This window comes from Chlorocebus sabaeus, chromosome 27, assembly GCF_047675955.1.
Source record: "Chlorocebus sabaeus isolate Y175 chromosome 27, mChlSab1.0.hap1, whole genome shotgun sequence".
In the NCBI taxonomy this organism is placed as follows: domain Eukaryota; kingdom Metazoa; phylum Chordata; class Mammalia; order Primates; family Cercopithecidae; genus Chlorocebus; species Chlorocebus sabaeus.
In genome coordinates this window covers 5,251,465-5,395,643 of record NC_132930.1, presented here as the reverse complement: position 1 = coordinate 5,395,643, position 144,179 = coordinate 5,251,465, and the positions used below count along the sequence as shown (strand labels likewise).

Below are 144,179 nucleotides of genomic sequence, written 5' to 3'. Positions count from 1 at the left end.
GAACATTTGCTGCTTCTGAGGATTTTCTTCTAGGCATTGCTGTGGAAACTGTTAATTTTCTTATTAAATTATCCATTTATTTGTGTGTAGAATGATTAGCAGAGGTACCAGTATCCAGTAAGCAGCATCATAGGCATCCAGAGGAGCGAGTGGGACATCTGTTTTGAACATAACGGTTATTACATGGTTCTGAAGCTGAGAGCAATGACAGCTTCTCAGTCATGGAAGGGGATTTCTAATTGCAGTAGTGGCCTGTTGATTGACAGGAAACAGCTGTTATGTTAGCTTCTCAATTTAGTATGTGACTTCCTAATCATAGATAAGGTGGATTCTTTGGTGGTTCATTCTCAATTGTGCCTTTGAGAGTGTTTCTGGAAAGCACAGTCTTGTTCCCCGCCCACCTGGCAGTCCACATGACTCTGTAAACCATTTACCACCTTTCAGTGATCTCTTTTGGCTTTAACCAACTAGAAGATTTTCTGCTCTTTGATGATGAACGTCACCCAGTGAAGGTAGCACTTCTTTATCTTTCCTGATCATCTCTACTCCTAGTGAGAGACAGCATCACACGACTGTGCAGAATAGTAATTTTAGTTGCTTTCTGCTTAACTCTCAGGCCCTACGGATATGAATGAATGAACGCTACTCCTTATTGATGATCTTTTTCTTTCACTGTGAGAGATTTGGAAGTGACTTCCTATAGTGTGGACCTATTTATATTTTTACTTAATGACATTTGTTCTCCAATCTACTTGATGGAAGAGAAAAGGATAGTTTGTTCTTAAAGTTCAATACCAGTTTCTTAAAAACCATTGCTGATAGCCCACAGAGTTTCAATTATTAACAGTTACAGATTCATGAGGAATTTTTGAATTTTATGACCTTTTCTATAGTTAAAATATGTAGGTTGAAGTGTTTATTTGCTCTATTTATTTTTTTTCAGGCAAATTTTCTTTTTTCTTTTCTTTTTATTATTTATTTATTTATTTATTTTTACTAGTTGTTACTTTAAAAGTTTGATCCCATAAAATTTCCAAAAGTGCTTTAAAGAGAATGGAATATGTCTGAAAAATAAAGTTGAGTCATGATTTCTTTTAACGATACTAGTATCTTTTCTGCATCCAAAGTCCGTACTAGAGGAAACCGACTTATATAGAAGAGACATTTGGCTTTAATATAAGGACTTCTTGGCAGGAGGGCTATTTCAGCATGGTGCCTACCTTAATATAATGTCATGTATGCAGCATGATTTAGTCCTCAGAGAATAACCAATGTTTGAATTTTGACAAAATTTTGGATGAATTGCTGAATTTTTACCCTTTGCGTTAAAATGTATTTAATTCAACCATATCATACATTTAATAACATGTCCTGTGTGCTTTTTCTTTCACAGCACTCATTATTCTTATAATCCTTTGTGTAATATATGCATCTGCCACTAAACTGTGAGTTCTGTGAGGTTCAGACTTTTTTGCATCAATTTTCTGTGCCACTGTTTACTAGCTCATTGTGTTAAATGAATGACTGAAGAGATGTATGAGAAAATACCCTGAGTGCATTTAAACATAAATTAGTAGAACATAAATGCTGTAGAATTTTAATACCTTATATAATCTTAAGGAAATTTCAAATCATTTTTTATTTTATTTATTTAACAAATAAATAGTTAAAACATATTACATGTCAGACAAAATTTTAAGTGAAAGTCAATATTTACTTCAAACAGTCCTTTGAGGTAAGCACTGTTATTTTTTAAAACCCTTTATTGAGGTATGGTTGACATAAAAGTCTGTACATATTCAATATGTACAACTAAATGAGTTAGGGAATCAGTACACACCTATAAAACTATCACCACCATCAAGGTCATAAACAGATCCATCACCTTCCAAAGTTTCCTTCTTTATTATTATTATTACATTTGTGTGAGGCAAGAACACTTAACATAAGATCTAGGTATAGAGCAGAAGTCCCAACCTTTTTGGGACCAGGTACTGGTTTCATGGAAAACAATTTTTCCAGAGACCAGGGGTTGAGGGGGATGGTTTCAAGATAGTTTAAGCACATTACAATTCTTGTGCACTTTATCTCTATTATTATTACATTGTAAAATGTAATGGAATAATTATACAACTCACCATAATGCAGAATCAGTGGGAGCCCTGAGCTTGTTTTCCTGCAATTAGATAGTCCTATATTGGGATGATGGGAGACAGTGAGAGACCATCAGCCATTAGGTTCTCATAAGGAGACCCAACCTAGATCCCTCACATGCACAGTTCACAGTAAGGTTCATGCTCCTATAAGAATGTAATGCCGCTGCTGATATGACAGGAAGCGGAGCTCAAGCAGTAATGTGAATGACAGGGAGAGGTTGTAAATACAGATGAACCTTCACTTGCTCATCTACTATTCAACTTCTGCTGTGTGACCTGGTTCCTAACAGGCCATGGTACCAGTCCATGGCCCGGGGGTTGGGGATTCCTGGTGTACAGTACAATATTGTTAGCTTTAGGCACTATGCTGTATAGCAGATTTCTAGAATTTATTCATCTTGTGTAACTGAAATTTTGGATCCCCTCACCCCCAGCCTCTGTCAACTACCATCCTGCTTAGTGCTTGTATGAGTTTGACTGTTTTAGACTCCACATATACGTAAGATCATGTGGTATTTGTCTTTCTGTTTCTGGCCTATTTCACTTAGCATAATGCCTACCAGGATTAAAAATGTTACAAATGACAGGGCATCCTTCCTTTTTTGAGGCTGAATAATATTCCATTGTATGTATATACTACTTTTTTTTATCCATTCATTTGTTGATAGACACTTAGATTGATTCCATATCTTGGCCATTGTGAATAAAGCTGTAATGAAAATGGGACTGCAAAGGCTTCTTCCAGATCCAGATTTCAATCCCTTTAGATATATATTCAAATATGGAATTGCTGGATCATATGGGAGTTCTCTGTTTAATTTTTTGAGGAATCCCTATACTGTTTTCCTAATAGTTACACTAATTTACATTCCCACCTAAAGTGTACAAAGGGTCCATTTTCTCTACATCTTTATCAGTACATCTTTAAAAAAGTAATTTTAACAGTTGTGAAGTGATATTGTGGTTTTGAATTTCTTTTTCCTGATAATTAGTGATGTTGAACACCTTTTCATATATATGCTGTACATGTGTATTTTTTTTTTTCCTAATACCATACTACATGTAAGGTAATTGAAGCAAGTAAAAATTTCCCCAAGGTCACTGAGAGAGAAAGGGATTGAGTCAGAATTCAGGCCCAGTTAATCTAGGTCCAAAGACCAGGTTCTTAACAACTACAAGGGGTAAACTTCCCAGGTTTGACAGTCTTTATTTTAAAGATTTTGGACATTGGTGGTAAAAATGAGCCCAAAAAAGTATGCATCATTATTCTACATTTTAGTAGTTTATGCTAAATAATTGCCATTTATGGTACATTTTATGAATCTATAATAAACAAATATACCAATGATAATACATATAAGTATCCATCAATAATAATAATAACCACTTATCAAATTCAGAGAATTCCTTTGAGTTTTCAAAAACAGGCAAGAACAAACGAAGTTAACACTGATTCAGTTAGAAAACCTCTTTGCTAGTAGCTTTATATTTACAGTCTGTTTCCTCTCTCGACTGAATTATTCTCCTCCCTTTGCATTCAGATCCTCCCATCTATGAAAATTGAGGTGGGAGGATTTCTTGGTAAAGGCCATAATGACAGTGCTGTAGAGTAGCAATTATAGACTCTGAAGTTTTCTGAAACGGTTTGTACCAGGAAAGAATCCTAATGTATTAACACTGACTGAAATATCCTCTGTTACAAAGCATTGGCCCAGAAGGACAGGTTTAAGCATATCACAGGTGCTTCTAAGTAAGTAATGGTGTCTATCAATATTTTTTACTTAGTCTGGCAAATCATTCAATGCTTTTAAAAAGCTGTAGAAAAGTCCCCCCATTTGCTAGAGCATGGATACAACAGAAGCTATAAAGCATGTTATACATTTTAAGATAATATTATTCTCAGATCATTTAACTCAATATCTGAAAGCTTAACCTCTGTATGAAACTGGCAGTTTTTCTGCTTTTGGCAGCACAGCTCAATCCCAAATCCTACCCTTGACTCTATAAGAACTCAGGAAGTACTAGTAATACTGTCCAGCCTTATGTGCATAAAGATATGACTTTCCCATAAACCTCCCTGACCACTCGTGTCTACACTTTTTCTATTATAATATTAATTACAATATATTGTTGTAGAGCACACACCCCTGATAACGATAATTTAAGCATACCCTTAGAATAACCCTATATAGCAGACACACCTAAATTTGCGCTCTGAGCTAGGGAACGGGGAGTGCCCAACCTGGAGATTCGTTCTTTCCCATGAAGAACATCTGAGCCTCACGCGCCTCTCGCCTTCCTCCCAACCCCGCATGTCTTGGGAAACACATGCCATATAGGGAATCAAGGCCCTGAAATGATGGTTATCAGGTGGAGGTCTTTAAGGGGAGGGTGTTAAGTGAAAACGCTATATAAATCACATGCTGTTTGAAGTGATTGTGGTTTTCCTGCTCAGCTCACTGAAACAGGGCATGTGGTTACTTTGTTCAGCCCATCACTCGGAGTTGTAGGAAGGCACATATCTTGTCCAGCTCCCTGCCACTGGACTGTTTCCCCTGTAGGTAGGCCCATAATATAACCCCATGTCTTGTTTGCTGACTCTGGGTCTCTTCTTCAGCCTCTTATACCTGGTGCCTTCCCTATTGAGGTTAATGGGGATTTGGCACAACAGTTGTAGTATTTCTTTACTTGTCTCTATTCCTTACAAGGCTACGATAAGTACTCATTTAATGAACGTAGGTTGAAAGGTTGACTATGCAAAGGCTTATGCCACTTACTTCCTATATTAGTTTTCTATTGCAGATGAAACAAATTACAACAAACTTAGTAACTTTCTAGAACAATGCAAATTTATTATCTAATAGTTTTGTAGGACAGAAATCCAAAGTGAATTTGACCAGGCTGAGATCAAGGGGTCAACAGGGGTTTGTTCCTTTTGGAGCTCTAGCAGAGAATCAAGTTATTTGCTTGTTCAGATTCTAGAAGCCACCCACATTCCTTGGCTGTGGCCCGTTTCCTCCATCTGAAAAGCAGTGCAGCATCACTTTGGCCAGTGGTCTATAACCACATCTCCCTCTGGTTCTCTTCTGCTTTCCTATTCCACTTGCAAAAATGCATTGGCCCACCTGAGCACCCAGGATAATATCCCTATTTTAAGGTCAGCTAATTAACACATTTAATGTCATCTGCAACCGTAATTTCACTGTGCTATGTAACATTTACATATTCACATGATCTAACGATTAAGATGTGGGCAGCTCTGGAGAGGAGTGTATTATTCTACCTATTAAAGTGGTCCACAACCTTTTGGGCACCAGCCACTGGTTTCGTAGAAGACAATTTTTCATAGACTAGGGGTGGGGGAATGGTTTGGGGATGACTCAAACATGTGCATTTTATTTCTGTTATTATTCATTGTAATACATAATGATACGACTCACCATAATGCAGAATCAGTGGAAGCCCTGTGCTTATTTTCCTGCAACTAGATGGTCCATCTCGAAGTGATGGGAGACAGTGACAGATCATCAGGCATTAAATTCTCATAAGGAGTGTGCAACCTAGACTCTTGCATGCAAAGTTCACAACAGGGTTCACTTTCTTTTGTTATTATTATTATTTTACTTTATGTTCTAGGGTACATGTGCACAACGTGCAGGTTTGTTACATATGTATACATGTGCCATGTTGGTGTGCTGCACCCATTAACTCATCATTTACATTAGGTATATCTCCTAATGCTATCCCTACCCCCTCCCCTCACCCCATAACAGGCCCTGGTGTGTGATGTTCCCCTTCCTGTGTCCGAGTCTTCTCATTATTCAATTCCCACCTATGAGTGAGAACATGCAGTGTTTGGTTTTCTGTTCTTGCAATAGTTTGCTGAGAATGATGGTTTCCAGCTACATCCATGTCCCTACAAAGGACATGAACACATCATTTTTTATGGCTGCATAGTATTCCATGGTGTATATGTGCCACATTTTCTTAATCCAGTATGTCATTGATGGACATTTGGGTTGGTTCCAAGTCTTTGCTATTGTGAATAGTGCCACAATAAACACACGTGTGCATGTGTGTTTTAACACGCACATATTTAAATTTGCTGTTTTAACTTATAATCCGTGTGTTGTTATCATCAGCAATGACCAAAAAAAAGGTCATTTATTCAGAAAATCAGTGCAACTACAAATGTATTACTGTGTAGGATGTATGGGATGCTCTAAAGAAGTCAGACTTATCAAAATTTTCTTATAGGCATTAAACCTTACCAACTTACAATCCATGAAAAACAAATACTTCTTATTGACTTTTCCAGACTGATATTATTCAAAGCTACCATTTATTACATGCTGGATATTTTGTTAGGTTCTCTGAATCTTGTTTCCTTTTCTCTACTCCATACTGTTGTGTATAAAATATCAAGACAATTTTAAGAAAGCAAGCATAGTGTTGGAAAAACAATGCATCTTTTTCCTAAAATATTAATGTCAGTTCCTATATTTAACCTGAAAACCAAAGAATTCAGATTCAGAATATAAAATATTATGACATGAAATCCACTATAAAACATTCAACCTTGTTCAAACAATAAAGAGAAGTTGTACTTTTACTTCTGTGATCATAAAAGTAAAACATTAAGGACAACTCTACACCAGTTAGTTGATGTTTAATCCTTTACATTACTGGTCTTAAAGAATTTCATTTTGATAGAACTGCCTCTAAAATGCAAACCTCCTTCTTATTCTAAACTGTATCTTACACTTATGTTAATGATAAATGCATATGCTATGGTTATCAAGCATCGTGAACAGGAACAGATCTAGATAGGATAGGATACATTACTGATGGGGCATCTATAACCATGTTGGCTCTGAAGCTTTTCTTGTAAAAGAAGTCCAGTGCTAGCACACTTGTTTTTTTGTCTCTTTTCTAATAAAGGTGGAGTTAAAGATTCCGAGTTTCATGATTTCCCAGACAGAGCTTAAATACTGCATTTCTACAAAAAAATAATAATTTGTCCGTAAAAACTGAAGGAGAAAATGACTGTTGAATAGAAAATTACCTTATTATTACCTCTTCTAATCAGTGTCCTTCAACTCGTCTGCATAGGTTTTTGCATTGACTGCTATTTTTGTATTACTAACACTGTGAATCAGAATATACCTGTTTGTTTGGTTGCTGTATTTATTTTGGCTAAATATTTCTTATCATTTCAAGTATTTGCCACAGTGAATTTCTCAAATTCTTAGTGAAAGTGTATGTATTCTTTATCTTTATTAGCCCACTTTTCCTTACCTGAAACCAGGCTACAATTTTTGCTAAATTTTACTTTGGAGAGCAACAGAGACACAAATACATTTATAGCCATATTTTTATTTCAAGAATAGGGTTGAAAATTCTGGAATGGGTCTTTTATGTTACAATATTTCATTTTCAGAGACTCAGTACCATGGTTCATAGGCTGAATATACAAAGTAGTACTGAAAGCTCAAGCAGATAAGAAGCATTTCTTTTCAAGCTTATGCATATTTTCTTAAACATTTCTCAATATTGTACATACAACAGAAAAATATTGAATTCCTACCTATGTCAGGCATTGCGCTAGATATGCAGAAAAGTAAAGTTCAGCAAAAATATCAAATGATATTATATTAGGACAGCATCTCTTTTACTGAAAATATGCAGGAAGAATAAAACCAATTAGAATGTATTTTTATTTATCCCTAAGTATTTAGTTTATTTTATGTCAGCAACAAATAAAAGTGCTTAATATGGATAGCTGTTGATGCCCAACATTTTATTTTGTTTAAATAAAAAGTCAGCCTGGCTTTCCTCTGTTGACACCAAGTGCGATTTGATTTACTGGTAATGTCAACAAGATACAGTGGTTTGACAAGCATTTTAAACCTGTCTGGATTTAAGACATGTTCCAAAAGGGCATACTCTAAAGAGCTACCATCTACAGATTCAGGACCTCTGGCAGATACCAAAATCTGTGAATACTCAAGTCCATGATATAAAATCGTGTAATATTTGCATATTACCTACACACATCCTCCCATATACTTTAAATCATCTCTAAATTACTGATAATACCTAATTAATATACAATGCAAATGCTATATAAATAGTTGTTATACTGTATTGTTTTTACTTGTATTATTTTTATTGTCATATTGTTCTTTTTTTTTTTTAAAGAAAATTTTCGATCTGCATTTGATTAAGTCTGTGAGTGCAGAATCCAGGAATACAAAGAGCCAACTATATAAATCATAGTTTTAAGACTTACTTTTTTTGGCCTTACTCTGTCTCAGTTTGCAACACCATCTCCTTCTGTAAAGGCAAGTGCCTCAGTCATTCATATTCATTTATTATTATAAGTCTTACTGGATAATATATAGGAAAATAATTGTGTCTCTTTACCAATATTCATTCAACAAACAAAACCTCTGTTATCTAATTTGTGCAGTTCCATAGCATAGTACTGTACTATACTTGTAATTTAACTTGCAAGTAGTAAAAACATAGTTATTATAGCTGAGTTTGTACAACATAGGAAAATGAACATCATGTATAATCATCAACAATCACTTATGCTAAAATAATTCAGAAATATTACCTTCTTTATTTAAAAGTCACCTTATCAATTACATTAGCAATAAATGTAAATAAATAAAACAATTAGAAATTAGCCCAGATGATGAAAGATCTGTTCATTGAAAATTAGAAAACATTAATGAAGGCAATTTTAAAAGACACAGTAAAAGTATCCTATGTCTATGGATCAAATAATTAATATTGTCAAAATATCCATACTACCTGAAACAATCTATAGGATTCAATGCAATCTCCACCAAAATCTCCATAGCATATTTTATAGAAATAGAAAAAAAGTTCTAAAATTTATATGTAACTACAAATAGCCAAATAAATCATGAACAAGAACAAGGCTCAAGGCAGCACACTTTCTGACTTCAAATTATATCATTAAGCTATAGTAATTGAAAAACTATGGTTCTTTAATAAAAATAGACATATAGACTAATGAAAAAGATTAAGGAGCCATGCATTTATGATAAATTGAACTTTAACAAAGGTGTCAAGAAGACGTAATAAGCCAATAATAGTCTCTTCAACAAGTGATGTAGGGAAAACTGAATATGAACATACAAAAATAAAACTAGACTCCCATCTCACACCAGACACAAAATCAACCCAAAATGCATTAAAAAATAAATTTAACACTTGAAACTATAAAACTCCTAGAAGAAAACATAGAGGAGAACCTTTTGAACATTGGTCTTGGCAATAATTTTTTGGATATGACACCAAAAACACAGGTAACAAAAGCAACAATGAACAAGTGGGGTACATCAAACTAAGAAGCTTCTGCATAGCAAAGAAAATAAGAAAATGACAAAGCAATCTAAATAATCAAAAGTATTTGTAAATCATATATCCAATAAGCAGTTAATATTCAAATATGTCCAACTCAATACCAAAAATGCAAATAACCTGATTGTAAAATGGAGACTGAAATAGATACTTCCTAAAAGAAAAAATTCACTTGGCCAGCAGCCATATGAAAAGGTGTTCAACATCCCCAGCCATCAGAGAAATGCAAATCAAAACCACAGGGAGATATCACTTCACACCTGTTAGCATGGCTATTATCAAAAAGACAAATGGTAACAAGTATTAGTAAGGATATGGGGAAAATAGAACCCTTGTACACTTTTGGTGAGCATGTGAATTATTACATCCACTATGGAAAACAGTATGGAGGTTCTTCAAAAAATTGAAAATAGAACTACCATATGACTCAGAAATCCTACTGTGAATTGGCTTCACTGTGCATTGGTTGCCTGCTTGCCTGAGTCCAGTGAGACAGACCACTCTTCCACACAAGAAGTCACATGAAACAGATTTATTATGCATAGGAATTGAGGTTCAGCAGAAGCTTAGAATTCATGATAAGTGGGTCCCCCAAGGCTCAGGAAAGTGCTCTAAGTAGACAGAATCTTGTCTGTGCATTCTCACTCGCACTGTAGCTAAGAAACCCTGAAAAGCAACCTGCTCTGTATTTTATATCCTTGGGGTAACATGGCAAACTCAGTTAATGTTTTGAAGGATATCCTGTTTCTAGGAGGGTACTTAACACAACCCATGCTCTTCTGGTCACCCCCTCCTTATCTCAGGATGCTGCATTGCAAACATATTCTAGAGTTCTTTTTTGATTTATTTGAGAGAGGGATCTCACTCTGTTGTCCAGGCTGGTCTCAAGCTCCTGAGCTAAAACAATCCTCCTGTCTTGGTCTCCCAAGGTGCTGGGATTACAGGAGTGAGCCACTGTGCCTGGCCAAGAATTATTCTTGAGAACTACAGAGGATAAAGTGGGTGAATTGGGTCAGTCCAAGGTTACCCAGAGATCTTTCCTGTATCAATTTCTGGGTGTATATCCAGAGGAATTGAAAACAAGATTGTGAAAAGCTATCTGCACTCACTCCCGTGCTTATTTTAGCATTATTCACAGTAACCGGGGCATGGAAGCAACATAAATGTGCTTTGAACGATGAATAGATTAAAAACAAATAGATAGGTTAAGAGATAGATGTGTCTTAGTCCATTTGTGTTGCTATAAAGGAATACCTAAGGCTGGCCATTTATAAAACAAACAAAAAGAGGCTTATTTGGCTCCTGGTTCTATAAGCTTTATAAGAAGCATGGTCTTGTGTCCTGCACAAATTACTCAAACATATATATTTTTTGGAGTCAGAGTCTTACTATGTTGCTCAGGCTGGTCTCAAACACCTGGGCCCAAGTGATTCTCCCACCTCAGCTTCCCAAGTAGCTAGGGTTACATGCCTACCATTAAAACAGTTTATGCTCCCCCCTATTGGGAGTTATACCTGATGTAAATGACGAGTTGATGGGTGCAGCACACCAACATGGCACAAGTATACATATGTAGCAAACCTGCACGTTGTGCACATGTACCCTACAACTTGAAGTTTAATAAAAAAAAAAAAAAAAAAAAAAACAGTTTATGCTTTCTTCCAGCTTTGAAAATTGCTTGACGAAAGTGTTGAAAAATATTGTTGCTAAAATGTGTAAATGCCCCACTATTTGGAAAACACATTCATTCATTCAACAAATATTTTTATTTATTTTTTTATTATTATACTTTAAGTTCTAGGGTACATGTACACATTGTGCAGGTTTATTACATATGTATATATGTGCCATGTTGGTGTGCTGCACCAATTAACTCGTCATTTACATTAGGTATATCTCATAATGCTATCGCTCCCCCCTTCCCCCACCCCACAACAGGCCCTAGTGTGTGTTGTTGCCCTTCCTGTGTTCAGGTGTTCTCATTGTTCAGTTCCCACCTATGAGTGAGAACATGTGGTATTTGGTTTTCTGTTCTTGTGATAGTTTGCTGAGAATGATGGTTTCCAGCTGCATCCATGTCCCTACAAAGGACATGAACTCATCATTTTTTATGGCTGCATAGTATTCCATGGTGTCTATGTGCCACATTTTCTTAATCCAGTCGGTCACTGATGAACATTTGGGTTGGTTTCAAGTCTTTGCTATTGTGAATAGTGCCACAATAAACATATGTGTGCATGTGTCTTTATAGCAGTATGATTTATAATCCTTTGGGCATGTACCCAGTAATGGGATGGCTGGGTCAAATGGTATTTCTAGTTCTAGATTCTTGAGGAATCACCACACTGACTTCCACAATGATTGAACTAGTTTACAGTCCCACGAACAGTGTAAAAGTGTTCCTATTTCTCCACATCCTCTCCAGCACCTGTTGTTTCCTGACTTTTTAATGATTGCCATTCTAACTTGTGTGAGATGGTATCTCATTATGGCTTTGATTTGCATTTCTCTGATGGTCAGTGATGATGAGCATTTTTTCATGTGTCTGTTGGGTGTAGAAATGTCTTCTTTTGAGAAGTGTCTGTTCATCTTCTTTGCCCACTTTTTGATGGGGTTGTTTTTTTCTTGTAAATTTGTTTGAGTTCTTTGTAGGTTCTAGATATTAGCCCTTTGTCCGATGAGCAGACAGCAAAAATTTTCTCCCATTCTGTAGGTTGCCTGTTCACTCTGATGGTAGTTCCTTTTGCTGTGCAGAAGCTCTTTAGTTTAATTAGATCCCATAAATCAACTTTGGCTTTTGTTGCCATTGCTTTTGGTGTTTTAGACATGAAGTCCTTGCCCATTCCTGTGTCCTGAATGGTATTGCCTGGGTTTTCTTCTAGGGTTTTTATGGTATTAGGTCTAACATTTAAGTCTCTAATCCATCTTGAATTAATTTTTGTACAAGGTGTGAGGAAGGGATCCAGTTTCAGCTTTCTACTTATGGCTAGCCAGTTTTCCCAGCATCATTTATTAAATAGGGAATCCTTTCACCATTTCTTGTTTTTGTCAGGTTTTTCAAAGATCAGATGGTTGTAGATGTGTGGTATTATTTCTGAGGACTCTGTTCTCTTCCTTTGGTCTATATCTCTGTTTTGGTACCAGACACAATAAAAAAATGATAAAGGGGATATCACCACTAACCCCACAGAAATACAAACTACTATCAGAGAATACTATATACACCTCTATGCAAATAAACTAAAAAACCTAGAAGAAATGGACAAATTCCTGGAAACATACACTCTCCCAAGACTAAACCAGGAAGAAGTTGAATCCCTGAATAGACCAATAACAGGCTCTGAAACTGAGGCAATAATTAATAGCCTACCAACCAAATAAAAAAGTCCAGGACTAGACGGATTCACAGCCGAATTCTACCAGAGGTACAAGAAGGAGCTGGTACTATTCCTTCTGAAATTATTTCAATCAATAAAAAAAGAGGGAATCCTCCCAAACTCATTTTATGAGGCCAACTTCATCCTGATACCAAAGCCTGGCAGAGACACAACAAAAAAAAGAGAATTTTAGACCAATATCCCTGATGAACATTGATGCAAAAATCCTCAATAAAATACTGGCAAACCGGTTCCAGCAGCACATCAAAAAGCTTATCCACCATGATCAAGTGGGCTTCATCCCTAGGATGCAAGACTTGTTCAACATACCCAAATCAATAAATGTAATCCAGCATATAAACAGAATTAAAGACAAAATCCACATGATTATCTCAATAGATGCAGAAAAGGCCTTTGACAAAATTCAACAGCCTTTCATGCTAAAAACTTTCAATAAATTCAGTATTGATGGAACATATCTCAAAATAAAAAGAACTATTTATGACAAACCCACAGCCAATATCATACTGAATGGGCAAAAACTGGAAGCATTCCCCTTGAAAAGTGACACAAGACAGGGATGCCCTCTCTCACCACTCCTATTCAACATAGTGTTGGAAGTTCTGGCCAGGGCAATCAGGCAAGAGAAAGTAATAAAGGATATTCAATTAGGAAAAGAGGAAGTCAAATTGTCCCTGTTTGCAGATGACATGATTGTATATTTAGAAAATCCCTTTGTCTCAGACCAAAATCTCCTTAAGTTGATAAGCAATTTCAGCAAGTTCTCAGGATACAAAATCAAGTGCAAAAATCACAAGCATTCGTATACACCAATAACAAACAGAGAGCCAAATCATGAGCGAACTCCCATTCACAATTGCTCCAAAGAGAATAAAATACCTAGCAATCCAACTTACAACCATGTGAAGGACCTCTTCAAGGAGAACTACAAACCACTGCTCAATGAAATAAAAGAGGACAGAAACAAATAGAAGAACATACCATGCTCATGGATAGGAAGAATCAGTATTGTGAAAATGGCCATACTGCCCAAGGTAATTTATAGATTTAATGCCATCCCCATTAAGCTACCAATGACTTTCTTCACAGAATTGGAAAAAAAAATACTTTAAAGTTCATATGGAACCAAATAAGAGCCTGCATTGCCAAGACAGTCCTAAGCCAAAAGAACAAAGCTAGAGCATCATGCTCCCTGACTTCAAACTATACTATAAGGCTACAGTAATCAAAAAGTATTTTGTTAATAAATTACTGTGTAGCAGACATAGTATTCGTTCCCAGAAATAAGAGAACAAGGAAGTAGAGGGAGCAGTCTTTGGAGTTATTTGTCTCTGAAGTTCACATTCTTTGAATCGTTCACATGGTTTTAAAGAGATTTGGGACATTACAGTGTATACACAAATAATTGCTTTACTTTTTTATGTAAATAGCTGATAGTTGGATTAAGTTTGGAAACATCACTAGCATTTCTGTAAGGGAAAATGTATAAATTAAAATTTAAACATATGTTTGTGCCAACACTAGTCACTAGTGTGATGACCTCATAATTGGGGAAGACTTTATGTTCTGCTTGAAAGCTTGAAGTCGTATCAAAAGAAATAGCTGTAATAGTCTAGACAGGAATTTTTTTTAAAAAAAAATTAACTCAGTTTCTATCATTTCATATGTTGGCTGAACAAGCAGTAAAGGTTAGAAGTTTTAGGCCTCCAGATTGTATTTAAAGACACTCTTGGGGCTGTTTTCCAAGGTGCTTTAAATTTATTCAAAGAACTTTAAACTGTTGTTGAATGTTCTGCACAGTTTAGGGCTGAGGAAATAGCCTTTAACCGTTCTCAGTTCTGGACTTATACCTGGACAGTGAAGTGCCTTACCAACTGAGAGTTGAATTTCATTCAAGAAAAGAAAATCCAGTGACTGGAACTTTCCCAACTGTGAGCAATGAAAATGGAAAAAGATGAACAAAAGGGGGAAGAAAAAGGGTAATGGTTCTCACTGGGAAGAATTCCCTAATGGGAAATGTGGTATTTGTGTTTCTGTCAGTTATAAGCTTCCATTTCATATATTATAAAATTGATTTGTTTTAAGTAAAATCAGTCATTCTCTTTGCCTTAATTAAAAAAAAATTCATAGTTCACTTTTAGCTGTACAAAAGAGAAAGAAAATACATAAAATCTAGTTTTTGATTCCTTCTCCTGAAATACCTTACAAGCTAGAAATTTTGAGGGTGAACAAACTACTACAGAATTCAGAGAGTTTAAGATTCACTGGAAATAAATATGATGGCTCTCCAAGGAGAAAGCTGGTGAAAATCTTTGCTACTCTGAAGCTTATATGAGACACATTTTCTGTGGCATTTCTCTACTTAAACGGTCAGGAATTTAAGGATGTCCAGGATATGACCTTATGAACATCTGCACAGAGATGGCTGGTACTTCAGAGCAAAGATAAGTTCTCCAAAGCCGTGTATGTAAACTGTGATTAAAACACTGGGCTTTGAATTCAGAGTGATCTGGATTTATATCCTGATGCAACACTAAATATCTCTGCAAATATGAGGAGGTAAGTAAAATTCTTATTTTTCAGTTATAAACTTTTCATTCATTAGTTTTTTATCTGGTCAAAGTTAAATGTCCTAATGTATTTAATGACATTATTATTGTATGCACACCAAAATGTTGTTACTTGACTTCTCATGGGAAGATTTCAAGAATGTTCTTAGCATTATTATTGTTTTCATTTTAAATTGTCATTTTTACCTTAATGTATACATTCAGCTATATCCTTTTGCAAATTATAAATGTGGTATTTGTTACATTTTTGTTAGAGCAACACTTGTTATTTCACAAAAAAAGTCATAATTTTTTTTTAAACTTTCTTGAAAAATAATTTACGTAAGATAAAATTCTTCCACTTTTAAGTGTACATTTTGTATATATGTATACACATGTGGAATCACCACTACAATTAAAGTGTAGAACATTTCCCAGTATCCCAAGAAATTCCCTTCCCAAAAAATCAGCTGTCCATCCTAAAGAAAACTGTTCTGGGCTGAGACAATGGGGTTTTCTAAATATACAATCATGTCATCTGCAAACAGGGACAATTTAAATCTCCTTAAGCTGATAAGCAACTTCAGCAAAGTCTCAGGATACAAAATTAATGTGCAAAAATCACAAGCATTCTTATACACCAGTAACAGACAAACAGAGAGCCAAATCAGGAATGAACTTCCATTCACAATTGCTTCAAAGAGAATAAAATACCTAGGAATCCAACTTACAAGGGATGTAAAGGACCTCTTCAAGGAGGACTACAAACCACTGCTCAGTGAAATAAAAGAGGACACAAACAAATGGAAGAACATACCATGCTCATGGATAGGAAGAATCAATATCGTGAAAATGGCCATACTGCCCAAGGTAATTTATAGATTCAATGCCATCCCCATCAAGCTACCAATGAGCTTCTTCACAGAATTGGAAAAAACTGCTTTAAATTTCATATGGAACCAAAAAAGAGCCTGCATCTCCAAGACAATCCTAAGTCAAAAGAACAAAGCTGGAGGCATCACGCTACCTGAATTCAAACTATACTACAAGGCTACAGTAACCAAAACAGCATGGTACTCGTACCAAAACAGAGATCTAGACCAATGGAACAGAACAGAGTCCTCAGAAATAATACCACACATCTACAGCCATCTGATCTTTGACAAACCTGAGAGAAACAAGAAATGGGGAAAGGATTCCCTATTTAATAAATGGTGCTGGGAAAATTGGCTAGCCATAAGTAGAAAGCTGAAACTGGATCCTTTCCTTACTCCTTATACGAAAATTAATTCAAGATGGATTAGAGACTTAAATGTTAGACCTAATACCATAAAAATCCTAGAGGAAAACCTAGGTAGTACCATTCAGGACATAGGCATGGGCAAAGACTTCATGTCTAAAACACCAAAAGCAACGGCAGCAAAAGCCAAAATTGACAAATGGGATCTCATTAAACTAAAGAGCTTCTGCACAGCAAAAGAAACTACCATCAGAGTGAACAGGCAACCTACAGAATGGGAGAAAATTTTTGCAATCTACTCATCTGACAAAGGGCTAATATCCAGAACCTACAAAGAACTCAAACAAATTTACAAGAAAAAAACAAACAACCCCATCAAAAAGTGGGCAAAGGATACGAACAGACATTTCTCAAAAGAAGACATTCATACAGCCAACAGACACATGAAAAAATGCTCATCATCACTGGCCATCAGAGAAATGCAAATCAAAACCACAATGAGATACCATCTCACACCAGTTAGAATGGCGATCATTCAAAAGTCAGGAAACAACAGGTGCTGGAGAGGATGTGGAGAAATAGGAACACTTTTACACTGTTGGTGGGAGTGTAAACTAGTTCAACCATTATGGAAAACAGTATGGCGATTCCTCAAGGATCTAGAACTAGATGTCCCATATGACCCAGCCATCCCATTACTGGGTATATACCCAAAGGATTATAAATTATGCTGCTAAAGACACATGCACACGTATGTTTATTGCAGCACTATTCACAATAGCAAAGACTTGGAATCAACCCAAATGTCCATCAGTGACAGATTGGATTAAGAAAATGTGGCACATATACACCATGGAATACTATGCAGCCATCAAAAAGGATGAGTTTGTGTCCTTTGTAGGGACATGGATGCAGCTGGAAACCATCATTCTTAGCAAACTATCACAAGAACAGAAAACCAAACACCGCATGTTCTCACTCATAGGTGGGAACTGAACAATGAGATCACCTGGACTCGGGAAGGGGAACATCACACACCGGGGCCTATCATGGGGAGGGGGGAGGGGGGAGGGATTGCACTGGGAGTTATACCTGATGTAAATGACGAGTTGATGGGTGCAGCACACCAACATGGCACAAGTATACATATGTAACAAACCTGCACGTTGTGCACATGTACCCTACAACTTAAAGTATAATAATAATAAATAAATTTAAAAAAAAAAAAGAAATCTGTTCTGACACTATGAAGAAATTAATTCCACCTTTTCTACCAGACTCATATGTTATATCTTCTATTGTAACTAGCTACTTTCTCTCAGCATAATGTACTTAAAAGCACAGAGTAGTTCATTCTTTTTCACTAGTGAATAGTATTTCACTGTATAATTACACCATGTGTTTTTAACAAAATCTATTTCTCTCTTGATGGAAATTTTACTTACTTCAAGTTTGGGCTGTTGAGTAAAGGTGTTATCAACACTTGTATATATATCTTTAAATGAACATGTTTTCATTTATTTTGAATATTGAGAACTAGTATTTCTGGGTTGTAAGTGTATGTTAAATTTTATTTAAAAACTGCCACAGTATTTTTTCAAAATGGTTATGCTAATTTTAAATTTACAGGAACAATTTATGATAATTCCAGTTGTTTTACATCCTTGTCTAATGGGCTATTGTTAGTCTTTTTACTAATGATTCTTCTAATAGGTTTCTAAAAGCATTGCATTGTAACTTTACTTTATATTTTCCTGAAAACTAATGATATTTAACATCTTTTCATGTGCTTACTAGTCATTTGTATATCATGTTTTATGAGGTGACTATTAAAATATTGTGCCCATTTTTATTGGATTATTTGTGGGATTATTACTGAATTGTAAGAGCATACTATGTTTAATAAACTTTCTTTGCATTTAAAATATTTTTTCTGCAAATGTAGAACTCAAAACTGCTAGACATCTAATAATGAATTTAATATAACAAAAACAAATTTAAGTATTATTCTGAACACATCTTTAATTCAGAATATATCTACATAGAGTTCAGATCAGGAATGACCTGGCAGCTACTCTAATCACTATGTCTGTTATACATTTCTAACCCTGAATCAACTCCACAGAGTCTGTTGCATTCTGAATCAGCTGTTAAGGCAAACAAAACATTATTGAACGTTCAAATGGTGGCTCTTAAAGTCTTTTTTCAGTCGTTAGCTGTTTGGATTTGAAAACACAGTAATTTTTGCTGTGCAGATGCTGAGGTAATTCACACAATATACAAGATGAGTGAGTATTCAAGCACTGAAGAGAGATTTATTTATGATAAGATATAAATATCACACATACATTTTCCATTTCTTTTCCATATTTGTATAACATTAAATATATAATACTTTATAACAATTATTTGTATATATAGTCAGAGATTTAATACATTTTTCTCTTTTTATGAAGTTGATTTTTATAACTTCAATGTCAGTGGTGTTAGACCTTATTTATTTTTGACACACTTATTACTTAGAGTTCCCTAATGTGTGATACACACAAAAGTTAATACTTGTTTTTAATTATATTTCTACCATGGAAGTATTTCAACTCATTTATTTAGAGTTCACCTGGTTAGAATTCTGTAAATCTGTTTCTCTAGAGACTGATATTTGAAACTATTATTTTTCCATTTAAATGACAATCAATTTATGTACTACCAAAGCAAATTAACAAACAAAATATATATTATTTTACCTAAACATCAAAATTTGTCTTGTTTGGTTCGAACTCTATCAATGTTAAAGCTACTTGGCAGTTGAGGAATTACAATATATGTTTTAATTTTTTTTTTCAATTCTTCAACAAACATATATGGAGTACTATTACACATGGGGTACTATTCTAAGTGGTGATGCACACAAACACACTATAATCAATTCATGTCAGTCCTTTTCTAAAATAGCTCACCATCTGCTGAGAGAGGAAAAAATGCCCATAGGTTATTACAGCTTTTAAACAGTCAACTTATAATACAGTATATACTTTTGGAAGTTAGTACATTTATATGGATTTATTTATTTAAATCACCATTGTTCGCCTTACCTAGTTAGCTTTTCCTCGGTACTGTGCACAATTGCCTTAATCAGGCAAGATCCATCCAGATAATAAATATATCTGTAATTATGGAAGACAATGGGGGAGAATGCTATATTTTAATTTGGAACTTTATATATACTAAACAAAATTAGCTATAAATGACTGAAACAATATCAATGAATTTTTTTTCTACACAGTTCATTATAAATACATTAGTAACAATAAAGACTCAGGATTTTTATGTAAATCAGAAAATATTTATATTTAAGTAACTTGTATAAACACTTTCTATCATGTAGAGAATATTCAATTATCTGGCCATTTTACTTCCTTATTTCCAAGTTCTGAAAATGTTCTTCTTTATTATACAGAGTTTACTCTTGAATATTATACAGAGTTTACTCTTGAATAATAACTTTATTATACAGAGTTTACTCTTAGGGGCACTGACTCCCCTGTGCAGTTGAAAGTCCCTGCATAAATTCAGACTCCCAAAAAAACAACTAATAGCCAACCATTAACTGGGAGCCTTACCAATAACATCAGTTAACACATATTTTGTGTTATATGTTATGCATGTATTATATTTTTACAATAAAATAAGCTACAGCAAAGAAAATGTTATTAAGAAAACCATAAGGAAAATATATTTAGCATTCATTAAGTGGAAGTGGGTCACTATAAAAGTATCTTTATCATTGCCTTCACGTTGAGCAGGTCGGACAGGAGGAGGAAGAGGAGGCGTTGTTCTTGCTGTCTCAGGGGTGGCCGAGGCAGAAGGAAATCCACACATAAGTAAACCTATACAGTTCAAACCCATGCTTAAGTGTCAAGTGTATATTTATTTATAACATACTGAATTGATATGGAATGCTACTTTATAATTTCAGAACTTTTGTTATAAATCTCTGCTTCTGCACTGATCTAGAAATTCTTCTTAAATACATAAATCATCTTCTAATCATGAATTCCCTTATGCAAAATTCCATGACATGCAAAATGATTTCCGAACGTCTTTTGAGAAATGTGATCATTTGTGTTCCATATCTGAAACATAAGTTGTTTTTTTGTTAATATTTTCTAAGTCTTGTTATTGGAATAAGGCAGGAAATAAAAAAATATGAAACTAAGAGGTATTGGTAATAGAAACGAGAGTTAAATAGGGTAGAAATATGTGCCATTCTCTTGCTGCTGAGATTACTGAAGATACATAGAAGTAACTGAGAAAAAGTGAACCAAACTTTGGGCTAGAATTTTTTCAGTGTGTTGCCAAGGAAAAACCAACATGTGCCAAAAATTATTTAATCTGTTCTGGAATTAGAAATTTCCATGAATAGAGTTAAATTGTCTAACCCTGTGAGCTGGGAGGAATTTGAGAGTTGCTTAATGAGATTTGCTAAGTAGTTCAAGCAAAGGTTTCTCAGCGTTTTCTTATTTTTCTGGCATTGGAGTTTTCTGTGTGGGGATTAGGTCAGGGAGTTGGTTATCAGCAAATCTAAGTGGTAAGAGTGATCATTCCTTAAAATATTTAATTGTGACGTTCACATACCAGGCAGTCTTATAGTGATACATCTGAGATAATTTCAAATAACCCAGTTTGGGATTTATATTAGAATAAATGGAGTGCAATGTATTCTAGGTTTAATTCCATTCTTAACATTAATATTTGAAAAAAATGCACTTTTTTCCAACTTTGGAAACTTTTTAGAAGTTTCTAAAAAGATGGCTGTTATTAAGATTCAATTCTATTTTGCTGGCAAAATATTCGTCACCAGAATGTCAGAAACATAACACCATTTTGTGTATGATTTAGATATTTATTGTTTCAAAGAGGTATGATAGGCCCATCAACATCTTTTCAAGTTTAAGGCAGAGGTAGAAATTTGCTTACCGATATTTATATTAGTGAATTTGCCTAATATTTACTCCCGTTTTGAATTTAGTTATATTACCACATATAAAAAATACCATATTAGATGGTAGTATAATTAATGGCATAAGTAAGGTCTCAAAAAAAGTCCCTTATTGCTACACAGTTGGTTTCAAAGCAACTCCACTTAAATTCCTAACATTTGACCACTGAAAATATTAACTATAACAACCTTTGACGTAGATGGCACTGCTCTTAGCAAAATAAACTTTATGGTGTACTTATTTCCTGTGCATCAGTAAACATTAAACCTGTTTGTTCTGTTCTGCATTCTCCTGTGTTTTTGTTTGTTGTTGCTTTAATTTTTTTTAATTTTATGCTACTTTTTTCTTTCACTGATTCCACAAGTCATATATTCACTGATTCCCTATTCTTTCACTGATTCCACAGGTCATATATTCTTTCCTTTGGTGATGTTTATTTTACTGAATTTCAAGTGACTCCATACCTCTTGGAAAGTTGATATGCTTTTGCTCTGTCAGTTTTTGCCGGGAAAGCTAAAATCAAAGACCTCTTTCCTTAGGACTTATGTGTGTTCAAATGCTAGCATCTAGCAGTGAGAGTATGAAATGCTTTAATATAATCAGTCAGATCTGCTTCTGTTATTTCTTTAATTTGTATACATGCATGAGGGGTAGGAGTGATGTTTTGCTGTTTTTCAAGCTTTGGTGAAGATCTTACAGTGGTTGAATTAAGTCCTAATTAATGATACAAAGCCTCTCCCCTAAAGTGGCTAATCTTCAGCATTAGTATTAGAGCACATATATTTGCCTGGGTCATTGAAATAGAAGAGGTTGAAATGAGAATTCTGGATGAAACTAAACATTTGGGGGAATAGATATGTGTCGCTGCTATAGGAAAATACATTGGATGATCTTTATATGCATATGATGTTGGCTGCTATTCATGCCTAGGCACTTTTATAAATATATATACACACACACACACACGTTTATATATATACACATATACATGTATATATATACACATATAAATATACATATACATGTATAAATACATATATACATATAAATTTAATATATATGTGCACGTGTGTGTGTGTGTGTGTGTGTGTATATATCCTTTGAAAAAGAACTGGGTGATCTCTAGAGGCTAATTCTACTAGACTCTCATTCAACTATAAGTACTGGTTACTTAAGGTGATTTTTTTGGTTGGAGGCTGTGTGATCCTTGATGCTGATCCAGGGTCAGCTGCATGCATCAGGGCCCTAATGATCAATCACCTGGTTATTTTCCACTTCATGGCTATCTCTTCTTTCCAGCTGTTTAAATTTTGTTTTATTGTGGGTTATAGAAACTTCATTTATCATGCATTCTTCTCATCAACATGAGCTTTACAATTAACTTCAAATCTTGAGGTCCTTTAGTTTCTTAGCCTATTTGAAACTCAAAAGTACTTGTCTTGTTCAAATAATTTAGCCCTTATAAAGTCCCGTCAAGCTGATGTTTCTTCGTATTAGTTTCAAGACTCTACTCTGAAATAATAAAACACAAACTATCTATTTTGAATCATTCATTCATTCATTCATTCCCTCAATGTTAATATTGACTTAGAGCTTCAGGCACTGTTTTTGGTGCTACGGATAGAGAAATAAATAAGACAAAGATAGCCTCTGTTCCCTTATGAAACTTAAATTAGTGGTGAGTGGGAAGAATAAGGAGTGATGGAGAGTAAATAAACAAGTATGGAGAAATTCTGAGAAAGCAATAACTGCAATGCAGAGAAGTAAAACAGAGTGATATATGGCATGCCTTGATAGCTAGTTTAATTTACGTGGCCAAGGCTGACCACTCTTAGGAAGTGACCTATATGCTGAAATTTGAAGGAAATTTGTATGACTCATCAATGCAAGCACACTATTCTGAATGAGTGAAAGGGTATTGAAAAGGAAAGTTAAGGTGATACAAACACAGCAGCAATACCAATGCAGTGTAGACTTATTTATAAAACTATTATTCAAAATATTAGCCTTCATTGAAAAAGACTGAATGTATTTACAAATATTTTGTTAAGTAGATAAAATTTTAAACCATCTAATCTTGTCATTCTGTTTTTTCTTCTTCCTTTATTCCCTCCCTCCTTCCTTCCTCCATCCTTCCCTCCTTCCTTCCCTCCTTCTCTCCTTTCCTTTCATTATTCTTTCCTTCTTTCCTTCCTCCCTTCCTCTTTTCTTCCTTCCTCCTTCCCTCCCTTCCTTTCTTATTTCCTTCCTTTCTTTCTTCTTTCCCTCTTTCTTTCCTTTCTTCCTCTTTTTTTCTCATGCTCTTACATTCTTTCCTTCTTTCTTTTTTTTCTTTCAGTTAGTGTATATTAAGTGAACTACCATACACCAGGCACTATGATGGACACAGAAATGCTGTAGCGAACAAGAAAAACATGATTTCTCCCCTCATGGAGGTAAAACTCTATTGAAGACAACATATTTTAAATATAGGTTTTGTGAGTAGTTATTAAGTAAAATTGTTATAAATGTTACTACAAAGAGGTAAGTAGAACTAGTGTTATTCATCATTTGAAATCATCATTCTTCCTGTACTGAGAGAAAGTGCAAGACTTTTCACAAAGGCTTTCTTCCAACTTTTATGTAATAAATCAAAAATGACTGAAATAAGAACAGATGAGAAGATTCACCTTAATGCAGTAGTTCATGAATATTTGTCTAACTTTATTGTGTATTAAAATTATTGATGAAGCTTGTTTATAATCCAGAGTTCAGATTCATTTAATTTGATGTAGGGATCCAGAATCTGAATTTTTAACAAATTCCCAAATAGTCCTTGGACTGTACTTTGAAAAACCACTAGCTATAATCACAGTAGATATAGAAGGGATCTCCATCTAAAATTTGGTTGTGATATCATGATTGATGATGTCACAGATGCACCAAGAATGCGCAAAAATGCTACAATGAGCCTTTCTAAGTCAAGCGGGGCAGGCTTTCCAAGTTTATTAAAAAAATAGTTTGAGAGACTGAGGAAAGGCCTCAGGCTTTTAATGGTAGTTAGGAAGAGGAACTGGGGTAAACGTTTTAATTTTCTGCTGGTACCAATGGATGGAATATCTGGGATTCTTTATCAGCTTGTCCAGAGGTGGGGCAAAGGGAAAGAGGCAGGAGTGTTGCTTAAAAGCTGGCAGGATCAGCTGGGCGCAGAGACTCAGGCCTGTAGTTCTAACACTTTGGGAGGCCGAGGCATGTGGATCAAGAGGTCAGGAGTCCGAGACCAGCCTGGCCAACATGGTGAAACCTTGTCTCTACTAAAAATATAAAAAATTAACCAGGCGTGGTGGCAGGCACCTGTAATCCCAGCTGCTGGGGAGGCAGGAGAATAGCTTGAAACAGGGAGGCGGAGGTTGCAGTGAGCCAAGACCACGTCACTGCACTCCAGCCTGGGTAACAGAGTGAAACTCCATCTGAAAGAAAGCAACCAACCAACTGAATAAAACAGAAAAACTGCCAGGATCCGGCATCAACCCTAGAGTCAGACCCCTTAGTATGGATCCAAGAATGAATAGTTGTGACATTGTGTTATGTACTGTATCTGAAGTGAATTATGTTCCTACATCTTGTAATCCTGTCCAGTTTTCTTTTTCTTTTGAGTCAAATTGAATGTATGCTCAGGTACATATGCTGACACATTTAAATAATAGTTTTGCCTCATATGGTAGATTATATTATTGTTCAGCAAATATTCACACTGATCACTGACTTATAGGAAAGAAGGACATAACCCCAACTCAATGATGTTGGTCTCAGCCATATGACTTTCCTTTGACAACCAATGGAATATTGAAAAATGTGATATGTGTCAGTTCTCAGCCACAGCCTTAGTAAGAGGGATTATGTGTTACCATTCGCCGCTGTGGGAGCTGGCAATATCTTCTTAACGACAACAACAACAACAACAACAACAAAATCGTGACTTGAGTAGCTTTGAATTTAAAGTGATGAATATTAAAGCAGATTGTACTAAACCCACAGCCTTGAGCCAAACCTGGATGCGATAGCCTTGATGTGCCAACAATAGCAGACTTTTAAACTTGCAATTTGAAAGAGAGTTTCCCCAGCAAAAAATATCTGTGGATATGGAAATAATATTTGCATAAGACTGAATTATTTTTTTTTGAGATCGATTCTCACTCTGTCACCCAGGCTGGAGTGCAGTGGCACAATCTCAGCTCACCGGGGTTCACGCCATTCTCCTGCCTCAGCCTCCCGAGTAGCTAGGACTACAGGCGCTCGCCACCACGACCGGCTACTTTTTTGTATTTTTCGTATAGATGGGGTTTCACCGTGTTAGCCAGGATGGCTAATCTCCTGATCTCATGATCTGCCCACCTCGGCCTCCTAAAGTGCTGGGATTACAGGAGTGAGCCACCGTGCCCGGCCAAGACTGAGTTTTGAAATAGCATATATTTAATATTTTTTGTGAAAATAGTTATACAACTGAGGTCTAAATCAACTTATCTATCATCTATCTCTCTGTCTATCATCTATCTATCTATCTATCTATCTATCTATCTATCTATCTATCTATCTAATCACACTGTTGTCCATTTTGTCTTGTATGGCTCTCTTTTTTGACATTTATCTTACATTTTTCATTTTTCCTCTCAATTACTTTTTTCACTCTCTTCATCCAACCATACCCTGCTTCTCATTTATGTTTATGATCTGGAATATAATATATTTTAATATTTACATATCTGTTAAATTTATTTTGACCAAATCTTTTATTTATAAATTGAGAGCTTGAAGAATATGCAGTTAAATAAGCATGTGGATTCAAAACAAACACATGTGGATCTGATAGATCATGTACCATTCTTAAATTTCCTCTCCTTTGATTTACCATGGTATTTTTGCCCACCCTCTGGCAACACTGTATTTTGGAAGTACTATGATTTCTTAGAACATCACCGTCAGATGTATCCATTTCCTCTTAATAATCTCTTTCTTACAATCACTTTTCTCTCATAATAGCAGTAGATTTTTTCCTTTCACTCTTATCCTCACTTACTAACACTGTCTATAATAATATAAATTACCATGAATTACCCAGGAAATAGGCAGAAGCTAAATCTTATTACTGCCCTTATTTTTTATGTGGAGAAACTGAGGCAACATGGTAGAAAATTTGTTCAATGGTAAAAGTAAACTACAATGCACCTGGAACTAATTTTCACATTTTTTTTTTCAATTACATTTGTTTAGTTAGTGAATGCATGGATCAATCAATATTTCCACAGGGCTAAACAAAATTTTATTTATTTAAACATACTGGAAGTGACAACCCTGCTGAGAAATATTTCAAAAATTCTAAGAACAAGACAGCGATAGCTCCTAAGTGGTAGACCATTCAAAATAGGACTCAGAAAGATGAGGACATTTTTAATACTCAGAATATTAATAGGCATGATAACAGAACCTTCATCTTAAAGTTATCTATCTATCTATCTATAAAATGATACATAATGATAGAATGGTAGCTACTTTTGACTGCTTTATAAAACAATTTTTAAAGTAATGAAATATAAATGTTTAAATTAATATCTACAATAGTCTTTTGAGGGTTAAGTCTTTTTATCATCATTTTACGGATGAGAAAATGAAGATTAGAAAGTTTAAGTAAACTACGGTATCTTTCAGGTCAGAAAAGGCTATGCTATGATAACAAATAACACTGAAATCCAAGTGTCCTAGTACAGCAAATGTTTATTATCTTGCTTATTTAAAAAAAGCTGCAGGTTCTGGTGATTCTACAGGGCAGTTGTCCTCATTATGGCAATCCAATTATTCAGGCTAAGGGAGATTCCAAAGCCTGTAGCTTTTTGACTATGTGGGCTCCTAAAGAATCAACCACTGGCTCTTAAAGGTTCTCACTAAAAAGTAATACACATCATGTCTACTCATGTTTCATTCGTCAAAGATAGGTTCAAGTTCATTCTTATCTTCAAGGGGATAAGAATCACAATCTTCTCCTATTGCCTAGGCGAAGAATAGAACTACATGGCAGTAGAGATTCATAGTATCTGCCACAATGGCCTGAGGTTATCTACCCAGACAGTAGAAGAACTAGGATCCCAGCATAGATATATCTCCAAATTTTATGCTCTTAATCACTGATCTTCTTAATGTGTATTAGTTAGAAAATAATTTTAAACCTGTGGGAACTCAGAACTAGAATAGTTCAAAATAAAAAAAAGGAAAGAAACTAAGACAATTTCACGGAGACTCTGATTGCTAAAGGATTTATAGAATAACTTGAGATTCTGGAGGCTTGGGTAGGTATGTTATACATGATACTTAAATCTCTGACTTAGCCTTTGGTAGCTCACGAGGAAGAAATAAAAGCCCGGACAAATTTAGTAGAAAACATATCCTAAAATAATTGATGTTCTAGGTTAACTTTGATTGACAACACTTGACTGCCTAGGCAACAAACATTTTTAAAGTGGGACAACATACTCTTACTAACTATGATGTTAAAAATGCATTCTGCATCTCTGACAGAAGCCTCTGAGTACTGAATTCAGATAAACAATTTTTTTGGATACTTGGCATTCTGTCAAATTGAAAATAGAATCTCCCGAGATATCCGTCAACAGAAAAGGGCTCCTCAGTTAGGATAAAAAAGTTAATTAATGATTGATTGACCTGCTGAAATGCTAGTTGAGATGTACAGCTCACCATTGCTGCATGGTCACTTGAGAATCCTTATTTCACTTCGCTATAAAATGGATGCATTTGTATTCTAACTGCTTATTTTATTGCCACTATAGGTATGGCTGGAGTTACAGCTTTTCTTTTACTGAGCAGTGAAGCTTAATTATATTTTTATTTTGAAATGAAAAAGCCTTATATTTCTGCATGGCACATCATGCCAGAATATAGGCAAGAATCAAATGAAGGAACCAGTCTAGGGTCCAACTAGATTTATTTTTTTATTAAATAATAACCACATATAAACCCAAAACAATGTTAATTTTACTATTTCACTGGAATTTGTTTTTAAAACATTCTTCTGTCTTTTGACAACTGAATTGTTCAAAAGATCAAAAATTTAGAAAAGTATTAACAAGCTATTTATAATTATAGCTATTTAATTTTTTTATTCATTTGCATAAGATTGAAACAAAAATGTTGTCAAGTTGACTCAATTGATGACAGGGCCATAGATCATTTTTAAAATCTATTGTTCTAATGGTTTTATATGACAATGAAAAAATAATCAATAAATGTTTGGAAATGTGACTGTAGAATATACATTATTTCATATTTTTAGCAGTCACAAGGATGCAACCAAAATTGAGAAACACCTTTTCTAATCAGTGTGTGGTAAAGTTGACACTTTAAGCAACAAGTTCTTACCATGACTGAAGAAAATATAGTACAGGAAAAGGCAACTTCTTACTTTCAGTGTCAGCTTTCAATTGTTACCTAACAATTTACCAAAACGCACATAAGGAAGCATTAAACAATGTTTGAAGTCTTTTAGAAATAGCCATGAATCTGCCAGGTAAAGTTTCCGGGATGAGTTACACAGATTAACTTTTCAATTAACAACACTCTTTCAATATTAGACTTATTTTTTTCCATAAGAAAATATAGTCACATTTGTTTCTTAAAATGTGTGACATTCCCAAATCAGGGTACACATTTTGGCTCCCTGTTACCACATGCAAAGAAAGAAAATATAAGAAGGCTGTAAAATGTTTAAAATTTTAATTAGATTTGAAGATTAATACTTTGATTAGATTCACAGATGATTTCATATAGATATGTCTATCATGCTTATATTAGAAGTTTTGTATTGTATATTCTAGTGATACTTCTGATAGTACCAAATATCAACTCTTTTTAATTGAAAAATAAATTGTCTTAAAAGGAAAATGAAAAAATGCTGACTATAAAAAGCTTATTTATATACATACACACACACACATAGACAATTGATATTTTAAAGTTAAAATAGTATGCTAATTAGTCATTGAAAGTCAGTTTCTTTGTACTTCATCTTTCAGTTGGTCCTTTATTGATAGAGTCTTAAAAACAAGATACATGATAATGATTTGTAATGATGCATTTGACCTCTTTTTGAAATCCATTTAATTATACATTTAAGTCATTGAATATATATTTGGTTACATTTTTTAGAAGCCAGGAATATGTAAGAGTTGGAAAACATTCACCACTTCTCAAGAAAGTAAAAATAGAGCTTTTAATATCTAGTGATGGTTTCACCTCAGATGTATTTTTGCATTTATCCTATCTTTTATCTGGTTAAGAACAGATCTACTGTAGAAAATGTAAAAGGCAGTATTCTTTAATCATATAATCTTACAATATGAGTGGAAGAGTATAAAACAATATAGAAAAAAAGTCAACGTGCATTAGGATAAAAATTTTATAGCACTGGTCAGGTATGCTTTGCCTCTTTGATATTGAGTAAATGACTCAATGCTTTAAGCCTGAATTTTCTGCTGTAAAATGATTATACAATCTTTGCCAAGACTCTCAGCTGTGTTGCAAAGAATAAAGGAGATAATATATAAATAAAGCACTTTCAAAATTGCAAATTGTTATATGAAATGCTACTCAGCAATGTAACTCCACTGGGAACACATTAACTTAAAACCATCCCCTTGTTATCGCTATATTCACCTGAATAGAGGTTGAAGAGTAATATTGTTTTTCACTTTATTTCACAACCAAATCTTGGTTTTGAACAGTCCTTCTCTCATTTCCTAACCCCTATTTTTAAGTAGTTTAAAATCCTTCTTTACTTCTATACCTGAGGGCATCCCAGGGAGACAGATTGAATAAGATTATTAAACAATGAGAAATTTACAGTAAACTGCATTGTGGTCTCTATTCCCTTTAAATAAGAAAAATAAAATAAAATACTTTATCCCTCTTTTCACTTTTGCTCCACAATGTTTTCTTATCTTTTAAAATTAGAAACCAAAAATACTATAATAAAACAGATACTTTATCTGCAACTACCACCATGTCTATTACCACAAACATTGCTACCCTTGCTTTTCCTAATGTTGCTGATACTGCACCTAGTTAGTATATTTCGGTCACTGATCTGAGCACTTTACATTTATTTTCTCATGGGATCCCCACATCAAACTTTTATGGAATTCTGTTAGAATCCCTAAAGTCAAGGAACTATGATTCACATACATTATCTAGTTATATGTGACTACACACTCACACATTGGGATGAATGAGCATTTAGGGGTGAAGTCAGAGTTAGGAAAGCCCAACATATACTATGTGCATAGTAGACAAGTGTTTCTGTGAACTTAACTTTCTTGAATTATCCAGCAGAAACAAGTGGGTGTCCTAAAGCATGTAAACATATGGGGGCCTAGAAAAATAAGCATCAGACAATCCCACCTGCAACAAGAGTACAGAGGAGTAGAAATTATTGGGCAAGACATTATGAATTTTTCTGTAAGTGAAGAAAGATCTTCAGGTAAAAGATACATTTAGCTTGTCTTTCTAAAAATTGCAAATATATCATAATGCTCTTCTCTTAATCAATCATCAGTCAGACGTATTTTCAAATTCTATATTTTGTGATACATAAATTGAGTTCACTTAACTCCGCTACCCAGTTCTACAAACTTTTGCTGATTAACTTCTTTGGTTCTTCATTTTAACATCCATAAAATGGAGATGATAACAGTACTGTGCCTAAATATTTAGGACTATGATGAGAACTGAAACTGATAATCCATCTCACTGAGCCTGGCCTGCAAGAACTCTTACACATTAATGCAATAATTGTGACATTAGTGGTAATAACTCAAACTCTACAAATCTTTGGTTTGTTTTAGAAAACGTTTTTGTAATTCAGAATGTTCATGATTTTAACCTTTCAAGCTGAAATCACTGTTGGTTAATTTTTTTAAAGATGTTCCGAGTGAAGAAAAATTCAGGTCTCTATCAAAATATCATTTCTAGAAACTAACAGAAAACCAGCTGAGAACATGAGTCTTGAGGCTTCCTTTAAGGTCAGTGAACCAGGGCTAAGATGCAATGTACTATCTGAGTTCTGTTTAGAAGAAATTCCACATTTTGATTCTTTCATGTGTGCTCAAGTGAATAGTTACGATGTATCAATGTCCTGTGGTGATAATATACCACAAATTCTCCTCTCTGTAGCAAGATTCAGTCAATTAACAAGCTTTGGATGAGAAACTATAGGACTGTCTTCTCAGCAGGAGCAATACCTGATACCTTTGTCTTTAATAATGTATTCTTCCCTTACCCCTACAGCTTCTGAATCTAGAAGTCTACTTTTTAAAATAAAATCTCAGGTGATCAAATTTTTTCCTGAAACAATAATCTTCCTCTGCTTTAAACCTTATGAGACCTTCCCTTGCAGAATTTGACATCCACTGTGATGTGTATCTCAAACTTAAAAATGAATCTTAAAGAACGATTGTCTTACTTAACCTCCTCAGGCTAGAAGGTGCCATGCTGTGGTAAGTCAGTAGCAAAAACAAACAACACTTCAATAATAAAATTAGCAAAGAATCCCAAAGAAGAATTAGATTTTCCTGACACTTCAACTTATCTGGAAATACCCACAGTTTTCATTAGCTTATATTAGTCAGAAAAGTCCAAAAGTATATTGTCTTACAGAGGAACAAAAGTGGGTTATAATATTCTCTACAAAAATTCAAATTTTCTAAATTGAAACGAAAATTATTTTTTTCAGCTTAAAACAACTCTTATGTCTTTAATATTTTTTGAAAAAATACAAAAGTAAATGAAAAATGCCATCACTATTTATAAAGAAAATTTATTCACATCTCATTTGTTTTGGTTCTAATGTCACAACTTTGTAATTAACTTTAGGTTTCTTGTATAAACTTTAGAGTCACTCAAAATGCTCATCATAATCTTCAAATGATGATGCTTAGAGTCCTGGATGTCTCAGAATCTCCTGTGAGTTTACGGATCTGTGCGTTTTCTAAATACTAACTAAGCCCCCAAAACACTGCAATGTCCATGCTGCATTTCACTCCATCTTCGCCTTAAAATTTGGAATAAGGTTGCTTTGTCTATATATTAATCTTGCTAAACTATGTCAACCACATCTTAGTTACCTGGTGTAATGTATTTCGTTTCACTCATTTTAGGGCTTTCCTAAGACTCACCTGAACAGTGTCTTAACATGTAGGTTCAACACTTGCCTGATTTCTCCACTTCAGCTCTACAAGTTCCAGAGCTACCCTGGAAAGGCAGAGATTTGGATCAGTAATTATTATTGTTATTATAAAATTAACTGATTCTATACATTCATAATATAATTATCTTTTTATCTTATAAATATTAAATTCAATTTCTCCTTTATATAATACATTTGACATTCCTAATTTTAAAAAATTCTGACTTTGTCATATTTACTCATTTAGTCATTAAATATGGGCAGTTATCTGATCATTCCTAGATTATTTTTGACTTTCAGTTTAATCTATATACTGTCTCCTCATAATTTATTTCTATACCTCTGATGTCTCTATTGTTAGAGATTCTTACCATGTAAGATAATAGTTCTTTATTCCCAATTCTTCAAAATATAAACATGTCCCTATGGGAGGATTTTTTTTTATTGTAATCATGGTGGCCCAGAAGATCTTTCTGGGTGAGTGCAGAGCTCACGTGTAACAGGACCAGAGTTCAGTGGCACAAGTTTCTCAGCCATTCATCCTATGGAATTATCTTATAAAAGGATGATAAAACTACCTTATATGAATATATCTCATTGTATTACTCAAGGTTCTCCAGAGAACTAGAATCAATTATACACACACACACACACACACGCATTTATATTATATATGCACATATATATATCTGTATACATTTATACACATATATACATATATAAACAGATATACATTATATAAGATACACACAAGTATATTATATATACATATACAGTTTATATGTATATAATATAGACATATATCTATATTATACACATATATGTGTATATTGTACATTAATTTATAGTATTCTATTTATATATTCTATGTATATTATATATAAAGACATACGTATGTATATTTTATGCATATACATACATATTATATATAAATATATATATATAGAGAGAGAGAACGAGAGGAATATTTCTTTTATATTAAGGAATTAGCTCACAAGACTGTGTGAACTAGCAAGTCTAAAATCTGTCGACCAGGCTGGAAACACAGACAAGTGTTCATGCTGCAGTCACGAGGCAGAATTCCTTATTCTTTATGATGCTATATATTTACTCTTCAGGCCTTCAACTGAATGAATGAGGATAATTTTTTTTTTTTTACTTAAATTCAACTGATAATAGATGTTAATCACATTTACAAAATACATTTACAGCAACACCCCACTAGCATTTGATTAAATAAGGGTGCTATAGCTGAGCCAAGTTGACACACAAAACTGTCACATTTACTTCCCTACTTTTCCTGGAAAAGTTGTTTTGCTGAGTAGTCTCACATTCTAATTTCATTGTCTTTTAATAGACAATCATGAGTAATTATTATTCTTTTAACTATCAGTTTTGATTTTCAAAGAATTATCATTAATGTCATCAGCAATAAATTACATCAGGCAACTTAAGCTCTCTAAAGTTAGGTTTCTTTGTATAAATGAGAGATATTAATATAATAAATGGAAATAGTAAAACTTATCTTGGTCACTGTACAGTATTTTATTTGAAAGAGCAAATGAGAGACACATATAAAAAACAAGATGGTATGCAAACACAAGGAGTTACACATGATCTCTAGACTATTGAGTTTTTTGTCTTTCTGTTCTGTTGGCTTTTTCTTCTTTTTTCTGGCATCTTTTGGATTGAGCAACTTGAAAGTGGGCTTTCTGCCACCTCACCTAAAGCTCTCCAGATTCCCCAAATGTGCACAATCAAACATTCCATCTGAAAAAGAGAACTTTCAGCAACCAAGATTGTGTTATTAAAAAGTAAGGTCTAGAGAATGGACTTTCAGCTGTTTCTGGCTTTCACTCTCATATCCAAGGCAGTAAGGAGAATAGAAAACAGGGCTGTATAATCCATCCTCAATTAAATTAGGACTATATGAAACATGGAACTGCTAAACAAAATGAAGGGTTTCTAAAATCAATGAAATGATATACAGGACACTGTATAAATAAGTTGCCTCCAGTCGCAGATCTTAAAAAAGTGACTCAAAAACATTCTTTTCCTATGTAATACGGACACACAGGGCTTCTTTTTTTGGACAGGCCCTGATTTAGATTTTAAAGAAGCAATGGTTACAGAATCAAGAGATAAACCTCATACACAATTTTTGCACTGAACAATTTGTTGGCAAAGTAGGAAAGTGCTGTGGGATGAATTCTGCACTGTGCTTAGTTCACTGTTAATACTGAGTGCAGATGAGAAGTATGGGTTAAAATAACATATGTAATACACAGTACTTGAAATATACTCAACACACATGCCAGCTTGGGTTCTCATTAACACAAGGGAGAACTAAATTTTTAAAACAAAGCGAAGAAAGGGGAAAAGGGGAACCATCACATAAGCTCTGCAGAGGTACTACAAAATGAAAGTAGGAAAATAACACGAATACACACACACACACACACACACACACACACACACACAACCAAATAGATTAGGAACATCATCAGAACAAAAATGTTGCTACCAAGTGGGTAAAAACTTTGACCAAATATGTATCCAAGAATAAAAATATAAAGAACGAATAAAAGTAAAATTATTTCTAATGTGAGAAGAAATAATAGATGTAGAAAAGCTTCCTAAAGGGAGGACAAAATAATTGATGGCTATGAAAATAAAAATATATTCTACAAATGAAAGATGAATTAACCATTTGAGTGTAGATATAGCTGAAATTATAGTAAGAGACTTTTTCTTAGTCCAAGTACGATAGAAAATAAAACCTAATGGGGAAAATATGTGCTAATACTTTGTCATGTGTATTTCAGGGTAACAAGAAAACTTGGGTCTAGAGTATAATAAAAAGAAAATACATGATAATGAACTACTGAGTTTCACAGAAAACATAACTGTTTCAAAGTATAGGGCATCTACAGAAAGGCTGTCTGAGAATACTATACCTCAGAACATTCTGACAAGGAGAAAGAAAAAGATAAATTGATCTGTTTGTTCTTTCTAATCTCTCTTTCCTTGTTGGACAAATTAGGTTTGTGGGATATTTACTTTTCTTCCCTTCTGATTTATGGTACATGACCCCATCAAGAAGTCTCTGGGCAAGATGTCTTATGATGCAGACACTTCATTTGACTCTGGCAGGAATAAAAGGAAACAATTTTCATGGATCCAGTTGGCTGGGCTTATATATGGGGGTTCTTTCAACCTATTATGGCCAGAGGAATGGAAACTGGCCATGCTCTCAGGGGATGATAAGATAACCACAGGCATTAATAGACGGGCATGTCACAAAGTCAAAACCTGGAAGGCAGGTGTGGCCAGATAAATCTGGGAAGACTCATAAATTAAATGCAAAAATCAATCCCTTTCACTACTTAGATCTAGTGTCCTCTATGATATCTAATATTTTATGAATATCTGAGAAGGAGATACTCTCACTTCATCCTTGAAGGAAGCAATAAAACGGTTAAAAATGGTTAAAAAATAAAGGACAGTCTTCACTGCTGCAGCTCTCTCAGGCCTACAAATTATCCTCTCTGCCTCCATAAAGCATTCTACATTCACCATACCTGCTGGTAGCATTTCGCTTCTCCTGGTTGTTTGCCTTGTAGGATAGCATGGATCTTCATCCTCATGGTTTCTGAAGAGTTAGTTGCCTTGCTTCTGTCAGGCTGCAGTTGTTGAATTGCCCTATTCACAGTTATCGCTGAAATTGGAACCATCACGAGATATTCAGTGAATCTCCGGAATTACAGATGTATATCTCCCTTTAGTCTGTGTATTAGCAGCCCTAGTTTCTAATAAATGGAGTCGATTATCCCAGGAAGAGCAATGATTCCTTTCTTCATTCTCTGGTTCCTTGGTATTAGTCATAGTCTAAGAAAAACCCTTACTGTCTTTCTCAGCCAAATTATCTATTTCTCCTACCCCACTACCATCACAAGAAACTAGAAATCAAATCTATCATATGCTAAAAATAAATGGAAGAGAAGAAAAAATTAAAAATGTTTAGGCAAGATGTTTCTGCGACTTGTTCTGAAACCTGCATATTCTACTAACACAGCAGCATATTCTGGTCCCTGATAGAGTGACTATGTTTTATCCTGTAGAAGAGCACTTCGACAATGCAAGATATGCCTGGGTTGAGCTTTAGTTGTCTCTTCAGTATTCCATTCCGCCATCCTATCAGGTCAGTTGTATCTGAATGATGTTACACATTGTAATGACTTCATTGTTGCATGCCTTGGCCTAAGACAATCTGTGTGAGATATATTAATGCAGAAGGCATTGTGTAAGCCCTGAGGTGGTATTGCTCTTACAGATACTAGAGGCTTAGAAGACAAGCCCATATTTAGAATATGAATCATTTTGGTATGTGAGAATTATTGTACCGCTTAATGTGGAATGGGCCTGACGTAATCATCAGGCTCCTGGTGTCTGGCGTGGGAGCTCAGCAACAGTCTCTGCCCATAGCAAGTTGGGCACTCAGTAGTTGTAGTAACTAGGTTAGTCTTTATGTGAAAAAGCCATGTTATTGATACCACATATATCCTTTATCTCTGCCACCATGGCCACTATCTTAACTATCTGAGCACTAGAGTGACTAAGGACAGAAGAAGACTAAATCATTAACTCTACCTGCTCACTGACAGCATCCTCTGATGTGAATGCTTTCTAAGCAACATTTATATGAGACACAACTGGTGATGTTTGTGGTCTCTTCAACTTCATAATGCAAATTCCAGTTCTTCATTTTTTTTCTAGACTTCTGAACAAACAAGTAAGGCTACTCACCATTCACCAGAATTTATTGTACATAACTCACCTATGGCTTTCTCCAGGGAGAACCCATGTCTCTGCCTATTGGAAGGATTTTTTCAATACCGTACTCAAGGACCCTCTTCACTGAGTCTCTAATATGTCAGTAGCCCATTGTTTACTAGGGCAAATAGATCTCGTTTATCAGCCTGGGGATTAGTCCTGTAACATGTCCTTGTCCATTTATTGGTCATTGGAAACCTTTCCTCAAGCTATGGTTGTGAGTTGAGAGAAAGACTTTGGGGTACCAGCAGTAGAAGTAATCAAGTCTGAACCATCTATTAGAGCCTAATCCAGGATGCAGCACTTCCACTTATGAAAAGTGTTGCTTCTGTGCCTGCCTGACTTTGTGATTCAGTGGATCTAATGATGCATAGATCATGATGAGCATGCCAGGTTATATGCCTTATCCCATTGTCAGGTTCTCTATCTTTACTAGGGTGTAGCACAAGGTCAGGAGTGTTTTGCCAATTGTTTTGGCAATAGTTTTTGGCATAGTTTTTGACTGCAGAAAATGTGCTTTAAAACTCTGGAGGTAAGTGCTATAGTGATCATATGAGGGCTCACAGAAGACTTCACCTATGATTTTTAACCACCACAGATACATAAATTACTATCTTATTTGCTAGGCCATGTGGTGAAAGAGGCAGTAAAACTTACACTAGAGCATGATACTGCCACTGATCTCTGTATAGCCTTGGGTCCTACTTTAAACTGGCAGCCTTCTGTGTGACCCAGTAAATATTCCTGAGTGTAGAATGTCTTCCTAAGTTCAAAGAGGCTTACCAAGCTCTTTGACTTTTCACACTGGTAGGTGTTATGGGAATGAGGGAAGAAAACTTGTCTTTTTATTTTGTGGAGATGTCCCAGCATGCCTCAGATGACTGTACTCCTAAAAGTTTTATCAATGTATCACACATCTGAATTTTCATGAAGTTTATTTCCTACACTCCGGCACATATATTTCTTACAAGGACATCTAGCTCCACAGAAAGAAAAATGAACGGTATAAACAGAACACTAAAAATACAAATGGCTCTTGAACATTAAAAGATTTTCAGCCTCATTTACAAGAAGAGGTATGCAAATTAAAATTACACTCTGATACTATTTTCTGTCTTTTCAGATCATCAAAGAACAAAAAGTCTGTGTTAGAGTGAGAAATAGGTTCACTTACATGTTGCTGAGTATAAATCCTAAAAATGTCTATGACAGTCAATTTAGCAATATCTATCAAAATTTTAAATGTGCACATCTAGCAATTTCTTTTTTATAATTTATTCTACTGGTAAGTTGCATGTGAATAAAATTACATATGTGAAACATTATGAAGTAGAACTTGTTTATAATTGACAAATTAAACATGATTTAACAAAAGGCTGAATAAATTAGGTCATTCAAAAGATAAAGACTTTTAGAAAGAGTGATATAGATTATTAACTGCTGCTAATGATCTCATATATTATATACATAATATATAATATATATACATATATATTATATATATATATATATAAATTTTTTTTGAGACAGAGTTTCATTCTTTTCGCCCAGGCTGAAGTGCAAGTGGCTTGATATCAGCTCACTGCAACCTCGGCCTCCCAGGTTCTAGCAATTCTCCTGCCTCAGCCTCTTGAGTAGCTGGGATTACAGGCGCCCGCCACCATGCCCAGCTAATGTTTTGTATTTTGGGTAGAGACAGGGTTTTACCATGTTGGGCAGGCCAGTCTCAAACTCCTGACCTCAGGTGATCTGGCCACCTCGGCCTCCCAAAGTGCTAAGATTACGGAGGTAAGTCACCACGACCAGCATCCAAAATATATTTTTAAGTGAATAAAGCAAGGCTGTGAACAATGTATGTGGCATGCTACTATTTTCATTTGTCTCTGTGTTTATGAAGAATCACTGAAACAATGCTCAAGAACCTCATTATTATTATTATTAATTATTATTATTATTATTATTATTGTTATTATTATTATTATTTTGAGATGGAATCTCACTCTGTCGCCCAGGCTGGAGTGCAGCTGGGCGATCTCCGCTCACTGCAAGCTCCGCCTCCCAGGTTCACACCATTCTCCTGCCTCAGCCTCCCGCGTAGCTGGGACTACAGGTGCCTGCCACGACGCCCGTCTAATTTTTTGTATTTTTAGTAGAGACCGGGTTTCACTGCGTTAGCCAAGATGGTCTCTATCTCCTGACCTTATGATCCTCCTGCCTTGGCCTCCCAAAGAGCTGGGATTACAGGCATGAGCCACCGCATCCAGCCAAGAATCTCATTAATTTTTATTTGTATAAATTTATGAAGTACAAATGCCATTTTGTTATATGCACGTAGATTGCATACTAGTGAAGTCAGGGCTTTTCAGATATGTATCTATCACCTGAATAACATATATTGTGATTATTAAGTCCTTTCTCATCATTCAGTCCTCCTCAACCCCCGCACCCTTCCAAGTCTCCATTGGCTATCATTCCACACTCTACATCCATGTGTACACATTATTTAGCTGCTACTTACAAGTGAGAACATGAAGTATTTGTCTTTCTGTATCTGACTTGTTTCACTTAAAATGTCCTACAGTTACATTATTGTTGCTATAGAAGACAGATTTCATTATTTTAATGGTTGAGTAGTATTCCATTGTGCATATATACCATCTTTTGTTGATCCAATCATCTGTGGATGGACACTTAGGTTGAGTCTATATATTTGCTATTGTGAATAGTGCTGTGATAAGCATAAAAGTGCAGATGTCTTTTGTATATATTGTGATAGGGATTTGATTTCCTGGGATTTCTGAATTCAATGCAAGTTCCATTTTTGGTTCTTTGAAAAATCTCTGTACTATTTTTCATAGACATTTTACTAATTCACATTCTCACCAACAGTATATAAGAGTGCCCTTGTCTCTGCATTCTTGCCAACATCTGTTACTTTGATGTTTTAATATTAGCCATTCTGACTAAGGTACGATGGTATCATATTGTAGTCTTAATTCGTATTTCTCTGACGATTAGTGATGCTAAGTATTTTTTATGTAGCTGTTGGCCATTTGCATGTCTTTTTTTTTTTCAAAAATTTGTATTCATATAATTTTCCCACTTTCAATAGAAATATTTTTTGTTGTTGAATTGCTTGAGTTCCTTCTTTATTCTGGATATTAAATCCCTTGTTAGATGCATATTTTGCAATATTTTCTCTCATTCTGAAGATTGTCCATTCACTCTGTTGATTATTTCTTTTGCCATGCAGAAACTTTTTAGTTTAATTAAGTCTCATTTGTCTATTTTGGTTGCTTGTGCTTTTGAGTCTTACAGATGAGTTCTTTCCCTAGATCACTGTCCTTCAGAATATTCCATATGTTTTATTCCAGTATAATATTTTTATATTTACTTGTCTTACACTTAAGTACTTAATCCACCTTGAAGTTATTTTTATATATAGTGAGAGATAGGGGTTCAGTTTCATTCTTCTACATATGGAAAACCAATTTTCCCAACACGATTTATTGAAAAAAATGTCCCTTTCCCAGTGTATATTCTTACTGAATTTGTCAAAGATTGGCTGATTATGAAAATATTGCTTTATTTCTGGGTTCTCTATTCTGATCCATTGGTCTATGTGTCCATTTTTATACAGTGCCCTGCTGTTTCGGTTATGATAGCCTTATAGTACAATTTGAAATCAGGTAATATGATACCTCCAGCTTTTTTCTTTGTGCTTAGGATTGTCGTTGGCTATTCAGTTTCTTTTTTCTTGTCTTTTTTTTTTTTTTTTGATTCAATATGAATTTTAGGATTTTTTTCTAATTCTGTTAAAAATGACATTGATATTGTGATAGGGATTGCATTGAATCTGTAAATTGTTTTGGTCAGTTTGGTAATTTACAATATTAATTTTTTCAATATCTGATCATGGGCTATTTTCCATTTATTTGTGTCTTCTACAATTTCTTTCATTAGTGTTTTGTACTTTTCCTTGTAGTGATCTTTCAACTCCTTTGTTAAATATATTCCTAAATATCTCCTTTTGTGGTAGCTATTGTAAATGGCATAACGTTCTTGATTTTGTGCCCACCTAGATCATTATTGGTGTATGGAAATGTTACTGATTTTGTGGTTTGACTTTTGTATCCTGCAACTTTACTAACTAATTTATCAAATCTAAGAGTTTCTTCATGGAGTTTTTCAAGTTTTTCTAGATATAAGGTCGTATCATCAGCAAACAGGGACAGTTTGACTGTCTCTTTTCCCATTTGGATGCCTTTTATTTTTTTCCCTTTCCTAATTGCTCTGACTAGGACTTCCAGTGCTATGTGGAATAGAAGTGATGCAAGTGAGCATCCCTGTCTTGTTGTAGAATGTAGAGCAAATGTTTTAGAATTTTTGTCATTCAGTATAATTTTGACAGTGGGTTTGCCATATATGGCCTTTATTATTTTAAAGTATGTTCCTTTTATGCCCAGTTTGTTGACAGTTTTTATCATAAAGTGGTGCTGAATTTTATCAAGTCTTTTTCTGCGTCTATTGAGATGATCATATTGTTTTTCTCCTTCATTCCGTGGATGTAATGTATCACATTTTTTGATGCATATATGTTGAACTACTCTTGAATCCCTAGCATAAAACTCCCTCTTGATCATGGTGTATTGTCTTTTTGATGTGCTGTTGAATTCAGTTTGCTGGTATTTTTTTAGATGATTTTTGCATCTATGTTCATCAGGGATATTGGTCTATAGTTTCTTTTTTGTGTGTGTGTCCTTGCCTGGTTTTGGTATTAGGATTATACTGACCTCATAGAATGAGTTAGGGAGAATTCTCTCCTCAATTTTTGGGAACAGTTTCAGGAGGATTGGCATTAGTTTTTCTTTGTATGTTTGGTAGAATTTGGCTCTGAATCCATCTAGTCCTGGCCTCTTTCTTTCTTGGGAAAATTTTTATTACTGATTCCATCTTACTACTATTTATTGGTCTGTCTGGGTTTTCTATTTCTTCCCTGGTCCAATTTTGAGGGGTTGTACATTTCCAGGAATGTATCCATTACTCTAGCTTTTCTAGTTTGTGAGTTGTTCATAATACTCTCTGATGTTATTTTGTATTTCTGTGGCATCAGTTGTAATGTCTCATTTTTCATTTCTGCTATTGTTTATTTAGCTCTTTTTTTTTTTTTTTTCATTAGTCTAGTCTCATTGCTTTTAAAAATGGTTTCTTCATAGGAGGGCAATTGAGTGTCTCTATGACCAGAATGTAAAAGCAACATACAATTTGACATATACTTAGCTGTATCTTTAAAAACTTTACTATGTACATATATTATTTAATAAACAAATGAAAAATAAATTCCACATAATCTAATTTAAAACCTCAATAAGATATCTAATTCAAAGCTTCTTTCATGTCTCTAACCCAGGTTTCTGAGCAAGGGCTTGGAAACTTGCAGTGGGAAAGAGAGTAAGATTTTCTTATTCATTTTCTCTGCATCTTCTACTTGCTGCTAGTCCTTCATAACTGAGATGGGGGAGTGTGATGGTTAATTTTAGGTATCAACTTGACTAGATTAAAGAATACCTAAAGAACTGGTAAAGCATTATTCCTGAGTGTGTCTGTGAAGTTGTTTCCAGAAGAGATTGGCATGCAAGTCAGTGGTCTAAGTGGGGAAGATCCTGCCTGAATGTGAGTGGGCACCACCAATTAGCTGGGATCTTGGAAAGAAAAAAGGGAGATGAAACACTAATGATTACCTGTCTCTTTCTCCTGGAATTGAAACACCCTCTTCTCCTGCTGCTGGACATTTAAATTCTAGGATCTTTAACCTTTGGACTCCGAGACTTACACCAGCAGCTCCCCCTAGGTTCTCAGGTCTTCAGCCTCAAACTGAGAGTTTCACCACTGGCTTCTCTTGTTAGGAATTATTTCTATTTCATTGGCCATTTCTCTTGTGTTTCCTCCTCATCTCATCTGTGTCTCTAAACAGTGCAATATCCCAGGCCTCAGTCAATACCTCATTGACACTACCTTTTCTCCCTAGGTGAGCTCATCCAGACTCATGGGTTAAAATACCTTTTGCACTTTGATGACTCCAAAGTTTGTATCTCAAATACGGATCTCTCCGGGTCTGCATTAAACTGCTAATTTTATCTCCACTTTGGATATAAATCGACATCTTTAAATTAAAATGTTAAAAATGCCTCTTGAACCCCACTTTCTTTCCTCAACCCTACTTTTTTTTCCTGTGTACTATTCCATTTCAGTAAAAAGCAACTCCAGTCATTTGGATTTATGTGTAATTCTTATTTTTATCTCATATCCCACCAGCGAATCTGTTGGCACTAACATTAAAATGTATTTAGAGTCTTTTTTCTTCTCCTCATATCTACCACTAACTCCCTGGATCAATTCATCATCATTTCTTGCCTGGATTATTTTAGTTGCCTATTGACAATCTGCTTCCACCTTTGCAACCTTTTATCTGCATTGCTGACAGATTGTTCCATTAAAACATAGGGCAGATATTTTCAGTTCCCTTCTTGTAACACCAAAATATTCAAATAATTTACTTTCTCACTCATAGTAATCAATTAAAAAAAAAAAAAAAAGTCTTCCAAAGCTTTATGTAATCATTCCCTTAACTGTCTCTTTGACTTAACTCAGGCTTGCTCACTTCAGTCATGTTCTCCACAAACCCTAGTGTCCGTTAAGATGTAGGACGCTTCTTCCACAAAGAGGTGATATCAATCCTTCCGTCCCTTGAGGTGGGGGTGGGTGGCAGGTGGCTTGCAAAATTATTTGGCCAGAAGAGTGTAATGAATGTGACATCAGACCAGTTTTGAGCTTAGGCCTCAAGAAACTTGCATACCTCCATTATCCCTCTTGGAACCCTGTCCAGCCAACATGAAAATAAACCTCTGGTAGTCTGCTGAGTCATGAGAGACATGTGGCCCATTGTTCCAGCCTAAATCCATTCAGGCATTAGAGAAGTAAATGAAGCCAATCTAGATTAGCCAGCTCCCAGCTGGGCTACCAGTTAACTGTGTAATCCAGAAGGGTTTAGCTGAGTCAGGTTCAAATCAAACAACTTCCCAACTTACCTGTAGACTCATGAGCAATAATAAGTTTTAAGCGTTGTAGGCCACTAAGTTTTGAGGTGATATAGCCAACTAATTCAAGACGTCTTTATCCATTGTTTCTATTATCCAGAATATCTACCTATATTTCCATATGACTTAGACTATAGAAAGCCCTAAATCATACTGACTCTAACAGTTTTTTTTTTTTTCTAAACTCCCTATGCTAATTGATTAACGTCATCCCTTTCCCTTCTATTGTTCTTAGCTGCTTGTGCTCTTCCATAGCAGTCATCTTCTCTGGCTGAGAGTTTTATGTGTTCACTGAAAACTTTTATGTGTTTTGTTTTGAGGTAAACAGCTAAACTATATTTCCTAACTTCTTTTGCAGTTAGTTGGGCATGGAAGTGACTCTGTCCAATGGAACACAGACAAAAATAATATGTATCACTTCTGAGCCTGGCCTATGACAACTTACTTTTTGCCTATATGACCTCCACGATGGTAGAGTCTTTATTGTTTTTCATCACTTGATCCTCAGCAATTAAAATAGAACATGATACCTAATAATCTCTTAGTATATATTTTTTGTATAGCTGTATACATTGTAATTTCAGAATACCAAAACAGAGTTTGATAGAAGTTTCCAGGAAGAACAAAAATTAAGAGACTTTTACTTAGAGAAAAGAAACAGACTGATTGACTTCTCACAAGACAGAGAGAATACTAAAAACAAAGGAATAGCAGTATTTTCTATTGCTGTGTAACAGACTACCACAAAGATAGTGGCTTAAAACAGCATACATTTTTAATCTTGCAGTTTCATTCTGTCAGGAGGATACTATGTTGAGTACTCTGCTGAAAGATCATCAGGCTGCAATCAAGGTATTACCCAGGGGTGTGCTCTAATTTGAAACTTGGACTTTTCTTCCCAGCAGTTGTTGCCAAAATTTAGTTTTTTGTGATCATAGAACTGAGGCAGTTTCCTGCCAGGTGGACTTCTCCAGAACATGGCAGTTTGTTCCTTCAAGGCCAGGATAAGAACATCTCACTACTTTGTATCTCTACCTTCAAAGAAGGCCTGAGACTTAAGCTTTGTCTGATAAGGTCAGTCCCACCCAGGATACCCCTCTTTTGATTATTCAAAGTCCAATGATTAGGCCTTATAAAGATTAAGGCCTTCATAAGGGCCTTAATCACATCTGTAAAATACTTTCACATATGCCATATGAGATAATCTAACTGTGGGAGTGAAATCTCAGCATATCCAGAAGCCCCGCTCATCCTCAAGATTATACAAGGTAAGTACAAAAGGAGTTAAGAATCTTGGGTACCATCTTAGAATTTTCTCTACCATAAACACTTTCAAAAGAAAAATTTTCCAATTTAGAAATATACACCCAGACAAAATATCAGATAAAAATATTTTAGACATGTAAACTTTCTGGAAATTTCCAATGTACAGCAAAGAATTAACATGGTAGGCCTGATACTGTTCTTTACAAGAACATGCTTGTGGGGTTGGCCTTTGGCTGACATTTGGGAACTTGGCTTTGGAATGTTCCTTATGTTACTAATTGATAAGGTTGTTTTGACTGCCTGGGGCACTGTTTTGGATGTCTGCTGTATCAACATATTTAGACTGTTTATGCAAAAATGTAATTTATGGTAAATGCTTGTTTTTCTTCTGGGAGTCTGGAATTTGGTAATTATAACAGAGAGTTCCTAGGTGACCAACCCTCATTAAAAACCCTGTATCTTGCATTAGTGTCAAGAGCTTCCCTGGGCAGAAACATTCTATAAGTGTTGCAGCATTTTGTTACTGGAGAAAGGAGCATGTCCTTGCAGCCCCAACACCCTCTGAACTGGGAGGGAAAACTTGCAAGCCTCTTCTTGATCTGTTTTAGGATTTGCCTGAAGTGTCTTTTCCCCTGGCTTTGATAACCCATAGCCATAAGTGCAACTGCCTCTGGGTCCTGTAGGTTCTTCTTAAGAGTCACCACACACGAGGTTGTTGTGGGAGCCCCAAAACACCTCAAATGCACTTTATTTAAAAGAAAGTTACCAGAAGTACTCCAGAAAAATTAAGGTACGAACCAAGAAAAAGGAAATGGGGAAATCAGTAAATTCAAGGCCCCAGAGGACAACTGTGCATCAGTCTAGAGAGCAGCCAGTCTCAACTGAAGTCAAAGAGTATGAAAATATCACAAATAACAGTGGTATAACTAAGATTGTCAATAAAGTAATAGTATAAGAAAAGCTGATAGTACACCACAAAAGAGGCAATTGGCAAATTCACAGAAAAAGAACAAAAAATATACTATGTATAATATAAATGATATATATCATAGGTATGTATAATGTATAATGTATATGATATACATAAATTATGTAATATAATTTGGTATAATATATTTAGTATAATATATAAATTATATATGGTAAAGGATATTATATATGAAATTCTTTATTAGATGTAACATATTATATAATATATAATAGGTAATATATTTATTTTAATATAATAAATAATATATAATATATAAATATACACACATTCACACAAATTTAAACAAGAACTCATATATATATATATATATATTTTATTTTATTTTATTTTTTTGAGACAGAGTTTTGCTTTGTCACCCAGGTTGGAGTGAATGTTATTGAATGTATGGTTTTCATTAGGCACTATGCTAGATACTTTACATTTATTGCTCATGTAGTCTTCACAGAAACCTTGTGGGATATTTAAATTTCTACATTATTGATGTTGCAGCTCATAATTTTGAAATATCTTCCTTGTAGTCATAAAGTAAGTAGAACTCCTGAAAGAACAGTAATTTGGGACAAAGTTTGTTTTACTTATGTCCCTATATGTCCATCACTAATACTGCCTTCAGTCTATTTCAGTACAGTTCTGTAGTTTCTTGGAAGAAATTGCTTCACTGATGTTGTTATTTGACAACTTGCCACCCACTCTCATGCTTATTGTAGGTGATTAGAGATATTTATGCAACTGAAAATAAAAGATTTGGGAAAAATACAGTGAAATCTCTTGAGGCTTTTTAGTTGTTGTTTAAAACCTTTTTACCATTTTGGTTTGTCTAAAAGTTTTCTCTCTGTACAAGTCTTACTTTGACATATTACCTTATCGTATACTTAATAAGAGGAGGCTGATCATATGAGGTATAGAATCACTCTTTTGACTCTAGTTTTTAGAGTTACTATTATGAGAAGCTCATTCATGTTGATAAATAGATCTATGGGAATACAGCCAATGCTCCTAGAGTCCATACTTCCGTGTATGATAGTCCTCAAACTCTGCTTAAGATAGCTAAATGGTACACATACACACAAATATATTTGATACATGGTAACAAAACTCCTGCAATAACACATATATCCAGACATTTAAAAAGTAGACCTTTATAAACCAGGATATAGACCAGGTTCACAATTTAAAGAGGTTCTGTTCCTTGGATGATACCCTTCACCTTGTGACACCCAATCTGCTTGACACATCACCCTTGTGATAATGGCAATAATTGCCAACGAACTTTCTTTGCTGTCCCAAATCCAACTAATTGCTCATTTTCTCATCCTTTTCCTTGCTTACTAGTGATTGAAAAGCAACAGCATTTCTTTGTGAAACTACTCAATGAATAATTGGTGAGGGATATTTTAAGATAACAAGAAATCAGAGATTGTGTAACAGCCAGAAGAAGAATTATTTTAATAGCCTTGGTCAATGATTACAGATGTGAAATAATTTACCTCTAATTTGAGTTTCCTAGATGCAGTTCTGCAGAAAGTAGCTGGACCCTTTATCACTGCAGCAAGGACAAGAAGGTGCAGTCAAACTAAAGGAGCCTAAAAATTATATCATAAACTGAGAACCTATCTTTAATGATTTGTATTTCTTTTGTTATAAATAACTTTTGAGTGAAAAATAATACATCTTTTCTTCAATAAGTGACAGATGGTTTAGACTGGCAAATTTACTTATAGTAAATTAATAAGAGAAAAATAATCCTTCATGTATCAAAAGGGTAACAATAGGTCAAATACTAAGATTTGGATCTAACCCCTCAGCCCTGGACCATGAATGGATTCTCTGATCTAATGCAATCTTTTAAAAGATCTCTTTTGAAATATGTGTTGTGTGCATTATTTCAAAAGATGTCTGGTTAATTTCTCCTATGCTATGAAAAATTGATTTTGAACTGACCTTTTCTGTGAATTAAATGTATGTGTTTATGTGTGCATTTCACTGTGTGTAAATTTATAGTGAGAATATAACCATAAACTCAGAAGTTTGAATATTCTTACTTACATGGCAATAACATGGAGCATATTTTCATTCCTTTAATTTTGTTTTGCAAAATGGGAGTAGCCTAAAAAATAAAGGAGAAATTTAATCTTCATTTACATAAATAAATCTAGCTATTTATTTTCTCCTATCAAAATTAATGGAGACTAAATACTTAGACAAAATAAAATGTATACCTCTGTTAGAATTCACAGGTCTTTCTTTTTTTTTTTTTTTTTTTTGAGATGGGGTCTCACTCTGTTGTCCAGTTTGGAGTATAGCAGTGCAATCTCGGTTCACTGCTGCAACCTCCTGACTCCAATCACTCCACTGCAAGTGATTCTCTTGCCTTAGCCTCCCAAATAGCTGGGATTACAGGCACTCACCACCATGTATGGCTAATTTTTTATATTTTCAGTAGAGATGAGGTTTCACTATGTTGGCCAGTCTGGTCTCAAACTCTTAACCTCAAGTGATCCACCCACCTCGGCCTCCCAGAGTACTGGGATTATGGCTGTGAGCCACCGTGCCTGCCTGTAATAGTCTTCTGACAGTCGTTCTATCGCTGTTTTTATTTAACTCTGAATTACAGAAAATTCTACTACTATAACTTATACTAATTATTAATTATAGGTTAACATTTCTCATATAAAGACATTCTGAAGGAGGGAATCCAGAGCAGGTTGGCTTAACGTGGCATTGATAACCTGGCAATCTTTATTTTCCTACTTCACTAATTTTAGCCTGTGATTTTGGTTGCTATGATCACAGGATGATTGATCTATAGGCAGGAATATGTTTCAATAAATTTAAGAAGAAGGGAAAACACAAAAAGAAGATAGGCCCTCCACAGATTGCTTTGCATAACTAATCATCGTATTGGAAGACATATATAATATGGGAAAATATATACTTTATCTTTACTATCTCGTAAAGGAAAACAAGGACATTAATTTGTAAATATCTTGTGAGAAGTCCATTCAATGTGCTCTATAGTTATTAATCAAAATGCTCTCCTTTTAATTAGAAGGAGTTGAGTGACTTTAAGAATTCAGTTGAGCACTAGAGTGAAATGAAAGTCACTCCCTAGGAAAAGTGAAAATTTTTTTCCATACATTTCCTACATATGGTAGTAAACCATATTTTTTATTTGCTTAGATTTGTCTGTTTTTTTGGAGGGGGGCAATATCCATTATAGATCTTTATTTTGGAGCCACATGGTTGTTATGTATACATTGTTAGCACCTCAGGAAAAAAAAAATCACTTGTTTGTATTTCTCTTTTTGTTTTCCGGCACATAGCATTGTTTAGGACATCAACAGACATCTACAAACGCTGATAGATTAAATTAGTGTGTGTTTTAATATTAATATATCAAATTTATATATCAATTTTAATATATCAAAAAATTGTTACTTGAAGGGGTTTTAAGGAAAACCTTTATTTACTATAGCTGTTATAAGATTAACATAGTTTAGTGAACAATATTAAGAACTTCAGAAATATGAGTAATATTTTATATGTACACCAAAATTAATATATTTGAAATTGAATTTTTAGAGATACTTCCCTTATTTCACTGCATCTTGTCATGCTACTCAATATGGATGTAATTCCACATGGGCATGATGCGTATTACCCAGTATTGCTTTCCACAGACAGCTTGCGAGTCATTTCTGCTATCTTTTTCCATGTGATTGTCGTGAGAACTTGACCAAACTTATTACAGCTTCAAGGCAGAGAATGGATGGGGTACACTGATTTAAATAACAGAAATAATTTTTGGCACCAAAATCTTTTTAGGGTCTTTTTGGAGGGGCACTTATATTTTTAAGGTGAAGAATGAATGAGGATTTGGATACTTTTACATGCTCAGATATTTTCTATATAATTTGGTATAATGAGCCTATATACAGTTCTCTTACAAAGTGCATACTCCTACATTTAAAAAAAAAAAAAAAAAAACCTTTCATTGTAAGCATTAGCGAACCACAGCAAAGATATATATACACACACACACACACACACACATATATATATCTCACTCTTGCTCTCCTACTTTTGATGATGATGAAATGAAATGAGAAGGCACTAGGATATTAAGTGGTAGATCTATTATTTAAACTTAGGATTTGGTATACGTATAGTTAGAATTGATTTTTTGACCAGCTTTTGCTTTAGTTTAATCTTATTCCACTGGGCTAAGCAAAAATGATTCAAAACAGAGGTCGTGCAGGCCTCACTGGAACTCATTGAGATATGTGATTTTATTTTGCTTCTGGGAACATGCCCCTTGCCTTGGAGATGAGCATGGCCGTATGGTTTGTGTTGGCCAAGATAATGTGAACCTATGTTGACATATATATTTTCTGAGCAGAAGGATTTAAAAATCATGAATGGTTATCCATGCACTCTTCTTCTGCCACTGCAATAATGAAAGCACATGTTAATATGGAGTGCCAAGAAATCAAAGCAGCCTGGAATGATGAGTTGACACAAAAGACAGCTGCTCTGGAGAGTCATTCAGAAACACAGGAGACTGCATGACTGACAAATAAACTTTACTTAAAGTTTCTGATCCCTTGATAATGTTATTAGTGTAATAATAGTAAGACTACCTAGGCTAAACATCTAGATCCTCAAAAACTTGAGAAATAAGATTAAAGATTTCAAAATTATCTATTTATTTTACTAATAAAATGTAAGATGAGGGAGAAATCTAATCACAATGTGGGGGAGCTGCAAGTAGGCCTTCTAAATAAACTGAAAAAGACAGTCTTCACTACCTCCAAATCACAGGTATAGGTGGAGTCCCTACTTGGAAACCTTCTCAAGAAAAGCACGTCAGTGGTGAGAAGTCTGAACCTTGATGGCAGATTCACTACCAACAGGGAAAGGGGAGAACAGAGTTCAACATGACCAGTTTATCGTCACCAAATTTTCTAATTAGTTGAAGTCATTACGTGTCCCCTGAGAGTTAAGACAATAATGAACAAAGGCCGGAAATATACCAGGAGCTCCACTTGAAAGAAATGAGGATGGAAGAGACTTCTACCTGATGTTGCCCTACAGAACTCTTTAGCCCTGCCTTTCTTCTCCAGTTACACATATATTCCTTTATTTATTTATTTATTTATTTATTTATTTATTTATTTATTTTGAGATGGAGTCTTGCTCTGCCGCCCAGGCTGGAGTGCAGTGGCCGGATCTCAGCTCACTGCAAGCTCTGCCTCCCGGGTTTACGCCATTCTCCTGCCTCAGCCTCCCGAGTAGCTGGGACTACAGGCGCCCGCCACCTCGCCCGGCTAGTTTTTTGTATTTTTTTAGTAGAGACGGGGTTTCACCGTGTTAGCCAGGATGGTCTCAATCTCCTGACCTCGTGATCCGCCCGTCTCGGCCTCCCAAAGTGCTGGGATTACAGGCTTGAGCCACCGCGCCCGGCCTTACACATACATTACTATATTTAATTTTGAAGACATATGCACATGTCGTTTCCTTTTAAAATGTTTTCTAGTCTCTCATTATTCAGGCATTTCTTATTTATCATTCAAATCTCTACTCAATAATCCTTTCCCCAGTTAAACTTTCCCTGCCTTCTTAATTAGTTCAGTTTTCTTTATTGAAAGGTTTTTTACAGCATCATACATCTCTTGTGTACCTATCACATTTGTGATTTTGTAATCATTATATAATTAATTGTATTAATATATGTCTCTCTCATATGGTTATCAATTGAATAATATTATGTCTGTTTTCTCCATAATTTATTTTGCATCCCTAGCATGTTGGAACTGTCTCTCTCTGGCTCCCTCACTCTGCCCTTTCTCTCTCTCTCTCTCTCTCTCTCTCTCTCTCCCCCCCCCCCCCCCACTTCTACATTTGATCTCTCTGCCTCCTCCTACCTAAACCCAGGTGTTGGTGGAAGAGCCTGGTGGGATGGCAATACTGCACAGAATATATCAAGGACAATAATTCCTTTCATCCGTTTTTACCCAACCTTCCTTTTTTGTGTTATCCTTGCTGCAAGGTCAAAGCTGTGTCACTGTCACAGTGTTGTTCAGGCCCCACTCAGCAAGTAAAGTGGAAGTATGAGAAAACCAATTTTATTTGAATTGAGTGACCCAGAATTTCCCCACAGCATTTCTATTAAGTGTTACCAGCTCCCAGGGAGGTTAGGGAACATTCTCTGGGCAGGCAGACAGTTGAAACTCTTACTAATAAAGAAATGTAGAATAGATTTTGTGGAACAACTAACCATTTGCCACATAGCCTATTTAGAAAAGAGGATTCTGACTACAAGAATCACAGCATTATTTAAAATATTTATTCCAGCATCTTTTCAATTTTTTGTTACTTGGCCCTAAGATTTTTTTAAGTTTTGCTTCTTTCTTAAGTAATTCATCTTTGTTCCAAGAGTTTAAATAAATTTTAAATTTCATAATGCAATTTAATGGGTAATATAGAAATTCAGGAACAAAATTGCATTTACATAAAACTGTTAGACTTGGTGAGGTGGCTCATGCCTGTAATCCCAGTACTTTGGGAGACTGAGGGGAGCAGACCACGAGGTCAAGAGATGGAGACCATCCAGACTAACAGGGTGAAACCCCCTCTATTAAAAATATTTTTAAAAAATTAGCCAGGTTTGGTGGCACGTGCCTTTAATCCCAGCTGCTCGAGAGACTGAGGCATGAGAATCACTTGAACCCAGGAGGCCGAGGTTGCAGTGAATTGAGATCGCGCCACTGCACTCCAGCCTGGGCTGTAGAGCGAGATTCCGTCTCAAAATAAATAAAATAAAATAAAATAAAATAAAATAAAATAAAATAAAATAAAATAAAATAAAATAAAATAATAAAAACAGTTAAATAATCCTAATCCATTAAAGAAAAATATTTAAAAACAAACAACAAACAAGGAACATTTTCCAAAATGTTTTGCTAAATTAGAAGGGGTTGCTGATTTACCTAAGCTACTTTATAGCACAGGTTTTCAAATTCTGTTAAGCAATGTTATAAATTTTGAGTAGAACCCTAAGGAGTCACTGTGTATGTGTGAGGGTGGTAAGGTGGCATTGTAGCTCATCTTAAGGAAACTGAAAATGCTGAACTTTGAACTTTTTCCTGGAGTTTCGACTATTGCAAATAAAACTGCTAGGAACTTCATATGTAAACATATATGTGTATGTGTGTATATGTATCACATATGTATTTTATTTACATACATTTTTGTTGCAAATATACGTGCAAATTGAATTGCTGGATCATAATCACATGTTTAATTTTTGAAGGAACTGCAAAAAGCCAAAATGCTTCCCAAAGTTGTTCTAAAAATTAGCTACTGAAATCATCTGGGCCAGGACATTTATTTTTTTACAAGCTTTTAAATCACAGATTCCATTTATTTAATATTTAGGACTGCTCAGGTAATCCACAATATGTTGGAAGAGCTTTGGTAGTTTGTGTTTTTTAAGGAATTTATCCATTTTCTCTACTTTTTCTAATTTATGTGTACAGAATTGCTGGTAGGGTTCCCTTATTCTCATTTTAATAGTTATAGAATTTCTAGTCGTATCTTTAGGATCTCTCTTTGTTTTGGTATTTTTTTTTTTTCCTCTGAATTCTACTTTTTCTTATAGCCACTTCTGGTTTCTTTTCAAAAATGAATGTTTATATGGTATATCTTATTTATTCTATTACTTTCAACTTATCTGTATATTTGAAGTAAGCTTTTTGTAAATATGGTTGTACTTGGAGTTACTTTTGTACACCATGTTCATTTTAAATAGTGCTTTTTCCAATAAAAGTGACAAGATACAAAATTCTGCTGTCTTAACACACACTGAGATTCAAAGACATCAACTAGAAATTTCAGTGTGTGTTTCATGGTCTTGCAAGAAGTGGAAAGTCATTTACAGGTACTTTCTAGTTTAGCATTTTTTAAAAGCACCCCTTAGGAATTCAGCAGATGAAACATCTTAAATTAGTGTTAAAGGCAAGCAGTGGCCTATGCTGAGCCTCGGAATTCTCTGAAATTAGTCATTAGTGAATTTCACAATCGTAAGGTAAAGTACAAGGATACTATGGGGCATAGAAGAAAGCTGATTTTATGATTAAAAAAATTAAAGAAATAAAATATTCCCTTAGGATCATCAATAATTTTTGAAATAAAAAATTAAGAAAGAAATTATCAGAAATTTTATATTCTTATAAATATCCGCATGACTATCTTCACATTTTTTCTAGTTCCAAAGGATTAAGTTAACCATACTTCTCAGAGTATGACCCAAGAAAGAGCTCTCTTCTGTGTATGTATGCACATATGCATGCATGTATACATTTATCTTTCCCTTTTTCTTCTCCAATCATGTGACAGGTATTTTAATTCCCTTAATATTACATTTTAATAAATGTGAATTTTGTAACATCCACTTTATCTTTATTTACTTTCAAATTTACAAATTTTTATTTAATTTTTTTTTTTTTGTTTGTTTGTTTTTTGTTTTTTGAGATGGAGTCTCACTCTGTCACGCAGGCTGGAGTGCAATGATGCAGTCTCGGCTCACTACAGCCTCTGCCTTCCAGGTTCAAGCAATTCTCCTGCCTCAGCCTCATGAGTAGCTGGAATTACAAGCACACACCACCACGACTAGCTAATTTTTGTATTTTTAGTAGAGGTGGAGTTTCACCATGTTGGTCAGGCTGGTCTTGAACTCCTGACCTCAGGTGATCTGCCCACCTTGGCCTCCCAAAGTACGTGAGCCACCGTACCCAGCTTATTTTTAAATTGATGCAAGATTTTTCTTGGCCCCTTCACCGGATTTGTGACAGGGACAAATGTTTACTTGGCCCAGGGTGCTCAACCCTTTGTGAAAAGGAGCATAGGAGTGAGCTAATGCAGGACCAGCTGACTGCTCCAGGCGCCAGTGAGAGCAAGCTCTGTGCAGGACCTGTGGCAGCACCCTACTTGGGAAGCCTGTGACCCCAAAACACCAGAGGATGTATTATAGCTCTCCTTTAGTTCCACCGTCTGTGGATGGCTGTGTGTTAACAGCTCAGTTGAACCCTTGCTTGCCTCATCACGTGGGGCAGCTGCCCTCCACCAGTGAGGGCAAAGGTCTGGTGTGACAGCCCTTTTGGGTATCCACATTTGGTGGGCCCGAACTCTTGTCTGACATAGAAGAGGAATGAGGTCGCGTGGGCACTTGAAGGATTATGAAGGCAGACAATTTTTTTGAGCGGTGGGAATGGTTCTCAGAGGAGACGGGAGCTGGAGAGGGGAGGGGAAGGCAGATAGTCTTCCCTGAATTCCAGCCATCTTCACTGAAGTCAAGGTGTCTCTTTTTCCCCAAAATCCAGCTATCTTCTCTCCAAAGTCAACCTGTCCCTTCTTCTCCAAAGTCCAGCCATCTTCTTTCTAAAGTCAAGTGGCCTCTCTCCTCTACTGACTGAACCTGTAGTCTTTATAGGCACAATATGGGGATAGGGTGGGCCATAGGTAGTTTTGAAAAATGTAATATTCAATAGGTAAAAAGATATTATTCAGAAAGAACCAATCAGGAGAGGGCAGGAAAACAGAAATAGAAGTTCTTACTTTGGGCCACAGGTTTTAGGCTACTTTGGCTTAAGGTGCGGTTTCACCAGGGACCTGCCCCTGTCTGCCTAGAATTTCTCTGTCTCCTCCCTCTATCAAAATTACGATAATAAAATTATGCTGAAGGCTTCATATGGTTCCCTGTACACTATTTTGGTGATATTATAATATTTTGTTCACATTGTAAAATTCTCTGTAAATAATCCAAGTGGAAACTCTCACATTATAGATAAAAACTAGATATATCCCCGCTGACATTTCTAGTTAAGACTTTTTTGGTTTCAGATAGTAGGTTAATATGCAATATCTGTTACCTGTGATTCTCAAAATTTAGTTATGAATAAAATGGTAGATTCCCATTTCCAATACAACGTAATTAGATATCAAACACCATACTCAATGATTTTTGTGGGTTTTCTCACTTAATTGTTAAAAAAATCCCACAAGTTATTTGTTATTATTATTCCACTTTTTCAGATTAGAAAAGCAAATCTAAGGAGAAATTCCAAAATTTTCATTTTTAAAAGCACTCCACATGATTCTATTATAGGTGGTTCAGAAAATGGGTGAGTTATATCATACTTCCATATTAGAATTGTTAATATATGGATATGATTTGCAGTATATTAACATGATAAAATATGCAAGATTTTCTAAATTTTTGTTTGTAGGTTTAACCAGTAATCTAAAGTGCTGCAGGAAAACTGTATTTGTACAAAGAGAAGAAAGATGTGTTCCTTTTATATGAATATGTATGATGAATCCAATAGAGGAAAATATTTCCTTCTTTTTTAATTACATATTCAACCAAATTGTTTTTGATACTGAACTTTTTGATCTTAGATACATCATTTAATCATAATTTCAATGTCTTTAAGCTGAACATTGTCATTGTTTTGACATTCCCCAAGCTCCTTGATTCTTAATTAGGATTGAACTATCAAATAATAACTACAGCAGATTAATCTTTTTAGAATGCTTAAATTGTTTATGAACAACCCATACAACCCATATTCACAATCCATTTCTAAAACTTAATTTTTATTTACTTTTAATTTTTTAGAGAGATGCATCTTTTATTTTAAAATAGTGGTAAATTTAAAAATTTGATGCATTTTCCTCAAGATCAAAGATAAATCATTTGCATATTTTATATTATTTTTGTTGGGAGCCATGCTTTTTCTTCATCAATCACCTTTAGACAAACTGAAGTTATCTGAAACATGAACTACCCCTGTAGTGTTTGCTTTGACTATTTCAGTGGAAGATTTATGTTAAGATTTTGAGCAACTAAGAGCAACAGTTTTAGATATGAGACTATTGAGCCTATCCAAGAAGCTAAGTTGTCTTTGGGTCTCAGAAAATTATTTACAACCAGACACAGGGATGAAAATATTTCTGTGAAGTCCATTGGAAGAGAAAAGATTGATTGATTCATCTGTATAATAATTATGTTTAGAAATGTCAACTTGGGTGGGTCCGTCTCCTTAAGGAAAATAACCAAGCCCAATATTTAGGTAAAGTATTTATAAAGATAAGTACAAACAATATTCTATATAAACACAGGAATTTGTTATCAAAAGTTAGTTTTTTAACCTTACAGAATCCCTAAAGCATCTAATAAAGTCAGAGTCAAGATAGATTAAAACAATGTCCTAAGTCTCCTTGGAGGCAAATTTATGATTCCTTATGGGAAGAGTTTCTGAAGAGAAAATGCAAAGGTTGAAGTTTAAGTTTACCACCCAAGCTTCTGACTAAAGACTCACGATCAGAGCACCCACTATTTATTGCTGATTGATCATTTAGTCAGGAACATTTACAATGCTTGATAAAAAGTGAAGTATGGTTGTTGAAAGAATGTTTTACTTGACTTATTTGAATGAGCAAAATCTCTATCGCACTTCAATTTTTCCTCACAACTCTAATATTTGTCTCTATACATCTTTGCCATTTTAATGTGTACTGGATTAAAATAAGAACACTTTATTGTATGGTTCTTCTCCAGTTCTACACAAATTCAAACATGGACGACTTTCATCTGGTAGCCTTAATTACCTAGTCCCTGAACAAGTCCTGAACAAGGCAGGAGCATTTATTTTTCTACATCTGTATCAATCTTTATATCCTGTACATCTGAAGTAAAACACTATCTTTCTTCCCTGATATATACTGTTCTCTTTAGCATCTACTATGCTTTTGCATTTCATTGTTCTGTACTTCTAGTAGATGTTAAAAATCAAATTCAGTTTACAGAAAAAAAGGCAAATTTTTTGGCTTGTTAATTTGGTTAGGTTTTTTATAGATTCTGGATATTAGACCTTTGTCAAATGCACAGTTTACAATGATTTCTTCCCATTCTGTAGGTTGTTTGGTTACCCTGCTTATAGTTTCTCTTGCCATGCAGAAGGTCTTTAATTTAATTAGGCCCAATTTGTCAATTTTTGTTGTTGTTACAATTGCTTTCAGCATTTTTGTCATGAAATCTTTGCTCGATCATATGTCAAGAATGGTATCTCCTAAGTTATCTTGCAGAGTTTTTATAGTTTTAGGTTTTACATTTAAGTCTTTAATCCCTCTTCAGTTAATTTTTGTATATGGTGTAAGGAAGGGATCCAGTTTCAATTTACTGCATATGGTACCTAGTTATCCCAGCACCATTTATTGAATCAGAAAAGTCGGCAAAGGACATGAACAGACAATTTTCAAAGGAAAACATACACGTGGCCGACAAGGATATGAAAAAACACATAATGTAACTAATCATTAGAGAAATGCAAATCAAAACTGCAATGAGATACCAGCTCACATCATTCAGAATGGCTATTATTAAAAAGACAAAAAATAACAAATGCTACCAAGGTTTCTGAGAAAAGAAAATGCTTATAACTGCAAATGGTAGTGTAAATTAGTCCAGTCATGGTGGAAAACAGTTTGGCAATTTGTGAAGAACTTAAAACAGAATTGCTATTTGATATGATTTCGCTGGGTCCCCACCCAAATCTCATCTTGAACTGTAACTCTTAAAATTCCCACGTGCTCTGGGCAGAACCCATGGGAGCTAATTGAATTATGGTGGCAGGTCTTTCCTGCACTGTTCTCTTGACGGTGAATGAGTCTTATGAGATCCAATGGTTTTAAAAATGAGTTTCTCTGCACAAGTACTCTCTTTTTGACTGTCACCATGTAAGAGGCGATTTGCTCCTCTTTACCTTCTATCATGATTGTGAGGCCTCCCCATCCATGTGGAACTATAAGTCCATTAAGCCTCTTTTCCTTCCCAGTCTCAGGTATGTCTTTATTAGCAGTGTTAAAACGGACTAATACAGTAAAGTAGTACCAAGAGTGAGGCACTGCTGAAAAGATAAGCAAAAATGTGGAATCGACTTTGAAGCTGGGCAACAGGCAGAGGTTGAAACAGTTTGCAGGGCTCAGAAGACAGAAAAATGTGGCAAAGTTTGAAACTCCCTAGAGACTTGTTGAATGGCTTTGACCAAATGCTGATAATCATATGGACAATGAAATCCACGCTGAGGCAGTCTCAGATGGAGATGAGGAACTTGGGAAATGGAGTAAAGGTAATTCTTGTATGTTTTAGCAAAGAGACTGGTGGCATTTTGCCCCTGCCCTAGAGATATGTGGGACTTTGAACTTGAGAGAGATAATTTAGTGTATCTAGTAGAAGAGCTTTCTAAACAGCAAAGCATTAAAGATGTGACTTGGGTGCTGTTAAAGACATTCAGTTTCAAAAGGGAAACAGACCATAACAGTTTGAAAAATTTGCAGCCTGACAATGTGATAGAAAAGAAACTCCCATTTTCTGAGGAGAAATTTGCATAAGTAATGAGGAGCCAAATGTTAATCATCAAGACAATGGGGAAAATTTTTCCAAGGTATGTCAGAGACCTTTGCAGCAGCTTCCTCCCATCACAGGCCAGTAGGCCTAGGAGGAAAAAGTGGTTTTGTGGGCCAGGGCCAGGATCCCTGTCCTGTGTGCAGCCTAGGGACCTGGTGCCCTGCATCCCAGCCCCTCGAGCTGTGGCTGAAAGTGGCCATTTTAGAGCTTGGGCCATGGCTTCAGAGGGCATAAGCCTCAAGCCTTGGGAACTTCCACGTGGTTTTGAGCCTATGAGTGCACAGAAGTCAAGAATTGAAGTTTGAGAACCTTTGCCTAGATTTTGGAAGATGTATGGAAATGCCTGGATGCCTAGGCAAAAGTTTGCTATAGGGGTAGGATCCTCATGGAGAACGTCTGCTAGAGTAGTGTGGAAGGGAAATGTAGGGTAGAAGCCCCCACAGAGAGTCCCTACTGGTGCATCACCTAGTGGAGCTGTGAGAAGAGGGTCACCATCCTCCAGACCCCAGAATGAGAGATCCACTGACAGCTTCCACTATGCTTCTGAAAAAGACACAGACACAGTGTCAGCCCTTGAAAACAGCTGGAAGGGAGGTTGTACCGTGCAAAGCCACAGGGCCGGAGCTGCCCAAGACTATGGGAACTCACCTCTTGCTTCATTGTGACCTGGATGTGAGACATGGAGTCAAAGGAGATCACTTTGGAACTTTAAGACTTGACTTCCCTGCTATATTTCAGGCTTGCATGGGGCCTGTAGCCCCTTTGTTATGGCCAATTACTCCCATTTGGAATGGCTGTATTTACCCAATGACTGTACCCCCATTGTATCTAAGAAGTAACTAACTTGCTGTTGATTTTATAGGCTCATAGGCAGAAAGGACTTGCTTTTCCTCAGATGAAATTTTGGACTGTGGACTTTTTCTGTGAACAGAAAACCAAATACCACTTGTTCTCACTATAAGTGGGAGCTAAATATTGAGTATATATGGACACAAAAAAGGTAATGACAGGTATTGAGATCTACTTGAGGGTTGAGGTTGGGGAGGTTAGGATTGAAAAACTACCTATCAGGTACTATGCTTGTTACCTAGGTGATGAAATAGTCTGTACACCAACACCACATGACTGTGGACAGTTAGTGCTAAAATGAGTTAAGACTTTGGGGGACTGTTGGGAAGGCGTGATTGGTTTTAAAATGTGAGGGCATGAGATTCGGGAGGGGCCCGGGGTGGAATTATATGGTTTGACTCAGTCCTCACCCAAATCTCTTCAATCGTAACTCCCACAATTCCCAAATGTTGGTGGGAGGAACTTGGTGGGAATTATTGGGGTGGTTCTTTCCTGAACTGTTCTTGTGATAGTGAATGATTCTTACGAGATCTGATGGTTTTAAAAACTAGAGTTTCCCTGCACATGCTCTCTCTTTTTGCCTATCGCTATCCATGTAAGATGTGATTTGCTCCTCCTTGACTTCTGCCATGATTATGAGGCATCCCTAGTCACGTGGAACTGTAAATCCATTAAACCTCTTTTTCTTCCCAGACTCAGGTATGTCTTATCAGCAATGTGAAAACAGACTGATACACCATTTGACCCAGCAATCTCATTATTGGATATATACCCAAAGGCATATAAGTCATTCTAGCATAAAGACACATGCACAATATGTTCATTGAAGCACTATTCACAATAGCAAAGACATGGAATCAACCTAGCTACTCATCAATGGTAAATTGGATAAAGAAAATGTGGTATGTCATTAAGGGATATCTGGGGGGTGGAGCAAGATGGCCAAATAGGAACAGCTCCAGTCTCCAACTCCCAGTGCCAGCGACACAGAAGACGGGTGACTTCTGCATTTTCAACTGAGGTACAGGGTTCCTCTCACTAGGGAGTGCTGGACAACTGGTGCTGGTCAGCTGCTGCAGCCCAACCAGCGAGAGCTGAAGCAGGATGAGGCATCGCCTCACCTGGGAAGTGCAAGGGAGAAGGGAATCCCTTTTCCTAGCCAGGGGAACTGAGACACACAACACCTGGAAAATCGGGTAATTCCCACCCCAATACTGTGATTTACCAAGGATCTTAGCAAATGGCACACCAGGAGATTATATCCCAACCTGGCCAGGAGGGTCCCACTCCCGCGGAGCCTCCCTCATTGCTAGCACAGCAGCCTGCAATCTAATGGCAAGGCAGCAGCGAGGCTGGGGGAGGGGAGCCTGCACTTGCTGAGGATTAAGTAGGTAAACAAAACCGCTGGGAAGCTTGAACTCGGTGGAGCCCGCAGCAGCTCAAGGAGGTCTGCCTGTCTCTGTAGGCTCCACCTCTGGGGACAGGACACAGCTAAACAAAAAAGAAAGCAGCAGAAACCTCTGCAGATGAAAAAGACCCTGTCTGACAGCTTTGAAGAGAGCAGTGGATCTCCCAACATGGAAGTTGAGATCTGAGAACAGAAAAATTGCCTGCTTAAGTTGGTCCCTGACCCCTGAGTAGCCTAACTGGGAGACATCCCCCACTATGGGCAGACTGACACTGCTGATACCCAGGCAAACAGAGTCTGGAGTGGACTTCAAGCAATCTCCAACAGACCTATAGCTGAGGGTCCTGACTGTTAGAAGGAAAACTAACAGGAAGGACACCCACACCAAAATACCATCAGTACGCCACCATCATCAAAGATCAAAGACATATAAAACCACAAAGATGGGGGAAAAGCAGGGCAGAAAAGCTGGAAATTCAAAAAATAAGAGCGCATCTCCCCCTCCAAAGGAACGCAGCTCATCGCCAGCAACGGATCAAAGCTGGACGGAGAATGACTTTGATGACTTGAGAGAAGAGGGCTTCAGTCCATCAAACTTCTGAGAGCTAAAGGAGAAATTATGTACCCAGTGCAAAGAAACTAAAAATCTTGAAAAAAGAATGGAAGAATGGATAACTAGAATAATCAATGCAGAGAAGGCCATAAATGAACTGACAGAGATAAAAACCATGACACGAGAAATATGTGACAAATGCACAAGCTTCAGTAACCGACTCGATCAACTGGAAGAAAGAGTATCAGCGACTGAGGATCGAATGAATGGAATGAAGCGAGAAGAGAAGTCTAAAGAGAAAAGTGGAAAAAGAAATGAACAAAGCCTTCAAGAAGTATGGGATTATGTGAAAAGATCAAATCTACCTCTGATTGGGGTGCCTGAAAGTGAGGGGGAAAATGGAACCAAGTTGGAAAACACTCTTCAGGATATCATCCAGGAGAACTTCCCCAACCCAGTAAGGCAGGACAACATTCAAATTCAGGAAATACAGAGAATGCCACAAAGATACTCCTCGAGAAGAGCAACTCCAAGACACATAATTGTCAGATTCACCAAAGTTGAAATGAAGGAAAAAATGTTAAGGGCAGCCAGAGAGAAAGGTCAGGTTACCCACAAAGGGAAGCCCATCAGACTAACAGCAGATCTCTCGGCAGAAACTCTACAAGCCAGAAGAGAGTGGGGGCCAAAATTCAACATTCTTAAAGAAAAGAATTTTCAACCCAGAATTTCATACCCAGCCAAACTAAATTTCATAAGTGAAGGAGAAATAAAATCCTTTACCGATAAGCAAATGCTTAGAGATTTTGTCACCACCAGGCCTGCCTTACAAGAGACCCTGAAGGAAGTACTAAACATGGAAAGGAACAACCGGTACCAGTCATTGCAAAAACATGCCAAAATGTAAAGACCATCAAGGCTAGGAAGAAACTGCATAAACTAACGAGGAAAATAACCAGCTAATATCATAACGACAGGATCAAGTTCACACATAACAATATTAACCTTAAATATAAATGGACTAAATGGTCCAATTAAAAGACACAGACTGGCAAATTGGATAAGGAGTCAAGACCCATCACTTTGCTGTATTCAGGAGACCCATCTCACATGCAGAGACACACATAGGCTCAAAAGAAAGGGATGGAGGAAGATCTACCAAGCAAATGGAGAACAAAAAAGAGCAGGGGTTGCAATACTAGTCTCTCATAAAACAGATTTTAAACCATCAAAATCAAAAGAGACAAAGGAGGCCATTACATAATGGTAAAGGGATCAATTCAACAGGAAGAGCTAACTATCCTAAATATATATGCACCCAATACAGGAGCACCCGGATTCATAAAGCAAGTCCTTAGAGACTTACAAAGACACCTAGACTCCCATACAATAATAATGGGAGACTTCAACACCGCACTGTCAACATTAGACAGATCAATGAGACAGAAAGTTAACAAGGATATCCAGGAATTGAACTCATCTCTGCACCAAGCAGACCTAATAGACATCTACAGAACTCTCCACCCCAAATCAACAGAGCATACATTCTTCTAAGCACCACATCGCACTTATTCCAAAATTGACCTCATAATTGGAAGTAAAGCACTCCTCAGCAAATGTAAGAGAACAGAAATTATAACAAACTGTCTCTCAGACCACAATGCAATCAAACTAGAACTCAGGACTAAGAAACTGAACCAAAACCGCTCAACTACATGGAAACTGAACAACCTGCTCCTGAATGACTACTGGGTACATAACAAAATGAAGGCAGAAATAAAAGTATTCTTTGAAACCAATGAGAACAAAGACAAAACATACCAGAATCTCTGGGACACATTTAAAGCAGTGTGTAGAGGGAAATTTATAGCACTAAATGCCCACAAGAGAAAGCAGGAAAGATCTAAAATTGATACTCTAACATCACAATTGAAAGAACTAGAGAAGCAAGAGCAAACACATTCAAAAGCTAGCAGAAGGCAAGAAATAACTAAGATCAGAACAGAACTGAAGGAGATAGAGACACAAAAAACCCTCCAAAAAATCAATGAATCCAGGAGTTGGTTTTTTGAAAAGATCAACAAAATTGATAGACCGCTAGCAAGACTAATAAAGAAGAAAAGAGAGAAGAATCAAATAGAAGCATTAAATGATGATAAAGGGGATATCACCACCGACCCCACAGAAATACAAACTACCATCAGATAATATTATAAACACCTCTATGCAAATAAACTAGAAAATCTAGAAGAAATGGATAATTTCCTGGGCACTTACACTCTCCCAAGGCTAAACCGGGAAGAAGTTGAATCCCTGAATAGACCAATAGCAGCCTCTGAAATTGAGGCAATAATTAATAGCCTACCAACCAAGAAAAGTCCAGGACCAGATGGATTCACAGCTGAATTCTACCAGAGGTACAAGGAGGAGCTGGTACCATTCCTTCTGAAACTATTGCAATCAATAGAAAAAGAGGGAGTCCTCCCTAACTCATTTTATGAGGCCAATAACATCCTGATACCAAAGCCTGGCAGAGACACAACAAAAAAAGAGAATTTTAGACCAATATCCCTGATGAACATTGATGCAAAAACCCTTAATATAATACTGGCAAACTGAGTCCAGCAGCACATCAAAAAGCTTATCCACCATGATCAAGTGGGCTTCATCCCTGGGATGCAAGGCTGGTTCAACATATGCAAATCAATAAATGTAATCCTGCATATAAACAGAACCAAAGACAAAAACCACATGATTATCTCAATAGATGCAGAAAAGGCCTTTGACAAAATTCAACAGCCCTTCAAGCTAAAAACTCTCAATAAATTCGGTATTGATGGAACGTATCTCAAAATAATAAGAGCTATTTATGACAAACCCACAGCCAGTATCATACTGAATGGGCAAAAACTGGAAGCATTCCCTTTGAAAACTGGCACAAGACAGGAATGACCTCTCTCACCTCTCCTATTCAACATAGTGTTGTAAGTTCTAGCTAGGGCAATCAGGCAAGAGAAAGAAATCAAGGGTATTCAGTTAGGAAAAGAAAAAGTCAAATTGTCCCTGTTTGCAGATGACATGATTGTATATTTAGAAAACCCCATTGTCTCAGCACAAAACCTCCTTAAGCTGACAAGAAACTTCAGCAAAGTCTCAGGATACAAAATTAATGTGCAAAAATCACAAGCATTCTTATACACCAGTAACAGACAAACAGAGAGCCAAATCAGGAATGAACTTCCATTCACAATTGCTTCAAAGAGAATAAAATAGCTAGCAATCCAACTTAAAAGGGATGTAAATGACCTTTTCAAGGAGAACTACAAACCACTCCTCAGTGAAATCAAAGAGGACACCAACAAATGGGAGAACATACCATGCTCATGGATAGGAAGAATCAATATCGTGAAAATGGCCATACTACCCAAGGTTATTTATAGATTAAATGCCATCCCCATCAAGCCACCAATGAGTTTCTTCACAGAATCGGAAAAAATTGCTTTAAAGTTCATATGGAACCAAAAAAGAGCCCGCATTGCCAAGACAATCCTAAGTCAAAAGAACAAAGCTGGAGGCATCACGCTACCTGACTTCAAACTATACTACAAGGCTACAGTAACCAAAACAGCATGATACTGGTACCAAAACAGAGATATAGACCAATGGAACAGAACAGAGTCCTCAGAAATAATACCACACATCTACAGCCATCTGATCTTTGACAAACCTGAGAGAAACAAGAAATGGGGAAAGGATTCCCTATTTAATAAATGGTGCTGGGAAAATTGGCTAGCCATAAGTAGAAAGCTGAAACTGGATCCTTTCCTTACTCCTTATACGAAAATTAATTCAAGATGGATTAGAGACGTAAATGTTAGACCTAATACCATAAAAATCCTAGAGGAAAACCTAGGTAGTACCATTCAGGACATAGGCATGGGCAAAGACTTCATGTCTAAAACACCAAAAGCAATGGCAGCAAAAGCCAATATTGACAAATGGGATCTACTTAAACTAAAGAGCTTCTGCACAGCAAAAGAAACTACCATCAGAGTGAACAGGCAACCTACAGAATGGGAGAAAATTTTTGCAATCTACTCATCTGACACAGGGCTAATATCCAGAACCTACAAAGAACTCCAACAAATTTACAAGAAAAAAACAACCCCATCAAAAAGTGGGCAAAGGATATGAACAGACATTTCTCAAAAGAAGACATTCATACAGCCAACAGACACATGAAAAAATGCTCATCATCACTGGCCATCAGAGAAATGCAAATCAAAACCACAATGAGATACCATCTCACACCAGTTAGAATGGCGATCATTCAAAAGTCAGGAAACAATAGGTGCTGGAGAGGATGTGGAGAAATAGGAATACTTTTACACTGTTGGTGGGATTGTAAACTAGTTCAACCATTATGGAAAACAGTATGGCAATTCCTCAAGGATCTAGAACTAGAAGTACCATATGACCCAGCCATCCCATTACTGGGGATATACCCAAAGGATTATAAATCATGCTGCTATAAAGACACATGCATACGTATGTTCATTGCAGCACTATTCACAATAACAAAGACTTGGAATCAACTCAAATGTCCATCAGTGACAGACTTGATTAACAAAATGTGGCACATGTACTCCACGGAATACTATGTAGCCATAAAAAAGGATAAGTTTTTGTCCTTTGTAGGGACATGGATGCAGGGAAACCATGATTCTCAGCAAACTATGGCAAGAACAGAAAACCAAATACCGCATGTTCTCACTCATAGGTGGGAACCGAACAATGAGATCACTTGGACTCAGGAAGGGGAACTTCACACACTGGGGCCTGTTATGGGGAGGAGGTAGGGGGGAGGGATTGCACTGGGAGTTATACCTGATGTAAATGACGAGTTGGTGGGTGCTGACGAGTTGATGGGTGCAGCACACCAACATGGCACAAGTATACGTATGTAACAAACCTGCACGTTGTGCACATGTACCCTAGAACTTAAAGTATTAAAAAAAAAAAAAAAAAAAAAAAAGGGATATCTGGACTCCTGAGAGATACAGCATGTTGACCAGGCAACAATTTTAACTTAGGTATAGAAACAACACTCCAAAATCCTGGTATAAAAGTGTATGATTTGTCTTCCCTTGTCAAAATTTAATATACATTTGCCCCCTGCCACTAAATCTGTTTTAGATTTTATTCTAAACTGGAGTGTTTATTTTTTTTTCTTCTAATTTCAAGATTTCTCTTATTATGGGAGAGGAGACTAACAAATTAATTTAGTTTGTGGAGAAAATTGATTTTTCTTGAAGTTTTCTGTTCAATTGTTTAGAATCCAAAGTGAAAATACTGTTTTCATGAACACTGGAGAAAGAGGAAAATGATGACAATTGTATGTGTGTGGGTGGGTAGTGGGGAGTGAATTTGGATGAAATTAACTTTTAATACTAGATATTTAAATTTGAAACATAAAAGGTGAAAAAAAAAAAAAAAAGAAAATGTGATATGTATATACCACGGAATACTATGCAGCCGTAAAACGAGTGAGATCATCTCCTTTGCAGCAACATGGCTGGAGTTGGAGGTCATTATCCTAAGCAAGCTAACACAGGAACAGAAAACCAAATACCATGTGTTCTCACTTATAAGTGGGAGCTAAATATTGAGTACATATGGACACAATAAAGGGAATGACAGACACCGAGACCTACTTAAGGGTGGAGGTTGGGAAAGTGAGGATTGAAAAACTATCTATCAGGTACTATGCTTATTACTTGGGTGATGAAAGAATCTGTGCACCAACCTCCCATGGCACTCAATTTACCTGTATGACAAACCTGCATATGTACTTCTGAACATAATATAAAAGTTAAAAAAAGAATAACCTCTCCCAACTGCCTCAAAAAAAGAAAAAGCACATCTTACGAGAGCAGGATGTTTTCACCCTTATTTAACTACTGTACCTCCAGGAGGTATAGCAATTCTTCCTTCATAGTAAAATGAATGGCAATATTTGCCAAATGAATGAATGAATGAATGAATCAATGAATCAATCAATCAATCAATATGTATTAATCCTTTGAGCAGAGATCTGATATTCTGTTTATGAACACAGATTAATCCTGTCTGTTAAGGAACTAGACTTCATTTTTCTCTCCTCTGAATTAATTCTATTGGAAGTTTTGATCCAGATAAAAGATACTACATAGAAATATCCATCTAATATAAATTGTTATGTGTTTGCAAATCCTTTTGTCATATTTTAATTTCCAAATTAGATGCCCAGGAATATCAACTAGCTAGGATTGAATAGAAGTTTGCCCTCTTCCTTTGATATACATAAATTGTTGGAATGTAAAATAGTGGAAAGAGGATGGATTTTGTAATAAGCCACATCAGGAATCCAATACTGTCTCAGTCTTTGTAATTGTGTTGTGTCCACAGGCAAGTTTCCTCATTTGATTCAATAAAAACAATTGATTGTGTGCTCCAATTTATCAAATAGTATCACATAACCCAGGTTTATGAAGATGTAGTCTTTATCCTCAGAAAGTTCAATATGTAATCAGGGAAACAGGCAGATAAATAGTTACTAAGAAAAGAAAGATTTTAAATTCAATACTAGTTATTTAACAGAGGATTTTAAAAGGTCAAAAGAGGAGAATATTACTCAGCCTTGGGTACCTCTTGGTTGAAATTACATCCTATATGAAGTCATCAACAGTATATGGCCCAAATGAAAACATTTCTTGTTACCTCCATATACTAGCACTCTAGCATAGTCCAAGCCATCATCACGTCTTCTTTGAAGAAAGGACATATTCCCTTTGCTCTAATTTGTCGATATGTATTATTTTATCACCACAACAAGCATACTACTCTTAAAAATATGTTATGTCATTTTCCTGTTTAAAAATTTTCAATGGGTTTCCACTATACTTGTAATAAAAGCACTACTCCTTATCATGGCCCTAATGGCTTTGGCAGAGAGTGCCTGACTGCTCACTAAATCCACTTCTCCATGGATATGCAACTAGAGGGCATATTCTAGATTTTCTTTCAGGGCCTATGACCTTAGATGATAAAGTTTCAGCAGAAAATAATCTTGGAGACCATGTGTTAAAGAGGACACTATTTCTTGCTACCTCAAAGATGTTATGGAGCAGTGACAACCTTCTCCAAAAAATTGGCCTATCAGAAAAATTAGTGTTGGGCTTTTGTTGTGTTAAGTTATGGATATTTTCATTTTACCTATGAAATCTGCTAGCGTTAGCTTAACACTCACAGGACCCCACTTCATGGCTCCCCTACTGATATCTCTGCCTCATCTCATCAACTGTTCACTCCATTTGGTTTTCCTTTTGTACATACCTTAATTGTCTCAGATTTGTTTCTATTTCAGGGCTTTGTACTTACTAAAAAGGAAAATATTCCAACAAGGAGAGTCATTATATATTTATTATTAAAAGTGGTTTATTAAGCACCAAACTAATACGTGATAAATGCTGAGTATAATAATATGTCTAGCAATGCCTCTGCCTTTATGGTGCTTATGTTCTAGTGTAGAAGACAAAGAGTAAACAAATAAATTTAAAATATAATGGGTAGTTTTTCTATATTGACAATAAAATATTCTGTGGAAAGAAGACTTTTCCACTAGGCGCCAATGTTTTCATTTCATATAGGGACAGAAACCTGAGAGAAGATTCAATACTAACGATTGGTAGAGCTGGAATTTATTAACCTCAAAGGAGAAAGAGTTTTGGAAATCAAGTCTCCAATACCAGACCAGAACTATTTCCAACCAGACCATGTTGCTGCTCAGGATTGGCTTTCTACTATACAAAGAGTCAGTAACACTGATTATCTTTACATGGTGACAAACCACTGCACCTCTACACCTTTCTAACGAAAGAACCATCATGTATGTTTATTAGATGTCCTAAATATTGCAACACCAAGATGTCAAGCCTAACCAACAATGAAACTTTGTATTTGGGAAGGTAAACTTAAGAAGGAAAAGAAGCTATTATCTGGGAAACATTAAAACCAGAATAAAAGTTGGAAGTAAAAATGAATGTAACCTCGTATTTCCTAAATCAGATGTAAGTACTACCTTGTTGGCATGTGCATGAACTTGCATTCTGTCTTCAGTATTCATCCTTTGTAGCTTTGCCTTTTAAATCCTGATTATAGACATTCTACTCTCTGAGGGACTGGAGTATAAATGTACACTTTTGAAAAATGTGGTTTTCCAAGCAAAGTATACTGAACATAATAGATCAAAATTATTTATTAAATTGAATGGGCCAGGCTTGGTTTCTTGCACCTGTGGTCCCGTTCCAGCTACTAAGGAGGTTGAGGTAAGAGATTTGCTTGAAACTGGGAGATTAAGTCTTCAGCCAGCTGTGATCAGACTTGGGCACCAACCTGGTCAGCAAAGACTCTGACTCTAAATAAATAAACAAACAAACAAACAAACAAACAAATAAAATAAATGGTAGTTAGTAAAGAGTATTTACTCATATTCTTTAAATCTCACCTCATTTTTGTACTCTTTCCCATATTTAATTAAAACGAAAAAAATGAAACCTCTTCTCATCTTTTAGTTTCCTGTTTTCTTCATAATTTATAAATATATGTGTATAAGAATCATTTTTTTTGTGATTCTGACTGCCAGTCTCCATGTTAAATTAAGCAAAAAGCTGTCCTGCTGTGCACATGAGTTGCAGGTGCAGAAATTCAGTGCATAAATAAATGTAAGGGAATTAGTGATACCCAGTGGTTTATTTGAAGTATGTGCACTTTCCTATCAGGTTTGAAATACGAGGTAATGGCACTCAATTAAGAATGTAGATTTTGAAAAGCCAAATTCAGAAAGAATTTAGATAACTCCTTCAGTCGAAATAAATTTACAACAGTCTAGTCTCATGAGGAATAAATACTCATTTTCATCCATCTTTTCACAGTATTTACTTTGATAGTATCATCTTTGTCATTATGGATGATACTAATCCTACATCCTACACTTAATCCCCATTATTTATTAATATGCTAAAGAGAATAGCGGGGCCACCTGAGTTTGATGAGGAAATCCCAGGATAGAGGACGTTCTCAGAATGTCTAGAAATAATATTAAAACCAGTAGCATATATTAATATCTATTATGATGGTGATAATGATAAGATGATGAGTAAAAGTCTTTTCCTAAAGTGTATGTTAAAGATAATAACAAGGATGTATGTGTTAAAATACATTGAATCAATAAATTAATAAAACCAAGTTGGAGGACATCTTAGAGATGAAAAATGTAAACATTGTGAGCAGCTTTAGAGGATTTATACAATAATCAATATGGAATATTATCCACTGCAATTAACAATGAGATTATTAGTGACTATAACAAGAAGTGTTGCCATTGGGGAGGAATGGGCGCAGAAGCCAGAAGCAGTTACTTGAGGTACAGGTTATGACCTAAAATGTGACCATATTTCACTGTTGTTATTGGAATCATTACGATTGCTGCCAACCCACAACATTTGTGACAGCCGCCTACTGCCTAAGTGCACCCTTAGAATTTTTGATAGATTCCACAGTAGGCTAGTAACTAGAGTTAATAACTTAACTCATTTTATTGATTCTGCAATTGCCGTTCCCTGTTGGAACACAGACATGACACCAGAAATTTTTCTCTCTCAACCCATAATAACCAACCTGTATTTCATATACTCTTTGAAATCTCCTGCAGTGTGTGACTAATTACTGTTTGGTACCTTCAGACATGAGAGGGACTCACCAGGGACTCTGTATATACAATTTTTATGCACACAGAAATGTTGAGTTTGCACAGTCAGATTTAGAAGCTTTAAGAGCTTTAGGTGTCTCCACCTAGCGTAAGGGCTGCCACTTGTGACAACTTTAAATGGTGCGTGAGGATGTTGAACGGTAAGCATAGAACATTTTAAAAAACCTGGAGCTATAAAGAGAAGTGCACAGATAAGGTTTAACTAGAAGGATGTGTAAGAATAAGATAAGTCTCTTTTCAGTATTAACAAGACTTGAGCATGATGCCATTTTTGACATATTAATTAGAATCTTGACTACATTTTCTATATCAGAAAATTATGTCATATATTAAATTGAAATGATCTTGTCATTGAGCTTTCCTCTTCACTTTATCTGTAAAACAAGAGGATTGTACAAAATGATCTTTTATGCTTCTTTTAGTTCTGCATTTCTAAAATTCTAATCCTGTAGGCCACCTCTTATACAGAACAGAGAATCCGTATAATTATTAGAATTTACTCAAAGAGATTAACCATAAAAACATTTACATTTTTGCCAGTATAAATAAGACTACTGCCCTAACACATATAGATTATGTTAAACTAAGCAGTTATTTTTTCCCTCTGATTTCTCTTGAGATACAAATTAGGTCAAGAGTTAAATACGGTTCTCTGTGCTTGTTAACTCATTTACTTTTTTTCAATTTCATAGGAGCTGACTGTTGGCTATTTAAATAGTCATAATATTCTAGATTGATGGTACTCGTGATTAGAAAAATTTTTAATACAGCTTTTTTTTTTTTACATGTCTTTATTGGCTTCCAGATTTTGAAGACTTCATATAGTCACATTTTGGTGATAGTTTGTAAATGCCTAGAATAGAAATGTCAAAGTTAATAACCTGAAAGTCTTTTAAAATGCTATCAGAGTAAGTTGAATTACTTATGAAAATACAACTTGATGTATGTTTTCTCTTGATAGGATTTTTGTCCTATAAACTTATTTTACTTAGTTCAAACTAATGAGTATAACTGAGTAAATTTTTCTTTTGTTATACTTGCAAAATTAGCATTGCAATTTCATTTTGTTTGTTACACATCTTTGAATGAGTAGACTAATTTTCATCTGCCTTTTTACAGGGCAGTTTGCAGGTTACCAAGGATAAATACCATACACACATGTGCAAACAGACATTTACTATATATTTCTGATTTATTTAGTCAATAATATAGAACTTAACGGAGCAAAAGTAGTTATACACTTTTACTTGATGTTAGTTTCCTGTAGGACATAATCACTGAAGGTGACTTCTATTCATATAAGATCAAATTTTTTCCTATGCAACAGTTATATGATAATTAGGTTTACAGTACATTCAGCAACAACTAACACTACAAGTTTCCATGTGAAAATTTTAATGAAAATTAGTCTGTGCTGATTCTCATATATTCCCAGCATCAGCTAAGATACAATTTTATTCAGAGAATGTCAGATGATGAAGTATTCAAGATGTCCCTGATTGATAGTTCTGCATTCTTATGCCAGTTTCTCAGCAAGCCAGTCTCTCCATATTATCATGTGTAAGATGTGCAAGCATCCTCACGCTGGTGCAATACACGCACTGTTTAATTTGTGAATCCATCTGTCTCTGTTGGCTGACAAACAGCTAAAAGAGCAGCCTCTCTTATTACATTAAAATATAGAGCTAGAACACTAGCAGTATGTCTAATACACTGAAGAGGCCAGCCTTAGCATACATTGACTTTTATTATTTATATTAAAGGCCATAAGAATGTTGTAGGCTTTTAATTTTCTCTTGCAGAAGAAATTCAGATCTTTGACACTAATAATACATTTCATAAAGTAACATCTTGCTACCGATAATTTGGATTCAACATTTAAATATTTTTATTGTATTTAAAGTGCTTTCTTTTTTAAATTTCAATTGAGTTAATATGTAGTATTCCTTCTTCAATTCCCATGAGCATTTTCCGGACATTTAGCATGGAGTGTCTTGTGCAATTAAAGAACTGATTAGCACTGTAGAATTTTTCAAGAGGTGGACAGCATAATTTCTCTTTTCAAATAAAATGCTTAATTTAAGTTTAAAATTTTAATGCAGTGACATTAAAAAAGATGCAGTCTAGGTCATTAGTTCTTCCAAACCATAATAGGAAATTGATACTGATTTTTATTATTCCTGCTTTATTAAAATGGACACTAATATTAATTTATTTTTTTGCTATAAGAAAGTTTTATTTTAAGCCAATGGGCTGCAAACTCCATGTAAGACATATCAGTGAAATTAAAAATATACAATGTATCAATCACAAGAACTACAGTATGTTAATCATTTCTATAATATATGCATTTAGAAATTGTGGTAATGTTCATTGTAAGATAATTAAAATAACTTGATTTACCTACAAACTGAAACACTAAAATGTAAAGTATAGGAAAAAAATGAGAAAGTGCGATCTCTGTGTTTCTCAAACAAACTTAAGCACAGGAATATATGGTGTTACCTGGGGCTGGCTTTCAATTCACATATCCAAAGGCTAAGTTACATAATGAGGAATAAAATGATTGCTCAGAACAGAGCTAGGAATGGCTAGAATGAAAATAACACTGTGGGTCTAAAAGGTGTTAAAATCCATAAAATGAAGGAACTGATGCAGCTAAATAATCCAATTTGCTGTAAACTTAGTTACAGTATATCCATAACTTTTTTTAAATGGAACAACATGAAGAAATATTTTAGATTTTCTATACAGTTTCATTCTGCTTGGCTTACTGGTTTAGCTTTTTGCCTGATAAGCAGCTGTAATAACAAGCACTATAGCTCTGAAATTTACTTCTTATGCTTTGGAGAAGATGCAAATGACAAATATCTAACTTACATTGCATAATGTCCTAATATGGAAATGTTAAATGAACCTAGAAAGAGCAGAAAATGTGAATAGTAAAGTAAGATACTTTATTTCTATTAGTTTTTTTAATCAAACATTTCAGTATTCCTTGTATATGGCTCCATATTTTAATTCAGCAAACTTCTTTTTTTTTAAATATTTGCTATATACCAGGTACTGTGTGATTCACAATAAGTAAGACCTGTTCTCCCCAGCTTAATGATTAGTTGAGCAAAAAAATGAAATCATATATCATAATGCAGGGTCAAAATTTGATCATATTAATGTAATATCACAGTGTTAAATGGAAATAAAAATAAACAATATTTAGAAGTGATTAAATATTAGTTAAAAAGTCGTAAGGAAAGCTGACATTTTATGTACCTTCATGGGCAGTATAGAATGTAATAATCAGAGACACTTAGTTCGGATTCTGTGAAGTTGAACAAAATTTTCAAGCTCACAGACTCATGAGGAAAACAGAACAACCATTACATAATGTGGCAATGCTATATCCAATGTCATGCAAGTAGACACAGGTCTAAATGAATAACTGTAACTCATTGCTAGTTACCTATATATGGCAGGTCTGTCAAGGCTTGAAATAAAGAATGTAAAAAAAATAAAATAAAATAAAGTGCATTGTATTCAGTTTCATGTATTTCCTGCCATAGATATTTCAGAAATGAGATCATCATCTTCTCAGGAACGCAAGTTCAAAACTTGGAACCTTCCTAATTTGAATCAGCCCACTCCTTCACTATCCATATAAATGAAGGTCCAAATCTTATTGACATAATTTTTACATTCATAATCCTGTTATTCATGTAATTCCTTGAATCAGTCTACTACATTTTATGTGTACAGCCACAACTGTAGTTCATGTTCTCTTGAATGTTTATTTGTTTGAGTAAACACTTCGTTAATTAGCTCACAAACTTTATTCCAGGCCCTTCTTTAATGAGTTGCATGTTTCGTTTTAGTCTTTTATTACTCAGTTACATCAATAGAGGAAATAAAATAATACTATTATTTATTTTAGTTTGTTTTTTATGTCAGTACTCATAGGAATGTCTTTTGTCTTTTTAACAGCTGCATAACAATGTATAGCAAATATATATAACATGTAATATAGTCTATGTGGCAATTTATGTATTGGAAGTGATTTGTTTTTTTGAATTGTTCAATAATGGAATGAGACACTTACCATCATTTTGTGTGCCTCCTTATGCACATTATCACATTTCCCTGGGGCTGGTATTGAAGACTGGTACTTCTTTTTTTCCTTTTTTTCTTTTTTTTTTTTTTTTGGTACTGTGAGGTTGTTCTTCAAATTGACTGTTCCAATTTAAAACCTTTGAAACTCACTGACACTTGATAATGTCAACATTTTGAATTTTGTGAATCTGAAGTATAACCATTGATCCAAGTTAGAGTGATCATAAAATATATCATCCTAACTCAGAATCTTTTAGAGGAAAAGGAGTTTCTATTTATACTTTTACTGGGAAAAGAGACATAAACAAAGATGGTTAGAATCAAATTATATTATCAACACAGTTTAAAAAATTCTAAAACCCAAATCTTATTTCAATTATCATGAATAATTATTTTTATCTTCAACAGCATGAAGTACAATTTCTTTCTCTAATGTCTGTGTCTTTTGTTGTCCGAACCCGCCTGACCTTTTCTCCTAACCTCCCACTCCATCCTTCCACCGAATACAAATGACCTGTCGCTGTGCTCTCAGGCTCTTCCAGCCCACTTAGGCTCCTGCTGTGTCTACTCTTCCCTGCCTGTTTTCCTGTCTATAGATGCCCCGATGCCCTACATTTCCTTAAAGGGATAGCATAATTCCTAAGTCTTTTACATTTTCCAAGACTTTCATATTAAGAATTACTTTATTTTTTTATTCTATTATACTTTACCTACTACTACTGTTCCATCTTTATATTCTCCTCTTCTGCTCTTGGGTAATATAGCCTGGTAATTAAGATAATAGACTCTGGACTTGATTCTCAGCTGTGCAGTTTGAATCTGGGGCAAGTTACTTAATGACTGCTACTTAGATTCCTCATAGATAAAATGGGGATAATAGTTCCTATCTTCCAGGATTTTTATAAGGGCTAAATAAATATGTAAACTTGGAAATAGTGCCTGACATATGTAAATATTACATGTACACATGTAAATGTTAACATTTCTCCTAAATACTGGTTTTCCTCAAAAGTTAGACTTACGTTTTTCTAAAATTCTCTCTTGCTCGTGCACTAAAGAAACCAAGGTCAATTTTTAGCCGCTGCTTTAAATCAGCTCATCAGGGCAGAGGAATGTGGAGTTGAAATTTCAAGTCTTGAGTGGGCCTCGCTCAGACTGGTATCTTGGATCTGCTACTAGAGAGCTGTGTGATATTATCACCACTTTTTTGATGTTGTTTCTTTCCTTCCACTCAAAAAGACAAATAATAAAAATGCCTACTTTGTAAGGTTGCAATGATAATTAAAATGTTACTAGCTAAGCACCTACCATAGTATCTGCCATAATGGATTAATAAATGTCAACTATTGATAATGCACTTCAAACACAATGACCCTAGGTCTCTAGGTGAAAAATTATCTTTCTTCACTCTATTCAACTAAGCAACAAATACGGTGTTTTCATTGCCTGAATATCCATAATGTAATATAATCTAAAGTATTAATTAAAAGGATTTCTAATATTATAAACCAAATTATCTTAATAGAAGTTTTTCATATGTGTTTTTCCAAACTAAATCCAGTAATAAGTGGTTTCCCCTTCATTGTTTGGCTATTACCAAATAATACATTCAAAAGATAAAAGCTAATTAATTCCAAGTGATATTTCAGACTTCCTCAAAAAATTTTCACATTTCCATAATATCACGAGAGACTTAAATTATGATTTTCTTGATGTTATATGTTTGTGGTGTGTGTATGTGTTTGCTTGTGTATTTCCTTTTTGTTTTTTTCTTTTTGAGATGGAGTTTTACTCTTTTTGCCCCGGCCGGACTGCAATGGCTCAGTCTAGGCTCACTGCAACCTCCGACTCCTGGGTTCAAGGGATTCTCCTACTTCAGCTCCCCGAGTAGCTGGGATTATAGGCATGTGCCACCAAGTCCAGCTAATTTTGTATTTTTTAGTAGAGACAGGGTTTCACCATGTTCGTCAGGCTGGTGTCGAACTCCTGATCTCAGGTAATCCACCTGCCTCTGCCTCCCAAATTGCTAGGATTACAGGTGTGAGACACTGCACCCTGCCTGTTTGTATATTTCTTAGCTAGGTAATACATTAATATTAAATGATAAAACAATTGTTTTTATGATAAATAATTTTAGCAATGGATTAAAAATCATTTAAAATTATTTTAAATGATTATGATGTGTTATCATTTATATATTTAATTAACTATTACTATAATTTTATTATTAAATTGTTATAATATTTAAGTGTTTATTTTGATGTGTTAAAATGAAACATTATGTATGTACATTGTCTTCTAAAATGGAGAGAAAAGTTGGTATTTGGTAAATGGCAATGATATTTTAAGTATAAAAGTCAACCAAATTTTAAAACAAGTTTTTGACAGAAAAAGTATCATAGAATAATTTAATACAAGATAGGGTAAAAATGAGTGAATTTAGAAACATCTAAGAGTAGATTAAAAAATTTATCTGTTTTGGAACTTATTTAGAGTAATATAGTATTTATATTTTCATTTGATTTCTTTACATAACATTATGTTGTGAGATTCATGTAAGTTACCAAGGTAGCAAAATAGTTTTCCTTTTAGTTGCTGTAGTCAACAGACATTTCAATTGTTCTCACTTTGGACCCATATAGGTAAATATGGATGTTATAAACATTCTTATGCATATTTAATGCACTTGTGTAGTCAATCTCTGGAGAGGGGAATTTCTTGTTCAGATAGATAGATAGATAGATAGATAGATAGATAGATAGATAGATAGATGGTCAGATTCAGTATTTAGTGTTAAACAATTTTCCAAAGTGATTCCAGTTATTTATCCACCTATGAGAAATGTATGAGGCTTCAGGTTACTACATAATACCACGAGCTGGTATTATCAGTGTTTTCAGTTTTAGTCACTTTGAAGGGTCTACAGTGGTATGAAATTTAGGTTTTAGTTTGTCTACATAGGTAATAACCCGGGCCTTCCTTTGTATTGCTTTTGGAAATATGACTATGCTTTTGAAGGATAATTTCATTGGTTATAACATTATGGGTTGGTGTTTGGTTTTGCTTTGACTTTAACACATTAAATATTTCACTTAACTCTCTTCTTGCTTGTATAGCTTCTGGTGATATGTCCACAACATTTACTTACCCTTGGTACTCTATGGGTAAAACTTTCTCTCTACCTCAGTTTCTTTCAAGATCTTCCCTTTATCTTTGGTTTTCTTCAGTTTAAATATAATACACCTAGGTATAATTTGTTTTTATATGTGTGCTGCTTAGTGTTCTTTGAACCTCCTAGACCTTCCCTTTGGCTTCTGCCATTAATTTTTGAAAGTTCTCAGTCATTATCAAAGAGAAGCAGACTAATCCACTATTACAGTTGGAGATTTCAAAAATATTTTTTGCTCTGTTCACTCTTTTATTTATGGTATTCCAATTAAACATATACTACACATTTTAAATTGTCTCAAAGTCCTTGGATGGTGTTTTCTGATTTTTTGCTTTTCTTTTCTTCTCATTTTGGTTTGGATAGATACTATTTATGTATCTTCAAGTGCACTGATTCTTTTCTCAGCTATGTCCTATGCATGATAAACCCATCAAAGGCATTCTTCATTTCCATTACAGTGTTTACAATCTCTAGCATTTTCTTTAAATTATTTCTTAGAGTTCTATCTCTCTGCTTATATTACCCATCTGTTCCTTCACAGTTTCTACTTGTTTCATGCGAGCCTTCAAAATATTAATCACAGGTCTTTTAAATTCCCTAAGTGGTTATTTTTAAATCTAAAATCTATGTCATATCTGAGTCTGGTTCTGTTGTCTGTTTTGTGTCTTCAGATTATGTTTGTCCTGTCTTTCAGCACGATTTGTAATTTTGTTGTTGTTGTTGAAAGCTGGCCATAATGTATTGGGATAATAGAAACTGGGTTAAATAGGTTTTTAATGTATGGTTGTATGTTAATCTGGCCTGAAGCTGGCCTTGCTTAATGCTTGCTGTAACTGTAGTTGTCAGAAACTCTAAATTCCACTACTGTTTTTGATTTTGCCTCCCTTGTTGTCTTTGAGCTTCCCTAAAAATCTCTCCTTAAACAAAGTCTATATCCTGCAGGTCGTTTTTATAATCCACTGCTTTTCTACTGCAGCCTCGTTCGTGTATGCTGGTAAGGTTTGAGGAAGTGTTAGTATGATATATAATTTTATTACTAAATCTCAGTCTTTTAATGGTCCTACATCCTTGGGTTAGAATCTTTACAGTTGATTCTTAGCTTCCCCACCTCTATCTCTTAGGTGAGATAGGAAGGCTTACTGAGTCTAAAGAACAAATGTCTTTCCCCCAGCTGGGATACAGCTCTGCTAGTCTCTTTCCCTAAAGAATAGCTATTTTTGTAGGTTCTGGATGTATTTCACAGTAACTGCTTTTGTCCTCTCTCTCCAGAGCCATGAGAGGACATTAATTGACTCTTTGCTGTAAAAGCCCAGTGGCATTCCTGGAGATAACACCCACGCATTTGGGTGCTCATAAAAGACTGTGGATACCAGGAATTATTATTTTTTGTTTCTCTAAAGCTAGTGCACACTCAGCTTCAAGCAATTTGTCAAAATTATCTTTTGCTTTCTTACCAGTACAGCGCTCCAGTAGCTTCTGCTCTAGGTAAGCAGACCTGAGTGCAACCCTGGATTTAACCGAATCTCCAGATTTAGTGATATGTTCTGCAACCTCAGTTTTCTGATAGGTTAAGGACAGACAAGACATTGATTTTCAGTTTGCTCAGCTGTTTTCTTGTTGTAAAGATGAGAATTATGACTTCTGAATTCTTAACATATTGAAGCTGAAATAAAAAGTTGGTTAGTAAATTTTAATGACTAAAATGTCTATACTATCAGTAAGAGTTTAGGTTCCTTCAATCCCTGTATGAGCTACTAGTTTAATTGTTCACATGAATGCATTTAGCATATAATAAATATATACTAAATTTTGATAAAATATAATGATTCGGTATGCGATCTTGAGTTATTTTTATAATTTTGAATTTAAACTATTTTGAATGTATACATTTATTTGTGGATTACTTATTAATTACAGTGTTATGAGCATCTCTGAAATTTTTAATGCTGTATGTTGTGTATGTATATAATGAAACAATGTGGAATAGGTCACCATAAGAACCATTGATTTAGCATATCTAATCACATTTTCATGGAAAAAAAATATTCATTTCTCAAATACTGGTGAGGAGAAATAAATAAAGTATTATTAAGTCACAGCCAGCATAAGGTAGAATTAATGTGAGGATTGACATACTCATATTTTTTCTAAGACAATGAATTACTTGAATTTCAAATAATGGTACTTAATAGATTTTGTTATTTTCTTACATATGTTGCTAAGTGCTGTCTCTAAATAACTTTGTCAAATGGTTGCTGTTTACTCTCTCATCTAAACAATAATAAGTGGTCAGTTCTACTGTTATTCTCTCCATTTAAAATGCATTAAATAACATTTTAAAAGGAAGAAAACTTGGTATTAATATAATAAAATCCAATCTCAATATATCATAATGCTTCATGGCAAAACAGTAGAAACATCTTCACTATAATTAGTAAAAAAGTTGCCAAATACCATGCTAATTTAATTATGGATGTATTAGACATAGTATTAATAATTGGAGAAGAGTAAGTGATGAGATGCAGAAAAATTTCAGGGAAGGAGCTAATATTATCTTAGGTTGTAGCTAATATAATTGTACACATAGACATATAAATGAAAACCTGGAAGCAAATGCACGATAGAATCATTTTGGAGTTTTTAAAAAGTAATGCCTCCTGAATTTCATATCAGCCTAAATGAAATAAAATTTGGAAGTAGAGTCTCAGGTAGCTGTTATGCTTTTGCTTTTTAGTTTTTGTTTGTTTTTTAATTGATTGCTTGCTCATTTTGTTTCTTAAGCTGCTCTGGTCATTGTGATGAATAACAGAGATGATTGATGTTCATCACTCAAACAGAAGACTATAAAGACCAAAATGAGAAAGGTGACATTGTTTAGTCAAAGATTATGAGCTCGTTTTTGAGGTTTCATGTTACACCACTTATATAGTTTTATTAAACAAATGACAGAAATATATTAGTGTCATTTTCAAACCAACTAGAGTAAGAATGTTACATGTGTTTTGTTGTCTGACATCAGGATCAAAATTCTAACAAATTCTCAAACTTGTGTTACAATGTTACCTTTTTTGGCATGAAACCTAAATTCTGTAGTGTGACTTTGCATCAATATTTTAAGCTATTTAACAGAAACTAAGTATTTATATTGATGGTTATTTTATCAGCAGTGACTCCAAGATTTTAAATAAACCATAAACAGAATATACAAATCTTTACATTTTACCCATTCTTAAAGCTTCCATATGATATTGCTATACTCCTAAAAATGAAGTCTTCAGATCTTATAACTTTAGTTGTCCCACTAAAGATTTATTGGCAAACCTATGCCAAGCAAATTTCAGTCACATATTTTCTTTATTCCCTCATCAATACCAGATTTTAAATAACAAGTTTAGAATGGATGTTAATGGCATTTTCATTTTTTTTTTTGTCAGTCACAAACGTATTTTTTACCCACATGCCTTGAATTAAATGCCTGCAAGTTCTCGTTGGGAAAGAAATAAATTTTGTTTCTTAAGATCAGCAATGGTTTTGAAACAAAGTGCTTTTTCAAAATAATTTAATAATATTGGAGTTTTCAATGAGTGATATTTGTTCTAGGACCTCATGAATTATTTCTGCAATTGTGTTGAGGTTTTTAAAACATATTCCAAAAAATCTATTTTTAAAATACTGATAAGATGAACAGGGTTCTATTTTCACTTGTTCTCAAAAATCTTATTCTAGCTGTTATATCATGCTGATTTTTCATCTGCTTAGTAGCACATTAATTAGATAAATGTGTTTACAGATACAAAAGTTGCATGACATTCACCATATCTACAGGAGAGAAGGTCTTCAGGATTGAACTATTGTTCTTACTGATATAATTTCATAGTTATTTCAGCTTCCATATCTGCGGAAGGTAAGGGGAAATTTTCCTCCAGAACCTGAGCCATAATTCAAACTGAAATTGCCACTTGGACTTAGGGGAATAATTTCTACCTGGAGAATATTTCCATTCTTTTCCTCTCACTAGTAGTACTATTGACATCCACCTGTATCAGTTAAGAGGAAGTGTGCACCAGCGGGAGATGGGTGGGGTGAGAAACAAATGGTTATCTTTCTCCTCTAATGTGAAAAATTTTGAATCTCTTTCCTCCTTGCAAGCACCTTTTCAAATTTTTGTCTCATATACCTCTCCCAAGTACTTTTTCATGGAAAATAGTTATACATGTAGACATATTAAGAGAAAACAAAGTGTGTAGAAAGCAATATTTTAAAAAATTAGGTAGCAAGCCATAATAATTGCAATCAATTAATGCAACTACAACTACAATCAATAAAAGTATGTTAGGGCTTAGGCTTTTCACATTTTAAAACAATACTAAATAATGAATTCTTCATTAGAGATTATTAAATATTATATTCATTTCCAAATGCATCAAAATTGAAAAAGGAACTAGAGTCACAAATGTTTGATTTTCACAGGCCATTTCTAACATTAAGACAACATTAAATTAAAGAAAAAATATTGTTGACATGGTTGACTTTATGCACCAATTTGGACAGAATATAATGGCCAGTTATTTGGTTAAACACTGGTTTAGATGTTGCTGTGAACATGTTTTGTAGGTGTATTTATATTTACAATTAGTTGACTTTAAGCAAAGGAAATTACAAGTAAAGGATAAACCTCATTCAATCAATTAAAGGCCTTAAAGGGGCAAAAACTGACTTTCTTAGAAAAGAAGGAATGATGTTTAAGTGTAAATGATAATTCCTGCCTGAGTTTCCAGCCTACTGACCTACCCTACATTTTTAAAACTTGCCAACTCTCATAATTGTGTGAACCAATTACTTAAAATAAAATTTGTCCCTCTCTCTTTCTCTCTGTTCTTTATTGCTGTTTTTCTTCAGAGAGCACTGAGTGATACACTAATCCTACCAACACAGAGATAGAATTGGAACTTTGTGGGGTAAGGCCTATGAGTCGTGTTTTCTAACATATTTTTTAGCTGATTCTGAGCCAGTAAGTCCCGCATTTGTTGGTGGGCTAGTGTTTCGGAAATACTGACCTATTTAATTCTATCCGAAGTTCACGGTTAGAACCGAAATTGGGAGTTAATGTTAGAATTAAATTGCAGTTAAATATTTACATATTTTGAAATGATGACTAATTGTTATGCTTAATTTAAAAGTTATAAATTTGGATATAGTTTTTCGGCAGGAAATGGTTTAGCAGGTCCCTTTTAATTCTTGCATTAAAGTAACTCCATTGAATTATTCTGATTTTTGTTTTTTGTTTTAGAAGAGATCTCCCTGTCAGCCTGGCTGGGAGAAAGTGGTATAATCATGGCTCGCTGCAGTTTCAACCCTCTGGGCTCAAGCAATTCTCCTGCCTCAGCTTCCCTAGTAGCTAGGACTACAGGCACATGCCACCTCACCTGGCTAATTAAAAATTTTTGTTTGTTTGTTTGTTTTGTAAAACAAAGTTTTTCTGTGTTGCCCAGGTTGGTCTCAAATTCCCAATCTCAAGTAATCCACTCCAGTCTCTCAAAATGCTGGGATTACAGGTGTGAGCCACTGTGCCCAGTCATGGCATTATTATTATTAATAATAGCCAAAAAGTAGAAATAATTTAAATGTCCATCAACAGATAAGTTGATAAACAAATTGTGCTTTATCCATACAATTGAATATTAGTTAGCAATAAAAGCAGTCAAGTACTGATAAATGCTACAGCATGCGTGTATCTTGAAAGCATGCTAAGTGAAGGAAGTGAGTCACCAAAAAAAATCACATATTGAAATATCTCATCTATTTGAAACTTTCTGGGGAAACTAAAATGTCCTGAAGTTAGATAGTGATAATGTTTGCACAATTCTGTGAATATACTAAAAAATCACTGAATCGCACATTTTAAATTTCATGTTATGTGAATTATATCTTAGTACAACTATTAGTAAAATAAAAAGTAATATAAGCATTATAGGAAGTATGGAAATGTCCAATTTCAAAATATATTGCAAAACTATAGTAATCAAAACAGGGTGGTATTGACATAAAGATATATATAGAGCCCGATGGAACAGAATAGAGAGCCCAAAATAAATCCTTAAATATAAGATCAAATTATCTTTGACAAAGATGCCAAGACACACAATGAGAAATATTCTCTTTAACAAATGGTACTGAGAAAACTATATATCCACATACAATAGAATAAAGTTGGACCCTTACTTTCACCATTTATAAAAATTAAATAGATTAAAAGGATTAAATGTAATAGTGAAAACTACAAAATTCCTGAAGAAAAACAAGAGGAAATGTTTCATAACATGGGGTTGGCAATGATTTCTTGCATATGATACTAAAAGCACAGACAAAAAGAGAAATAGATAATTTGAATTACATCAAAATTAAAAAAAAAAAAAAAACTGCATCCACGTATGTTTACTGTGGCACTATTCACAATAGCAAAGACTCGGAACCAACCCAAATGTCCATCAATGATAGACTGGATTAAGAAAATGTGGCACATACACACCATGGAACACTATGAAGCCATAAAAAAAAGATGAGTTCATGTCCTTTGTAGGGACATGGATGAGGCTGGAAACCATCATTCTCAGCAAACTATCGCAAGGACAAAAAACCAAACACCACATATTCTCACTCCTAGGTGGGAATTGAACAATGAGAACACTTGGACACAGAAAGGGGAACATCACACACCGGGGCCTGTCGTGGCTGGGGTGTGGGGGAAGGATAGCATTAGGAGATACACCTAATGTAAATGACGAGTTAATGGGTGCAGCACACCAACATGATACATGTATACATATGTAACAAATCTGCACGTTGTGCACATACACCCTAGTACTTAAAGTATAAAAACAAAAGCAAACAAAAAAAATACTTCTGTGTATCAAAGGACACAATCAACAGAGTGAAAATCCAACCTACCAAATGGGAGGAAATCTTTTAAATTATACATATGATAAGGAGTTAACATCTAGATTATTTAAAGAACATCTACAACTCAATTGCAGAAATTAAAAATGGGCGAGACTTGAATAGGCCTTTCTCCAAAGAAGCTATGAAAATAGCCAATAAGCATTGGTATTTATTAGTGATGAAATAGAAATAAAAATCAAAAGGACAACGAGGTAACACTTCACACCCATCCAATGGAATGACTAGTTTATGTATGTATGTATGTATGTATGTATGTATGTATGTATGTATTTGAGAGAGTCTTGCTCTTTCACCCAGGCTGGTGTGCAGCAGCATGATCATGGCTTACTGGAGTCTCACTCTTTTGAGCTCAAGTGATCCTTCTGCCTCAGTCTCCTGAGTAGCTGAGACTATAGGTGCATGCATCATGTCTGTTTTTTTTTTTTTTTTTTTTTTGAGATTGTAGAGAAATTGGATTGCTTGTGCATTGTTGGCAGAATGTAAAATGGTGCAGCTATTATGGAACACAGTATGAAGATTGCTCAAAAAATTAAAAATATAATTACAATATGATCCATCAATACTACTTCTGGGCATATATCCAAAAGAATTGAAAACAGGCTCTCAAAGAGATATTTGTAACATTATTCACAATAGATATAATTTGAAAACAGTCTAAATATCTATCAATGGATTATTGTATAAAGAAAATATGGTGTATGTATATATGAATGCATATATATTTCATTTTATATATTTATATGTCACATATAAACATATAAAACATATAAACATATGTGACATATAAATATATAATGAAATATTATTCAGCCTTAAAATGAAGTAAGTTCTGTCACATGATACAACTTGAATGAAACTCGAAGACACAATTCCTAAGTGAAATAAGCTGGTCATGAAAAGACAAATTCTGTGTGATTTCATGTATGTAAAATATACTAATAGAAACAGAAAGTTGGTGGTTGCCAGGGGCTTGGGGGAGACGGAAATGGAGAATTATATTTCAATTGATAGAGTTTCAGTTTTTCAAGATGAAAAAGTGCTAGAGCTCTGTTGCACAACTATGTTAATATAATTAACACTACTTAACTATTTTTTAAAAAGACAAACTATTGACAAAACACTACAAAGAGAAGTATGGGAAATAAGAAAAAAAATTAAAATGCAAAATTATCTATAGCCAGACCACCCTAATACTAACATTAATTGCACCCTGAGAGAAGACATAAGCTCTCAGAACAGAAGAGAATACCAGTAACTACAGATGGAAAAACCAAGCCTCAGAGAAGTAATTTATTTTAATCACACAGAGTTGGTGACAGAGCCAGGACTAGAGCATTTGTATCTTCAGTGTTACATCAATTCAATAATGGTTTTTAAAATACGTTGTTCTTTCAATTATGTAAGAAATATGGAAGTCGGGAAGCACAGGAAAGTCTGAGAAGCCACAAAAAGCAAAACAAAAACAAAACTGTGAGATTTGTCAGAAGTATCTGAACTGTGTGGATCCAACCTAGGTGTCAATGTTATTAGTTAGCACTGAACATTAGTGCTTGTGAGACCACACGATTATACAATTTTAGTGTCCCAAAACTGGGAGGACAAACTGACCACATGAACACATTGCTAGGACCGTCCTACATCATTGGAAGAGATATATTCAAGTAAGAGGCTCGAAACTTAAGCTTCATTATCTCAACCAGAAATTTGCCACAGCACATTTTAATAGCTCACGGCTGCAATGTTACTTCAGAGAATGATATCCCAAACACTTGGAGATTTTATCTTCATTAAAAAAATGTGGCAGAGGCAGATTCAATAATAATTGTTTTTATATGAAAATGCAATATTAAAATAAATAGTTCGTGTGAATTAAGGCATCCAAACTATAGACGACAATATACACTAGACAAAATTAAAAGGCAGTCATCAAGCTGTATCTGTACAACACGAAATATGTTATATACACACCTGGATGTTCACACACACACACTTTCTTAAAATTCAGATAAAATCAGTAAAGCATATTAGATATTTAGGTTGATATTTTCAGGTACTCGGTTTTGCTCAGTAATTTTATTAGTCAATAACTGGTAAATTACCCTCTGTAAGCTTACTTTCTTCATTTGTAAAATTAACATAATGCTAACTTTTTGGGTATTCGCTATAGGCATATGCCTTATAAGGTTTTGAAAGGAGATATTTACAGGTAGATATAAACCTATTAGTGCAGACTCTGGCAAAGAGTAACTACTGAAAAATATTTAGTTAATAGTTGAATGATTTTGACGATATACTATTTAACATAGAATATTAAACATAGAGTATTTAAATTTAATAATTTCAAGATTATCCATGCCCAAGTTATGACTAAAACTAAACTAGATCCATTCTAATTCTCCAAAAATATAAAGAAATTAATTTGAACTGATATACATTTGATACCTTATTTCTTTTTTGAAGTCAAATATAAAAGTTGCTCAAAGGCTTAATTTACTTATCCCTCACATTATTGTTTTTTTGGTAAGGGTAGCTAAAATCTATGCATCTAGCGTGAATCCCCAATACAGTACATTTCTTAATATATCTAGAGATCTCATGTCTAGATATATTAATTTGCTTCACTATACTGACTTTCTTACCATCTATATATATCCTATAACAACCTTATGGTTGACATTTTCAAGTACTCAGTTTTGCTCAGTAATTTTATTAGTAAACAAATATTAAATTACTCTCTATAAGCTTAGTTTTATCATTGTAAAAATAATGTTAATGTTATGGATATTCACTATAGGTATGTGAAACCTGAAATATAAACCATAAAATTTACTTCTTAAAGAAAGTTTAAAAGTTATAAAAGGGGTTTAATTTAATATGCCCTCCTTTAAGAAGACAGAGAAAATGTGTCTCGGTTAGTTAAGAAGCTTTTTAATGATAAATTGTACATAAAGCTATTGATGACAGTGCTTGTTGAGTGTTCACCGTTTATCATTGATCTGTTACTCATGTAAAGCTGAATGATATAATAATATCATTCCAGACTGAGTACCTAAGTAAGTCCAGAAGAAAATTGTTAACAAAAATGTTAATGCAATTACCTCCTAATTCTTATTGAAAATAACATCATTTATTAGAAGAAAATATCTTCAAAATCCATGTTTTTTTTTCATTGAAATAACTTTAGTCAATGATTTATAATAAATAGTTGCTAAGAGTCTAGCTATGTGGGTTCTGCTTCTATCTTTTCAAGAAACTCATTTTTATGACCACATATAAGGCTTCCATATTAACAAATTAATTGGTAATATTTATTTTTTGCATCTTTTTAGACATCCTTTCAGCTTCATTGGTGAATATTAAACTCAATTTTTTAAAATTTTAAATAACTCTTATTTGACCTCTTTATTTAGTCTTTTTTATGGACATATGATATTTTCTTAAAACTGTTGCTCTCCTTATGTTAAGTGACATAACCCAGATACAGAAACACGAACATGCATGATATTACTCATTATGGAATCTAAAAGATAATGATTTCAAAGAAGTAGAGAGTAGAATAGTGGTTGCCAGAGGCTGAGGAGGGTAGAAGGGAATGGAATATAGGGAGAGGTTGATCAATGGGTACAAAATTACACTGAGACAGAAAGAATACATTCTAGCCTTATATTAATAGAAGGCTAGAATTTATTCTAGTCAAAGGGTGACTGTAGCAAATAACAATGTATTTTGTGTATTAATATAAATAACAGTGTATTTCATGATAACTAGAAGAAAAGATTTTGAGTGTTGTTATTACAAAGAAATAATAAATGTTTCAAATAATGAATATGATTATTACTCCCATTTGATTATCATACTATGTGTACATGTATTGAAACATCACACTGTAGCTCACAAAATATGTACAATTATTAAATGTTAACAATACATTAAAAATAATATGAAAAACTAGTGCTCTCTTTGGCAGAATCCTCAGTTCTTAGAACAGTTCTAACATATAGTTAGTAGTAGTGGCAGTACTAATATAAAGAATGTAAAATATGTATATATTCTAATATAGAGTACAGTCTAAAATATTTCTAATGCAGCCTAATGTGTATGTGTGTGTATATATATGTATATTCTAGATATAGAAAGGGAGATAGACAGGGGGATTTTACTATGTACTCGACACTTTGCAAGATGTTTGTGTGCATTAATTTGTTTAACCCTTACAGAAACTCTACAAGAATCACAATGATACGATGTTAGCAAAGACATTGAAGTTTACTCAGCTAATCCGGAGTCTTATATAATGCAAATATGATAGGTTATGCAGCAGGAGATTGACATATTTTAAGTTAGTATTTCTTACTACTCACATATAATCAGTTATTAAAATATAAAAAATAAAAATACTAACATTAATTGAATCAGACACTGTTCAATTAACTTTATATTAATTTAGTCAATTCTCAGAAAAAAACCTACAAATAGGTGATATTATTTTCACCGTGTTCATTTAATAAGTCACCTCATCCAGATTCATGGTTTTAAGTACTATCTATATGTTTGCTATTCTCCTACCTCCGTCCCTCATCTTTCCACACAATTCCAGACTCAGTTGCACCATATCAGGTATTAGGTACATATTATCTCCAATTATGCCTTGATTTATAATCATGGGTCCTCATTTCAGTAAATGGCATTAAAATTCACAAAATTTTTGAAGTCATAATCTTAGGTGGCTTCAAAAACATTTATATCCTAAATATCTTTTTCTATTATTGTCTCAATTTAATTTTTATCCTAGACTTGTATGCTATATTTTTAGTCTGTTGTACCAAACCATTCCATTTCTTTCTCTCTACTGCTATGAACTTTGTCGTTGCTAATATTACATGACAAATATATAGTCCTGTCCCTGTAGAGAACACTGACTAATAGAGTATATAATCTACAAAATAGAACAAATTTTGTAAAAGATGAACAGAATCACATTCACAATATCAGGTGGTTTAATAAAATATATTTAGTTATTGAAACAAAATTTAAATATGTAGGAGATATAATACCTGAAAAAAATATTACCAAAAAAGTCTTATATTTACCACAAATTCTAAATTAAAAGTTTCAAGAAGCTTTGTAAATTCCAAAGAATACAACCTCAAAGAAAATCGAGTTGCTGAAAGCAATAGATAAGAAGACAATCTAGAAAGTAGGAAGAAAAAACATACAGGAAAAAAAATCTAACTTTTTCTCAAATCTACCTGATCTCAATATTAACTACAACACTACATTAATAAAGAAAATGATATATTTGCATAATAACAGGCAACTATCATTTAAATTGAATCAACATTGTAGAAGTAGAACCATATATCATGAATTAGTTGTCAACAAAGGCACCAATGTAAATCAGTAGGGTAAACATACTATTTTCATCAAACGGTGCTTGAAAAACTGAATGCACATATTAAAAATAAATGCACTTAGACTTCATTTCATACCATCAAAAAAGCCATTTGTACTTGAGCATAAATATAAATGTAAAAACTGGAACCATATGAGTTCTAGAGAAATCTTACAATTCAGGGTAGGCAAAGGTTTTATAGATAGCACACACACATACGCACAAACTCTAAGCCTAAAAACATGCATATTTGATTCCAATGAATACTTCACATTTCTGTTCATCAAACTAAATTATTAAGAAATGAATAATATATGCCATGGACTAGGGAAAAAATTCATAATAATTATATCAGAAAAAGTATTTGGATTCAGATATATAAAGAATTCTTGTTGGGATTTTGGGACCTATTAGTAGCACTTAACATATATTAATAAATCAAACATTGAAAGAACTTAAAGGAAAAATAGACCACAATACAATATCAGTACAAACAGACTTTGTTACCACACATTCAACAATAGATAAAATAGCCAGAGAGATAATAAAAAAGGAAATATTGGACTTTAACAAAGCAACAGACTAAATGGACCTAACAGACATATTGAGAATATTCCCCCAGACAGCAGCATAATACATAATTTCTTGAAGACCACATGGAACATTCTGCAGGATAGATCATATTTTAGGTCACAAACAAGTTTTAACAAATTCAAGAAGATTAGGTTCATATTAATTACCTTTTCCATCACAATCGAATGAAACTAGTAAAACTAGAAATCAATAATGCAAGAAAGTTAGAAAATTCACAAATACATGAAAATTAAACAACATTCCTGAAAACCAATGGAACATGAAGAAATCAAAAGAAAAAAATAGAAAACATCTTGAGACAAATTACAATAAAAAGAAAACATATCAAAACTTATGAGATACAGAAAAAGCAGTATTTTTCTAAGAGGGAAATACTGTCAGTACACTTATCTAAGAGGAAATTGTATAGTGATAAGTGCCTATATTAAAAAAGAAGAAAAAGCTCAAATAAACAACTAAACTATAGATCTTAAGGAACTAGAAAAAGAATGAACTAAGTTCAAAGTCAGAAGAAGAATGGAAATAAAGATTAGGTCAGAAATGAATAAAATGGAGAAGATAAAGCATCAAGAAAACTGTCGTTTTTTAAGAAAGATAAACAAAATAGAAAAACCTTTTGCTAGAGTTACTAAGAAAAAATGAGAGATGATGCAAACAAATAAAATTAGAAATGAAAGAAGAGACACAACAATGGATGTCACAGGAGGAAACAAAGACTCACTCATAAGACACTACTTTGGAAAATAATATATCAATAAATTGGATAACCTAGAAGAAATGGATAAATTCATATAAACATAAAACCTACCAAGACTGAATCATGAATAGAAAACCTGAATGGACCAATAACAACTAAGGACACTGGATCAGTAATCAAAAAGCCCTCAACAAAGAAAAGCCAAGGACTAAATGGCTTCTCTGATGTTTTCTACCAAATAATTAAAGGAGAACTAATGATAGGTTCCATGTCTTGGCTATTGTGAATAGTTCTGAAATAAACATGAGAGTGCAGATATTTCTTCAATATGCTAATTTTATTTATTTTGGATATAAACCTAGTAGTGGGATTGCTGGATCATATAGTAGTTCTGTTTTTAGTTTCTTGAGAAACTGCTATAATATTTAACCATTCTACAATGTGTGTGTGTGTATGTGTGTGTGAGTGTATGTACTTCAAAACAGTATGTTGTACATGATAAAAAACATACAATGCTATAATAAAATAAAATAAATAAAATAGCAAGAAATACATGGCAATTTCCAAGTAATGAAAAATGAAAAATGAAGATTTTAATAATGCTTATATTCTATAAAATACTGGATACACACAATAAACTTAAAATTCAAAGGAAAAGATGCAACTATTATTTTACATACATAGTTATATTTGGGTAGTTTGTTGGTATTGTAAAAAAAAAAAAAAAAAAAAAACCTTTATAAGGAAACCGTAATTACGCTGAGAAGAAACTAGTCATAAAGCATAACATAAGAATTAAGATAAAGAATTTAAGCATTCAGATCTAGGACAATTATTGTAATAGTTGTGTCTCTAAAAACAATAAAAAAATTAGATACAGATATACCTACAACAATAATAACATAGTAAAACACATGAGTTACTAAAACTCATAGAGACCAGCAGATCTCCATCTGACTAAAGAGTGAACAGGTTATCTTAAACTCTAAAAGAAAGCAGGAAATCTCCATTTGTATTTGTCTGTTCTTATGCTGCTAATAAAGACATACCCGAGACTGCATAATTTAAAAAGCAAAAAGGGTTAATGGGCTCACAGTTCCATGTGGCTAGAGAGGCCTCACAATCATGGCAGAAAGCAAAGGATAAGCAAAGGCACATCCTACATGGCACCAGACAAGAGAGCTTATAAAACCATCAGATCTTATGAGACTTAGTCACTGTCAGGAGAACAACATGGGAAAGACCTGCCCCCATAATTCAATTACCTCCCACTGGGTCTCTCCTACAACATGTAGGAGTTATGGGAGCTATAATTCAAGATGAGATTTGGGTGCAGAAACAGCAAACTGTATCACCACTTTATTTCTGAACTTCAACAAGCAGCTAATTTGAATCTCCACATAATAAAAACAAAAGCTTAACCTCAGGAACAGAGGGGTGAGAGAGGTCCAGATCCTCTCATCCGATCTTAACTTGGACTGGATCACAGGTGGATTGTTCAGTTGAAAGAGTCCAGATTCAAAGCCAAAAATAAGATGTCAACAGGCCCAGAACTGTGGAAACTTAATAATAGTTTCTAGAAGGCTAGACTAGTACCTGCACCAGCAGAGATGCCTAACTTGAACCCTCACCTCTGAGGGAAAGTTAGAAATAAAAAAAAAATCTAACAAATATGAACTGTAGGCTTGGGAGGAGAGCAGTGTTCCCATTAGTGTTGGGACTAATGAAAATGATAAAAAAGGGCCAAAATCTCGGTCAGGACTGTTGCCCAGGGTTATGTATACTACTTAAAATTGTGTTCTGTTTCCTCCCTCTTATTATTGTAAGTCAAATAATAAACTTTTCTTACAATGGGCAATTTAAGGAGCCTGTAAAATATGATGTTATTAACATCTTTCACTGGGCAATAGTCCTTTAGCCCAATTCAGTCTTTATAATGTATAAAAATATTCCTGTTTGAGGAACAGAAAGGAGAGTAATCAAAGGAAGCAAGAGAGAGCTGCAAAGAAAATGGAGAGATAAGCAGATAAGTTCATGCAGAGAGATGGAGGCTGTGGTACCCTGGGAGTGAGATGGAAGAAAAGGTATCTGGCTATGAAGAGGTCAAAGGACCACAGAGGCCATAGTATTAGATGTGTCGTTTCCAACAATATAGATAATATGTATTGAATGTGAGGATAGATGCAGCTGTGGAGAAATAAAACAGCCATAGTGCTTAAGCCTTCAGTGAAGAGAAAGAATGACTATGAGAGCTCACAGCAACGGTTGTAATTGTAATGTACTTAGATGACACAATTTTCAACAGAACTCATGTTTTATAAGACGGAAAATTGATAAAAATGGCAATGTTTGGGTGGTGGCCATAAAGGAAGTTGTATGGTCCATCCCCTGGTCTAGCACAGTGTTGTGTGTAGTGGGAGGGAACTTGGATATGTTTTCAAGCATCATGGCCAGCTGAGGCTAGGAGGAGGAAATGTACCCAGGGAGATTATGGCTGAACATAAACTTTGTGTTCCAATGATACAAGTGAAAGGGCTTAGTAGAGAAAGAAGAAATTAATTAGTAAATAGGGATGAGATGCCTAAGAACTGATGGAAATTATCTTAGAGAGTGAGTGTTCTTATAAGAAACACGAGAAGATATGGCAGATTCTAATGTTGCCATATCTTGTTGCTGTATCTTCCTTGAACACCTCCTTCAACAATGCACTATTTTCTTGCATTTGGGAGTTTTAATTTCCTTTTTGGGCAATTCCTTCAATCTGATTTTAACTGAATTCAAAATGCCAAAATTAACAATATTTTTTAGCATGTGCTTTAGCTTGTATAATCAGTTAGATTCCAGTAATCATCTTCAAATAACTGTCTCTTAATCATTCTTTGTGAGTGGTTGTGTTGAAACCATAGGTTAAGAGAGCATAACGTTCTTCTGTCTCAAGTGAAGAATACATTGTCTTTCATATATTAAGAAAGCTTATGTTTCATCCTCCAAGTTTATAATTATGGCTTTGTGAGATAACTATGCATTTGCTATCATATTATGTTATACAACTAAGTTACCCGATAAAATTAAGTGTTGTAACATTTACTATACTTTAACAATGGCTTTTTATAAATCTCTAATTTTTTTTCTAGGAGAGTGTAAAATGTACAAAGTTCAATAAAATGATGTTCTAACTGTCACTGTTATATGACAATTTCTCAGCTATTCACTTGTTTAGTTCTCTGAATATAATTTTTATGCCCAAATACTATTTTAGCAGCAAAAATTGAAGATAATAATCCTTAATGTCACTGAAGACATAGTAGATTGCTTCATCTTATGTGGTCACATTCCTATATCCATTTAACTTTGAAAGCATTCTTTCTGCAAAATTTAATTTCCAATACTCAAGCTGAACATTTCTTTGACACTGAAAGTCAACATATGAAATGATGAAATATAGACCAAAGGCCTGGAAATTATCTTTAATTTACATATATATATATATAATTTCTTTAGAAAATGTCTTAGGATTTTCTTTGTCACTTTCTGCTAGGATACCCACTAGCAGGGAAAGAGTTGAAAGAGATCTCATCCAAGTCAATGTCCATCTTTCTCATTATTTGACTCCATTGTCAGCTGTTTCATCCCTTAGGGAGATTATTCTCGCAAATAATCGTTTAGAGTTGTAGTTAATACACCAGTGTTTCTACAATAAGCAGTTATACAAAATTGTCATGTATGCCCCAGAACATTTTTGAAAATTTTATCTTTTACTATTTTTAATGAATTAACTATTTTACAAATATGTGTATTGCCACTTATGAAGTATATTCTATATGATAATGACAGGGCTAAGTGCTTATATAATCCTTTTTTCTAGATATGATTAACAAAATTACAATTAAAATTAATTTAAGCAAAATTGGAAATTTATTGACTGAAAATATTGTATCAGGCCTGCCTTAAGGGAAAAGGTAGAAGTCAGCCTTGTCGATGACTAGAAACTGTGCATTAGCAATAATCAAGTATCTGTCTCAATTTCTCACCTCTGCTCCTTTATACTCATCAAATTTTCTCTCCCTACAATTAAAAATATTTTTTATGACTGAAAACATAGTTAATGGCAATTTCTGGGTTTTATAACTTATACCTTCAGCTCACAGGACTGAGGTCTTTCTTCCTTTCAGCTCATAAATGCCCAAGAAGGAACTCAGATTAGCTTAGTCTGGCTCAGATGTCCACATTTAGGTTAGGACAAATCAGTGTGAGTAGAGTTTGTGTTCGGTATTACAAAATTAAAGATTTTTATTTAATCATAAGAATTTTAATGGAGAATAGGGAGTTGATTACCAGAAAAGTTTGGAATAGGTCACACACAGCTATCCAGAAGATTATTTGCTACAGTATGAATGTTTATGTCCTCTCCAAAATTCATGTGTGGAAGCATATTGGGGGAACATGTCCCCAATATTTCAACATAAGTCCTTTCTATTTTCCCTAGGTGTTGACTGGTCTGAGAAATAAAGAGAAAGAGTACAAACAGAGGAATTTTACAGCTGGGCCTCTGGGGGTAAGATGACATATCGGTAGGTCTGTGATGTCCCCTGAGCCACAAAACCAGCAAGTTTTAGTAGGGATTTTAAAAGGGGAAAGGGTGTATGAACAGGGAGTAGATCACAAAGATCACATGCTTCAAAGAGCAATAAAGAACACAAGGCAAAGGCAAAATTAGAATTACTAATGAGGGTCTATGTCCCTTTGTGCATGTATTGTCTTGATAAACATCTTAACAGAAAACAGGGTTCTAGAGCAGGGAACCGGTCTGACGAAAATTTACCAGGTTGGAATTTCCCAATGCTAGTAAGCCTGAGGGCACTTCAGGAGACCGGGGCATATTTCAGTCCTTATCTCAACTGCATAAGACAGACACTCCCAGAGTGGCTGTTTATAAACACCCACCCAGGAATGCATTCCTTCTCCAGGGTATTCCTTGCTGGGAAAAGAATTCAGTGATACCTCTCTTACTTGCACGTCCATTTATAGGCTCTCTGCAAGAGGAAAAATATGGCTGTATTCTGCCCGACCCTGCAGGCAGTCAGACCTTATGGTTATCTTCCCTTGTTCCCTGAAAATCACTGTTATTCTGTTCTTTTTCAAGGTGCACTGATTTTGTATTGTTCAAACACACGTTTTACAATCAATTTGTACAATAGTGGTCCTGAGGTGACATACATTCTCAGCTTACAAAGATAATGGCATTAAGAGATTAAAATAAAGAGAGGCATAAGAAATTATATGGGTATCATTAGGGAAGTGATAAATGTCCATGAAATCTTCACAATTTACATTCAGAGATTGCAGTAAAGACAGGAGTAAGAAATTATAAAAATATTAATTTTGGGAACTGATAAATGTCCATGAAATCTTCACAATTTATGTTCAGAGTTTGCAGTAAAGACAGGTGTAAGAAATTATAAAAGTATCAATTTGCAAGACAAAGGTAGGTCACAGTCACATTTGCTTGGCATGCAGACCAATGAGCAACTGCCTTTTGGAGTATCCCATGAAAGAGAAGGAAGGGTAATTTCTTTTCCAAACTCCCTCTTATCTCCTATTACCAATTGGTTGAAGTTTACCTCATGCAATAGTAACCTCTCCTCACATCCAATTTGCATTGGAGAATCACATAGGTGATTATTCATTATTTTATAATGCCACAAACCCTGTTATGGCATTTCACTAAAAATTGAAAATGGTGAGAAGATCCAGAAACAAAACAAAACAAAACAAAACAAAAAACACAGGTTGATTATGCTTTGGTGTCTCAGAACAAGTGATTATGCTGTGGTTGTGGCAGCATGGTCCAAGAGGTAGAAGGTGTATTCAGATGGAAAGAACCAGTAAGGGAAAACAAAATAGGCAAAAAAGATTTGTCAGATACAGTCTACTTCTTGTGCCACTCAATGCACTTATGTCTTCTCATGGTATATAGATTCCATTTTACAATATTAAGCTTACACGTTTTATGAGAATAAAGATATTCTCACTCCTTCTCTCAAAGGGGATGGACACCATTCTTCAAGTTGGAGGCCAGTTATAACATCCTAGAAGGCTTTAGCAAGGGAGATGACAAAATAAGATACAGTCTCTGCTGTTTTATATGGTCTTGTGATCATAACTTACATTCATCATTGTCCTTGCCTCTACCTATTTTAGTTCACCACATATTTTACTAGTATGTCAGATGGTCTGGCTTACATTTGCCATATTTTCATTCTTATTTTTTGGAATTCTTGCTATCCCTATCCTAACTGTGTTGTAGTGATAGTTATCACTTGTTGGTTTTCTTTACTGAACAAGGAACAACAAAGAGAAGCATCAGTGAATTTCCTGAGTTCTAAACATCTTCATCTTTATAGTGTAGAGGCAACTCTGGATCCTTAAGTACTGTCCATCTATGACTTGGATTAGTGATGTAACTCGTTTCTTTATGCATTGTTCCACCACATGAGGAGCTCAAAGTGACCAGATAATAGTCACAAGTTCCAGCTTAGTACAAATTTTATATGTGTTCTTGTCCTGGAGAACTTGCATTCAGTGGGAAGTTTTATCTTCGTGGGAACCAGAAATTCTTACCTAGAAAACCCCAGTGTTACAGAAAAAGAACAAATTCCTCAAGTGAGAGAACAGTGTGGTAGTATGTGATCTGGTATAACAGTGAAAGAGAGGCCACTCATCTTCACAATATTTGGTTCCTAGGTCAATGTATTCTAGAAATAGGGGACAAAGTAGCATTTACCTATTATCAATTCACTGCTTAAACAGCAACTTCAGGTATAAGGAACAGTATCCCAACTGAACAGTATTTTTTCCCACTTTTGACAACTTGACTGTGTCTTTAATCATTCCATATTTTTAACATGTCAACAGTATCTGAGTGTTCGGAAATGTGGTCAAAAATGTCATTTTAATAAGCATGTTGCTATGTATCTTTTTCTGCACTATAGGTTCCTTAGACTGAAGTAAGAAGTGTGGTATCATGTGGATGGATAATCCCTGGGATGGCAGTGCTGATAAAGGTACCACAGACAGGGAAAAAAACACCTATATCTGTAGGGGTTTTTTAAATCAAGTTCCCTAGGGGTAAATTTCCATTTTCCTTCTCCCTGGTAACAAGCTTTAGAAATTATCACCTTGCAATTCAGTAGTCACTTGTTCAACCAATGAATGGTGTATTTTTCAGTGTTCAGTATTGGTGTCTGCTGCTGGTAGGTTACATATTCACCATGGCAAAACTCAAATGGGTCATAGTAAAGGAAAATGGGCAAAAGGTATTGCTGAGCCTATGCAATTCACGTTCTTTCCATGAGACTTTGCCATAAGCACTGGCATGGTTGGAAAGGAAAATGCCTGATTATATGTACACAGAACTTAGGTCTTCCATATGTTTTTTTTCAGAGCCCACTAGGAAGAATATGATCTTTGGGTGGCTACAATAAGCTAATAAATTATTTTCACACTTTAAGCCCATTTCCATCACACATTAAACCCAAGTTCATCTACATATATTACTTCAGGTGCTCTTGTCTCTTTCTTCTTCCCACTTTATGTCTCCTAGGATCCTGATCAATCAGTAAACCATTTAAATTTGCCCATGAGTCACTCTACAATGTACCTTAGATAAATGCTCCCTCCACATGAAGTGGGTGGCCAAGTTTTCCCACAGCTCTTTACTCTTACGGATTTCCCTTCCAACACCATCTTTTACAGGCAGTTGGATAGAATTGTCATGTGGCAGTCATCCATGTTCAGCTATCCATGACAGCTATCTGTGACAGCACCAACATATTATGCCAGCTGATCTGTGAATCTGGCAGAGTCTGTTCCTCTTCTGTTCATTATTCAAAGGGAACAGATCATCAGTGAACAGTGAGGGAAATTTAGTAATGTAGCAGTAGACCACCAGTCTATGCCACCCTTTTGAGATGATTTGTTTGTGAATTCTGGACCTGCACAAACTCAGTCCTCAATATACCATTTCCAGCACACAATAGTTTGTTGTTGTAAATCCACACGTTTTTACCCAGAGAATGGCATCTAGCTGATGACATAAACTTCCAGTCACACATTCTTTTGACCCAGCTCATGATATAAACCTCAGGTCATACAGTCTTGGTGTGTCCCATGGTCAGAAGGTGAGGCTCAATCCAGTGACAATAGGACACAAGGACTTCTACAAATAGATTATTTTTTGGCCACAGACCACATACCCCTGATCCAGAATGCTAAGACTTTTAAATTTGAATGTGTTGATATTATTACTTAGAGTATTATTGGCACCATAGATCTGCCAAATCATATGACACATGAATCAAAGAACTTTGCACTGATAGCCTAAATCTACTGCAAAGCTCTATCTTGCTCTGTAACTCATTCAAATTTTCCACGCTGCTTGGTTGCCCAATAAATGTTTGGAACAATATTCCAAATTGAAATATATGCTGCCTTCAAAGTCCGAAGAGGCTCCAAAGGTACTCTACCTCTTTCTAAGTGGTTGGTTATACAAATAAAACAGCATTTTATTTATATCAAAGCGGATATTCCAGTATGTCCCAGACACCCAGATATCTAAAAACTTTCCTAAGAATATCCATTAGCCACTGCCATAGTTTCCTGTGGTTCAAAGCTCTATGATTGTCACTTTGACTTTATAGTCCATTGTGGTAATTATGTCTACCTTTGTTTCTGATGGTCATTAGCTTTGCATTACAGAATTATGTGATTCTCCACTGATATTAGGGAGTTCAAGCTAATGGTGGCATCCCTCACTGAAAACTCTAGCTTATAGTAGTTAGCTGCCAGCATTGGTTTTCAAAAGTGCTGAATCCCACTTTACCAGTGCATTTTTAACTGCTAGGTGAAGGAGATAACATCTGGGCCCCTCTCTCTCTCTCTCTCTATATATATATATATATAAAAAAATCATAGCCAGGATATATATATATAATATATGTATATAAATATAAAATATAGAGGATATATATAATAACTATATAGACAGGATATAATTATTTTATATATAATATATATAAATATAACTATAAATATATATCTATATCTGCTCCTGGCTGTGTTTACCAGGCTTTTTCCAGCACTGGGAATGATTTTTTTGTGCATAGTTTTATTAATTTTTTCTACAACAGTCTTGTATTTGCCCTTTCCAGTTGAACATAGTTGGTGATGAACCCAAATGCAATGAGGGCTAGTGTGGTAGTTCTCAGGGAGAACAAGCATCTAAGAGGCACCAACTTCAGGTAAAATACTTAACCTTTCTTTACATAAAGGGAGGCTGGGCTTTTCAGGCAAGAAATACAAAACTGCTTCTTCCAGCAAGGAGTACTCAGGATAATTAGGTCCATCCAAATACCTCCAATTCCATGCATCCTAGATCGACCTTTTTCTTTTCAGTTGCCTGAATTAGATATAGAAAATCTGTAAAGGCTGCACAACTACTGCGGGTTTGCTCTCATTATAATCACATGGGGGCCTAAATTGTAAAACAGTCTCTCTTAAGGCTGCAATAAATATAATTTTGTTTGAAAAGTGTCATTGTAGCCCTCTGGCTTTCAAAACAGGCTTTGAGTTGGCAATTGACTTTTCTGAGCCTATCATTTTTATTCACCTAAAACTCTAATTTCTTCTAAACACAGAAGCAGCCAGGTTATTCCATAATCTTACATTTTCATGGCTATTTAAATGTCACTCTTACTTGCTATTTTACCTCTCAATGCCACACCCTTTTCCTGCCCTTTATCTCAGCTTTCCACAGGTGAAAGAAAAAGTGAAATATTTTTATGTGACAGGAATTTTTAGAATCCTTCTTATTAAGAAATGGAGTCCCTATTTCTTTCAGATAAATAGGCAATCTAAATGTAAAATTCCATCTCGAGGCTATATTGTGTAAAACCACACCATTCCTAATCACCTTAACTAAGGTCCTCTAGGAAATAGAATCTAATGCAAGAGTTAAAGAGTTAATACTTTATGTGAAGCAATCAGTAATTCTATGTTACTCTGCTGACTACTACTTCACTATGATTCAAGGAAAAGTGCAGCAGGTCACCCAGCAGATGCCTTTGCTCATTGTGCAGGATCCTTAGGAAAGACTATGTGAATAGCCATTCTTTGGAGAAGTGCATGGCAGTGAGAAAGGAAGGAAATAAAATGTTCCACCACATTTCCTGTTTTCCATTGGTCAAAGTTCACCCATGGGAAACTAAATCTCTGCCCTTGCAGGTTGCATCATTTGATACCTTACATTGCTGTCTTACAATTGACACCTTACTTGGTGCCAGATCCAATGCCACATAATCCATTGTTCCATCCACCATCTAGAAATGGTGGGAGGCTGGAAATTCCAGGCATTGTGTTGGTCGAGCTGGCATGCGCTCTTAGGATGAGTGACTAATCAGCCCTCTCTGTTGTTTGCTGGACAGATTTGTAGGCAGATGGGTCATGAGGACAGAATGAAACCATTCTGGAAATTAGGGGATTGTCTGAAACAATCACCCTCTCTCTGAAAACTCTTATCTAAAGTAAAATTGTTTTGAAATTATTAACATCTTGCATATCTATGTTTCTCACTGAACTGAGAATTCCTGAGGGCAAGAATTCAATTGTCTATTTATTTTTGTATTTCTGTTTTTTGTTTTTATAACTGTTGTTGTTTTGATTTTTGATACAGGATCTCATCCTTGTACCCAGACTGGACTGCAGTGGCATGGTCAAGGCTAACTGCAGCCTTGACCTCTGGGACTCAATCAAACCTCCCACCTCAGCCTCCCAAGTAGGTGGGACAACAGGTGTGTGCCACCATGCCTGGCCAATTTTTGAATTTTTTGTAGAGATCTGTTTTTGCCATGTTGCCCAGACTGGTCTCCAATTCTTGGGCTCAAGTGGTCCTCCTGCCTCAGCTTCCCAAAGTGCTGGGATTATAAGCATGAGTTACCATGACTGGCCTATTTTTGTATTTCTAAGGTCTGTACAGTACTTGGTACAAAATTAACTTTAAAATAATTATACTTATATGCAATACAGAAAAAAGTTTTGTTAAGATATCAACATTTAGTGTTTTTCTAAAACAAATTTTCATCTTTGTTATCAGAAGAGGAGGATTCTCTTTAAAAACATTATATTTATATATATACCTAATTTGAAATATAGGTTATTAAAATCATGGCTCAATTTTTCTGAGACCCAAATGTGGGCTCATAATTCTTGACCTAACAACCCAGAACCAAGCTCAGACAAAGTCAGAATCATTAACAAGACATTTGTGTAGTAACAAGAATAGAAAATGTGATTTAAATGGAGAATAGATTGAAATTAGCTTGATCCCATAATTATGCCCTGCAGTATCTGGAAAAGAAGAAGTGGTTCATTAATATAAAAATATTATTGGATAATCATAAGTATTCAGAGAATACGGTATAATTTTTAAAAGTTCTTTACTTTGTCTGAATCTCTAATCAGGCTCTGAACATTGATTTTTCCTTTCTTTCCCTTACTCCTAGAACATTTCATTCCCACTTCCATTGTCTATACTTGTCTGCATGGAGTCAGAAACTTCTTTTTATACCATAACCTGATGTTTTTGTGTCAACAGAGTTTTTCACTTTTTCTGTTTTCTATTTAACCAAACACCTGTCTCCTAAAACTGGTGAAGATGGCATGAAAATAATGAGGTGAGTTGAAGTGGGAGTTAGATGAACAAAATTCTTTATTGCCTTATTTATTCTATAATAAAAAAATGTTTCAGGTAAATTAAATTTGAATAATTTTGTATTTTTCATGTATTTTTCAGTGATAAGGTAGTGGCAGAAACTATTAACATGAAAATGTGTCTTTAGCACTAGCTTTGCTTTATTCTTAAAAATTTTAAATGCTTGTTCAGTGTACCAACTTCTGAAATACAGATTTTTAAAATCCAAAGTAGAAATTCAATTTAATAGAATTAAAATAAGGACTTTATATCCATAATTGCCAACATACTTATTTTCCTGGATCCCGTGATGCTAGAAAAGCAAGCATTCTACTACTGGTTTCCCACTACGGATTCACAGTAACACAAAAATAAGGTCAGCAGGATATTAATAAACTAGATTATCGTATTTTATTTGGCAGTTGCTTGCCAGCTGCTTCTGATTTGTTCTTTTCACCTTCCTATTGGAATAATATAAACAAGAGGTGGGCTTTTATTATAATGTGTGAATTGTTCTTATTCTGTCCAGCCCAGCTAGCCTTATTTCTGGCGATGATACTAATACAGAAGTGTCAGGAGAACCCACTCCCGATGTTTAACATGGGTTCTTTTCTATTTCCTAAGTGTCTTGGCTGGGTTGAGAAATAAAGGGAAAGAGCACAAGAGAGAGAAATTTAAAACTGGATGTCTGGGGGAGACATCACATGCCGGCAGGATCCGTGATGTTCCCCGAGCTGTAAAACAAGCAAGTTTTTATTAGCGATTTTCAAAAGGGGAGGGAGTGCACGAATAGGGTGTGGGTCACAGAGATCACATACTTCACAAGGTAATAAAATATCACAAGGCAAATGGAGTCAGGGCAAGATCACAGGAGCGAGATCACAGGACCACCGGATGGGGAAAAATTAAAATTGCTAATGAAGTTTCAGGCATGCATTGTTATTGATAACCTCTTATCAGGAAACAGGGTTTGAGAGCAGACAACTTGTCTGACCAAAATTTATTAGGTGGGAATTTTCCTCCTTATAAGCCTGGGAGCACTACAGGAGACCAGGGCTTATTTCATCCCTTCGGCTTGGACCATAAAAGACTGCACACGTTTCCAAGGGGACCGTTCATAGGCCTACTCTCAGGGGCACATTCTCTTTCTCAGGGATGTTCCTTGCTGAGAAAAAGAATTCAACGATATTTCTCCTATTTGCTTATGAAAGAGGAGAAATATAGCTCTGTTCCGTCCGGCTCACTGGCGGTCAGTTCAAAGTTACCTCTCTTGTTCCCTGAACATCGCTGTTATCCTGTTCTTTTTTTTTAGAGATGTACAGATTTCATGCTCTACAAACAATTTGTGCAGTTGATACAATCACAGGGTCCTGAGGCGACATTCATCCTTCTCAGTTTATGAAGAAGATGACTAAAATAAAGTTGATTTTAGAGATTAAAATAAAGACAGGTATAGGAAAACAAAAGGGTAGCGATTGGGGAAGTGATAAGTGTCCATGAAATCTTCACAATTTATGTTTAGAGATTGCAGTAAATACAGGCATAAGAAATTATAAAAGTATTAATTTGAGGAACTAATAAATGTCCATGAAATCTTCACAATTTATGTTCTTCTGCTGCGGCTTCAACCACTCCCTCCATTCAGGGTCCCTGACTTCCCGTAACACAGAAGCTCTCTAATGTAAGAGTTTCAAAGATGTTCATTCATATCTGAAGACATAGTTTGTTACTGTTCTTAAATTTTCATTCAATAAGAGGTTTAGTATTTTTTTGTTTTTGGTTTTCCTACAATTCTCAATGTTTAATGTTAATAAACCTGAGACTTACATAGGATATTTGTTACCTCTGGTATATGATTAAACCATACCATAAATTTTGTTTTTAATGCTTATGTATGTTCTAAGATTCAGTGCAAATAATATCATTGTACTAGATTATTAAATTATTTCCAAAGATATTTGTGATCAAAATCTTGTTTATTTATTTTTACACTCCTCTAATAAATAGCACTCACTGTAGACAGGTATTATGCTATATACTGGGGACACATGGCTAAGCAAAGTACATAAACTCTTTCCTCTGTTGGTGTTCACAATCTAGAAAGGATGACAAGTGTTTACCTCCACTTATTTCTATAAAAAATCATATGTAACTACATATTATTGCAAACTACATAATTTCAAACTATTGCAAATGCAATGAAAGGAAAACATAGGATGCTGTGAGAGTTACTGTTGCTATTAAGCTATTTTCTCTTTCACAAGCCTAACCTTACAGGTTCTGTGATGCTTGGGCAGGGACTTGAATAACTACATTTATTTTCTGCAAGTTAAATTTCTTTTAGCTTCTGCTACTAGGGGGCACTAGATGGGGATAAGTCAATGGTGTCTTTCTCTGTTTGCTATTCTTGTTAAAACAAAACAAAACAAAACAAAACAAAACAAACAAAAACAAGCCTCCAGACAGCAGGAATTGTTTTCAGCAGCAACTATTTCCAGTTTTTAGATTTTCTCATATTTCCAGAACTCTATCAGAGATAACAAAACTGGCAGTAGAGTGCCATTTCCTCAGAGGTCTGAAACCCCTCTATGGACACTATCCTCTCAGCTTCAGAAGGACTCACTAGGCAGTTCCCCTTCCAAACCGACAAGAATTTTAGACAAACTTGATATAACTTCTTCTTTTTGTTTCGATAGCTCTAGAGTGGTAGCTACTTCTTGTAATTGCTATTACTGTATTTTCAGATTTTCAGCAACTGTATAAAAATTCATCATTTTAAATTCTGTTTAAATAACTTGCATGGTTTCTATGTCCCAAATAACTTGTATGGTTTCTATGTCCATATATGGTTGATACAAGAACAGTTGATAGGGGAAACATGGTAAAGATTTTCCTGAAATTATTTTTGACCTAGATTTAAAGAAGTATCTCCAACCCAAATCAATCACCCGATCTTTAGGTCCATTGTTTCAGTGACAACGAAATATCTGCTTTAAAGTTCTATAAGCATCTCAAACTAATCAGGTTAAAAATAAAATTATTTTTTTCTTAATGCTTTAGTTCTTACATTTATTCCCTCCTCTTTTCCTTATGCCAATGAATGACATCACAATCCACTTATTTACTTAAATATCTGGAGATTATTCTTTACTCCTTGTTCTTTGAGTCACACAGTCAATCAGTCACTAAGTATGCCATTTCTATCCTTAAATAGCCCTAAAGCTTGTTTGCTTATTTCCATCATTAGTTACTATTTCCATCACATTCCTTGACTGACTTGTTAGGGAGGTTTCCTCGATGTATTTCCTGACTATAGGCTTTATCTCATTAAGTCAGTCTTCACTTTGAATTTTCTACACACTTAAAAGTAGAAATTTAATCACACTATATTCCCTTAAGTAAATCAATTCAATAAGTTCCCATTAACGTAAAGTCAAAACTAGTCTTCCATGATCTAAGTACTGTATACTTTAAAACAATCTTAAAAGAAAACAGTATTTTATAACTCTCACTATTTGAGTCTAGTACACTGTCACAAACACTGATGAAAATGTATTAATGATTACAGAATTTCAGAAACAAATCCTTAGAATAGATATTTTCTGAATATAAATATTAATATTGCTAATTAATATCCAAAACCACTCTTGGAGAAATAAAGAATATCATGAGTTTGCAATCTTTCTTTCTTTTTTTTTTTTTTTTGCCTTAAAAAATGGTATCCTAGGGAATTCAAGCTTTATGGGCACACAGTGTTTATATCAGATCCATGTTTGGCTCTCTGAGTTACAGGGTCAGAAATACACATATATAAAAGTCTTAAAAAGAGAAAACAACTGAAATAGAACTGTTCTTGGGAAAGTGTATGCAGGCTCCCTGAATTTGACTTTGCTGTGCCACTTATGATATATATGACCCTGTGCAATTTAATTATCTCTCTCTCTCCTTGTGTGTGTGTGTGTGTATTAGTTTATTCATCAAAAAAAATGGGGATAATAAGAACATCTACTTCACATGATTGTCAGAAAATTAGTTCATATATGGAAAACATTTAGAACAGTAAATAGTAAGTAGAAATCACTTGATTATATATATATGCATATATATATTAAACTATGTGTACATATATATAAATACCTTAAATAAATATCTACATATACAAACATTATAACTACATAATAAACACAGCCAATTCTCATTATTCATCTTAGTCAACTTATCAGAGAAATTTGACATGATCGTTCTCTATTTCTTGAAACATTTTATTTACTTGGCTTTCAAGGCACTATCTTCACTTGATTTTTCTCCCATTTCTCAGACTTCTCTTTCTTAGTTTTTGTTGCTCGTCTTTTTCACATCTGTATTAGTTTATTTTCATGTTGTTATGAAGAGATACCCAAGACTGCGTAATTTATAAAGGAAAGAAGTTCCCTTGACTCACAGTTCCACATGGCTAGAGAGGCCTCAGGAAACTTACAATCATGGCAGAAGGGGAAGCAAATAAATTCTTCTTCACATGGTGGTAGGTGAGACAAGTGCAGAACAAAGCGGGAGAAAAGCCCCTTATGAAACTATCAGATCTCAAGAGAACTCATTCATTACCATGAGAATAACACAGCAGCATGGGGGAACAGCCCCCAGAATCTGATCACTTCCCATGAGGTCCCTCCCCCAGCTCATGGGGATTACAACTTGAATTACAATTCAAGATGCGATTTGGGTGGGGACACAGAGCCAGACCATATCAACTTCTAAGCTTGGAAGGCCCTACAGCTCAATCCTTAATTCTGTATCTATTACTCTATTTGTGATATAATTCAATCTTTAAAGACTATGTGAATATGTTTGACTCAAATTTATATCAATAGTCTGAACAAGTCCCTGAATTTCTGGTGTGCACCTATAGATTTGTATAGTTAAGTATCTACTCATAGTTTTACTCATGGAGGTAAACTAAATCACTATCTGTCCCTAAGTGAGTTCCTCCTATTTTACCACTCCAAACCTGCTACCTCTACACTGTGATTTGAACACAGGTCACAAAACTCTTGAGAATTAAAGATGACTGATAAAATTTTATCACTTTAAATTTTGTATGCTAGATATATTTTATTTGTTGAAATATTTATTAATATATGTTTAATATATTCTGAATATTTTATATACATATAAAGAAATTATCCATCCCTTATTTGTGCTTGTACTGTTGCATGTGCTAATAATTGCTGAAAATCCTGGAAAAAGAGCCAAAACTATGTGGCATTATTTTGTACCTGCAATGTATATTAAAAATAAACTATATTTAATCAACAAGTTACAGGTACATCATGGTCAACAAAGACAATGATGTACAATTATGTCTTTATTAATATATTTTCTAATATTAAATTTAACCACAAGTAAATTTCAAAGAAAACGCCTTCTTTGGCTAAAAATTAATCTTTCGCTGTATGATACAAAAAGACAAAGATAACTGGTATGCACAGAAATGAACAGCTGATGTTTTATACTGCACTTGCTTTTAGGCATAGGCTTGTTGCGTGCTTTCACTCTCTCTTGCTCTGTCTCATTCTCTTTCACTCTGTGATTTATAATTTTTGCTAGGCCCACATAGTTGAATTTCTTAAATGAAATATGATTATAATATAACTATACTATAATGTAAATTATAACTTTCTAAAATTCATACAAGAAAATATTCCCAGCTCATGGGGATTACAATTCAAATTACAATTCAAGGGGATTCACAGCAAAGGGATTTACATATAATTATCAGTAATCTATTGCTGTATACATTTCCTTCAGTTAAAAGTATTTCCACTTCCTAGGTTTTATTTTACTTTCATCATCACTATGTTTATTGCCAAAATAAATACTTTGTCTAATATGTCGCAGAAACATTGATAAATTACAGAGATATCAAGTTGTTAAATCTAATTTAAAATACTTACTGTATCTTATATTTCCTGGGTCTAAAGATACATGTTCAGTTTTTATAAAATACAAAAATAAATAGGTTCCCCCAAAATATGAAGAGAGTACATGTAGGATTAGAGAGGTGCCTTGGTATAATGAAAACAACCATGAGAGAAACCAATATTGTTTCCTCTCCACAGAAAGCCTATTTGCAATTTAATAAAACTTTATATTCAGACTCCTTCAGAAAATTATTCTCCAAACATTGATGAGGGAATATCTGATCCAAAATGTCAGTAATCTTTTAAATCTATGGGCTTTTGAGATTGAAAATGTAATGGGCTTACAAGATACCAATTGGTAGTCTGTTGAACATTCACGTAGAATGGGTCGAATAACATAGCCTAAAGGTGTTCTCAAATGTGCAAGCAACTTCACTGTGTAAGTCGTAGACTTACAAGGACTAGGTACAATTTTGAGTAGGAGTAGACATCATTTTGCATGTTGATGAATGTGTGTGAATGAATGATCTTTTAGACTGAATTTTTAAGGTATAGGAAACAACAGAAATATATAAAAGTTTAATGATATTGAAATTATTTTCAAATTATATTCTCTCTCCATTCAATTGACTTTACACTAAAATATCTTTGCAACCAATATTTGCTATTTTTTTTTTTTTACGATTAGACCACCCTGATTTTCTCAATGTTTCTGTAATAGTTGTTTGTAATGATAGAATTCAGTATCTATAATTTTTTACATGAATTGGAGTTACAAACCAGTGAGAGGCAGAAAAAAAGAGTGTGTTGTTCTCAAACATTCTCTGTTAGTGAAATAACATTGTCTGTTAGACTTTGTAGTTTGAAAACAAGGCTTCTGGTACAGATTTTGCCATTGGTTGTACAATTAAAGGAAACTTTATAATTATTTGCATATATTTATTTCTGCAAGTAAAGAACATAGGTCGATTTACTCTCTTGGAATAGATTTTAGAGCTTCCATAGAAATGAATATTTCTAAAATTGTGAGCAAATATTGTTTATAAGCTATTACTTTCTTACATACTGAAAGTAGTTGCAGAAGGGAATTCTTATTGAGACAAGTTATGTAAATTGTGGGCTGTCAATGAAGAAATTCTGAAGCATTTTTTTTTTTTTCCTAAGACAACAGTTGTTGCTAATGTAAGCTGAAGTAAAGAAGGAAGAAGACATTTTGTGTCTCCCTTAAGCAAGAGTGGTAAATGCTACATTTTATTTGGAAAAATCATAAATTGATTATTTGTCATGAAATATTTCATGCTTTGCAAGCTAACATAGATGAAATGTTATATTTTCTATACGAGATAAGTCCAAGATTTGCAGCATACCATTAAAAATAACAGGGAATATATTTAAGCCCTTTTGTTAGCAAATGCCATTTTCTTCTACTACTAACAAATAAGATCTCCTGCCTTTCTTTCCCAGGTTCTTCCTCCAGTTTATAGGACCAATCTTTAAGGCAAGCCATTTTAAAACAATTAGTTCTATGGGGTTATGTTTAAGAATATAAACTTGGGAAATACCATGTATATACATTATAGTGCCTTTTCACTATCATTTGTATTAGTCAGTTTTGCCACACTAACAAATGATCTTCAGATCTCAGGGATTTGCATTAAGAAACATTAATTTCCTACCTGAAGGTAGGCTGTGACTCAGTTAATGGCTGTATGTCTGCTCCAGGTGTTTTTTTGTTTGTTTTGTTTTGTTTTGTTTTTGTTTTTGTTTTCATTCTTGCACTCTGAAAACAGAGACCTATATATAGATCATACTCTTGTGATGGTTACATTTTAAAGCTGTACTGCATATTAATGCTTCTACTCAGGCATGTTGTACATCATGTCTGTTCACATACCACTGGCCAATATGTCACATGGACTAGCTGAGACTCAAGTGGGGCAAGTATGTGTTCCCTTCTCACGGGAGGTATGGCAAATAACATGGAAAAAGGGAAAGGGAGATAATCTTCTACAGGAAAGAGAGGGAGTAATTACAAACAAAAATATAGGAGTTTTGCTGCTATCTTTTATCACGTTAGATCAGCTTATTTTCCTGGATTAATCCCTGTCTCTTACAACATTTTCTGTAAACCATTTGAAACTCACTCAATGGAAACTCTTCTAGTTCATGGATTAAATGTCTTTTCCTGTTTCATCTTAGTGGGACTCTTTCCAGCTTTTGTTATTTTTCCAACTTGCAGCAGAAAAACATAGTTTCCATAGAGTAGATATTTTTCTCCCTCCATTCCTATTATCTCCAGACACATCCAGATCTCTGTTTGCCTACTTCCTATATAATAAAACTTTTCCTCAAATGAGGAAGGAGGAAATAATACTTAAATTACGAGCCATATGTACAAAAAGGTAGTAGGGATTTTAACTTTGCTTATGACAGAGCTAGGAGAACTTTACATTGAAAGGTCAGAAAGTTTATTCATGATACAACTAAGTCGTGCAGATAAGCTATAGCTACAGTGCTCTCTGTCATATATGGACTCTTCTTCACAAGCCCCTACTGACTTCTGATAAACAAGAAAAAATAATTTTAATCTTACCCAATTTAAAATCAATATGGTATAACAGTAGAAATAGTCCCTTTTAGGTAATATTTAGTTTCACTCAGGAAAAATACTCAGCCTCTCATCATTTTTAGCATCTCACCCTGTCTGATATTTTCACTGTTTCTCTCCAAAACTTGGGCCACATTTTGAGGGACAATTCCTTAAAGAATCTTTTCCACATGTGTAGGAGTGGCAGTGCACAAAATATAGAAACATTGTTATAGTACAACAAAGACCATTAAATAATAAGTAACCTGACAAATGGATAAATACATTGTTTGCATATCCATATAGATATATATACTCTATAAGAGAGAAAATAATAGAGCATAGCTACATTTATCCATGAGGCTGAGTTGCAAAAACATCACGTGAAATGAAAAATAAATGTCATGGGTAAGATTCTGGGAAGATGACAGTGGCAGAAGCCCAATTTTTCAATCTCTCCAACCCGCCATATTAAAAATAGACAGGGAAATACACGCAACAGGAAAATAAATGAAAAGAGATTCAAGATAGTGACAAATAATGAATGTAAGAGAACTGAATAGTAATAAAAAACTATAACTCAAGAAAATTCTGGAAATAAAATTAAATAATATCTTCATTTTTGAAGAGTAGACAATGCATCTAAAGATATTGAATTAGGAAGGCCAATGCCAAGACATGAAATATTTTTCTCGGTTTCAAAGTAAAAACAAAATTATTTCTATATATATAATAATATTAGAATATTATCAAAATTTTACAGCAGTACTTTATGACTGATGAAAATCAAGTGACATATTTTAAATAGTTAAGGAAATAAAGTGTGAAACAAGCAATTATTAAATTCAGAAACTCCAACTATTATGTATAAAGGCCATTAAAATTGTTACTAACATTCAAGACTCAGTTAATACTGTTCCACTAGCTGTCCTTCAGTAATCTACCAAAGAAAGAGGTTGAAAATAAATATGACTAGAGAGACACTGACAAAAGGATAAATGTTGAACATTAATTATTTCATTCTTTGTAAAACTAAGGCTAAATGAGGACTAAGAGGAAAAAAATATATACATTGGTTGTATTTTACAATAATGAAGATACAGCTCAATTTTTTTGAATGCAAGAATAGAAAGAACATATGCAAATAAACCTTTTAAAATGTTTTTAGTAAGCATGAGGGTAGAATTAGTATCGGTTTTTGGAATAAAATATGTGAGTGGGTGATTCCAATGTTATGCATCCTGTTCCTCTTAAGCACCAGGAATTTTGATGTGGAATAAAGGAGATACAGATATAGTAGAGAAAGTAGTTAATTAGAAGTTCTATAATCTTTAATTTGAATTAGAAATAATATATTCTTGTAACGTATTTTATAAAACATGTGTATAATCTCTGTCTATAAGCTCTGACCACAGAAGAGGTCTAGGAAAAATAAGAACCTCAGAAGAATAAGCAACACTAGCATGTAGATTGTGATCTTGAAATACCTTTTTTTTTTGGTGGCGGGGAGGGGGGTAAAATAAGTTCTTGGGGAAATGGCTGAGCCTGGCACACCTTGTCATTCTCCATGGTGAGAAGACTGTCAAAAAAGAGTAAAGTCATGCCAAATGAAATCAGGAATCCACATGAAGATTTCTGTCCAACAAGGGGACAACTTGCATTTCAATTTAGGTAACTGTAATAGATCAAAATACATCAAATATGTTTAACTTCATGGGTCCATATGGCATGGAAAATAGTCACCTTTCTGAGAAGGATAATAGAAAATCAATTTTTGTTTGAAAATTGATAACTAAAGGTAAACAAATTTATACTTTTGATATATAAAAGTCATGCGGAATGCATGACATAATCTAGATTTTAGATAAATTTAACTATGATTGAGTTTCGACTACAGGAAGAAGATATGCACATATATTGATAGTGTAGGCTGTTGATTGTGTGCCAGTGTTCCAGGCCTAACCTCTGGGGTCTGTGATTATGACCTTACTTGGGAAAAGCATCTCTGCAGACGCAGTTAGGTGAAAAATTTTGAGATTTTGGATTATTTGTGGGCCCTAAATCTAATGATAATGGTCTTTATAACAGACAGAAAAGGAGAAGACACAAACGGAGAGGAGAAGAGCATGTGAAGACAGATGCAGAGAACGGAATTATGCAGCCACAAGCCAAGGAACATCTGGATGCACCAGAAACTATTAAAAAAAAAAAAAAAAAAGATTCTCATCAGAGTCTTCACAGACAGTGCAGCCCTGCCAATACCAACACTTTGGTTTCATATGCTTGGCCTCCAAAACTGTGAGAGAAAAAATTTCTACTTTTGTAACTCACCTAGTTTGTGGCTATTTGTTACAGCAGCCACAGGAAACTAAATATAAGCATCATACACTGATTCTTAAGGGGAAGACTAATTTCTGGATCTCTTGAATGTAGGATGTAATAACAAATGTCAGCAGGTTTTAAAAATATAAATGTAACTCTGTATACCTGCTGATTTTTTTTTTTTTTTTTTTTTTTTTTTTTTTACTAGGCAAAGAACTTTATTAACCTTTGTTTCAAACTTGATTCCCAGGCTTCTTCGGCTTAATTAGCTGCAAAGAATGAATTGTGTATAAGCAAAAACTGAAAAGAGCTGCAGTGTCCAAGGGGCTTGGGCTTAAAAATATTAGAGATCTAGATTTTATTAGATCCATAAACAAAAATTTCTTAAAAAGCAGTCATAATATAAAATAGCAGCTCCCAGTAACTTCTTCAAGTTTTATCTTCAGAAGTTGACTCAATTCAGTTTGCCTCATTCTTGGAAGCCTCATCAAAATTCTCCACAAGATCTGGAACTTCATCATCATCATCCTCTCCAGTAGCAAGTGGTGCTTTTCCATCCACAGATTGTTTGGGCAGAGCTTCGGCCAGTCTCCTTAAACTAGTCAGACTATCTGCGCCAAGCTGGTTTAAGATGCTGGGTAGCATTTCTGTCAGCTGCTTCGTCTCAGCATGGCCTGTAATGGTGAAAGTGTTCGCTGCCAGAGATGCCTGAACTTTAGGGTTGTTAAAGTGGATCACTGTTCCTTGGTTTGTAAACATATTCACCTCTTCAATACCGGAGATATTGTTTACCCCTAACTTCTTTAAGGAGAACTGAAGTTTTTTATCATCTGCTGTGGCTGTTCTATGAACCACCTTCTTCTTTCTGCGAGCAGTTCCTTTCCCACCAATGCGCACTTGTGCCTGCAGTTTGGCGAGTTTTTCCTGGTTCATGATTGTTTCTTTCATCTTGTCGGAGCGAATAAGGGGCCGCGCGGGGGACTAGGGTTGGTGCTCAAGGGGTCTCGGGTGGACCAGCCGAGATTAGGCGCACACACGCGGGGACGCAAGATACACCTGCTGATTTTTACACCTTGAACAGTGTTGTAAGTTTTGGGTTTTCCTATGAATTAAATTATATATTATACAATATTTCATGTTGCAATGCCTGAAATTATATCAAGAATCTGCAACATGGGGTTGAATTATTTCTTTTAGCACCAGTGATGGAATGAATCTGCTAATGTAGAAATTGGGTATAATAACTATTTTACTCCATATCTAGTGTTTTACCTTTTCTACAGTTCAACTAAGAAATAAATTGCTTTCTTAGTAGGCAATGAGATTTTTGGCTTATCTAAGAAAATATAGCAGTAAAAAGGTCACAGCAATTTGCTTTATGGGCTACATGTTCCTGGTAAAATGAAATCATTCTAGCATATGGCTTTTAGAGTAGAAACACACAAGCAAACAAAAATTCTAAATGTCAGAGCAACTTCATTTTAGCACCCACATATTTCCAAAATGTACAGAGAACAATAATAAAAATAAAGTTCGGAACATAAATCTAATTAAGAACTATACATTTTCAATTGAGAAAAAATCAAGAGCAGACAGTTTTGCAAGATTTCTCAATCAGATTTTTCATTATGGGAAAGCTGTTCCTTTATATTTTAATACATGTAGATAAAATCTTTTCACCATAGTCACAGGAAGTTTCAATGTATTTACTAGTGGTATATTCAGTAACTGTGTTGGAGGATGAAAAAGAAAATAAGATGTAGGGCTACCTTTGGCATGAATAAATAATGCCTTTTTTATTTTCCAGTATATCATGCTGCTTTCTGATTTTATACACATTTGAATCAAGTTAATATTTTGATTTTTCTTCGTGCCAATTCAATATATATTATAGTCTTTATTTGAATATGGCTGATTTTTCCCCAAATTTGTATAAATGTGTTTATAAAACTAATTTAAGCACATGTAATGCAAAAGGAAAGGCCCAATAAGACAATGTAATGCACTTGTTCTGACTGAAAGGGAACTCTGAAGACGTGGTAAAGGAAATAACCCTGGAAAAGAAATGGATATATGGATTACTTTGAAGGAGTTTTTTATTTGTTTTGCTTTATTTTCCCCCACTAAGATAATCAGAATTTTATTTACTTTCTGAAACAAATATTTCTTCTCTCCAGTTTTCTTGTATTGCTGTTTCATTTCCAATATTCGTAACTTCTTTAGATAATTAACAAGGACCTAAACTGTCTGTTCCTGCTATAAAGATGAGGCTGCCTGAACAGAGAGGCCGTTGAACAAATGGAGAAATATGAGGTGTTATGAAGTGATGGCATCCTAAGTGGTGAAGTTATTATAAGAACCAATAGAAGTACCACAGTAAAGGAGAATCAAGATTTGTATGAGAAGAGAATCAGTGATAGAAATTCAGAAAGAGTTAATCTGGATTCATTTGCCAGTCTTAATAGGTACAATTAATAATTCATTTCTATCTCTTTGGTATAGTCTACTTGTTCCTGTTTTATAATAGAACTTTCTTTAGCATTTTTCACTTAATCTATCATGGGAATGTTTTGGGAACACATTTGAGCAGTGAAGATTAAAAACCACACCACTACCCTATAGACATATAAACATGTATTAGTTAAACTACTACTTTAGATCAGGAGTCTGGAAAACTAAAGTTTATAACCAAATCCATCCCACAGCCTGTTTTTCTTCTTTATTGTGGTAAAATACATATAAAATTTACTATCTTAACCATTACTAATTGTCCATTGCAGTAGTATGAAGTTGTTCACTTTGTTATATAATCATCATTACAATCCGTCTCCAGGACTCTTTTCATTGCAAAATTGAAAGTTTGGCCTATGAAACAAAAATGTCCCATTTTCCCCTCCACCAGCCCTTAGCAATCACCATTCAATTTTTGTCTCTCTGAATTTGACTACTCTAGATACTTTAGATAAGTTGAATTATACAATATGTGTCTTCTGTGAGTAGCTTGTTTCACTTAACCTGGTGTACTTAAGGTTCATTTATGTAGCAGCATGTGTTGGAATTCCTTCCCTTTTTAAGGTTTGATAATATTCTCTTGTTTGTATGTTCCACATTATCCATTCATCTATCAATGGACACTTGGATTGCCTTCACATTTGAGGTATTACAAATGATTCTGCTATGAATATGAATGTACAAACATCTATCTGAGTCCTTGCTTTACACTATTTAGGGTATATACCCAGAAATGAAATTACTAGATCATATGGTATTCCATTTTTATTTTTTTTGAGGACACTCCATACTATTTCACATCATAGCTGCACCATTTTACATTTCTACCAACAATGTACAAGCGTTCAATGTTCTCAGCATCTTCAAAAGCATTTGTGATTTTCTGGAATTAAAAAAAAGAAAACCAGCCATACTAGTGGATGAGGTAGAATTTCATTGTTGTTTTCATTTGCATCACTTTAATGATTAGTGATGTTGAGCAGCTTTTCATATGTTTATTGTCCACTTGTATATCTTTCTTGGAGAAATGTGTATTTCAGCCCCATGTCCATTTTTTAATTTAGTTATTTATTTTGTTGTAGCTGTTATTACTGAGTTGTAAAAGTTCTCTACATATTTGATGTATTAACCTCTTTTCAGATGTATAATTTGCAAATATTTTATTCTACTTTGTGTATTGCATTTTAATACTGTTGATTGCACCCTTTTTTCTCTGTAGAAGTTTTACTTTTGATGGGTCAATTTACCTACCTTTTTTTGTTGTTGCTGCTTGTGCTTTTGGTGTTATGTCCAATAAATCATTACCAAACCTAATGTCATGAAGTTTTCCCCTATGATTTTTTTTGTAAGAGTTTTGTTTTGTTTTGTTTTTGCTTTAACATTTAGGTCTTGAATCTATTTTGGGTTAATTTTTTGTATATAAATATAAAGTGAAAGTTTAGTGTCATTCTTTTCATATGGATACTCAATTTCCCCAACACAATTTGTTAAGAAGACTGTCCTTTCCTCATTAAATAATCTTGACACTGTTGTTGCAAATCAAGTGACCAGATAAATGAGATAAATGAGGGTTATTTCTGGGCTCTCTATTTTATTCCTTTCATGTGTGTGTGTGTGTGTGTGTGTATGTGTGTATATACATGTGTATGTGTGTATGTATATATACACACATACACATATGAAATATGTATTTTATATATTTTTTAAATTTAATTATTTTTTTTTTTTTCTTTTTGAGATAGAGTCTTGCTCTGTCACCCAGGCTGCAGTGGAACAATCTTGGCTCACTGCAACCTCCACCTCCCACGTTCAAGCAATTCTCCTGCCTCTCCCAATACAGGTGCACATTACCAACCCTGGCTAATTTTTCTATTTTTATTAGAGACTTGGTTTCACCATGTTGGCCAGGCTGGTTACGAACCCCTGACCTCAAGTGATCTGCCCACCTCATCTTCTCAAAGTGCTGGAATTACAGGTGTGAGCCACTATGTCCGGTCTGGTCTATATGTTTCTGCCAGGACCATAATACTTTAATTACTGTAGCTTCGAAATAAATTTGAAATCAGAACATATGAAGACCACAGCTTTTCTGATAATAATAAAAAGGGAGGGGGCAAAAATTATTTGAAGAAATATTGAGAAAATAATTGCCATTTTTAAAAAACTTGATGAAAACAATATACTTATATATCCAAAAAGTACTTCAACAAGAACACAGAAGAAAACACCAAGGCACATCAAAATTGAATACTCAAAACTAGTAATAAAGAGGAAATATTAAAAACAAATATAGGAAAACTGTAACAAATAAAATTTGATAGCATATTTCTCAAAAGAAACAATGAAAGCAAGAAGACAGTAGACAGTAGAACAAAATGTGAAAGAAATAACTGACAATTCATAGTTCTATAACCAATAAAAATGTTTAAAATGAATAATATTTCTCCAGCAAGGAGCATTACAAGAAAAAATAAAAGAAAGTCTTTTCGGACAGAATAAAAATCATGTGTCCATCTAGTCAAAAATATACTTAGATTAAAAAAAATTGTAAAAAATGACAAAGAAGATCATTATAAAGTCATAAAAGGAGCAATTAACAAGATGATATAAGATCTGTAAATATATATGCACCTAACACAAGAGCATTCAGATATATAAAACAAATATCAGATATAAAGGGAAAGATGGACTCCAATACAATAATAGTTGGGAACTTCAACATCTTAGTCACAGCACTGGACCTATCATCTAGACAGAAAATTAACAAAGAAACATTAGGTTGAAACTATACTATAGACCAAATGGACCCAAGAGACATTTACAGAACAGTTCATCCAACAGCTGCAGAATACAAATTCTTCTTATCAGCACATGGAATATTCTCTGGGAGAGACCATATGTTAGACCATAAAACAAATCTCAAGTTTAAAAAATACTGAAATCATATCAAGTATATTTTCTGGCCACAATTAAATAAAGCTAGAAATCAATAAGAAGAAATTTCAAAAATGTACAAGCACATGGAAATTAAATAACATGCTTCATCCAATGGATCAATGAAGAAATTTTTTTAAAAAAATTAAAATTGCTTGAAGCAAATAAAAATAGAAATACAACATAACAAAACCTATTGCACACAGCAAAAACAGGACCATGAGGAAAGTTTATAGCAATAAATGTACATATCAAAAAAGTAGAGTTTAACCTACTGAGGCACCTCAAGGACCTAGAAAAGCCAGAACAAACCAAACCCCAAATTAGTAAAAGAGAAGAAACAATAAGGATCAGAGAAGAAATAAATACAATTGAGAATGAAAAAGCAATACAAAATATCAACAAAACAAAAAGTTGTGTTTTTGAAAGGATAAACAAAATTGACACACCATTAATTATATTAAGAAAAAACTACAGTCATCTTAGACTAACTCAGAGAGAAGATATAGATACAAATAAATAAAATCACAAAGAAAAACAGACTTTACAACTGATACCACAGAAGTCCAAAGAATCATTATAGACTGTTATGACCAGGTATATGCCAATAAATTGAAAGGCCTAGAGGAAATGGATAAATTCCTGGACACATACAACCTACCAAGATTGAACCAGGAAGAAATAGAATACCTGAGCAGATCAATAACAGGTAACATGATTGCATCAGTAATAAGTCTCCCAACGAAGAAGAGCTCAGGACTGAATTGGGTTACTGCTGAGATTTATCAAACATTTAAAGAACTGGCATCTATTTTTCTCAAACTCTTTAAAAAAATTGAAGAGAGAATTTCTCTCTCTTCTAAACTCAATGTATACAGGCAGCATTTCCCTCACACCAAAACAAGATGAGGACACCAAAAAACACGGATGAAATATGTTGAAGACACACAAAAATGGAAAGTCATCCCATGTTCATAAAGTAGAAAAATTAATATTGTTAAAATGGCCACACTAGCCAAAAGATTCTACACATTCAATGCAATCCCCATCAAAATACAAATGACAATTTTCAATAAATAGAAAATAAAACAATCCTGCAATTTAAATGAAAACAAAAGACTCCAAATAGGTAAAACAATCTTGAGCAAGAAGAACAATTTTGGAGGTATCATACTACCTGACTTAAAAACATTCTGAAAAGCAGTAGTGGCCAAAACAGGATTGTACTGGTATAAAAACAAATACATAGACTAATGAAGTGGAACAGGAAAACTAGAAATATATCCATATATATAGTCAACTGATTTTTGACAAAATCACCAAGAACATGTATTGGGAAAGGAATAGACTCTTAAATGAATGTTGCTGGGAAACTGGATATCCATAAACAGAAGAATGAAACCAGATCCCAATCTTGCACCACATACAAAAATCAACTCAAAATGGATGAAAGACTTAAATGTAATATCTGAAACTATGAAACTACTATAAGAAAGCATAGGGGAAATGTTTCAGGGCATTGGTCTGAGCAAATATTTTTGGGATAAGACCTCAAAAGGATAGACAATAAAAGCAAAAATGGACCATTGGGACCAAATCAAACTAAAATGCTTCTACACAACAAAGAACAGAGTGAAGAGACACCCTGAAGAATGAAAGACATGTCAAACTACTTATCTGACAAGGAATTAACTTCCTGAGTATTCAAGAACTCAAAGAACTCAATAACAAAAACAAAAAATAAGGAATCTCAAACAATTCAAAATGGGCAATTGATCAAAAGAGGTATTTTTCAAAAGAAGACATGTAAATGGCCAGTAATTATTTGAAAAAATGCTCACCATCATTGAACAGAGAAATGAAAATCACAACCACAGTGAAATATCATCTCACTGCAGTTAGAATGGCCACTATCCAAAAGACAAAAGATAAGTGTTGATGGGGATGAAGAGAAAGAAAACTTTTATACCTTACTGGTAGAAATATAAATTAGTACAGCCATTATGGAAAACAGTATAGATGTTTTTCTAAAAACTAAAAATAGACCCACCATATGATCCAGCAATCCCACTATTGGGTATATGTCCAAGGAAGAAAAATTAGTATATTGAAGGAATATATGCACTTCTTTGTTTCTTACAGCACTACACACAATAGCCAAGATATGAAATCAACCTAAGAGTTCATCAACAGATGAATGGATAAATAAGATGTGATATATATACACAATGAAATACTATTCAGCCATAAATAAAAGTTGAAATCTTGTCATTTACTGTGACTGTGACTTGGATGAGCCTGGAGAAAATTAGGTTAAGTGAAATAAGTCAGGCACAGAAAGATAAGTACTGAATGTTCTCCTTCAGATGTGAAAGCTAAAAAATTTGATTTCACGGAAGTAGATGATAGAATAGTGATTACAAGAGGCTGGAAGGGTAGAGGAAAGCAGAAATGGCGAGAGGGTGGTTGTTTAATGGATACAATACTACAGCTCTTTAGGGAACCAATAATTCATTGTGTATTTTCAAACAGATGATTTTGAAGGTTCCCAAAATAAAGAAATGATAAATATTTGAGGAGGTGGATGTGTTAATCACCCTGATTGAATCATTATACTTTGTATATATGTATCCAAATATCACACAGTACTTCATAAATATGTACAATTATTTTGTCAATTAAAAATAAAAAAGAATTACAGATAATAAATCAACACAAGCAATATGATGAAGATATAAAAAACACAAAAATGATGGGAAAAGAAGAAAGAAAATGAATGGTTGAGAAAAATACAAAACAAATAGAAAAAAAAGATAGAGTTAAACCTCAGTACACCAGCGATTATATTAAATATTATAGTCTAAATGTACTAAACAAAAGGTAGAGATGTTCAGATTGTGTGAAAAAAACATGACTCAAATATAATCTGTCTGTAAGAAATACACTTTAAATATATAAATAACTGAAAAGCAGTAGTTACCAAAACAGGATTGTCCTGGTGTGACTCACACCTGTAATCCTAGCACTTTGGGAGGCCGAGGCGTGTGGATCACGAGATCAGGAGATCGAGACTATCCTAGATAACATGGTGAAACCCCATCTCTCCTAAAAATAAAAACAAAAATTACCCGGGCGTGGTGGTGGGCACCTGTAGTCCCAGCTACTCGGGAGGCTGAGGCAGGAGAATGGCGTGAACCCAGAAGGTGGAGTTTGCAGTGAGCCGAGATCGCGCCACTGCAGTCCAGCCTGGACGACAGAGGGAGACTCCGTCTCAAAATAAATAAATAAATAAATAAATAAATAATAAATAAATAAATAGACTAATGAAGTGGAATAGGAAGCCTAGAAATATACCCAAATATATATAGCCAACAGATTTTTGACAAAATCGCCAAGAACATGCATTGGGAAAGGAATAAGCTCTTTAAATATATAAACAACATTAGCTTAAAGTAAAATGTGGACAACTATACATAATAGTAATGCTATTTGAAAGAATATGACAGTGGCTATATTAGCACGGAACAAAGTGAATTCAAAGCAAAAGTGTTACCAGGGATAAGGTAATTTAACAATGCTAAAAAAATCAGTCCCTTGATAGAACATAATAATCGTAAATGTTTATAAATCTATTGGCAGATTCAAGATACGTGAAGCAAAAACTGATGGAACTACACAGAGAAATAGATTAATTCACAATTATAACCACTGATTTCAATTCTCTTTCTCCTACAATTCCTTTAATTCCTCTTTCAGTTAGGCAGAATGATAGACAGGCTATGACTAAGGATATAGAAGACCTGAAAAAATACCACTTGCAATAGTACTTAAATAAGAAATATTTGAGAGTAAATCTGAAAAAGGATGTGCAAGGCATGCACACTGGAAATTAGATTACATGGAAGGAAAAATGTAAAGGAGTCATTACATAAATTGAGACATATGATGTATTTATTGTTTGGAAAACTCAACTTACTAAAATGTTAATTACAGCATTTAATCTATAGATTCAACACAATTCCAATTAAAATCCCAGAAATATGTTTTGTAGAAATTTACATGCAGTTTCTAAAATTCATATGGGAAGGGATGCAGAAAAACTAAACATTTTGTAAAAGAAAAATTGTCGACTCATATCTAAAATATAATGAATTCTGATAACTCAATAAGAAAACTCACCAGCCCCCAAATAATATAAAGTTTACAAATAAGCACATAAAAATGCTCAATATTAAAAGTAATTAGATAAATGCAATTAAAACCACAACGAAATACCACTGCACATCTATAAGAAAGGCTATCTATACCAAGAACTAGTGAAGACATGAAGGAACTGGAACTGTCATACACTGGTTGAGAATGTAAAATAGTACAAACAAATTGTGAAACAGTTTGCTGTTTCCTAAAAAGTTAAACATATAACTATTTATGATCTCACCATTTTACTCCTAAAAATTTGCCTAACATAAATGAAAGGGTATGACCACACAAGACTTGTACATGAGTGCTCATGACAACTTTATTTGCAACAGCTAGAAACTGGTAACAACTCAAATGTCCAACTAGGAATAAATTCACTAGTTTAGGTATATTGATAGAATAAAATACTACTCAGCAATTAAAGAATGGGCTTCTGATATATGCAACAACATGAATGAAACTCAAAATAATTTTGCTGAGTAAAAGAAGATAGATTAAAAATAATATATACAATATTATTGCATGCATATAAAAATTAGAACATGAAAACTAATCTATAGTGACAGAAAGTATATATTGGTTGTCAGGGAACCTGGAACCAGACAGTGAGATGTACAGAAAGAAGGGGAAATAAGTATAATGTCATATGAAGAAACCATTGGGAATGATGGACATAATTCCTATCTTGCTTGTGGCTATGATTTCATGAATGTCGATTTATATAGCGCACATTTATCAAATTAGACATTTTCAATATGAGCTGCTTATTACATGTCAATTATATATAAGAAAGAAAAGAGGAGGAGAAGAAGAAGAAAAAAGAGGAAGAAGATGAGGAGGACGAAATTAAAAGAACAGTAGAAAGATTGATAAGTAGTTCTTGAGTCCTAGGAAATATTTTTAGTGCTGTCTTTAAAAAGTATAGCTGTTGGCCAGACACGGTGGCTCATGCCTGTAATCCCAGCACTTTGGGAGGCTGAGGCGGATGGATCATTTGATGTCAGGAGTTCGAGAGCAGCCTGGCCAACATGGTGAAATCCTGTCTCTCTGAAAATACAAAAAAAAAAAAAAAAAAAAAAAAATTAACCAAGCGTGGTGGTGAGCACCTGTAATCTCAGCTACTCATGGGGGCACTGAGGCAGGAGAAGCACTTGAACCCGGGAGGTGGAGGTTGCAGTGAGCCAAGTCAACACCACTGCACTCCAGCCCGGGCAGCAGGAGGAGACTCCATCTCAAAAAAAAAAAAAAAAAAAAAAAAAAAAAAAAAAAAAAAAAAAAAAGGTGTACCTGTTATAATAAATGAAAGTTTATGAAGTTAACCTTACCTGCTGTTTTCTTTAATTACATATATATTACCTCCATTTTTGAGATTAGTTCTGTTTGTTCCATTTTGATGGTTTCTAATTTGCCAAATATTTACCTCGTGTATAGGGAGTGTTCTGATCCCTTCTTATCAAGTCCCAAACTCCATCTCAATTGTTTATATCCTGGAGGTTTAGTTGCATTTTAATTCTTCTGCATTGAGCTGGGAATAGGGGAAAAAAAAAAAAAAGCTGTACAAAAGTATGCTTATCCAGTGGTTTCAAAACATGCAGAAGTGATTTAAAAAGAAAATATTTCCAAGAGAGGTCATTGTGACCAGAGAATGATAGCATTCTGAATGATTATTCAGCCTACACCATGTGGAATTAGCCATAAACTAGAAGAAAGCTTTTTTTTTTTTTCCTCTGCTTGCTTCTTGACATTGGAATTATCTGACATTTGAGATTTCTCCATTTAATTGTCAAGACAATTTTCGGCTGGAAAGTTTGTGTTTTAGCATTTTACTGACTCTTTGAGACCCAACTATATAAGACTGTGCTGCTTTCTGTCCAAACACATTCTATCTCTCCTGGAGAAACATTTGAATTTCTTCTATTTCTTTTCTTATGTATGTACCAAGTTAATATAATTTTATTTATTAATATGAGCAAGAAAACTCCATTAAAAATTCTTGTGAAGAATTTGACTTTTATTTGACTCAGAAAGCTAGAATGTTAATGTATAAAAAAAACAAGGATATTGTAATCAACATCCTTTTATTTCAATTATATCAAATAATTTTTACTGTCACTCAATGGGGTGGATATTTGAGGAGTTTGAATAATGTCTTAAATATGCAGTTCTTTAATAGACAAAAAGATCCTAAAATTAAGTTTCTATGTCTTTTGAAAGTCATCATTTTTATTTTGTTATTTTTAGGAACCATTCAATGCCTGTTATGTACAAGTCAACAAGTCCAAATCTAGTCTCATTTAATCCTTGCAAGAGTCTTGCTTAGAAACTTATTTTAAATTTAGAATAGAGTGGGAGCATTATTTCTGAGGTCTCTGTTCTGTTCCATTGTTCTATATCTCTGTTTTGGTACCAGTACCATGCTGTTTTGGTTACTGTAGCCTTGTAGTACAGTTTGAAGTCAGGTAGTGTGATGCCTCCAGCTTTTTTCTTTTGCCTTAGGATTGTCTTGGCAATGCGGGCTCTTTTTTGGTTCCATATGAACTTTAAAGCAGTTTTTTCCAATTCTGTGAAGAAAGTCATTGGTAGCTTAAAGGGGATGGCATTGAATCTATAAATTACCTTGGGCAGTATGGCCATTTTCACAATATTGAATCTTCCTATCCATGAGCATGGTATGTTCTTCCATTTGTTTGTGCCCTCTTTTATTTCACCGAGCAGTGGCCATCTGATCTTTGACAAACCTGACAAAAATAAGAAATGGGGAAAGGATTCCCTATTTAATAAATGGTGCTTGGAAAATTGCTTAGCCATAAGTAGAAAGCTGAAACTGGATCCTTTCCTTACTCCTTATACGAAAATTAATTCAAGATGGATTAGAGACTTAAATGTTAGACCTAAAACCGTAAAAACACTAGAGGAAAACCTGGGGAATACCATTCAGGACATAGGCATGGGCAAGGACTTCATGTCTAAAACACCAAAAGCAACGGCAACAAAAGCCAAAATTGACAAATGGGATCTAATTAAACTAAAGAGCTTCTGCACAGCAAAAGAAACTACCATCAGAGTGAACAGGCAACCTACAGAACGGGAGAAAATTTTTGCAATCTACTCATCCGACGAAGGGCTAATATCCAGAACCTATAAAGAACTCGATCAAATTTACAAGAATAAAACAACCGCATACAAAAGTGGGCAAAGAATATGAACAGACACTTCTCAAAAGAAGACATGTATACAGCCAACAGACACATGAAAAAATGCTCATCACCACTCACCATCAGAGAAATGCAAATCAAAATCACAATGAGATACCATCTCACACCAGTTAGAATGGCAATCATTAAAAAATCAGGAAACAAGAGGCGCTGGAGAGGATATGGAGAAATACGAACACTTTTACACCTTTGGTGGGACTGTAAACTGGCTCAACCATTGTGGAGAACAGTGTGGCAATTCCTCAAGGATCTAGAACTAGAAATACCATTTGATCCAGCCATCCCATTACTAATGTAAATGACAAGTTAATGGGTGCAGCACACCAACATGGCACATGTATACATATGTAACAAACCTGCACATTGTTCATATGTACCCTAGAACTTAAAATATAATAATAAAAATAAAAAGAATAGAGTGGGAGCTATGAGAACCTCTTGCCCAAGTTGTTTTATAGGCTCATAAATTATATACATAAGTAATTGTAGCATTAATATTATTCACATAAAATATTTCAACACTAATTTTTAAGATGTTATGGGTGAGGTAAATAAATCTGATACAATTTCCAAAGAAAATATGTGTAGATATTTAGGTATTGCTGTGCAATTTTTTTTTTTTTTTGATATTCCAGTTTTGTGAGCTATGTAACATATTACCTTACCACTTCATGGCACGAAACAACCAGTCAGTATGATCATGAATTCTGTGAATAGGAAAGAAATTTAAATGGGCCAAAGCAGGCACAGGTTTTCCTTGTCTTCTGGAACCTCAGTTAGAAGGCACAAAGGCTGAGGGATTGAAATCATAAGAAAGCTCATTTATCCACATGTCTGGCAGTTGCTGATAGCTGTCAACTGAGAACTCAGGGGGATCTATCAGCCTGAGCGTCTACATTTGGCCTGGGAGAAAGAGAGAGGGAGAGAGAAAAAGGGATGCTAAACTGTATCTTTTATGAATTAGCCTCTAATTCATACAGCATGACTTCTGCAAGTTTTTCTTTATTGGCCTCTGTGGTAGAACCTGGTAGCTTCTCTTCAAGTTTACGTTCTCCTGTTTTTTCCTGGCCCTCTCACCCTCCTTGCAGTAAGGTGTGAACACTGTGACTGAATTATAGTTAGTGGAATGTAAAAATGTATGTGTCACATTTCAACATCTAGACTCTTAAAACGTAAAACCACTACTCTTTGCTCTGATCCCCTTCCAGCTTACCTGGAATGTATTAAATCTTCAGGGTGACTTTGAAGTCACATGTGGATGAAAGCTGCCTTGAACCCTCGGTGATTGACTGAGGAGGATGACCCCATCCAGTATTGTTATGAAAAGAAGGGAACTTCTGCCACATCTACTGTACGTTTTTGAATTTATTCATTATAGCAGTTAATTTTTTCCCTACACTTTTCGCACAGTAACTGGCAAAGAGTTGGTGCTAACTAAATATTTTACAGTGAATACCTATTTTATAGTAACAGTCAAAACTAACAGTTAAAATCTATGGACATTCTCTTTATAGTTAAGAAGATGAGCAAAATGACATTTTTGGGCAGTAATGCTTATAAATGTTCTGAAAGTTCTAAGAAATGTTATTAAATTATAAAGATATATTTTTATATTAACATATTACATCTTTTTCTTTCCTTTGGAAAGAATAAAAGCCAAAATAACATCATAAATTAAACTTATTATGATAAACTTACTTAGAAAACTCAACGGAATAAACAAATTAATAAAGCTAAAAATATAGTGAGAGAGCTTTTAAAAATAAATATAACAAAAAGTGATAGCTATTCTATAAATATTGAAAACCTAGCGAGAAAATATGTTAAACATATTCCATTCATGTTAAAAATAAAAATTTTAAATATTTAAGAATAAGCTGTAGCAAGAATAGATGAGAACATATTTTAAAGATAATTGAAAATTTTAAAAAACTTGAAAACACAAGAGATTGTAATAAAGTCAGTGATGCATTGTGTGTGTGAGAAGTTACAAGTATAACACTTATTTTTTCTAAATTCATCTGTAATGTAAATGCAGTTGGTGTCAAAAATCAGTCTATAGAACAATCTAGAGTATTAGAGTTTTAAAAGGTAAAACAGAAGAAAATATATTTATGCAGCACCTATAAGCTTTTAATTTAGTAAAAGAAAATAAGAGTGCAAAGTATTTATTTTTATAATTTGTTGAAAGAAATCGATAAAATTCTTATATTGGTATTTAAAATTAATTTTTTAATGGTGTAATAAAACCATTTATAATCAAAGAAACATCAATTAGATACAGACATACACAAGTATACAAGTTTGGGATGTGATAGGAAGAGGAACACGGAAAGAATGATGTGTGTATTCAACAGGACTTATTGCTGAAAATGAAGCTGTTATTATACTTTCTATAGTGATACTAGAAACACTCTCCATTTTATACTCAAAAGCATTGAAAGTTTAGCATTTTAATTATGTTCAGAAATCTGTCAGCCTGTTGCAACTTTGAGATTATAATGAAAACTGGAGGAACTACAGTATCAATTTATTTAATTAAATTGATATTAAAGTCTTACTTTGGTATTTGTGTTAACGTATACACTATTTTTCAAAACCTTTTAATTCTGTATTCAGAAACCTAAAATGTACGTTGAAAGAATTGTTCACATATCCCAGGATGGCAAACTATAGCTCTGGAAGGTGAGAGAGCAAGAAGTCAAGGTCCTATTACAAGGTGAAACAAGGGAAGAAAAGAAAAAGAGAAATCTGCTAAATGAGTTGTAGTTTTATTCATGCTGAGAAGAAAGACAAAGAAAACTGCTTTGATTCCTGGTAAGATATGTTAATCACCAAATTAAATGTATTTCTTTACGCATAGTCTTAGCTAAACCAACATTGTGTTGTTTTTTTCATTGTGGTGATTACATGGTAAAATGCAGAAAAGTATAAAGACTTTGATTCTGAAAGCAATGCAAAACGGCAATACAGAACAGTTCTGGGACTGCTGCTTTATTTTGGTGAAGGTTTATGGCAATGTACACAGCCCCATATGAAATCTGAAGATTCTGGAAACAGAGTAGCTATGTCTCTGGCAAAAGAAGAAATATTTCTTATATCGCATGTGAAAACATAAAGGGTTCTTTCCAAGCTAACCTACAGATGTAGAAATCAAACACGTAAACACTACTGAACCATTCAGTAAATTGTATTGAACCATTCTAATTGCCATTTAATGACTGCTCTTAAAATTGAATTTGTCAAAGATAAGCAATACTATGTGTAATAGCTGGGGAGAAATTTTTATTGCAGATCAATTTCCTTTATTTGTTAGAATAAAAATACTTCCATGGCTAAGAAAAATATATCTAAGGATTTAGTTAAAAGGACTTCCAATAATCACACTTTTTTGATTTAATCTATTTAATATTTACCTTTATTACTTTATTTATTTGTATTATTTCTTATATACAGATACATCATTGTTTTTCTTACATGAAATAAAAATAATTAAAATAATCTTAAAATGAATTTCCAAAATCTGGTTTTTAGACATTGTTTGACTGCTTAGTATATCTAGGACTGGGCATCTAACTTGAAATCTCTGACTCTCAGTTTCCCAAATTACAAAATGGAAATAATACTGCCCACTCACCTTACAATATTACTGAAAGTGTTTAATGGGATAATGATTAGGAAATTGCTTGATTGATTGTAACAAAATTGCAAGTAAGTCACAATATCATATTTAATAGTGAGTTTTGTCCATGTGATCTTGTACCTGCAACATCTCCCAGGAATCCCCATACTAATTGTGCTTATCCCTCCACTGGCCTCTGAAAAGTCACGCCTGATATGGCCTATTATTGTTGTAAGCTCTGTTTTTCTCTTTCATCAGCTTTGAGACATTTGGCCCCAAATGACAATTGCTTGCTCCACTGGTCTGCCAGAAGATATAGTTTCCCAGCAGTCAATGTCTGTACAGCCCTGCTTGAAATTCTTCCACAGTGAATCTTTGGAATCTTCCTTGCCTCCAGTAATTCTACTTGAGCCCAGCACACAGAAAGTAAGTGGGTATCTTGATGGCACTGAACCTGCACACATGTCCTGCCTAGATGATTTGTGCTATAGCCTGCAGAGTTGCCTTATGGTTGAACTGAATTCATTCTAAGAAACCATTCTAGCTGATCGTGGCAAGTTAATATTGTCAACCTTGAGGCATGGCATGTGCTAACTTACGAGCTTCTTAAGGACTAGTTTTGTCTAATAAAGTACTGAGATCAATGTGGATATTTAATTAAAATTTTTGTTTCATTGATAATTTATATACCAAAATGACAAATACCAGATTTCAGAAGAATTTATCTTGAACTTCATTCTTTAATTAAGCACTTATGTCAGATTTTGTTAAGCACATTATATGTCAAAACTTATTTTATTCCCTTAGACTGTCATTATGCAGGTTTTCCAATAAGAAAATGTAGGCACATGGAGTTTCAGAAATGTGGCCTAGAGGGCTAGCAAGGTATCTACCCTGGATTTGAACCAAGAGGATCTGCCTCTGCAGCTGAGCTAGGAACCACTTCATCATCATGCCTTCTGACTGTTTTGGTCTGCTTGCCAATGAAGAGGTGTTCATATATTTGTATAAATACAGTTGTCCCTTGGTTTTCATGGGGAATTTGTTCCAGAACCCCCATGGTTACCAAAATCCACTGATGGCAGCTTCATAATTATCCAGCAATATGAAGCTACATTGTGATCATACTTACTGGTCGTGATTTTAAAGAACAATCCACCTGAATAGTTTTATGTGTAATCTTTCATTCAAGAAATAATATTTAGTATGAAAGCAAAGTTCTGATTAAATCAATATTAGTGACAATTAGAAATGAGCTTTAGAGTATGCTTAGTTTAAAAAATCTCAAAAACAATTTAGCACACAAATTATTCCCTTTTGGGTAGTAAACTCTTAATGTTTTGTTGAAAATTATTTAGGTTTTACATTATCAATATTTTACTCGATGCCTTACATGATGTTAAGTTAAATTGTAGTAGCCCAATTTCATTACTAGCCCAAATAATCACCAAAGACATGAGTTATAGAAAAGACACAAGCATGGTACAAGAAACATAATTGCTTATATTATTCTTTTTTTGTTTTTTGTTTTTTTTTTTTTTAGCTTTAAATGTGTGTATTCCTGGTCTTTTTAAGTGAAAGGCACAGAATATGGCAATCTGTTTATTCAGAAAAAAAGTAGGTGAGAATAGCAAAAATTAGTAAGTTTGTCTTGACTTTCTGAATTTTAAGCTAAAAAAAAATTATTCTCAACTCTACTGATTTGTCAAATTGAGCAAGGCTATGCCACTTAAACAAGAAAAGTAAGAATTTTGAAGTTATTAGTAAAACATAAATACTCAAATTCTTTAGTATTATTATTATTGTAAATAATTGGTTATGGTGGGTGTATAGAACTATGCATGATTTATAAAGTTATAAGAAAGGTTAAACCTTGGAAATAAAATCAACATGAATCAGATATACTCATATAAGTTAAAACATGGTGCTTTAGAGAAAGACTAGTTCTATATGGGTAGGTCTGGAAAGTTTACCTGAATGAGACATCCTTTGAGCAAAAATGTGAAGATATGCATGGATTTTCCTAGTAGCTATATATTAGCCATCTTTTAGTGACTCCATACAGATTAATGGAAATTTATGTTTAAAAATATACAGTAAAATATCTGAAGATAGATTAGAATACAAAGATTTCAAAAACAGAAAACTATGCTTTTTAGTTCCAGTGCTCCTAGCTATGCCTGGTGGAATAATCAAATATTTTTTCAAGTCTTTATTGTTTTTCCTTTTGTAAAATAAAGAGGCAAATAATGCCATCCTGACTTACATTGCTTGTGCTATATAGACATTACTTTGTACTATGGTGTTGCTGTAAGACATAAAGTGCAAGACATCCAAATGATAATTGTTTAGAACAACACAAACATTTCCGCAGCTTTTAAATAAAAAATAAATAGAGCAAGACAATCAGAGTCAAAAATATTAATATAAACTCTGAGTATCTTCAGGCTTTATGAATAACCACAAAAAATGTTCTAATTCATATGCGAATATGTTATATTACATTACAAATGGGAATTAAAGTTGCAGATGCAATTAAAGTTTCTAATCAGCTGACCTTAAAATAGGAAAATTATTGTGTACCATATGGGTGGCCCCAATGAAATCACAAACATACTTTTTTTTTTTAGATAGAGTTTCACGATGTCATACAGGCTGGAGCACAGTAATGCAATCATAGCTCACTGCAGCTTTGAACTCCTGGGATTATAGGTGCATGCTACCCAGCTAGGGTCCTTAAACGTAAATTGGGGAGGTCAAGGAGGAGTCAGTGTCAGAGTGATCGGATGTGAGAAAGACTCAACTAGCTATCCCAGACTTTCAAGATTAAAGAGGGGCATGAACCAAGGAAAGTGGGTGGCCTCTAGAAAGCAGAAAGGGCAAAAAAAAGTGATTGCTCCTTACAGCCTTCAGAAATGAACATAATCTTACCCTCTGCTGACACCTTGACTTTAACCCAGTAAGACCTATTTCAGACTTCTGACCTTCAGAATTGTAAAACAATAAATCTGTGTTGTTTTCAATCACTAATTTATGGAAATTGTTATAATGACTATAATGACCATGAAGACAAATCTAATAAAAATATTTTGTCCATCTTTTCTACCATTGCTTTCCCAGTGTCTAGCAAATGATAAGTTCCATTAACACCAAGAATGCTTAGCGAACCATCCCAACATCAAATTCACATTATTTCCAAACTCATTCCTTGCCTTGCCAAATAATGCCTTAGACGTTATAATTTATGAGTCTAACAGGTAATCCCACAGCTACCACCAATCATTTTTACCACGAATCTTTAAATGTCAAAGCAGACACCGGTGACAGATCACTTTCAGCTCAAAACTTTAATAATGATTTAAACAGTGAAGGTAGGCACCAGTGTCACAGTATCCTTAGGGTGTCACTTTTCAGCCAGAAGCCTCTATGGCCAGTGGCACCTTTGCCCAGGTTTGCTTGGGCCCACTGGACTCGTTCCACCCACTCAGCCTGGAAGGCTGCACATGGCTTGTGCTACCGGTCCAGATCCCATGCCTGCTGAGGGTAAGCAAGGCACGGAGTGGTGAAGGTTGTGTGAGCAAGCGAGTGTGGGGTCTAGCCATTGTGCACACCCAGGTACACTGGCTGCTGTGGTGGGGCAGGAAGTTCCATGCACTGGCACAGGTGCTGGCTCCATGCAAGCCTGTGACTGGATCAGATGTACCATAAGTAGCTCCCGCTGCAGGCACCTATGTCTGGACGAGGGGAACGCAGTGGCACCTAGAAGCTTGGAGATGTCAGAAACCACAGAGCCCCATGGAAAATGTCACAGCCCTGGGTCAGGGAGCTCCTAGGTCTGGGATCCTGGAAAGACCACAACTCTTCTCTCCTCACCACCCGCAACATGGAGAGCAGGGAATAGGGGACATGTTTCAGCCCTGTTTGTATTACAGTTCTTCCAGCTTTGTCATTCTGCAAGTCCCAAGCTCTTGTCCTATGTCCAGGAAGAATGAGGTGACACAGACAACTGGAGGGTGAGTAAGGTGAAAAGATGCTTTACTGAGTGACAGTACAGTTCTCAGGGGACCTGAAGTGGGTGACTCCTTTCCACAGGCAGTTCGTCCCAAGGAATGCAGCACTCAGCAGAGAGGAGACCTGGAGTGGGTAGCGTCTATCCAGAGGCAAGTCTTCCGGATATCTGTACAGCCCTCAGCAGAGAGGAGACACAGAGTGGGCAGCTCCTATCTGCAGGCAGGTTGTCCCATTGAGTCTGCAGCCTTCAACAGAGAGAAGACCTGGAATGAGTAGCTCCTAACCACAGGAAGGTCATCCCAACATCTCTGTGAGTCTGAGTCTGGGGCTTTTCTGGGGTTTAGAAGAGAGGAAGTACCTGCTGATTCGTCCATGGACAGCCATGGCAGGGCCAGGATAAAGCATAAGTTCTCATTCTAGGCCAGAAGACTCCACCTGGAACTGACATCCTGGCCCTTATGCTTCAGCCCATCCCTGGCTTGTAAGGTGGGGCATCACCAGGAACTAACCTTTTTCCACCCAGGAGTCTATCTGCCCCCCTGCTACCATCTACATATAATCTATGGCCTCCAGGCTGTTCGTGCTGAGGGGCTCCTGCAGGCCCATAACCAGCTGCCCTCAGCAGCCCCCATCAGCTTCCCTCCCATGCTCATTGACACCCAAAGTCGGGAGGGTGCTGAGGCAGCATGGGGCTGACGTGTCAGTGCTGCCCCAAGTGCATGTACACCCAGCCAGGTCACAACAGTGCCCAGGCTCGGTTTCAACTTTGCTCTGAAGTTAGAGCCGGTGCCAGGGGCCAGGAGAGGCCAGGTAGCAAGAGCAGGCGTTCCCAAGCCTGCAGGGGCACGGGGACTTCTTGGGCCCCTGTAAGCACAGGGATACCCAAGTCCACAGCTGAGCCAGCTCAGAAGAGGGTAGGGTTCCTGCCTTTTCCCGGCTCCTGCTAGTTCCATGGAGCATGCAGCCCCAGCCATGCCTCCTCTGCTGCAGCCAGTGTCTTCACAGCAGCTGCTCCAGATTTACCGTCACCAGAAACAAACTAAACAATCCATTCCTGAAGAAACTTCAAACTATCAGATGTGCCTTCCAAGATTCTCTTTTCTTCTTCCTCATTAGTCAGTGTTTTGGTTTCAGGTTAAAAGACAAGTTTCAAGCAGTACATGTAGAAATACTATTCATAAGCAAAGCGATTTTTGTTGTGTAGCTCTTTTATAAGTTGCTAATTACATAGGTAGGAAAATGGTTATGTGACACTCCCCCACCCATTTTCCAGCCAGCCGTGTTCCATAAATGCATACATTCCTCTTTGAAATGCACTAAGCAATCTAGAAAGACTATATACATCTGGCTAAAAATATTGTATAGTTAGAGATTTCCTGGTAAACTTCTTATTAACACTATTAACTTTACAGGGAGGTCTGGTCATAAGTACCTACTTACAAAGTGATGTCCTTTAGAGATTCATTCCTCTGGGTACCTGGTATGATCAGAGTAAGTTATTGTCCCACTGTTAATTTTTGTTAGCTCAACAGGGCATATCCTGGTTGGCCATCATAGCAGAGAGACGTAATGGACAAGACAATTTGCCAATCAAAATGATTAAATTATTTTTCAGGATTCACCCATACCTGTTTCTAGAACATTAGTTTTTTTTAAAGTATAACTGAAAGATAATCAGTTATTCTCTATGGGGAGTATTTAATGGAGATATGACTTACAAAACTGATGGAAATCAACATTATGTAATCAAGAAAACAATATTTTAGGCCTATTTCTTTTTGGAACACACAAATCAGAATTTTAGGTGAAATTGTTTGCATATTTGAAAAAAAAGCTACAAAAATGTAAGACATTTAGAAATGTTCCTTAGTCATTTTTGATGTGTTAATTAGTGTTGATAGCCAAGTATTCTGAATATTAAGAATAAATGCTTTAATAATCGGTTGCTCAAACTCACTTGAGTATTTATTAAGTATTTATTTATTAAGGTCTAAGTAAACAGTGAAAATCCTTATGCTTGTGCATGGCTCTCTAATCTCCAGAGAGTCAGATGATACAAACTGATCTCATACATTTTTATTTAAGATAATTGAACGTCCCAATCTAACATCTAAAAAATACAACATCTAAAAATACATTGTTTATGATGTTTTTAGAATATTATTGAAATCTGATTACTCAATATATTATTTTATCTATTTATTAAATAATAGTTAAGACATCCAAGAGACATTAAAAATAACTTCTGATACTAATCTCTAAAAGGAAAATAAAGTACATTTCAAATGCTGATCATTCCAAGAAGATTTTCCATTTCAATTATTTCATTAGCATATGCATCTTTTTGTTTGTTTTGCCATTAGTCAAAAAAAATTAGAACTTTTTGATAAATTACTGTTATTACGCTAAGCAATTAAGACAGCCCTTAAAGGATAAATTAGAAAATAATGAAAACTCCCCAAATATAATGCTTTATCTTCATTAATATTATAAACATTTAACTTTCATAACTTTTTATAACAAGACTTTATAAATTAAAGTATACTTCAGAATAGGTCAATGAATCTAAAATATGTTGTAGAGCATACTTATATATATTCTTTAGTAGTAAGAGCAGGGTAGATCAATAACAAAGACACAAGCACACACATCTATACACACAAATGCCTCTATTTCTCTCTCATATGTGTGGTTTCTGCCTCAATATCACTTGTTCTCTCTTGCTCTCTATCACACACACAATGAAGTAGACTTTATACACACTCTGAATAATACTAGCATAGTGAGTAGATTAAATTATTTCCAATAATGCTAGTTGGTTGAATAATTGTGACACTTGGGAGAAAATTGAGTTGAAAACTGCATATTAGATAGGGAAGCAACAAAATATATTGATGTATACTATGTAGAAAGTTCATTTAATTTAGAATTTTTCTTTTTGCGTTTTGCATGCCACAAAATGGATAAAACATTTTGTTTCCTTCAACTGCTTTCTACTTCATTTTATCTTAAATTTTTATTTTAAATTCAGCGATACATGTCTCAGGGGTTTGTTGTACAGATTATTTTGTCACTTAGGTATTAAGCTTAGTATCTATTAGTTATTTTTCCTCATCCCTCCTTCCCTCTTCCCACACTGCACCCTCCGGTAGGCCTCAGTGTCTCTTGCTTTCCTCTATGTGTGGGAGTTCTCATCTTTTAACTCCCAGGTATAAGTGAAAACATGTGATATTTGGTTTTCTGTACCTGCGTTAGTTTGCTAAAGATAATGACCTCCAGCTTCATCCATATTTCTACAAAAGGCATGATCTTCTTTTTTATTGCTGCTTAGTATTTCATGATATGTTTCCACCACATTTTCTTTATCCATTCTACCAATGGTGGGCACCTATGTTGATTCCATTTCTTTGCTATTGTAAACAGTGCTGCAATGAACATACATGTGCACATGTCTTTATGATAAAATGATTTCTATTCCTTTGCATATATATACCCAGTAATGAAACTGCTGGGTTAAATGGTAGTTCTGTTTTTAGGTCTTTGAGGTATCACCACACTGTTTTCCACAAAGACTGAACTAATTTACACTCCCACCAACAGTGAATGTGTTCCTTTTTCTCCACAACCTTGCCAACATCTGTTAGTTTTTTAATCATAGTCATTCTGACTGGTGTGACATAGTATCTCATCATGGTTTTGACTTTCATTTCCCTAACGATTAGTGATATTGTGCTTTTTTTTCATATGCTTGTTGGCTGCATATGTATCTTCTTTTGGAAAGTGTCTATTTATGCCATTTGCCCACTTTCTAAACGGTGTTTTTTTTTTTTTTTTTTCTCATGAACTTAAAAATTCCTTATAGATGTTGGATATTAGACCTTTATCAGATGCATAGTTTGCAAAACATTTCTCCCATTATGTAGGCTGTCTGTTTACTTGGCTGATACTTTCTTTTTGTGTGTGTGCAGAAGCTTTTTAGTTTAATTAGACCCCATTTGTCAACTTTTGCTTTTGTTGCAATTGCTTTTGGCGACTTTGTCATTGTGATGATTAATACCAACTGTCTACTTGATTGGATTGAAGGATACAAAGTATTGATCCTGAGTGTGTCTGTGAGGGTGTTGCCAACAGAGATTAACATTTGAGTCATAGGTCTAGGGAAGGCAGATCTACCCTTAATCTGGCAGGCACAATCTAATCAGCTGCCATTGGGTATAAAGCAGGCAGAAAATCATGAAAAGGAGAGACTCGCCCAGCCTCTCAGCCTAAAACTTTGTCCTGTGCTGGATACTTCCTGTCCTTGAACATCGGACTCCAAGTTCTTCAGTTTTGGGACTGTGATTGGCTCCCCTTGCTCCTCAACTTGCAGACAGCCTACCATGGGACCATGTGATCATGTAAGTTAATACTTTATAAACTCCCCTATATATATATAGGGGAGACATATATATATATATATATATCCTATTAGTTCTTAAATATACAGTCATGAAATCTTTGCCTCTGCCTGTGTTCTGAATGGTATTGTCAAGTTGTCTTTCAGGGTTTGTATAGTTTGGGGTTTTAGATTTAAGCCTTTCATCCATCATGAGTTTATTTTTGTATGTAGTATAAGGAACGGGCCCAGTTTCAATCTTATGCATGTGGCCAGCCAATTCCCAGCACCATTTATTAAATAGGTAGTCCTTTGCCCATTGCTCGTTTTTGTCAGCTTTGTTGAAGATCAGATAGTTTTAGGTATGTGACCTTATTTCTGGCCTCTCTATGGAGTATAGTTTGAAGTCAGGTAGCACAATGCCTCCAGCTATGTTCTTGCTTAGAATTGGCTTGGTTTTTGGGGGCTCTTTTTTTGGTTCTATATGAAATTTTCAATTATTTTTCTAGTTTTGTGAAGAATGTCATTGTTAGTTTGATAGGAATATCATTGAATCTATAAATTGCTTTAGGCATTATGGTCATTTTAATGATACTGATTCTTCTTATCCATGAGCATGAAATATTTTTCCAGTTTTTTATGTCATCTCTGATTTCTTTGAGCAGTGTTTTATAGTTCTCCTTATAGAGATTTTTGTACCTATATTCCTAGGTATATTCCTATGTATTTTATATTCCTATATTCCTAGGTATTTTATTCTTTGTGTGGCAATTGTGAATAGGATTAAGTTCCTGATTTGGCTCTTGGGTTGGCTGTTGTCAGTGCATTGGAATGCTAGTGACTTTTCTACATTGAATTTGTATTATGAAACTTTACTGAAGTTGTTTATCAGTGAAAGGAGCTTTGGGGCTGAGACTGGGGTTTTCTAGGTATAGGATCATGTCATCTTCAAACGGGGATAGTTTGATTTCCTGTCTTCCTATTTAGATGACCTTTATTTGTTTGCTCTGGCCAGTTGTTCCAATACTATGTCAAATAGTAATAATAAAAAAGGGCATCCTTGTCTTGTGCTGGTTTTTTAGGTGACTGCTGCCAGCATTTGTTCATTCAATATGATGTTGGCTATGGTTTTGTCATAGATGGCTCTTATTATTTTGAGGTATTTTCCTTCAATATCTAGATTATTGAGAGTTTTTAACATAAAGTGGTGTTGAATTTATTGAAAGCCTTTTTTGCATCTATTGAGATAATCATGTGGTCTTTGTCTCTAGTTCTGTTTATGTGATGCCTCACATTTATTGATTTCTGTATACTGAATCAACCTTGCATCCCAGGGATAAAGCATACCTGGTTGTAAACCTTTTGGTGTGCTGTTGAATTCAATTTGGCAGTATTTTGTGTGAGGATATTTGCACCAATGTTCATAAAGAATATTTTCCTGAAATTTCCTTTTTTTTCTTATTGTGTCTCTGCTAGGTTTTATTGTCAGGATAATGATGGCCTCATAGGTAGAATTAGGGAGGAGTCCCTTCTCAATATTTTGGAATAGTTTTAGTAGAAAACTAGAAATAGTTTTATTGTCAGGATAATGATGGCCTCATAGGTAGAATTAGGGAGGAGTCCCTTCTCAATATTTTGGAATAGTTTTAGTAGAAATGGTACCAGCTCTTCCTGGCAGAATTCAGCTGTGGATCTGTCTGGTCCTGGGCCTTTTCTGGTTGGTAGGCTATTTATTACTGGCTCAATTTCAGATCTCCCTATTGATCTGTTTAATATTTCAATGTTTTTCTGGCACACTCTTGGGAGGGTTTATGTGTCCAGGAATTTCTATGCTTCTTCTAGATTTTCTAGTTTATCTACATAGTGATGTTCATTATATTCTCTGATGGTTATTTGCATTTCTATGGGGTCAGTGGTAATATCTCCTTTATCATTCCTAAAATGTGTTTACTTGGAAATTCTCTCTTTTCTTCTGTATTGGTCTAGCTAGTAGTCTATTTTATTTTACTTTTTTTCAAAAGAAGCTCCTGAATTTATTGATCTTTCACTTGTTATTTTTGTATCTCATTCTCCTTCAGTTCAGCTCTAATTTTGGTTATTTCTTATCTTCTGCTAGCTTTGGGATTTGTTTGTTATTGGTTCTCTAGATATTTTAGTTGTGATATTAGGTTATTAACTTGAGATCTTGCTAACTTTTTCATGTGGGCACTTAGTGCTATAAATTTACCTCTTAACACTGCCTTCACTGTGTTTCAGAGATTCTGGTGTGTTGTATTTTTTTTTTTTTTCTCATTAGTTTCAAAGAACTTCTTGATTTCTGCTTTAATTGTACTGTTTACTTGAAAGTTATTCAGAAGCAGGTTATTCAATTTTTATGTAATTTATGGTTTTGAGCAAATTTCTTAGTCTTGATTTCTAATTTGGTTGCACTGTTTTTCAAGAGGGTGGTCGTTTGATTTCATTTATTATGCATTTGTTAAGGAGTGTTTGATTTCTGATTATATGGTCAATTTTAGAATATGCGCTATTTGGCAATAAGAATATATATTCTGTTGCTTTTGAGTAGAGAGTTTTGTAG

General features: G+C 34.7%; 1 pseudogene; it reads right to left on the bottom strand.

Moving 5' to 3' along the window:
* On the bottom strand, positions 116,947 to 117,780 carry BTF3P (basic transcription factor 3 pseudogene; annotated as a pseudogene).